The sequence below is a fragment of the Apodemus sylvaticus genome, chromosome 2, assembly GCF_947179515.1.
Source record: "Apodemus sylvaticus chromosome 2, mApoSyl1.1, whole genome shotgun sequence".
Lineage (NCBI taxonomy): Eukaryota > Metazoa > Chordata > Mammalia > Rodentia > Muridae > Apodemus > Apodemus sylvaticus.
In genome coordinates this window covers 154,568,230-154,710,530 of record NC_067473.1, presented here as the reverse complement: position 1 = coordinate 154,710,530, position 142,301 = coordinate 154,568,230, and the positions used below count along the sequence as shown (strand labels likewise).

At 46.4% G+C, this 142,301-nt stretch overlaps 4 protein-coding genes across 8 annotated transcripts; 2 read left to right on the top strand and 2 right to left on the bottom strand.

Moving 5' to 3' along the window:
• Positions 1-1,702: 1,702 nt before the first annotated feature.
• C3ar1 (complement C3a receptor 1) lies at positions 1,703-10,859 on the top strand. The gene is made up of 2 exons (XM_052174788.1): positions 1,703-1,888; positions 6,679-10,859. The coding sequence occupies exon 2, from the start codon at positions 6,687-6,689 to the stop codon at positions 7,824-7,826; it is 1,140 nt and encodes a 379-aa protein (XP_052030748.1). The 5' UTR covers positions 1,703-1,888; positions 6,679-6,686; the 3' UTR covers positions 7,827-10,859.
• Positions 10,860-12,769: 1,910 nt separating this feature from the next.
• Foxj2 (forkhead box J2) lies at positions 12,770-39,219 on the bottom strand. Its single transcript, XM_052174787.1, has 11 exons — positions 38,174-39,219; positions 30,334-30,680; positions 27,212-27,286; positions 25,811-25,879; positions 25,516-25,656; positions 24,921-25,116; positions 19,617-20,033; positions 19,118-19,219; positions 18,012-18,221; positions 17,372-17,470; positions 12,770-15,383 (listed from the first exon to the last, which is right to left on the bottom strand). Exons 2-11 carry the CDS (start codon positions 30,664-30,666, stop codon positions 15,295-15,297), a joined length of 1,731 nt encoding a protein of 576 aa, XP_052030747.1. The 5' UTR covers positions 30,667-30,680; positions 38,174-39,219; the 3' UTR covers positions 12,770-15,294.
• Positions 39,220-57,450: 18,231 nt separating this feature from the next.
• Positions 57,451-126,321, top strand: LOC127679156 (solute carrier family 2, facilitated glucose transporter member 3). Of its 3 annotated transcripts, XM_052174784.1 has the most exons (11): positions 57,451-57,826; positions 61,198-61,275; positions 114,310-114,402; positions 114,799-114,959; positions 117,598-117,838; positions 118,131-118,293; positions 119,090-119,277; positions 121,069-121,173; positions 121,460-121,561; positions 122,207-122,410; positions 124,086-126,321. In XM_052174784.1, exons 2-11 carry the CDS (start codon positions 61,255-61,257, stop codon positions 124,293-124,295), a joined length of 1,488 nt encoding a protein of 495 aa, XP_052030744.1. In that variant the 5' UTR covers positions 57,451-57,826; positions 61,198-61,254; the 3' UTR covers positions 124,296-126,321. The 3 variants fall into 3 exon arrangements, with proteins under 3 accessions (XP_052030744.1, XP_052030745.1, XP_052030746.1); XM_052174785.1 differs by lacking the exons at positions 57,451-57,826; positions 61,198-61,275 and adding an exon at positions 112,251-112,451; XM_052174786.1 differs by lacking the exons at positions 57,451-57,826; positions 61,198-61,275 and adding an exon at positions 112,589-113,379.
• Positions 126,322-135,437: 9,116 nt separating this feature from the next.
• Nanog (Nanog homeobox) lies at positions 135,438-141,400 on the bottom strand. 3 transcript variants are annotated; one of them, XM_052172665.1, is made up of 4 exons: positions 141,247-141,400; positions 137,867-138,135; positions 136,314-136,400; positions 135,438-135,827 (listed from the first exon to the last, which is right to left on the bottom strand). In XM_052172665.1, exons 1-4 carry the CDS (start codon positions 141,398-141,400, stop codon positions 135,438-135,440), a joined length of 900 nt encoding a protein of 299 aa, XP_052028625.1. The 3 variants fall into 3 exon arrangements, with proteins under 3 accessions (XP_052028625.1, XP_052028626.1, XP_052028628.1); XM_052172666.1 differs by having other exon boundaries at positions 135,438-135,824; XM_052172668.1 differs by having other exon boundaries at positions 135,438-135,785; positions 141,247-141,331.
• Positions 141,401-142,301: the final 901 nt, after the last annotated feature.

The following is a 142,301-nucleotide window of genomic DNA, read 5'->3' as shown; positions in this document are numbered from 1 at the left end:
TCATTTTGGCATCGCATAGTTTATCCATGTTTCAAGCATAAAGTGATGCTATGTGAGATCAGTTAAATGTATTTTTACAGCATTCCTCCTCCATCCTCCCCTTGAGTGGAAACTTCTAGTTCCTTTGGAAAGTTTGTTATGTCAAATGATGTTTTGCTGGGGCACACAGGTAAAAGGACGTCTTGCTAAAGTAAACACGTGAGAGAATGTTTTCCTGAAGCAGACACAGGTGAAAGGAAGTTTTGATATAGCAGACACGTGAAAGGATGCTTGAGGATGGAGTGTAAAGATGACGCCCACAGACAGCAGCAGAGGAGCGCTGAGCCTTTGGCTTGGTTTGCTCTGTCTCGCTATTCTTCCATTCACCGTATATAGTGTTTGTTGAGCGCAACTTGTGGTAACTCAGTCATTGAGAGAAACTCACCCAAGAACTTGGTTCCTGCGACAACTTGCCACTTTAGCAGCATTGCCTCGGGCCAGTGGGCATTCGTGCCTGGCATCTGCTGATGGAGATGACTGGCTTGACGCTGCCAGTTCATGAGTGGCGTCATGCCACTGGCATCTGCCTGCCTAGAGGACTGGTCTAGAGGACTGCTGAGTCGGATTTGCTGTTTGCTATGGGACTGAACTGCTGAGAAAGAAGATGGAGATCACCCCCCAAAGAACTATTACTGAACAGGTTCACTTCCACCATATCCTGATAACTTCTCTTCCACTACCTCTGCTGGCTGGTGGGCTAGAGAAGAGGTTGAACCCTTATTAAAAATAGGTTGCAAAATATTTATGCTAGACCCCCGACCCCAACTCAGCCATCTTTTTTTTTGTTAAATGTGTTCTCATTTGTTCTTTAACATATACATATACATGCAATGTGTCTTGATGATAGCCATCTTCCATTGTCCCACCACACACACACACAAACACACACACACACAACACACAACTTTTTCCTGTCCTGGGGATTAAACACAGGGCCTAGAACATATTAGACAAGTGCTTACCAATGATCTATATCCCACCTTTTATTACTGTTTTTTGTTTGTTTTGTTTTGTTTTGTTTTGTTTTGAGATAAGGTCTTGCTAACTTTCTCAAGTTGGCCTTAAAATCACTCTGTAGATGCTGGAAAGATGGCCAAGTAGTTGAGTTCCCAGCACCAAATGAGCTGACAACTATCTAATACTCCAATTCTAGCGACCCCCATGCCCTCTTCTGGCCTCCATGGGTACCAGGCACAAATATGGAGAGGGGGAGAGAGAGAGAGAGGGGGGAGAGAGAGAGAGAGAGAGAGAGAGAGAGAGAGAACTCTTACACATAAGAAAATAAATCTTTTAAACACCTCATTCTATGGGGCTGGAGAGATGGCTCAGAGGTTAAGAACAGTTTTTGCTCTTGCAGAAGACCCTCAGCTCCCAGCACCCACATTAGGTTCGAGTTTCAAGAGATCCTCTATTGGCCCCTGTGAGCAAGCATATATGGCACTCACATACTTATCTAAAATAAATTTAAAAGGAAAAAGAAAAGCCTCACTCTGTAGTACAGACAAGCCTCAAATTTCTGCCTGCCTGCATCTCGGCATCTCGCAGCTAGGATGACAGGTTCCTGCAGGAAATATCTGTGTCCTGATCGTCCTCCTCCACCCGCCCTCCTCTGCCCTTCTGCTTTTCTTATCTACGCCGGCTGAGTTTAAGAGGTGACTCATGGAAAGTCCCTTCCTGTGCAGTCAGATAGCAGTCCTGATCCTGAGTTCCCTTTACGCTGGGAAAAGCAAGTGCTCAGCAACTTGTCCAATGCACTTGACGACTTCATTTCAGCTGGACCAGACCGGATTTGTTGGTGACTTGTGGATCATCAGTCCTGGAGCCTTTGGATTCCACCTCAGTGTTCTTGGTAAGAAAACATAAATGAACCTTAGAGTTCGTGCTTGGTTCAGCCTGCTATTTATATACAATGGTTTTTCCTTATCTTCTTTTTCCTTCTATTCTTTCCCTAAAACTTTTATTTTTTTCTTCAAGAGGCTTATATATAGCCTTGGCTGGTCTGGAACTCACTCTATAGACTGGCTAGCCTTAAACTCACAGGGATATAGCTCCTTCTCCTGGGATTAAAGGTGTGCACAATCATATATGGTTCTTTCCCTAACTTTTATTTCTCCTGTCTTAGTTCCATGTCTACTTTTATTTTTTATGTAAATAGTATACATTCTATTTGTCTTGGCTTTTAATATTTTCATTCTGAAAATAATAATGAATTTATGTCATTTATTCATAAAATATGACTGTTTCTCCTGACCTCCGATCATGTTTTCTCCCCTTAGTTTTGTTTCTGCAATCATTGATCACATGTACACACATTTATGTGTGTGCGTATGTGTATGCATGTGCCCATATGTGGATTATTGTTCTGTTGCTCTCAGTAAATCGCTCCTCCGTTCTTTGAGCTGTTCCTTATCATAGCTGATTCTAAGATTCCATAATTATTATTTGATAATTAAATCTACTTTTTACTCATGATAAATAAATTTTATTTTCAGGATTTTATTTATCCTTTTAATTACTTCTGGCCAACTCAATCCTGAGATCTTCTTTATAAAAAAATAACTGATATTCTTAAACACAGAGTGGGTTTTTTGTTTTTCTGGGGTTTTTTGTTTTTTGGTTTTTTGGTTTTTGGTTTTTTTACTTGAGGAAATGTAATGCAGCCTTGTCCTGGATGACTTTTAGGGAGTGACTTGCAAACACTTTCAAGGCAGATAACTTGTGATATTTAAACTATACCCCACAGCACGGAACTCAGCTGCTCTTATATCGGCATTTTGTTCCTTTCAACTTCTGTTATTTTAAGTCGCTTTGTCCACCTTATTATCGAGACCACAGTTTCTCAGTTGTGTGATCCCTGGACTCAAAAAGAACAGTGGCCTAGAAGTTATTAGGTAAGGCAGCTGGGGCTCCCCCGGGGGCAGCTGTGGTCGGAGGAAGCCACACCATCAACAGAATCTCAGCATCAAAAGCTGCAAAGCAAGGAGACACGCAGTGGTCTACTGCACCGCGGGTTGCTCTGCTCCTAGCAGTGTGCTTTTCTCTCAGCATCTGAGGATGATACGCGTTGAGGTTGGGATGGGACATGAGATCGGTGACATTCTTGCCGTTTGCATGAGGGAATAGTAGGACTTGAAAAAGACGGAGGCTAGAGTAGGTATCATTTCTCCTTTTTGCATTCTGTTGACTCCTTATCTTAACTTCTGCTTACCACAGAAGACTTGACGCAAACTTTGTCCAGTTCAGCAGAATCGCTTCCAAATGCCTGAACTTCCACTCAAAAACAAACAAACCAAAATCAAATCAAATAAGAAAATAAAGATGTAGGAGTCTGAAGAGATGGTCAGTGGTTGGGAGCAATGGCTGCTCTTCCAGAAGACCAGGGTTCAAGTCCCAGCACCCACTTGGCAGCTCACAACTGTCTAACTCCAATTCCAGGGACTCTGGCACCATCCCATAGATGCACATTCAAGCAAAACACCAGCACACATACAATGAAAATTAATTTTTTTTGGGGGGGGGAGATTTGTTTTTTTTTTGTTGTTTTTTTTTGTTTGTTTGTTTTGTTTTTTTGAGACAGGATTTCTCTGTATAGCCCTGGCTGTCCTGGAACTCACTCTGTAGACCAGGCTGGCCTCGAACTCAGAAATCTGCCTGCCTCTGCCTCCCAGAGTGCTGGGATTAAAGACGTGCGCCACCACTGCATTTTTTTAAATATAAACTGTTACTATATCCAGTAATATTTGGGAATTTAAAATCAAAAGAGGAATTTAGAAGAGACAGCATAGGAATTATGAGGTCATCTGGGAAAAATAGAAATGGCTGAGGACTAATATTTTAAATGTAATTGAAAAAAAAAATTGAACCTGAAAGGCAAGCAGTCTCCTGGTCATGGTGGTACATGCCTTGTAATCCCAACATTTGGTAGATTGAGGCAGAAGATCTCCAGTTTGAGGCCAGCCTGGTCTATATAATCTAACTTCATCTCAGAAAAAGAAAGAAAGAAAGGAAGGAAGAAAGGAAGAAAGAAAGAAGGAAGGAAGGAAGGAAGGAAGGAAGGAAGGAAGGAAGGAAGGAAGGAAGGAAGGGAAAGGAAGGAAGGAAGGAAGGAAGGAAGGAAGGAAGGAAGGAAGGAAGGAAGGAAGGAAGGAAGGAAGGGAAAGGAAGGAAGGAAGGAAGGAAGGAAGGAAGGAAGGAAGGAAGGAAGGGAAGGAAGGAAGAAAGGAAAGAAAGGAAGGAAGGAAGGAAGGAAGGAAGGAAGGAAGGAAGGAAGGAAGGAAGGAAGGAAGGAAGTGACCATTTATCCCTATGGAATAGACATGCATAAATAGGTCTTATCTTTACCATCACACAGTTTAGAGCCACTATAAACATTACAACCTAAGATAAGATGTGCCTCCTCACAGAACACGTCAGAAAAGACTCAACCACACACTTCTACAGGCATGTGCACAAGATAGCACACACATGTACAAGTGAGAGACCAAAGAATCAGTTTCTTCAAGAGTTATAGGAGAATATTTTAAATAAAATACATTGAGTTTAACCTTGAGGAGTAAGTATTTTAATGGGTAGAAATTTAGTGTAGAGAACGGAAGAAGCCGTTCTAGGGGCATATTTCTAAGTGGAAATCATTAGCCCGGCTTAGGAACATAAAGCAGCCTTGATCTGAAGGGAGGAAACGTGGGAAGAAAGGATACACTTTTCTGAGTGCTCAGAATAAAGGGAGGATATCACAAACCCAGTCTGGGTTTGGGTTCGAGATGCAATTTTAGCCAAATAATAAGAGCAGAATATAAAATAATCCCAAACCATGAAAAAGAGAATTGAGAATGGTTGTTCAAGCCGGGCATGGTGGCACACACCTTTAAGATCCTCTCTCGGGTGGCAGAGGCAGGTGGATCCCTAAGTTTGAGGCCAGCCTGATCTACAGGGTGAATTCCAAGAAAGCTAGGGCTACACAGAGAAACCCTGTCTCAAACAGACCAAAAAGAATGACTGTTCAAAACAAAAAGCACCCAAAGTTGGGGAGAAATTGGATAAAAACTTGGCATTCCATAAAGTAAATCTCCCTTAAATTAAATGTAGGTGAGGTGGAGCCTTGAGCTGAAACAGCAAGTTTAGAAAGTCCTATGCGCTAGGTCCACAGCTGCCACCCTGGGTGGCTTTCTCGTAGCTTGCTACAAGTCAGAGTTTCTGGAAAGAGGAACCTCAGTTGATAAAGTGCCTCCATCAGATTGGCTTGTAGACGAGGCTGTGGGTCATTTTCCTGATTAGCACTGACATGGGAGGGTCCAGCCTGCTGTTCTCCCTGGGCGGGTCCTGGGATATGTAAGGAGGCAGGATGAGTAGACATGAGATGCTACCCAGTGACCAGCATTCCTCTATGGCCTCTGCCTCAGCTTCTGCCTTCGGGCCCCTCCCTGCCTTGGCTCTGACCAGGAATATGAAGAAATTTGGACTTTCCTCTCCAAGTTGCTTTTTGGTCAGTCTTTTATCACAGCAATAGAAAGCAGAGAATATACTATTTAAATGCCCTAAATGGAAAAGCAATCCAAGGTCTATTGTTAGATTACTTGATAAACAAAATATGCTTCGCATACACACAGACACACACACACACACTAAACTATCAATTTCAGATGGGCCGTGGGGGTGCATACCATTAATCCCAGCCCTCAGGAGGCAGAGGCAGGCAGATCTCTGCCAACCTGGGGCCAACCTGGTGTACAGAGCAAATTCTAGGACAGACAAGGCTACACAGAGAAATCCTGTCCTGAAAAACAAAACAAATATACATATGCACATAAATTTTGTTTCTAAAATGTATATATACATGAGAAAGATGGATGAAGGAAACCTTGAGGGCCAGCTAGTGGGTGCATCCTAAAACTGAGTCCCAAAAATAGTCCTCTGACCCCCATGCACACATATACATGCACACGTATGCATGCACATGTGCATGCACACACACAAACAAACACATGTACTTAATTAATTAATGAAAATATGCAATTCTCAGCTTTTGTATGCTATTGTCGGTGTGCTAAAGTTTTGTAATGTAATGGTGTAATGATGACGCCAGATTAGGGAGAGTCCGCCCACCATTTTTTGTCTATTTTCTCACCCAGCCACCTATTCAGTAGACACTGAACAGAACATAGCACGGCAATGCTTGATAGCAATGCCTGTCGGGCCAGCACTCAGAAGACAGAGGCAGGGGAATCATGGCTTCAAGTCAGTCTGTTCTACAATACAGTCAGTTGGAAGTCAGCCAGCTTGGACAACACAGAGACCCTGTGCTGAGAGACACTGGATAAGCCAGAATCCTCCATAGCAGAGCGCTGCACAGAGAGTGTACTGCAGAAAATCAAACAACAGAAAGTAGGGAGGTGTCACAAAAAAGGAAAATTGAAACTGCTTTGGACTTCTAAATGAAGTTACCTTTTAGATACACATTTAAATCAATAGTATAGACCAGAAACGGTCTATCGGAGAATGCTGTTATGTGTCTACTCTGAGGAAGGAGTGCACATGAGGCACTGTGAAGGGACCTCTGGTTTCGAGAGGGTGCACCATCACATAAGGATTCCTAAGAGTACATAGTTTTATAAAGTCAACATTTTCTTCATCATTTCACAGACTGAGCGATGGAGTCTTTTGCTGCTGACACCAATTCAACTGACCTACATTCACGGCCTCTGTTTCAACCCCAAGACATTGCCTCCATGGTCATTCTTGGTCTCACTTGTCTACTGGGGCTGCCAGGCAATGGGCTGGTGCTGTGGGTAGCTGGTGTCAAGATGAAGACGACCGTGAACACAGTCTGGTTCCTCCATCTCACCCTGGCCGATTTCCTCTGTTGCCTCTCCTTGCCCTTCTCCCTAGCTCACCTGATCCTCCGAGGATACTGGCCCTATGGCTTGTTCCTGTGCAAACTTATCCCATCCATCATTATCCTCAACATGTTTGCCAGTGTCTTTCTGCTTACCGCCATTAGCCTGGACCGCTGTCTGATGGTACATAAGCCAATCTGGTGCCAGAATCATCGAAACGTGAGAACAGCCTTCGCCATCTGTGGATGTGTCTGGGTGGTGGCTTTCGTGATGTGTGTACCCGTATTTGTATACCGTGATCTTTTCGTTGTGGACAATCACAGTGTATGTAGCTATAAGTTTTATTCCTCCAGGCCATTTGATTATTGGGAATACATATACAATCTAAATCTATCAGAAAGCAATTCCCCTACTGCTTCTAGTGGTCATTTATACCCCTACAATTCCCAGGAGGATTATTTTGACCAAGTCACATATGACAGTCATGTGCCAACACCTCTGATGGCAATAACCATCACAAGGGTAGTGGCGGGCTTCCTGGTGCCGCTTTTCATCATGGTGACTTGTTACAGCCTCATGGTCTTCAGAATGCGAAAAACCAACTTCACCAAGTCTCGGAACAAGACCTTTCGGGTGGCCGTGGCGGTGGTCACTGTCTTTTTTATCTGCTGGACTCCATACCACATTGTTGGAGTCCTGTGGTTGATTACTGATCCACAAAGCTCCTTGGGGGAAGCTGTGATGTCCTGGGATCACATGTCCATCGCTTTAGCATCTGCCAACAGTTGCTTCAACCCTTTCCTTTATGCCCTCTTGGGGAAAGACTTTAGGAAGAAGGCAAGACAGTCCATAAAGGGCATTCTGGAAGCTGCCTTCAGTGAAGAGCTCACACACTCTACCAGCTGTACCCAGGACAAAGTCTCTTCAAAAAGAAATATGAGTACAGATGTGTGAAGATGTGGCGCTCGGGACCTAAGATGTTCCCAGGTGAACACTGGTGATGGATGATGTGTGAGCGGGACACTTTAGACAATCTGGTGACTCTCAGAGAAAGGTCTCTTATTAACATCAGCCTCATTTGAAAACATTAAAGATGAAAAACTTCAAGCCCCATCCCAGATGTGTTGACTCAGAATCTCTGGCCCATGGGGACCAGTGTTTTAACAGGCCTTCTTGTTTCCATTAGTGTTAAGTTTTACCTCATTTGGCTTAATCTGTTCCCATCCCTGACTAAGCCATGTTCAGTGAATAACTTTCTCATCTGCTTCCAGTATTAATCCTTTTTTCCTTAGCATCATCGAAACTTCTAGTTTGCGTGGAAGGCTGCTCTTATTGTCCTGAGTGAAAGATATTCACTTATTGCACAGTTTTTTTTTTTTTGGTAGTGACAAGTGATTTTTAAGTGGGGAAAGAGAGACAGTAAGAAAAGGTCTATAAAAGCAAGGAGTGATGAGTTAGACTTGGACAGAACACGGTGCCAAATGCTGCCTACGAGAAGCGTCCTGAGATAATTCCAGTGTTCATGATTACCCCTGAGTGAGCACAGATAACACAGACACTCTCCTATTCCTGGAGTGATTTGGAAGTTGTGGCTCTGAGCTCTCTCTTCCCTGTGTATTCTGCGTGTTCAGTCTATGTCCCATTTCTTATTTGTTTGTTGGTTTGGCTTTTTGTGTTGGTTGGTTAGTTGATTGGTTGGTTGGTTGGTTGGTTGGTTGGTTGGTTGGTTGGTTGGTTGGATGGTTCACTGGGTTTTCAAGGCAGTAGCCCTGGCTGTCCTGAAACTCATTCTGTATACCAAGCTGGCCTCAAGCTCAGAGATCAACCTGCCTCTGCCTCCCAGGAGTCTTTAAGCTCCTGAATACCTTCTTTCTGTTTTCCACACAGGGTCTTGCCATCTCCTGCTAGTGTTAGGAGTGTGCAGCATGAACCTGGCCCCAGCTTCTTCAGCTTTTTACATTAGATTTTGTGCCTTACATAGAATATAACAGTATTCTAAACACATCTTTCCTTTCTCCCCAAACTCATGTCAGACAGAAGGAGGAATGGGATGGTGGGTGGAACCACAGTTCTTCCGTTCACTCCAGGATCACTGCACACTCTGACAGCAATATCAAAAGATTTTAAATGGGAGTCTAGGTGTCTGACATGCAAAGGAGTCAGGCATACTCTCTTTTGGATTTTTTTCAAATTAATGTTTGTCTGGACCATGGTAATATAAAGTACTGTATGCACCCAATTATAAAAGAACTAATTGATGAAATACAAAAGGGCCATTTCTCCAGTGTTCAGTAGTTCCAGTCTCTTCCAACTTCCAAGAGATAACCTTTGCAAGAATTTTGGCTGTTTCTCCTGATATTTACCATGATGTGCCTAAGACATGTACTTACACTGCTGATCTTTGTAGATATGAAGAAAAGACTGTTTTGAAAGATTTTATTGGGGGCTGGAGAGATGGCTCAGCAGTTAAGAGCACTGACTGCTCTTCCAGAGGTCCTTGCATTCAATTCCCAGCAACCACATGGTGTCTCACAACCATCTGTAATGGGATATGATGCCCTCTTCTGGCATGTCTGAAGAAAGCAACCATGTGCTCACATACATAAATACATTTGAAAGTAAAAGAAAGATTTTACCTGCTTTACCTTTTCATTTTTTCATCCAGCATCTCAGTGTTGACTGGTATCATTTTTAAACCTGTTCATGACCATTTTTCTCTTCCTTTTGTTGTCAGGTTTTGCCTGCCTTTGTGCCAGGGTCTCAGCGTAGCACAGTCTGGCCTCAAACTCACAGGTCTCTTATCATAGTACCGGAACTGAGCACACTACCCCGCCCAGCTGACTACACAATTTTCCTTGTCAATGGATTTCAGTAACATATAGTGTTTCTTCTGTCCTCTCATTTCTTCTACTAACATATATTGATTGTACATATTAATAAGGTTCAACACGACTGATCTATACTTGCACACAACATTCACACTTTCATCCCCAGACTCTTCCTAATCATTGTTCTACTTACTGGTTGATTTAAAAACAACAACAACAACAACAAAAAGGCTGAAGAATCTCACACTGGCCTCAAAATCACTATGCAACCAAAAATGAGTTTGAAATTCAAATCCTTCTGCCTCTACCTCCCATGGGCTGGGCTTATAGGCATGGCACACTATGCCCAGTCTTATGTGGTGCTGGGAATCAAACCCAGGTCTTCATGCATAGTGATTAAGTACCCTACCAACTAAGCTGCTCCCAAGCCTGCTCAGGTGTGATATTTCTGGTCCTCATATATGAGACTATGTGGTACTCCTGTGTCTGCTCACATAATGTCCTCCAGTTCTGTCCCTTGTTGCTAATACCAGTATTTCACTCACTGTTATGGCTGAATAACACTGCATTGTGTATGAATGCACGTGTGCATGTGTTTGTGTACGTGTGTGTGTGTGTGTGTGTGTGTGTGTGTGTGTGTGTGTGTGTGTGCATGCATGCATGTGTAGCAATGGCCATTATCTCCCCAATGCCTAAGCAGATTCTATATCTTAGCTGCTATGCAAAATACTACACTCAACCTTTAGTTTAAAAAAAGAAAGGCAGCAGCTCCCACTATAATCTTATGTGTGTACTTCCATGTGTTAAATCACTGAAACGTCAAGCTGGTTTGTACAAATAGGCATATCTAAGATGAATGAGTTGATCTACAAAGACAGAGGATGGAATGCAGTTTAGTCTTGTGATACATTTATTCGGTTGTTGAGAGAAGGGCCTTAGGCCACAACTGTTGTATGAACAATTATGTAGAAATTTCAAATCACTAAACGATCTTGTTTGTTACAAGGTAATTCTGGGCATAAGACTGAAGTTCTGCCTTTCCAGTATGAGCTGTTTATATATTCCCTATGAATAAATGCTTTCATCTACAATATCAGAGATTCTCTTCTCTTCATCCTTAAATTTTATGTGTATAACCATTTTGCCCACGTGTGTGTCTGTGCACCCCGTGCATGCCTGCTGCCATTGGAGGTCAGAAGGTGTCAGATCCCTTAGAACCGGAGTTACTGATGGGTGATGGGAACCCAAACCTGGTCCTCTGCAAGAGCAAGAAGTGTTCATAACAACAGAGCCATTTCGCTACCTGGGGTCTTTTCTGGTACTCGGGAGCACAGCAGGGGAGCACTGCAAACCCAGTAGGCAGAAAATGGTGAGTGACTACAGATCTACTATGGCAAGAATGTAAGCCTGTCCATCCCTGGGTTATGTGAAGGGCAGCAGAGTGAAAAGTCTTGGCAGGACATGAAGCCTGAAAGAACGGTGACTATGGCAATAGCTGATTTCTTCCCAGAGCTCTCCTTACTTTGGGATTATGCTCTGAGCAGAGCTTTATAATCGGACCCCAGATTTTAAAACTGATGAATGCCTTTACCAGTTCTACACTCTCATCTCTAGAAGGTCTGAGGTAAGGGCCCAACCTCTCCCCTACAGTGTACTGTCCTGAATCTTTTAATTAGATAATATACACAAAACGTTTTAAAAATGAAATAAAAGTTAGACAATATATTTTGATCATAGTCTCTCTCTTCTCATAATTCTAAGCTCCTCCCCAACTTTATGTTTTCTCTCAAAAAATAAAAATGCAAAAGACAAAAATTAAAATACACAAATCAAAAAATTAATGTGCCAGAAATATACAAAAGCAAAAGGCATATATTAAAAAGCAAAAAACAAAATCAAAATTTAAAAAGTCATGAAATCTTTTATTTAAAGATTTATTTACCCCTTGTTCTGGAAAGACTCAGTGAAGCAGTATAGAGCAAAACCAGAACAGGGAAGTGGGAAGGGTTGGGTGGGAAAACAGGGGGAGTGAAGGGGGCTGATGGGACTTTCGGGGAGTGGAGGTCTAGAAAAGGGGAAATCATTTGAAATGTAAATAAAAAATATATCGAATAAAAAAAAGATTTATTTATATCTAAGTAGCTGTGTTCAGACACACCAAAAGAGGGCATCAGATCTCTATATGGATGGTTGTGAGCTACCACGTGGCTGCTGGGATTTGAACCTTTGGAAGAACAGTCAGTGTTCTTGCCTGCTGAGCCATCTCTCCAGCCCTGACATCTGTTTTGTGTTGACCAACACAAAACTCCTGGGCATAGAGACTGCCCTGGAGTGTCGTTTATATACCCAGTAGCACTCCATTGGAGAAAAGTGATTTTTTTCCCCTTTTCAGCAGGTATCAATTACAAATAGCTTCTTAGTTAGGGGTGGGACTTTGTGTCTATTCTTTAACATGAAAACAAGATGGGCCTGCTCTACCCACCAACCTTCCAACAAAATTCACTACACTTAGTAGCATTTTAAACACAAAATGTTACAATTGTATCTAATTCTTTTTTTTCCATCACTTACAAGCTAAGTAAACCCAGTGGTAGGGATGGGTGAGCAGGTGTACTCTGAATACAATTGGCCCCCATAGACTAAAGCATTTGGATGCTTGGCTATAGGGAGTGGCACTATTAGGAGGTGTGGCCTTGTTGGAGGTGTGTCACTGTAAAGGCAGGGCTTTGAGGACCTAAGTGCTCAGGCTACCCCTGTGTGAAACACAGTCTTCTCCTTGATGCATGAAGGAGGACCAAGAAGTAGAACCCTGATTCCTTCTCCAGCACTGGGTCTGCTGTGCTCCCTGCCATGGCGATAACGGACTGAATCTCTGAAAATTAAACCTGCCCCAGTTACATGTTTTCCGTTATAAGAGTTGCTACGGTCATAGTGCCTCTTCACAGCAGTAAACCCTAACCGAGACAGGGGGTGACAGGATGCCAACAAGAACACCACTTCATTTATCTTCTCCCAACCTGGCAAAAAGAAACTAGAGAGAAGTGCCAAGAAGATTAAAAACTAGAAACGTTCTTTTCTTTCTTTTTTTATTAAGAAAGCATGCAAAAAAACAAAAACAAAACAAAACAAAAAACCCAAACAAGTTGTGAGCCTATACACCCCCTTCCCAGCCTGCAACCAATGCAAAGCATTATGGGTGGTATAAAGAACTCACCAAACCAGAAACATGGGGTTGAGGAGAGGAAGCCTAGGATAGGTGGATCAACACAAATGGCTTCTCCTTTGTCCCGCTCCTCCCCTGTTGCCCCTATTTCCTCTATAGGCAGTGACCCCTGCGACTGTGCACACATCACCCAAGACAACAGCAAAGACTATACTTCATGTCCAGCAACACCGGACCAACAAAATAAAAGTAGTTCTTGTCCCATGTCACGGAGGACATGGGAAACTGAGGCCCAAAGGGGGTCAGGTTTGAACTGCCCCATTCTGCAAGCCTGACCCTGGGGAACCAGACCTCAGGGGGCCTAAAGCCACCCTCCAGTCTCCAGCCGCCCACCAGAGAGACTGGTTCTGGAGACAGGGAGAAACCAGGGGCTCCTGGGAGTATGACTCAGCCTACGCTCCCCATCCTCAGAGAGATCTGACCAGGAAAGGTGTGTAGAAAAAGAAGTGGCACTCTGCAAGGGCAAGACCTTGAGGAAACCAAAGGGAAGCTGTGTAGAATACACCTGAACAGAAGGAATAGCAAGAGATGTCTAGGAGGGCACCAGGCAAAAGTATGTGCCACCTCTAGGGAAACACTCCTTCCCTGGTGGGAAATATTGCATCATACATTGGCCCCACCAGATGCTCTCCAGTTCATCACACATTGTTCTGGAGGACACTTCTTTTTCTTATACTCCCTTTTATTTTCCTTACAAAGAAATAAAGTGCTCTTTAGTGAACTGCCCCATCTTGTCCCTTTACTTAGCCTCACTGGGCTTCACCAGTCTCATACACAACCCCCTTCTAAAGAAAGGAAAGGGATTGATGAGAAGTGAGAATGGGAAGCCCAGTGTCTTGGAAATCATGGATAAATAAAAGCATATGAACCAAAAAAAAAAAAAAAAAAAAAAATCACAGAGATTGGCCCTGTCAACGCTATAAATTTTGTCTGTTTCAGAAGATTTAGTGAAAATAAGATGAAAGTGAGATTGGTCTTCCCTCTTGCAAGTCAAACTCAACCACACACTCACTAAGACTTCTGCAGCACTAAATCATGGCCGCTCATTGAACTGATAATGGAGACTCCCTACTCTGTGCCTTGCCCTTGTTGAGCCCCATCTCTGTATTATTCATTTCCTTCTTACAGGGAAATGTAATTATTCACTGCCTGTCAAAATCAAAAGCTTCCACCCCACCGACAGGGACTTCAAGAGAAGCATTTATTTCCCTGTGCAGTTAGACAAATGACAAGTTCCCACCCACGTCTCCACCAGCTCCCTCTCTTCTCCCCACCCGCCTGGCAGCAGTACCACAGGAATGAGTCTGCTATGACAGGAGGGAGAGGGTTTCCACAGCATGTCTATGACATGAAGAAACTAGGAGCGAGAATGGCTTCCTTTTGTCTTTTGAGAATCCCAGAAGATGGGAGAACAAAAAAAAATAAAAATAAAAATAAAACAGGTGGATGCTTTGGACAAACAGCTTTAGGAAGACAAAATAGTATTTGCTGAAGGAGAAGAGATGATGGAAAGTCATTTATATATGCAGAATAACCAGTTAACTCTCAGAAAGAATTCCTTTTCCAAAGCCAAAATGCCTTACATTGAAATTGTTTCCAAGAAGCTGAACCTATGATGGGCCGTGGTCTTCCTGCCCGAGCAGACAAGCTAACCTCCTGAGAGCATCAGCCAGGAAAAAGTCAGGGATGCTTTGGCATGGCGGTGCACACCCAACCTCATGCTGGGTTAGGCCCGTCACTGCCCCATGGCATTCTACTGAACCCAGCTCTCCAAGTCTACCCGTCATGGGCATGAGGACAGCCGGAAAAAGTAAAGACTGGATATATAACGGGAGAGCTCAGAGGACACAATTAGCACCATTGAGTAAAACTGCAACGTCCTGGTTGCCAAGCAGTGTCTTAGACTCCCCTCTAGTTATGGTGGCCTCTCCAGGCCAGCCCGAAACAGACAGGAAGAGAACACAACTCAGAGCTGAAAAGTGGGATCACCACTGAGTTTCTCAGAGAGAAAGATGAACTAGCATTTGAAGCCTTTCTTAAAAGCTGTCACGGCATCATCTTGAGGCCTGAAGATTTCAAACAGGCAAAGGGAGAGCAAAGCCCAGGGTAAGAGGGCAGCAGTCTGGGCAGTATGTAACCAGTAATAATAATAATAATATAATTAGAATAATAATAAAAGAACTAGGAGGGAAACAAAGAATGAGGCGGGAAAGAGGATTATCCTCGGCAGCATCTGGCAGTGGCTTCTCTGACAGAGAACAGAAAGAAGCTATATATCTATATACACGTTTGGGGAGGATGGGTGGGGACTGTTATTCCCCCGTGGCTAGAATTCACCACCAGGCCTTGGGCTGATGTCTACTGTGATTCGTTAAGTGATCAAGTCCCAGTCGAAGTCATCAGTGATCTCCTCGTTGGCACCAGGAGGTGGGACGGGTGGCCGGGGAACCATGTGGTGTGCTGTCAAGAAGAAAGACAGATCATAAAATAAGTTGGAAGAGAAGTAAGTTCCATCGGTCTGCCCCAATGATACCACGAAGGAAACCTGAGATAACAGTAATTCAATCAGCCTACAGTCTAGTCAGTCAGCCTATATCAGTCAGCCTACAGTCCAGCCAGTCAGTCTATATAGTCAGCCTACAGTCCAGTCAGACTACAGGGATTTTAACTTTAAAGAATGTTTTTATTTTATATGTATGAGTGTTTTTTTTTAATTCTTCTCTCATACATTACATCTTGACTATAATTACCCTTCCCTCCTAGTCCCTCCCTCCAACTCCCCTCTCCCCCAAATCAACTCCTTCTGTTTCCTTTCAAAGACAAAGAAAAAAGAGAAAGAGAGAGAGAGAAAGAGAGAGAGATATCAGACCTCCCAGGGTTTCACCAAACTTGGCCTAACAAGATACAATAAGACTGGGCACAAACCCTCATATCTAGGCTGGACGTAGAAATCTAGTACGAGGAAAAGAACCCCAAGTACAGGCAAAGGAGACAGAGATACCCCCCACACACACACACACACACACACTGTTGGGAGTCCCACAGGAATACCATGCTACACAAACAAAAGGTATATACAGAGGACCTAGCTCAGGGGTCCCTGTGTGTCGCGTCAGTCTCTGTGAGCCCCTATGAGCCCTGCTTAGCTGATTCTGTGGGCTGTGTCCTCATGGAGTCCTCATGGAGTCCTCTACTCCTCTAGCTCCTGCAACCCTTCCTCCCATCTTCACAGGTTCCCCGGACTGTGGGTCTCTGCATCTGCTCCCACCAGATGCTGCATGACAACTGGGTTACAGCCTTCAGCGCTGGCTACAATAAAATAGCTTAATTGGGTGATTTATATGAAAGAGCAGTGCAGAAAGTCACATTTGCAGCGCCTGGACAAAGAAATAGACGTCACCCTCCAAACTGAAGATTCTTGTGACCACAGAAGATGGTAATAGCGAACAGCCTAAAATACATTTAAGCACGAGGGACCTGTTCCTTTGTGCTGCCCACTGTGGTTCAGTGGTTCGGTGTCTCCCTGCACTCTGCCTCCCTACCACCACAGACAATTCAAGCCCACACTGGGGAAGCAAGTCAGCGACACAGCACTTGCGCAGCAGGCAAGAGACCCCAGTTCAACCCAACACTGCAAAAGACAAATACAGAAACAAACCAACAAACCAACAAAACAGTGTGCTGGCCCCAGATGCCTGACGCTAGTGGTCAAGTGACAGGAAAACAGACATGGGTAAAAGCGTTTACGGGAAGCATTCACTTCATTTGCCTATATTCCCTCTTGGTTCCAAACTGAGCAAAAAAACATCCCTCACAGCTAGCTAGCATTCACTTTCATTCATAATTTTACTTCCTTTCAGTATTGTAGTTGCAGGATTTTTTTTGTATTTAAAAAAAAAAAAAACTGAATGTGTATGTGTGTTTTGCCTGCATGTGTATCTATGTATCACATTCATGAGTGCCAGCAGAGGCCAGCAGAGGGTGTCAGATCCCTGGAATTAGTTATAGACAGTTGTAAGCCATGCAAACCATGTGGGTACTGGGAATGAACCCAGGTCCTCTAGAAAAACAGCTAGTGCTCCTGACCACGGAGCCATGTCTCCAGCCCCACAAGGTCAGTTTATAGCCAGTCCCAAGCAAGGGGTGTAGCGCAGATGTAAAGCCCTGTGTAGCATGTATGAGGTCCTGGCTCCATTCCCAGCGCCAGCAAAGTGAATTTAATTACACAAAAGTGCCTTCCTTAGTCTCACCTATGTGCCCCTCCCTAGAGGGCAGCTCATCTCATCCTGCAGGCTTGGGGACCATGACACATCCCCCATTCTAGTGGGTACAGAAGGAAGTACAGAGAGAAGATGCCAGACAGAAGCAAAACAACACTGAGAGACGGGTGTGCGTGTCTGTCCATGTGTGCGTCTGTCCGTCTGTGAGACACACTCCCCAGCTCTTACCTGGGCGATTGTATCCTGCTGAGTCTTGGGTGGAGATCGGGTACATTGGTGCTGGGCCAGGGTAGAGATGGGAGGCTTGCGGGTGCCCATAAGAGTTCACTACCAAAGCAAAACAAAGGTCCGTTACAGGGGGATTACGGTCATCAACAAAGCAGGAGGGGAAGCCACGTCCCTTTGTCCCCCAGTCTCTCTCTTGTCTCGTTTTATAGAACCTACATGGAGTACGCATTCTGCAAAAGCTAGCAGTCCTCAGCTCTTAGGGTGGGAAGGGATAATCAAAGATAAGAGACCAACGAAACATGACCATCAAGTCTCCGTTTTCACTGGCTTGAGTGGGGTTCAGGTGATCACTATTACTGGGACAATTTAGAATAACCAACCCTCCCCCACCCTTTTAAAAGGTAATTCTGATCTTTCAAGTTGGGGTATACTAGGAACCTAGTCTGAAGCTTCCGCAGCAATTCTTTAGGCCCGCCTGCAGGACTTTATTGATTCAATAGGTGTTCAGTCTACAAGCTGGTCCCAGGACTCAGCCAGATCACCACCTAGAAAACTGACTGGGCATTTCTCTTCTCCCTTCACCCTTCATTCACCCTTCACTTACTTCACTCTCCACTTCTCTGACAACTTTGTGTCTTACCTTGGTTCATGGATGGTTCCGGTTTGCCACTGGTGAGGGCACAGGAGTCAGTGATGCGGGAAGGGGCAGGTGGCCGGTGGGAGCCCCCTTGTGGGGGGATGTGACCAGTCTGGGTGAGGAAGTGGTTGAGGGAGTCACACAAGTTAGCGATGTGATGCTGGTCGAGGGTCCAGTTCCTCTGCTCTGCCTGCCGTAGGCTCTCCATCAGCTCTAGGAACAAGAACGCAGGCCGCGGGAACCCTGAGTGAGGAGGTACTGAAGCCCGCACCACACCGGTCCCGCACTCTCCCGTCCCGCACCCCACCCATCCCGCACCACACTCGTCCCTGGTGCGCAGTCTCCACATCTTGTGCCACTAATACTGTGTATTAACGATAATGACTTAAACCTTTTCCTCTTTTTTTGCTTCTATAAGCATTTATTGAAATGTGATATGATAACAAGATTCGTTGAATGTGCCAGTTTTTAATTAGAGCTTTCTCCTCTGGGACTGCCTACGTTTTAACTTTATTCTGTACTGACACTTTTAGAGTAATTAAAAAAAAAAAAAGATTAGAAACAAGCCTACTCATTTCACTCTAGCTAAGGATGCTTCTTGCAAAATTTGAGAGTGCTTTCTTTTCTCCTTAAGGGGCGTCCTAGGGCGAGCACCCAGAGGCCACGAGTTACAATTATTACAGCCTGCCTTTCAGTTCCCCATTCTATTTGCTCTTTGCCAAATTCTTATTTTCATTTGCATCTCCTTGGTGAATAAAAATGTTCAAAGGGACTTAATGAATTTACTATCATCTCTCTGCCAGGAAGCAAAATGGTAACACGGTGGTCCAGACTCTCAGAATTCTCAAGAGCCTTCCTCTTCCCCAGAAGATGACTAGCATAAAGCATTGTAATATTTGAATAATAGCAAATTTTTGGATCAAATCTAAAAATATTGATAATATATCTATCTTGTGTAAATGCCCAAATCTAAAAATATTGATAATATATCTATCTTGTGTAACACACAGAAGTGATGAAATTCTGCCCCAAACCCTCCTGGCCAGGCACATGGATTCTAGCACACACACACACCCCTTCTCTCCTGAAGTAGTCCTTAAAACGCTAACCTGAGAACTGGGACTGCTCGATGCTGGACCAGTTGAGCCGGTTCACCATTTTGAAGCTTTCCTTTAAGGAGTCGATATTGGAGCACCAGTCTGGAGGAAAGGCTGTGAAGAGAGCAGTGGGTGGTGAAACAGAAGCACAGTCAACACAAGGACGTTCCTCACAGGGACTGAGCTCAGCAGCTGCAGCAGCACCAGAGCTGGGGACACTCTGGTGTCTGGGGATGCAGGAGTGGAAAGGCGACCCGTCGGTTAAGCACCACAGGCAGAGATGCAAAACAATCCTAGTTCATCTGCCAGTATGGACCGGGACCAATGAAATCCCCAACCTCCAGCCTGGAGTACAGGGCCTTATGCAGTAACTTCCATCCGCTGAGATGGGGTAAGAAGGTAAGAGGCTGACCCTGAGAGACCCACTGCTAACTTTTTCTCCCACGGTTCCTCCGTGCCAGTCAGGACACAGAGTAGTCCTGCTCCTCCCAGCTTTCTCCTTCTCACTCACCAAAGCCAGTGCTGTTGATGGGTGCCTGGCTCTGGGCCTGCTGCTGTGGCGGCTGCTGGCCAGGGTGGGAGTGGGGATGGTGCTGATGCGGGTGGTAGCCTCCATGCTGCAGCGGAGGAGGATGCATGGCCATCCCGGCCGGGGGCCCATAGCCTTCAGTCCCCACTTGCTTTCCCCCTGGCGTAGTACAGCCATCAGGGCTTGGGGTGTGCAGTGGAGGGGCACCCCCTACATTTGAGGGGCCCTGAGTGGGTGCCTGCTGCTGTTGTGGTTGTGGTTGCTGGGGTGGTGGCTGCGGCTGCGGTGGTGGCTGCGGTGGCTGCTGCTGCTGCTGCTGCTGTTGCTGCTGCTGCTGCTGTGGCTGGTACATGTAGTAGTTGTTAGAAGGTGTCATGTCCCCCAGGAGTGAGGAGAAGCCTGCCGGGAGAGGAGGAAGCAGGCGGATGATTTGAGCTACACAGTCTCACCAAATGACATCTTCTTTCAGGATGAGAACTGGGGCAGGAGAGTTGAAAGGACACATGGTCATTCGGTGACCACAAGAGCCATGTGTCCCTTCTGGTAGATAACAGACCGGAAATATGCAGTTAGGTTAGGGGAAGGCTCTGCCCCACTGGTGACCACAGAAATATTAATAAAAAAAGTTTAAAACTGGTGCCGGGCAGTGGTGGCACATGCCTGTAATCCCAGCACTCTGGGAGGCAGAGGCAGGCGGATTTCTGAGTTCAAGGCCAGCCTGGTCTACAGAGTGAGTTCTAGGACAGCCAGGGCTACACAGAAAAACCCTATCTCGGAAAAAAAACAAATCCAACAAAAAACAAAACAAAACAAAAAACTCACTGGTGACAAAAGGAACTCACCTAGCAATGAAACCTAACTTAGAGTCTAACTAAAACACAGCTGTTGGGCAGACACTGTTTGTCCCACCTGACTGTCCTGTGCTCTTGGGTTCAGTACCTAGGGATGCAGCATGGGTGGGAAGCAGCATACGGCAGGTTAATCTCTCAAGCCAACTGGGCAAGGAAGAGCTAACTTGTGTCCAACCTGCAGCCCCCAGGCTGAATGAATGCAGCTCAGGAGAGCTACGAATATAGCCAACACAAAATCATACTCTCTCAACCACTAAACCATCTCCCTGAATCACCAAGTCTCTTTTAAAAAATTATGAGATTTTTTTTTTAAAGATGTATTTATTATACATACAATGTTCTCCTTGCATGTATGCCTGCAGGCCAGAAGAGGGCACCAGACCTCATTACAGATTGTTGTGAGCCACCATGTGCTTGCTGGGAATTGAACTCAGGACCTCTGGAAGAGCAGCCAGTGTCCTTAACCACTGAGGCACCCAAGGTTTTCTTAACATTTTGTTTTCTGTAACTTAATCGCACTGTTCTCTGAACTCTGAGGGCAGCATTACGCTATAACGTCAAAATGTTGGACAAGCCTAGAATCACTATCAGGTTTCTGGCTATCACTAGAAACCTGAGTAAATGTTCACAACGGCCTCACCTCACACAGTCTAATTTTTTCCTTTGTTTCTGGCAGTCCTCGGGGTCCCCTCCCTCCAATCCATCAGCAATACAGAGTGGTATTATCTCTCAAGCAAATGCTAACACCTTAGGCCACACTCTAGAGACTGATCCCTTAAGTTATAAAAAAAGAAATTAATTGCTGGCCACAGAGCCCAGGGCCCACACTCCTAACATTTAGGAGGCCAAGGTGGGAGGATCAGGCCGGGCCTGACACTCAAGAGGCAGAAATGGGAGGATCTCTAAGGTGGAGGCCAGCATGTACTACAAAGACCTGTTAAGAAGAAAGAAGAGATAGAATGAAACAGGAAAGGAGAACAGCAAAAGAGGCCTAGGAGGAGGAGGGAGCAGAGAAAAAGGGGAGGAGGAAGGAGCAGAGGGAAAGGGAGGAGGAGGGAGCAGAGGGAAAGGGGGGAGGAGGGAGCAGAGGGAAAGGGGGGAGGAGGGAACAGAGGGAAAGGGGGGAGGAGGGAGCAAAGGGAAAAGAGGGAGGAGGGAGAGAGGGAAAGGGGGAGGAGGGAGCAGAGGGAAAGGGGGGAGGAGGGAGCAGAGGGAAAGGGGGGAGGGGGGAGCAGAGAGAAAGGGGAGGAGGAGGGAGTAGAGGGAAATGGGAGGAGGAGGAAGCAAAGGGAAAGGGGGAGGAGGGAGCAGAGGGAAAGGGGAGGAGGAGAAGGGAGCAAAGGGAAAGGGGGAGGAGGGAGCAGAGGGAAAGGGGAGGAGGAGAAGGGAGCAAAGGGAAAGGGGGAGGAGGAAGCAAAGGGAAAGGGGGGAGGGGGGAGGAGGGAGCAGAGGGAAAAGGGGAGGAGGGATCAGAGGGAAAGGGGAGGAGGAGGAGGAAGCAAAGGGAAAGGGGGAGGAGAGAGCAGAGGGAAAGGGGAGGAGGAGTGAGTAGAGGGAAAGGGGAGGAGGAGTGAGTAGAGGGAAAGGGGAGGAGGAGAAAGCAAAGGGAAAGGGGGAGGAGGGAGCAGAGGGAAAGGGGAGGAGGAGGGAGCAAAGGGAAAGGGGGGAGGAGGGAGCAGAGGGAAAGGGGGGAGGAGGGAGCAGAGGGAAAGGGGAGGAGGAGGAAGCAAAGGGAAAGGGGGAGGAGGGAGCAGAGGGAAAGGGGAGGAGGAGGGAGCAAAGGGAAAGGGGGAGGAGGGAGCAGAGGGAAAGGGGGGAGGAGGAACTCATGACAGACCAAATCAGAGTTCACATTTTCTCTCAGCTGGGATGACAGACCTCAGAGAGAAGAGTTAATGTGACTGAGGCCCTGTGTCCCTCATCACTCTGTCTAGCCCATGCAGCCTACAACAGACTACCAAACAGACCACAAGGCCCGACAGCTCATGTGAACTCTCAGCCCCACCACAACTTCTACAGGAACCGGGGCTGGAAAGATGGCTCAGTTGGGTAATGTGCTTGCTGTGCGACTGTGAGAACCAGAGTTCAGATCCCCAAGGCTCTCGGAAGCACTAGGTAAGTGTGTAATCCGAAAGCCCAGGGGTGGAGACAAGGGGGCTCCAGGGCAAGGCGACTAGCTGGGCTTACCTAATGGGCAAGCTCTGGGTGCAATCGAGCAGCCCTGCTGTAATGCATAAGGTGGGGGTGGCTGAGATAAACACTTGAATTGACCTCAGGCCCCCATAGGCAGACATATTTACATGTTCACACAAATAATCAGATACACAGATACACACAGACACACACAGACACACACACACACACGTACTCGAACATGAAAACATACATGCAAAAATGTGTGCATAAGTGAAAGTATGCATGCGTGTGTGCATGCATGCATGTGTGTGTGTATGTATGGTATGTGTTTGTGATTAGTTATTTGTCAACACAAGTTAAGGTCATCTAGTAAGAAGGAACATCAGTTGTTCAATTGAGCAAATGCTTCTTCCATCACACTGGGCAGTAGACGTGTGGGGCACATTTTCTCGATTGACAGCTGATATGGGAGGGCCCAGAGCACTGCGGAAGTGCCAACCCTGGGCAGGTGGTTAAGAAAGCAGACTGAAGCTCAGCATGGGGGCACACATCTCTAATCCCAGCAGTCGAGAGGTGGAGACAAGCAGAGCTCTACGGGTTCAAGGCCAGCCTGATCTACATAGCAAGTTCCAGGACAGCCAGGACTACATAGAGAAACCATGACAGTCAAGAAAACAGAGCAGGCTGCGAACCACAAGGAATAAGGCAGTAAGCAGCACTCCACCATGGCCTCTGACAGCTCCTGCCTCTCTCTCCTCCCGAGGGTCTCTCAGTCACAGCTGTGACCACAGCAATAGAAAGCAAACTAGAATACTGCGCAGATATGATCCCTGTGGAGGGCTGAGCCACGCCACTTCTCAGAAGGCCGCCCAATGAGGACTTTAAGTCAGTCCCAGTAATTGTGGAAATCTGCAAATGGGCAGATATTGGCCGCTGTTGGGAAAGTACTATTTACTAACTGTGTTAGGTATGGAGATGGTGTGGTGGGAAGCAGCATGGGAGGCTCTCATCGCTGTGTGCTTACTGTAACTGCATTTAGACAGCATGTCATGAGGCCTGGGAAACTTACTCAACAATTTCCTCCTCAAAACAAGTTCAGTGGAAGGTCAACTAAGCTGAGCAAAATAAAGGTAAGTGACCGAGGTCAGCGGTTGTTCCTTATCTATTTGCGATGTTTTGTAATAAAAACTAACAAATAAAAAATACAGTAGCTTTAATCCCAGCACTCAGGAAGCAGAGACAGGCATCGCTTCAAGTTCAAGGCCAGGCTGGTCTACTGGTGAGGTTCAGGACAGATAACACTACACAGCAACACCCTGTCTCAGAAGGAAAAATAAGACAGGATAGAGCAGCAGGCACTGGAGGTGAAGGTCAGCCAGCAGCCTTAGTTGTAGCTGAGCGCCTGCTCCCACTATGGAAGCCCCGATCCATCCCCAGCACTAACCCAGGGGTGACGGAGCACGGCCGTAATGCCAGCAGTTGGCATGAGACGAGGGTCAGAAGTTATCTTGACTACAGAGCAAGCGCGAGGCCAGCCTGGGATATCTGTAGTTCTCTCTTACCCTAACTAACTGAAAAAGAAAATTGAGAGGGTACCACTACTGTCCCCTAGTGGTCATCCTCTGAATGACTCGCTCACAGCCCACAACTAGAGGTGTAGCACAGTGGTAGAGCACTCAACTAACACACACGCAGCCCCTGGGTCAGATCCCCGGGTTTGGGGTAGAGGGTATTAGGGAAATCGCTGCCTCTGGATGACCCTCCAATTCGTTTTCTGAAGATAATACCCTAGTGTGCCCCTGAGTTGGCTGTCTGAACCAAATGGTTTAGTCCTTATGTTTCCTCTGACCAGTGACCAGTTTCATATAGTAAAACAAGAAATTGAGGGCTGGCAAGATGGTATACTCAGGTAAGTGCATTTGCTGCCAAATCCAATTCAAGTTTGATCCCTGGGACCTATGCATGCATACACACACACACACACACACACAGAGAGAGAGAGAGAGAGAGAGAGAGAGAGAGAGAGAGAGAGAGAGAGAGAGAGAGAATAAAAAATGTAATCTCAAAAAACCAAAAAGACAGAAAACAAGGAGAGAAGGAACATTACCACTTATTTGACAATATAAGGAATTTTTAGTCTCAGCAACCAGAAGGGGGAGACATGCAGATCTCTCTAAGTTCGAAGCCAGGCTTATACCTAGCAAGTTCCAGACCCAAGGCTACATAGAGAGACCTTGTGTCAAAGAAGAAGAAAGGAAAGGAAACCAAGGGTGCCCGGCCTGCCCCATGGCAGACTCACCGTGCTGGGAGGAGGAGGACCGCTCCAGCATGGACTTGTAGAGGTTGCGGAAGGACCAGCTGAGGTCCTGAAAGTTGATCTCTGAGTAGGAGAATTTGAAGTCGTGGTTGGTGTTGTAGAGGGGAGGGGCACCCTCTGTGCTGTCCTGGCCTGGGGCCCCTGCTGCCACTGCTCCACCATCCACAGACCCTGGACCCTGCAAAAACAGGTAAGAACGGCGACCTAAGTCCCTTCTAAGAAGTATAACCCTCCAAAGGCCACCAGGGTCAGTCAGGTCTGTCCTTTTCACCCTCTCCACCTGGCCAATGACCTGCTCTTCCTGGTCATCCTGACCCTGGCCTCTTACCCATCACTCTCCATTTCTTCTCCACGAGCCCTTCCCTAGCGCACCTCCATGCCTCTCTGCCCTTCCTTCCTTCCTTCCTTCCTTCTAGTTGGGTTTCTCTCCTTTGCTTTTTCCTTCTTTCCCAGTCTATCTGCCTAGCATGCAATAGGCCCTTAATATGCAACTGTGAACAGAGCGATATCCGAACCCACTGAACCATCCGTCCGTCCGTCCGTCCGTCACCCTATGCACGTCATCTCAGCTTCCTACCTGGCTGTAGTTGGCCATGGAGGATGGGCTCTGCAGTGACATCTGAGGAGTCCCCTCGTGGGACAGGGAGGCTTCTCCACTCCCCGGAACACCTCCCCGGGGGCTTTTGCTGGCCTCCTGCTCTGGGGAGTCTTGGGATAGCTGAGAATTGTGAAAGAGGAGAAAGCTGTATGCAGGGGTGAGACACCCACCCACCAGCCACACTTGTGGCTCCACCTCGCTGGTGCTAACCCGCATCTACCTCAGAAACGACTAAAGTCCAACAAAGGGATCTCCCAAAGAAGAGAGAACTTACGTCATCATCCGGAGGGTGTCTTCTCTTCCGGGAAATGTCAGGGCAGGTGTCAATTGTCCAGTAGGAGCCCTGGGAGGGGAAGCCAACCCCACAGAGAAGAGAAGCGTTACCTATAAAGTTCCTGTTGGAAAGAGGCTCTAATAGCAGTCAGTGCCCAGCATGGAAAACGCCTGCGGTTGCATTCCCCGGGGCAGAATAGAAGAGAGGAAGAAGGCAGTGAGATCAAGCCAGAGAGAAGAAAACAAGGAAAGGAAGGAGGGGAGAGAGCAGAAGCCGGAGGAGCTGAGTACTAGGAGGAGTCAATCTGTCCTCAAAGGTCACAACAGACAAACACTCGCTTCAAATGTTACAAAGGTGCAGCACAGTTGTAACTATGCCAGAGATCCGAGAAAGGCCAGAAAGCCTGTTTCTTTCCCCTATGACCTGAGGCAAAAGTGCCTTGAGCGTTAGCATCTGTGAAATGGGGAGAACCTCTCCCTTCTCCCTTTGGAAGGTAAGACCTGAGACTGCATAGAAAAGCTTCCAAAAGGTTAGTAAGGAAACTGGGGATGTTGGCACATGCCAATAATCAGCACTCAGGAGGGACCAAGGCAGGAAGGTGGCAAGTTCAAGGCCAGCCTGGGCTCTATAGTAAAACCCTGTCTCCAAAAAAAAAAAAAAAAAAAAAAGAGTGACTAAGCCAACATTTTACATGTAGAACAGGGAACAAGGGCTTCCCAAAAGAAAGGGGGCCTCCCAGCCTGGGCTACAGAGTGTGAAACTCTATCTCAAAAAATAAAAAGTACATGCCTTTGCTATTTGTTTGGTTTTTGTTTTTTAATTTTTTGAGGCAGAGTCTCTCTCTAAGGCCCTGGCTGTCCTGGAACTCTCTATGCAGACCAAGCCCGGCCTCATACTCACACAAATCCACTTGTCTCTGCCTCCTGAGTGCTAGGATTAAAGAGGTGTATATCATGCCTATTCTGATGCATGCCTTTAATCCCACTACTTGAATCTCTGAGTTGAGGTTAGCCTGGTCTACATATTAAGTTCCAGGCCACCCAGGTCTACATAGTGAGATGGTCTACATAGTGAGACATTGCCTCAACAGATAGATAGATAGATAGATAGATAGATAGATAGATAGATAGATAGATAGATAGATAGAGACAGATAAGACAGAGACGACCTCAAAGACAACTCTATCATAAACATTCCAATTAAAACAATATTTCATGTCTTCCTTAGTCACCCATTCTAGAAAAGGCCCAGCAGCTTGGCAGCCATGCTCTTCCTTTGAGGAAAAAACAATGATGCTTTTAAAGCTAACATGGTTTCCTCTTCTGGTAATTAGAACAGCCACCGGACTCGGAGTGTCACCTCTCCTTCCTCCTCCCTTTGATTCCTGTAGCAGCAGCTCACCTTCCCGGGGTCATCCCGAGGTCTGGGCACCTTCCGGAAACACTTGTTAAGGGAAAGGTTGTGCCGAATGGAATTCTGGGGAAGCAAAGAAGCAAGTCAGGTCTGAGCATTGGCAAACCACAATGTTTCCCAAGGGACACAGAAGAACATATGGTCAGTTCCAGGGCACATGCAGCACCTCGGCTCTGTACTGCTGGAGGGAGGGAAGCGCAGAGGGCAGAGGGGTGAGGGAAGGAAACCACCAAAGATAGAGGTGACAGTGACCAGGTGATGGTGAAAAGTTAACTTTAGAGCTCTCAGCCTTCCTATTATAAATGCCTCAAGCCCATCTTGATCGCTGAGTTTGAGGCCAGCCTGCTGATAGCAAGTTCCAGGATAGCCAGAGTTACACGGTAAGACCCTGTCTCAAAAGGAAACAACAATAAAAACAGCCAGACGTGGCACCCCACACCTGTAAGCTCAGCACTTAAGAAACACAAGCAGGAAAGTGGCCACAAGTTGGAAGTCTGCCTGGTGTACAGTCACAGTGAGTTCTAGGGCAGCCGGGACTGCATAAAAAGACCATGTCTCTAAATAGGCCAGGTGTAGTGCATGCCTCTAATAATCCCAGCTCCCAGGAAGAAGAGGCCAGTGAAGCTCTGTGAGTTTGAGTTGAGGCCATTCTGCTTTACACCGTGAGTCCCAGGACAACCAGGGCTACATGGTAAGATTAGGGACAGTGGGGGAAGGTTGCTGATGAGCTGATGAGCTGATTCAGGGGGGCAAAGTGCTTGCCACACAACCCTGGGGTACCTGAGCTCAATCCCTGAAACCCACATATGGATGGAAGGGAAAGAATCAAGTCTATGAAGTTATCACCCCACCTCCACATGCACATCATGGTGCACACAGACACACAGACATAGACATATACACACATAGACATACACACACAGAGACATACATACATAGAGACACAGAGACACACACACAGAAACACACACAGAGACACACAGACACAGATATACACACACACACATACACACACACACAGAGAGACACACATACACACCAGGCATACATATACACAATAATAATAATAAATTTTAAGTAGGAGCTGAGGAGATGGTTCAGTGGGTAGAGTTTGACACCCAAGCATGAGGACCGCAAGTCTCTAGAATCCATATTAACTAGGTGCAGCTGACCACACCTGTAATCCCAGAGCTTTTAGGATTAGATATGAGGTAGAGACATAAGAATCCCTGGAAGATCACCCTGGCCAGTCTGGCCCCGCCTCAAACCAGCCAGAAGACGAGCACCATACCCCAGGCTGTCCTCTAACCTCCGTAGCCACATGTGGTATGCATGTACTCACGCTTGCACACAGACCCTAAACACACACACCAACAAATAAACACCTCAAAGTCATAGCTATCCCACTTCTCAATTCCTTATGAAAAACAAGAGCAGTATTTTATACTGTTTATGTATATTAAACAAGTCAAAAATCATGTGTATTCTATGGGGAGATGTCTCAGTGAGTAAAGCTCACGAGTGTGAGAAATAAGTTACATCTCCAGAACCTACAAAAAGCCAGAAGCAGTCGCATGGCCTGCCATGACAGCGGTAAGCACTGGGAACACTGTTGGTCTACAGCAAAGGGAGGCAGACACAATACACAGTACCCAGAAGCTCACAGGCCAACGCCGTCTGCTCGACATAGTGGTTAACAACATTAGAGACCCTGTCTCAAACAAGGTAGAAGGCAAGGTTCAACACCCGCAGTTGTCTGTCTCCCGACGCCACGTGGGCGGGGGCACACAACCTTGGGGCGCTCTCGCACCCTCACTAACACGCAAGACGCATAAACGCATATAACAAAGACTAAAACAAAATAAACCTCGGGCGTGAAACAGAAGCACAGACAACCTTCATTTTCCCAATAGCACTCAGAACGACATCTGGGGAAAGGAAAAGCCGCAGCGCACTGTTGGTGAAAGACCACATCTGGAGAAAGGGAAAGCTGCAGTGCGCATGTGTCAGCGCGCAGCGCGCTGTAGCCTAGAGGGGCGCATTCACCACCGGAAGACTGAGTGCTTTCAACAGCCCCAGTTCATCATCTGGTCTGAAAGTCAACTGGTGATTTACAGAGTGAGAAAACCACATTTAATCCCCATTCCTACTCAACAGTCGGCAAGTGAGTGACTGTTCCAAATGATTGCAATGAAGCCTAGCTTGGCAGTGCATGCCTGCTACCCCAAGTATAGGGAGGTCAAGACAGGAGAATCAGTCGTTCAAGGTCAGCTTCAGCTACTTCATTAGTTCCAGGCCAGGCCAGTCTGAGCCACACATGACGTTATCACAAAATAGACAGACAGACAGATCTTTGTGGGGTTTTGTGGGTTTTGGCTTTTGGGGATTTGTTGTTGTTGTTGTGTTTATTTGTTTGGTTGGGGGAGGGTCTCACTATATAGCTCTGGCTGAACTGGAACATGCTATGCAGACCAGACTGGCCTTGAACTCAGAGATCCACCTGCCTATGTTTCCAAAGTGCCAGGTTTAAAGGTATGTGTCATGATCCCTACCTAGAAAAATATATCGCTTAATATCAACCTTCTTTCTCCTCTTCAAAGAGGACTCCCATGGTCTCCACCTAACAACCTCATTACTTGCTAGTGAACGAGCTACTGGTAAAGATCCTAATTATTCTTTTTCTTCTTAGTATACAATGCTTCAAAAGACGATGACTATCCACAAGGAAGCTATAGAATTTGATGAGTTTCCTACCAAAGTAGGAGTCATACCTTTCCTTGCTCAATGACTTGAACAGAGCAGAGTTGCAGAAAGACATGAAATCAAAGACTGCCCTTTTGGGGAACCAGACAATAAGAGGGCGTGGCAACAACGGCATCCTGCCACTTCATAACTATATTTAATGGCTTGGCATCAGTACTGTTTCCATGATAAAGCTTTTGAAGCTGATGAACTCTAAAGTAACTAGAAGCAGGGGTAGAAGATAAGGGATCTTGAGTTTAAGTAACCCTGAGACAAGTCAGTGAACCAGACCAGGTTAGAGGAAGAAACAAAAGCCGAGAAGGTTGCTAAAGTCTAGGTGTGAGCCCAGCTCACAGAAACAGTCCCACCTTCCAACCGATGCCAGCGTTCTTGTAGTAGGGGAAGTTGTCGCAGATCCAGCGGTAAATCTCACTGAGAGTCATCTTCTTAGCTGGGGAGGAATTGATGGCGTAGGTGATGAGGGTGGCGTAGCTGTACCGTGGCTTCCCATCTTGGTGGACCGCTGCCTCATCTTTGCTGAGGGTGGCGTTAGGATCTGTGGGGGAGCCTGGGGAGCACTTCCGAGCGCCCCCAGGAGGCCCAGCCTGAGAAGCGCTCCCAAGCTTCTCAATAGTGGCTCTGAGAGTCAGCTGCGGCAGCCAGTCTATGGAGGTGAGGCTACTCTCCAGGTCGGAGGCCATCGTACTTCCGGGTTCTGCAGAGAAGGACAAAGAAGGAAAGCAGATGAATTTCCTCTGTTGACTCCATTTCTTTCTTTCTTCCTTTCTTTCTTTCTTTTTTTTTTTTTTTGGTTTTTTCTTTTTTTTTTCTTTTTTTTTTCTTTTTTTTTTTTTTTTTGGTTTTTTTGAGACAGGGCTTCTCCGTGTAGCCCTGGCTGTCCTCAAACTCAGAAATCTGACTGCCTCTGCTTCCCCAAGTGCTGAGATTAAAGGCGTGCGCCACCACAGCCCGGCTACTCCATTTCTAATGTGAAGGACAAGCAGCCTCTTTCCATTTTAATTCCCATTTAATAACCCTCTCCTGAGACAGCCAAGTGCAAGTACCCATCATGCACCAGATGATAGATGGAGTGCTTCTTTCTTTCTTATTTATTTATTTATTTATTTAATTTGGGACAGGGTTTCTCTGTGTAGCCCTGGCTATCCTGGAACTTGCTCTGTAGACCAGGCTGGCCTCAAACTCACAGAGAGCTCCTGCCTCTGCCTCCCGAGTGCTAGGATTAAAGACCTGCACGACTGTCAGGCGATGGAGTGCTTCTTACCCTGAATCTTAATGGAGAGATGACCATGTAGCCTCTCCCTTCACAAAGGATCAGATAGCAAACCCCACAAACAAACAAAAATGAACTATTCCCTCAATTCTTTTTATAGCCCCGCAACACAATATTTTTAAACTCGATATAAGAATAATTTTTAAAAAATCAACCCCATTTAGACAGCAGGTAAAATTAGCCAATGTCTGTCTACTCTCCAATTATGTGACACTTGTATGCTTATATATAGCATCCACAAGTACATAGCAATAGCACATAGAAAGACAGAGCAAACACGAGCACTCACTAATGAAGCACACAGACACTGTTAAACACGAGCACTCAGCTCTCTACCACGCGCATGCCTTACATAAACCATAGTAAACACAGCCCAAGTGCAGATTCTAACAAGTGACTGGGTCTGGAAGCACAGGTCCATCATAATCTCAAGGACTCCAGAGGCTGAGGTGGCAGGATCACAATCTCAAAATCTGCCGGGGCTACCCAGTGAGATCACAGGCAGCCTGGGCCATTTAGAGACCCTGTCTCAAAATAAAAAGTAAAATCAGGGGTAAGAGAAAGCTCAGCAGTTAGAGCACTCAGTGCTCTTGCAGAGGATTCCGGTTCTATTCCCAGCTCCAACATTGTGGCTCACACCCACTTAAACACTCTGGTTCTAAGGAATCCAATACCCCTGTCTGACCTTTTAGAGCATGATGCGCGCGCACGTGTACACACACACACACACACACACACACACACACACGATACACATACATACATACCAGCAAAACACTCATAGATATAAAATAAATAACTTTTTAAAAGAAATTAAAAACCAAAAGGAGGGCTGCAAGTGTGACTCGGTGTAGAGTACTTGCCCGAGTCCCTGCATTCAGTCACCAGCACCACAGTAAACAAACAAACAAACAAACAAATGATGACAACCTGCATCAGCCAGGTACAAGACTGACGCGCGGACAATGGCGCGCACACAGAGATCACAACATATACACGGCATATATTACCAACAGAGCACAAAGTCACACAGGAGAGACAGATCCTAATTACACCACAGCCCTCACACCTTTAAAGCTCCCGCTAGCAGGCTCCAGCCCACAGACACCAGCGCCAGGAAGAAGTCATCAGCGAGGCCCTCCCACCTCCCAGGCCTGCTGGGCTTCGCGGAGCCAGGGAGACACCCAGCTGTGCGCGCACCGGTAACAATCAGATAGCCTGGCTAAAAATAGCCTCCTCGGTAGGGCTAAGAGCTGGCTCCCCTTCCCCGCCCTTCTCCTCCCTCCTTCCTTCCCAGTCAGGCACGCAGGCTGGCTGCACCTCAATGCAAACTCCTAGAGCTTCGTTTCCGCCCACGCCTGATGTTTGCCAGCCCTGCCGCCTCAGCTCTCACCGCCAGGGAGGTGTGACAAGTTAGTGGAGGAGGGTGACAGTATCTGTATCGCGGCGGGGTCTAGTGAGGCGAACAGGAACCCCCAGCGTAAGCCATTTGGCACTTCCTCGGTGCTGAGGCCGGCAAGCCCCTAAGCCCTTGCAGTGAAACAGGTTTGTGCCTGCACAGCCGCCAGGTTCTGGCGAGCATTTCTTGCTCAGTCCCACCAGGGCAGTAGTCTGCCCGAGCCAAGGCTTCCCCCCTCAGAACTTAGAATGCTGATGAGTATCCTGTTCTGCCAATCCATAGCCATAAGACCACGACCAGACCCCACCAGACCAGACACCTGCAAGGTAGCAGATTCACACACATGATGGGGCCCAAAGTCTGTCTCAAACAGGACCCCTGGCGCCTCTTGTAACCCCACCGTGTCATACCTTGCAGGCGCTCACTTTCTCATCCTAAACCTAGGACAGTTTACACACAGCCGCTTGCCCTTTCCCTACAGGCCAGGATTCTAATTCACTCCCCTCCTGACCAGGTCCCACCCTTGAAATCACCCTGTGCTCACAAGTACCTGGCCCAGAGCTCCCAACCAGCACCACGCCTAGTCTACAAAGCTGAAGGGAACATCTTCTTTGCCTCAAAGGTCTCGGAAGCAAGAGCCTTAACTGTACCCCAAGAGTTGTTTGGGCAGAGAAAAACAAAGGGGCCATGTCTGGAACTGGCACCAACTGGCACCGTTTGGCCTTAGCTCTCTCACCAGAGCCATCCTTTCCAACCTAATCTCACCACCTTGCCCCAAACCATGAACATGGAAACTTGGGAAACAATAGGGACACGTCATCTTTCCAGGAAGCCACACACCTTCTAGCCTTTTGCAGCGTCAAAACACCCAGGCCTCTGGAATACAGCAGGGAGCACTGGAGCAGTGTCAGTTCCATAGGTGGGTTCTCTAAGATCAACAGCGATTTACCAATAAGCAAATTCCTAAGGACTGGGGTCACTGCAGAAAGAGGCCTGAAACGATGCATTACCCTGTGCCCTAGTCAGTCAGCTGCTGCCCTCCTCAGCTGTGTGTGTGTGTGTGTGTGTGTGTGTGTGAATGAGTCTACACTGTCCATGCTGGTCTCAAACTTCTGGGCTCAAGCAATCCTCCTGCATCAGCTTCTCAGATAGTTATAAACATCAGTCCCTTAACCTCCATTATCTCCCAGTAAAGAACCCCAGGAAATCTCATCTTTAGAGCCAGAAAACTTCAGTTATTTTCTCTGAAATACTCTTGGCCATAACCTGGACCTCAGGGTTGGATTTGAAGTGTGTAGAGGCCTTATAGAGTCCATTTGACACATGCCAACCACCAGGAATTTCTAAAAGGGAAACACACACACACACACACACACACACATCTGCCTCTTGCTAGTGGTCCTGCACCCTTGCCCACAGGACACTGAGATTAGACACTAACCTCCCTCCACTACTCCCTCCCCCCAGGGCAGTCCTCCAAATGCAAACCTCAGTGTTCAGAATACACTCCAGCATAGCCCCCCACAGAGTTCGCAGGGCCCGGTCCTCCTGGAATCGCAGAGCTCCGCTCCATAGCCTGGCCTTACCCCCTCACTTCCCCATTTGTAAAGGGCAGTGGAGACTGACTAAGCTTCCTCTCTCCTGTTCCTAACCCCAGCACTGACTCATTAGATGCCCCTAGCAATCCCTTGCTCCCTGCTGAAGTCTTGATGCCTCAGTTTCCCCCTCCAGTAAGAGAGATGAAGTCATAGCCCCTACCAAGGCTTCATCCCTGGAGGGACAGGAATGCAGCTAATGAGCTCGTAGCTGCCACACATTCCACGGTCCCCCAAAATAATAGCACACGGCTAATGTCCAGGGCTATTATTAGAAGAGCAAACAAGAGGTGGTTCCATTTCTCGGGCCAGCCAACCTAGTTACCCAGACCTCTCTCTCCAGGTGGGCCTCGTGCCACCGGCCGGGGCAAAACCTGAGTCAGGCCACATTCTTCTCTGCACGCTGGAAGACTGGAAGGAAACACAGAATCTGGGAAAGGCAGCCAAAGGGCAGACTCCATCCCATCCACGGGACAGCTAATGACGACTACAGTGCTGGGAAAGGCAGCAAACCAAACAGAGCCAAACACAGAGTCTTCTTGGGGCATGACCAGCCGATGGGATAGCACCTGTGAAATGCACAAGACCCCGCGCTGTTTACCGCCCATATTACCCAAACAGCTAGGAACCCAAGTCAGGTACCCAGGAGTCAACCTCCCGAGCTGCACAGAAAGCCAAAAGTAACAGCCTCGCCATCGGTCAGGCTGCCTGCCTTTCGGCTCAGCTCTGACAAACAAGTCATTTTAACTCCTCTGTATCTTAATTTCTATCTCTGTGAAATAAAATAAAAATTCTAAAAAGTTCGGTATGGTGAGTCAAGTTTGTTCTGGCAGCACTCTGGGGGGGGAGGGGGGTTTGGAGCAGGAGGAGTGCCACGAATTTGAGCCAGCCTGAGCTGCACAGCAGTTTAAGGCCAGCCGTGGCTATACAGTAAGACATATACGTGGCTAGACACTATCGCTCACACACAGAAACAATCCAAAGGGCCGGAGAGATGGCTCAGTGGTTGAGAGCACTGACTGCTCTTCAGGAGGTCCTCAGTTCAATTCCCAACAACCACATGTGGCGCATACCCATCTGTAATGGGGTCTAATGCCCTCTCTTCTGGTGTGTCTGAAGACAGCTACAGTATATTCATATACATAAAAAATAAATATTTTTTAAAAAATCTAAAAAGTTTAAAAATATTTTTGTTTGTTTTTTGAGACAGGGTTTCTCTATGTAGCCCTAGTTACACAGATGTCCTGTAACTTACTATGTAGACCAGACTGGTCCTGAACTCAAAGATCCACCTGTTTCTGCCTTAAAGTGCTGGGATTAAGCTTGTGACACCACCACCCAGCTTAAAATTCTTTGAAATGAAGGTTAACTGTTCCTACAAGAGTTGTGAGGATTATCTAATATTTTTTAGTCTGTTTAAACCACTTAGCAAGTGAACCTTCATTTTTGAATGAAGAAAAGAAGACTATCTATTGGCTATATGCATGGCTCAGTGTGTGTAACATGCAGGTGCAGCCCATAGTTCACTGCCCAACACCAAAGTGTTTTAATGAAAAGAGAGTAGGGCCGAGAGAGATAGCTCAGCAGGTAGGGACACTGGCTGCTCTTCCAGAAGACCTGAGTTCAATTCCCAGCACCCACATGGTGGCTCACATCCATTCATAACCTTAGTCCCATGAGATCTGATACCCTCCTCTGGTGTGCATATGCACAGAAAAAAATACTCATATATTCATAAAATACATGAGAAATAAATCTTTCAAGAAAAGAAAAGAGAACATCAAAAATTAGAAAGGATCACAGAGGCGGCTTCAGAAGCATCAGATGTGCAGTGAGTGACCATGCTACAGAATCTGAAGCAAGCCTGCCGTGGCTGTCAGGATGTCAGAATTTCAAACATTTCCCTTGAGTTCATCAGCCCAGTACTGACTAAGATCAAGAAACCTCAGAGGATGTAGAAAGGGGGAAAATACCATCATCTGTCTTTCAAAGGACTTAGGTGCATAAGATACAGTCTGGAAAACAATACACTCCGAAGCGTGGTCAATGCAAGCAGCCCCTCACTGACTACTGAGGAGCAAGAGGGTTACAGAACTTGTCCCAGCAGGGCCAGCTGAAAGAATGGTCTGCCTGGAGCAGCGACACCACAGCCCACACTGTGCCACTCGGAAGCTGCACTCCAGCATCTGATAAAGTGCTTTGTAAGAAACAGACCACTGCCTCGGCGGACCCATCTCTTTCAAAAGTGGGAGAGGCAGTTCTAGGCACAGAAGTAAAAAGAAGGATCCTCGTCTCTTTTAAGACTGGAGGCACCCACAATGAAACTTTGCTACCAGTCCTGGAAGAAAACAGGTCCAACCTGAGCAAGGCCTACCAAGGTGCTTGGGATGACTCCAAGAGGGGGTCATGGGAATCCCCCCTGGTGGGTGAGGGGGGTGGCTAGGCTTTCTCCCAACTGCTTATCAGTATCCTCACCTCTTCTAGGTTTTGGCAGAGAGTCTCCTGCTTCTACGGGCCTGCCAGAAATGATTCTAAGGGACCAAAACACAGTCTGAAAGACACCAGGATAACCTTCTCCGTGAGCATGCTCAGAGCACAGACACCAAACCACAGTCATTCCCACTGTGGAGCATGCACCTCATTCTACAGCACAGCCACTGAACCTGTCTATGGACTACAGTCCTGCTTCACGCGTCACCACCACAGATACCTTCCAAGATCAAGTGGACAGGCAGAGACTTGGATAATACAGGCAATCCACCCGTGGCCCATATAGGGAGGCAGGGACTGAAAAACCCAAGGGGCAGAAGCTCCAAACAGAAGATGAGACATGGTCCAACCACCAGACAGGAAGTACAAGTCCCAAGTCAGTGACCTCGGGTAAAAAAATCAGAGCTCTGCTACCAATGCAGCTCCGGCTCAACCGGGAAGATTTCTTAGCACTCCTACTTTTTCTAAAGGTCTTTTTGATTTTTGAGGATTCTCTACAGTAGGACGAAAATTTTCAACACAAAGGTTCCTGGGACCCAGAACTAAACAAGAGAGCAGGAAGGGAGATGATGAGCCCAGTAGGTGTTTTCCTGGAGGAAACTCTAAAATAAACTCCTCAGAGGTCAGACCTCCCTGGTGAACAGCTTACGCAGACAGAGGAATAGAGGGACAGAGGGATGGGAAGAAGGAAGCTAGGAAACGCCTTCCTCTTCCTTGTACAGCTGATTCTCCCCAAGGAAGTGTCAGCGACAGGCAGGACACATGAGGGGACTAATCTGGTTTGTAGGAAGACTCTGGCCCACCAATGTGCACTACCCTGACAGTTTCTTCTCATCTCGGGACATGTGGATCCGCATTTCCCTTTGGATTTTACAGAGACGCAGAGAACCTGAACTGAAGTAGGGATGTCAAAAGAGGCCTCCCTCCTGGTATCCAAGAGAGTGGGTGGGACCCGGCTGCCAGTCAGGCAAGCAGTCTTTGTAATAGACGTCTGTTGAATATTAAACTGACTAAGGCATGCCATGGACAATATAGTATAATATAATACAATACAATTCATAAAATGCCCCCACGACTGCAGGTCATTTACCGCAGTCACCAGAGGACAAGACCCAAAAATGGACAGCACTGTGGGATTCTGGTTGTGCTGTGTCCTGAGTTACTAACCCCATGGCGTCCTGAAAACGCACCTGTTGTCTGTTCTCAGTACAGAGCTTCAACTTCTCTAGAGACTGCAAATGACCCATTCCTTTCCAAAATTTTAAAAGGCCACTTCTCAGAGTCTCTGAAGCAACCTATGGGTTCCAGGGCAAAAGCTTCATCGGAAGACATTTCCCAGGGGTCTTCTTCCCTTCAAATGAACCCTAAGATCCACCATTTCAGTTCCCCCTACCTCCTGGTGACTTAAAGACTACAGAAGAGAAAGCACTAACCTGTCTCCAAGGTTCCCCCAGCTGCTGGAGGAAACCACCCGGTACAGAAGTTTGAGGTTGCAGGGATTCCCCTCTTCAGAGGCAGGTGACAGGTGGCATCCTCAGTGACTCTTCCAGTGCCTGGCGGAGCCTCCCAGGCTGGAGCAGGGAACTGAGTCCCCTGAGGAAGAGGAGCCGAAGGAGGAGGAGGGGGAGAGGGAGGACCTACCTGGGGAAGATGGCACACCCCCCACACCCTGCCTACTACCCTAGGGAGGAGGGGAGGAGCCTCTCCCAGCCAGGAGTTGTCTCCTCCCCTTTGGGGGAATCCCCCTCCCCCCCAAACTGAATCTTTCAGGGGCTGAGGGCTCTTTCTGCCAATTGGAGATCCGAGCGGAGGGGCTCTGCCCCGGTCCACTGTCTAGGTGCACGGAAGTTGAGGGGCGAGGTCTTCTACTCTCCAGCAAACTGGAGCCAATTCCTGGCGGTTCCCTGGAGGGTCCTGGCTTGTGCGTGTCAGGACGCCTCTCCACGGTGAGTCCCGGGTGGGATGCGGGGTGCCTACTCCACAGGCATGGCTCCCTTTCTCTCTGCCTCAAAAGTCCCAAACTGTCTGGAGTGCGTTGAGGTGTGAGGAAGGTCTCACTCCGGGTCCTTCGGGTCTCACTACCCTTCCCGACTTCTGGGGGTCTCCTCTAAAGCCACCGTGGGAGGGACAGCCGCGTGCCCTGCGGCGATCTCTTCTGGCAGTCCCGGGAGTGGGGAGGGTCCTCCCTCCCAAGGGAGAGGGAGCAGGTCCCGGCACTGGGTGCCCCGAGGGTGGGGTCCTCGCACTCCCGCTCCCGCCCGGCCGGCCGGCCTGGGCAGCAGGGTCCTGGAGGCCGCGGTCCCGGCTCCCGTCACCCGCTGCCGGGCGGCAGCGCCTCCCGGGTCGCGTCCCCGGTCCGCCGCGCTCCCCGGCGCGTGGAGCTCCCTGCGCTGCCACCTCTGAGGCTCCGGCCGCTCGGGGCTCCCGGGAGCCAGCAGGCGGACGAAATGCGTCGGGGCTCGGCTCGGGCTCGGCTCGGCTCCGCTGCAGGCCCCGGCTCCTCCCCGGCCTCGGCGCCGCGCTCCGCGCCCCTCCCCCTCCCGCCGCCGCGGCCGCCGCCTCCCGGCGCGGGTTAAGGAGGAGCGCGGAGCCCCGCAGCCCGCGGGTCGCCGGCCCTCCGTCCCGGGCACGGGTGGTGCCAAGCGTCCACGCTAACTGCCTCGCACACCTCTTATTGTGCTGTGGTCTAGGCCTAAGACAAGTATTCCCAGTTTTCTCAGAAACACATATGATGGCTCCTCTCTTTCTCAAACAGCTTATAAAGGGTTATGGAGCCGGGCGTGAAGTTAAAGTTTACTCTTATCCTGGAGGTCAATGAAAGATTGGATCGTGGGTGTATAAAAAGATAAATGAGTCTGTTATAGAGAAATGAGCATCGGCAAATGGGGTCTTGTGTTAGTTTCGGCTCTGCAAACTTGTGCAAGGCCCTAGTTTCTGGAAGCATAGTCTCTGAAGAAGGGACTATGATACTCTGGCCTGCCTACTAATATGGATGTCGCAGTCACCAGAGGAAATGATTTGCGAGATGCTTTTTAAAACGGTACGGTACAAAAAGGGTGCAAAGCATGATACTCATTTCCCTTGACATGCCTATGAAATGTCATTATTTTACCTTTGTGCTAAAGTCAAGCGACATTTCTGTAGAATATGTTATCCTGAGTGCCACGGGGAGATAGAATGGTCTCTCAGCACGTCCCTCTACTTCTTTCAGAATAATCTCCATTCCGGGACAGGAAATAGAACAAGAGTAGCCCATCTCCCACCTCTCCAGCCACACTAAGCCGAACTCTTCGGTTCCGAACTCTTAGGCATATCACCCTCTCTGGCTTACTTTTCTCCAGTTGTGTTCTATTATAAAATGATAAGGCAAAAGAAATTGTTCACTTGATAGTTGAGTTGCTCAAAAAGATGACAGCCGGGCGGTGGTGGCACACAGCTGTAATCCCAGCACTCTGGGAGGCAGAGGCAGGCAGATTTCTGAGTTCAAGGTCAGCCTGGTCTACAGAGTGAGTGAGTTCCAGGACAGCCAGGGCTACACAGAGAAACCCTGTCTCAAAAAACAAAAACAAAAACAAAAACAAAAACAAAACAAAAACAAAAAACACAAACAAACAAATCCAAAAAACAAAAACAAACAAAGATGACAGTTTGATGACTGTCCCTTTAGAGAGCAATGTTGTCATTTGCCTTCTGGCTGAAAATGTATGCTACTGCCATTTACTGAAGTTCCATATGCACACATAACTACATTACACACACAACGTGCAGCCATGGAGGCTTCACACTCTTCCTGTATTGTCACATTGTCTTCTGGCCCTTCCAGGCAGTGCTATCATGCCTTTTAGAATGTAACTACAGCTTGAAAATAGTGTTTGTGTCCGAGTTCATGTAATTCACACTAATTACTATGTAATTAGTAGTGTTACTTTGTGTCAGGTGTTGAACCCAAATGGCCTTAGAACCAGGTTCTAAAGCTCTAGCACCTCATTGGCTTGAACTGGGAAAACATGTTATTCTCAAACTGCCAGTCAGTGAGCCCACCCCCACCCCACCCCCACCCCACCCCACCAACAAAGCTCTCCCCGCACTCCAGTATCCATGTGAAAAGATCCATTTCCTCCAGCCTGGTGGCACCCACTAGTAATTATAGAGGAAGATCTTGAGTTCAAGGCCAACTAGACTATATCGTGAGACCCTGTCTCTAAAGAAGAAAAGACAGAGCTAGGCTTACAACTCAATTGGTAGAGCACTCGCCTTGCAAGTATGAGGCCCCTGCCTCCATCCCTAGCACCACAAAAGCACAAACCCTAGACAATGACAAGTATTTATGGTTCCAACACTGGGGAGGAGGAACCAGGAAGATCAGGAGTTCAAGGCCAGTCTACACAGTGGAGAAGGGGGGCATTGTTATAAAATAGGTCTTATAGCCCAGGGTAGCCTCAAGCTCTCTATGTAGCAAAGGATGACTTTAAACTTCTGATACTGGGGTGAAGCATTGGCATGAAGTTCAGAGCACCTGTTCTGCCAGAAGACCCAGGTTCGGTTCCAACACCAGCATGCAAGCTAACAACCATCTGTAACCGTCTCAGGGGATCCAATACCCTCTAGTTACCTCCTCAGGCACACAGGTGGGGTGTGTGTGTGTGTGTGTGTGTGTATACATACACATATACACACAAAATAAAAAAAATAAATAGATAAGTTTACATTTCTGACCTCCTGTCTCCACCTGACCAAGTACTGGGATTATAGGACTGTGTGCACAGGTGCTCTACTGTTAGTGGTTTTGTTTTGTTTCAAGATAGCTCGTTTGGTTTTTTGTTTGTTTGTTTTGTTTTTAAAGATTTATTTATTAAGTATATATAAGTACACTGTAGCTGTCTTCAGAACTTTGTCTTCTCTCTCCCCAGCCCCGCTCGCCACTCGCTCCAGCCCAAAGATTTATTTATTTATTATATGTAAGTACACTGTGTCTGTCTTCAGACACCCCAGAAGAGGGCATCAGGTCTCATTACAGATGGTTGTGAGCCACCATGTGGTTGCTGGAATTTGAACTCAGGACCTCTGGAAGAGCAGTCAGTGCTCTTAACCGCTAAGCCATCTGTCCAACCCAACTCTTTTGTTTTTAAATTAAGTATCTCTATGGGAGCTTCAGATGTTCTTGCGGGGCAGAAGAGGGTATGGGATCCCCTGGAGTTGGAGTTACAGGTGGTTGTGAGATGCCTGATTGTGGGCGCTAGGAACCGAACTCGGCTAATTGGCAAGAGCAACAAGTACTCTTAGCTACAGAGCATCACCCCACCCCACATGTCCAGCACTGAGGCAGACTTTCTACCAGTGAGGTAATGAGAAGCTTTCTGAGGCAGATCAAAGGAGCTGGACATGTAGACGGCCACACCTGTAATGCCCAACACATCTGAGGCTGAGCTAGAAGGACTGCCACAAGTTTGAGGCTAGCCCAAGCTACATAGTAAATTCCAGGCCCAGCCTGGGCTTCAGAGTCAGAAGGCGTTTGTAAACTTCTATGGGTCTGCATTGGAGAGTTTGCTTAACTTTTCAACCCTTTCTGGTGTTTTTGGTATTTGATATTTGCAGGGCAGGGGCCAAAGGTGGAAGTAACATGACATGGTAGGGCTAGGACCTGGAGACACGTCACTCTCACAGAGGACCAGAGTCAGGTTTCCAGCACCCATGTACAGTGCTCACAACTGCCTGTAACTCCAGAAGGACCTGGCACCCCTGAGGGCTCAGGCAGTCACATGCAAGTCCCAGACATGTGTACACAATTGAAATGTTAAATAAAAATCCTTTTTTAAAGTGGAAAACTAAAAATTACGATCTCTTTTCGTCAAAAGACTGGCAAAAATAAAAAGCTCAAATACTGTTACATATATACCAAACATTAGCTGTAGCATTTTTATAGAAGCAAACTAGTATCCAAAGCAAATATATATAAGAAGTTACAATAATAGATTATTGTTTGGTATTTAAAAGAATAATTTTATTTAATTTTATGTGAGCCCAAATAAACTCTTCCAAAACAAAGAGTAATTATATTAATCCTGAAGATAGAATGATTAAGTCATTTTTATTCTTATACATCATCATTCAGCTCCTGAGATCAAAAGCTTGTACCACCATGTCTAGTTATATTATCATTTAAATATTTTGAAGTGTCTGTTTAAACAATCATTTTTATATGTCTGTATTATATGTCTGAATGAGAAAAGTGCATTTCAGGAGCTGGGGAGATGGGTCATCAGGTAAGAACATTTCTCTTGCAGAAGATCTGGGTTCGGTTCCCAGCACCCACACGGCAGCTCAGAACCCTCTATCCACCATTTCTTCTCTCCTTGGGCCCCTATGTGCTCACGGTGCACATCCGTACACTCAGTCGCATACACACATACACATACAAAAATTTTAAATAAAATTGCATTGTAATAGTTTGTCTAATATAATTAAATAGGCGCTTTTTTGGGGGTAGGGGGTTGGTTTTTTCAAGACAGGGTTTCTCTGTGTAGCCCTGACTATCCTGGAACTCACTCTGCGGACCAGGCCGGCCTCAAACTCAGAAATCCTCCTGTCTCTGCCTCCCAAGTGCTGGAATTAAAAGCGTGCGCCACCACTGCCATCGGATACAGATTTTTTTTTTTTTTTTTTGGATTTGGTTTTTCCGAGACAGGGTTTCTCTGTGTAGCCCTGGCTGTCCTGGAACTCACTCTGTAGACCAGGCTGGCCTCGAACTCAGAAATCCACCAGCCTCTGCCTCCCAGAGTGCTGGGATTTACAGGCATGCACCACCAGATACAGATTGTTAAAAAGCACATATTTGCCCGGAGGTGGTGGTACACACCTTTAATCCCAGCACTTGGGAGGCAGAGACAGGAGGATTTCTGAGTTTGAGGCCGCCCTGGTCTATAGAGTGAGTTCCAGGACAGCCAGGGGCTACACAGAGAAACCCTGTCTCATTAAAAAAAAAAAAATATGTATCCAAACATAAATGGCGCCGATAGGCACGCTGTTGGAAGAAAAGCTCACACAAAGGATCATAAGCAACTAAGGAGAGCAAAGAGCATGGGCGCCTCAGAAGGGTGGAAAGGGAAGATAAAAATGGTATAGCTATATAATCTCAAAAGAATTTTAATATGTGATATTTATTTGTGTGTGTGTGTGTGTATATATACATATACATTTACATATACATATACATTTACATATACATTTACATATACATATACATTTACATATACATATACATTTACATATACATTTACATATACATACACATACACAAATACATACACATGGATAGAAATGCACTAAACAATTTAGAGATCATTTCAGTTTTCAGTTTTTGCTGTTGTCTATAGTTAGTGTTTATGTGGGTTTCTCTAAAGTAATTATTTGTAGTTTGGGGCCAGTGAGATGGCTCAACAAGTAAAGGCACTTGCCCATGGGTCCGCTGGCCAGAGTGGTCTCCCGGAAGCCATCTGGTAGAAGAGAACCAGCTCCCACAGATTGCCCTCTGGCCTCCACACACACTGAGGCCTGTGCATCGACACACCTGCCCACTGAATGAAAGCGTGTAAGAAGGGAGAGGATGAGGATAAAATAACACTAAGCCTGGCTTAGTTGTGTTTGTTTATTTGTTTGATTGGTTTGGTTTGGTTTGACCTAAAACAAGAGGAGGTCCTTGCATTCATCTTTCCTTTACTTTCTGGTAAGGAAGATGTTGATTAAAACAGAAAATGAGGAGCCTTTGAGATTGTAGTAGTCAGGGTTCTCTAGAGTCACAGAATGTGTGGGTAGTCTCTATATAGTAAGGGAATTTGTTGATGACTTACCGTCTGTAGTCCAACTCCCCAACAATGGTCAGCAGCAGCTGTGCATGGAAGTCCAAGGATCTGGCAGTTACTCAGTCCCAAGAGGCAAGCAGGCAAACAAGAGTGAGTCTCCTTCTCCAATATCCTTATATAGGTCTCCAGCAGAGGGTGTGGCCCAGATTAAAGGCCTACCCTGCCTTTAATCCCAGATGCCAGATGACCTTAAACTCAAAAATCTCCTCGTCTTAATCTTCTGGAATTCATGTTAAACCACTATGCTTCAAGATCCCCATGCCAAGGTCCAGGTCAGAAACTTGTATCTCTGAGCCTCCAGACTAGGATCATAGGTGAGCCTTCCAATTCTAGACTGTAGTTCATTCCAGATATAGCCAAGTTGACAACCAGGGACAGCCACTACAATATGGCTTAGAGAGTAAAGCCGTTTGCCGCGGAAGCCTGCTGACCTGACTTTTGATCCCTCGAAAGAGAACAGGCTCCACAGAGTTATCCCCTAACCTCCACATATGTGGCACCCATGCCCCTCTGCACACAATAATCCTTCTTTTTTTTTTTTTTTTTTTTTGGTTTTGGTTTTTTCGAGACAGGCTATCCTGGAACTCACTCTGTAGACCAGGCTAGCCTCGAGCTCCCAAGTGCTGGGATTAAAGGCGTGTGCCACCACCGCCCCGGCTTTTTTTTTTTTTTTTTTAAATTAGGGGCTGGCAAGGTTGCTCAGTAGTTAAGAGCACTGGCTGCTCTTCTAGAGGCCCAGGGTTCAATTCCCAGCAACCACATAACAGCTTACAACTGTCTGTAACTCCGAGGTCTGACAACCTCATGCAGACATAGATGCAGGGAAAACACCAACGCACGTAAAATAAAAATGAATAAATTTTTTAAAAAGTAAAATGTGCGCCGGGCGTTGGTGGCGCATGCCTGTAATCCCGCACACCTGTAATCCCGCACATCTGTAATCCCAGCACTCTGGGAGGCAGAGGCAGGCGGATTTCTGAGTTCGAGGCCAGCCTGGTCTACAGAGTGAGTTCCAGGACAACCAGGGCTACACAGAGAAACCCTGTCTCGAAAAAACCAAATCCAAAAAACAAAAAAAAACAAAAACAAAAAAAAAAACAAACAAAAAAGTAAAATGTGAGAATTCATCCTCTATGATAAGGCGTGTATCATTGTTTCTTAACGTTTTAGTTTTTATTATTGTATGTATGTTGGTCTGTGTACTTGTGTCTATGTCTACAGGTGCTCCCAGAGTGCAGAAGAGAGCACTGGATTCCCCCGAGCTGGAGTTGCAGAAGGTTGTGAGCCTCCTTGGATGCTGTGAAGTAAACCCAGGTCCTTTGGAAGAGCAGTATTTCCTCCTAACCACAGAGCCATCTCTCCGGGCCTTGCAAGTCTTCCTATGTAATTAACACATCACAGACACCTTTTACAAGCCTTTTCTTTTTCTTCTTCTTCTTCTTTTTTTTTTTTTTTTTTTTTTTGGATTTGGTTTTTTCGAGACAAGGTTTCTCTGTGTAGCCCTGGCTGTCCTGGAACTCACTCTGTAGACCAGGCTAGCCTCAAACTCAGAAATCTACCTGCCTCTGCCTCCCAGAGTGCTGGGATTATAGGCATGTGCCACCACCGCCCAAAATAATCACTTTTAAAGACAATATATTATGTGGAACATGATAAATTGTTTGTATACTCAAATATCAGCTTTGAAGTGTAATAACTAACTTTAGTACCGCTTTTTTTGTAACTACTTTCCTATGCAGTTTCCTCATCAGAGATAGAGGGTTAATAATATGTATTTCATAATTTTCAGAAGGCTTGCATGACTTCATCTGTGTAATGCCCTTAGGCTGGAAAAGTAGGCTAAAGAGTAAAGGGGCTTAAAAGTCTCAACAGCCAATTGAAATACTAAGGACCAAGAGATACGTCTATAAAACACAGGATGTGAACCTTGAGGGGGAATCCTGATTGAAAAGGGCAATTGGAAAAAATACTATGAGACAAATGGTAAAGTTTCAGTATTGACTTGGTAACATCAAGAATTCAAATTTTGAGCTGGGCAGTGATGGCACACACCTTTAATTCCCGCATTTGGGAGACAGAGGCGGGCAGATTTCTGAGTTAGAAGCCAGACTGGTCTACAGAGTGAGTTCCAGGACAGCCAGGGCTACACAGAGAAACCCGTCTCAAAAACAAAAACAAAAACAAAAAAAAAAAATCAATCAAACAAAAAAAAAGGATTCAAATTTCTTTTGAGCCTTACTTTGTAGCCCTGGCTGGCCTTAAACCCACAGGTATCTGCCTGCCTCTGCCTCCCAAATGCAGTCCGTAGAGAGATGTGTACCATCACATGCTGCCTAAGATCAAGATTTCTTACATTTTTAGATATGTAAGAGAACCAAGCACAGTAACACATACTTGTAACCCCAGCACTCAGGAGGTACAAGAGGACCTGTAGCCTAAGATTATTCTCAGCTATGTGGGTAGTAAATTGGAGACCAGCCTGCCTCAAAAAACAAGACAAACACCTAGATAAAAATTATTCATGGGGCTGGAGAGATGGCTCAGTGTTTAAGAGCACTTGCTTTTCCAGGGGACCATTCCCAGCACCCATGTTGGATGACCGGGGAATATGACACTTCTGAACACCTGCACTCACATGCACAAATCTATACGGAAACACATACACGTATTTTAAAATAAAAAGGGTCTTAAAAATAAGTAACGGGTGGTGTGGGGACATCTTCTTAGAGACGAGGGGAGGAGTAATGGAATGGAAAAAAAGAAAAAGAAGAAAAAAATGAACAATGCACTAGGTGGTGGTGGTGTGTAAGTCTTTAATCCCAGCAGCACTCAGGAAGCAGAAGCACACAGATATCATAAGTTCCGAGGCCAGCCTGGAACTACAGAGTGAGTTGCAGGACAGTCAAGGCTACACAGAGAAACCGTGTCTTGAAAAACAAACACACAAAGGTGGATTAATGAAATTCCATTATTTTTAAGGGATATTTTTTAATGTGTATTAGAGTACTTAAGCATGAAATGTCTGAAAATTGTCTCAAAAAAAAAAAATCAAGTGACCAGGAGAAAAGTAGAGGTGGCAAAATATTGGCCAAATATTGCTTATTACAACATTTAAGAATACATATTATTCTTGGGCTGGACAGAAGGCTAAGAGTACTGCTCTTGCAGAGGACGCAGTTGGGTTCCCAGCACCCAAGTCCAGACTCTACAACCACCGACTGTGACTCCAGGTCTGGGAGATCTGGACTCTCTCCTCTGGATGCGGAGGAAACATGTAGCCACATATGTACTACTCCATGTCATGCTCACATACATATACAAGATTGAAAATAAAGTTAGGGCTGGAGAGATGGCTCAGATATTAAGAACATTTGCTGCTCCCACGGAGGACGCCATTTAGGTTCCAGCCCTGCTGTCCACTGCTCACAACTGCCTGGAGCTCCCAGTTGCAGGAGACCTCTTCCCCTTCTGACTTCTTCTGGCTCCGGCATGCACGGAATGCAGATATATACACATATGCAATAAATAAAAATAATAAGGTAAAAATGTAAGACATCATTGTTATTCTACTTTTGTGTTTGAAGTTTTACAACAGAGCTTTAAAATAATTTAAAAAAAAATAAAGTGTTTGCTATCATGTTTTATGTATAAATTGTTGCCTAGTATCTGTACCTTTCATTTACACTACAACATTTTTTATTATTGTATTTAAATTATTTTATTTACATTCCAAATGTTGCCCCCCTTCCTGGTCCCTCTTCCCAGACTTCTTCGCCCCCTCCCACTTCCCCGTTGCCTCTGAGGGGGTGCTCCCACACACACCCCTCTCACACACTCATAGCATCCCCCTTCCTGGGAGCATCAAGTCTCTACAGGATTAGGTGCACCTCTCCCTCTGAGCCCAGACAAGGCAGTCAGTCCTGTGTTACATATGTGCCCGCGCCCGGGACCAGCCCATGAATGCTTTTTGCTTGGTGGCTCAGTCTCTAGGAGCTCCCAGGAGTCCCCTTTAGTTAATACTGTTGGTCTTCCTATGGGGTTGTCATATCCTTTAGTTCCTTCAGTGCTTCCCCTTACTCTCCCACAGGGATCCCGACCTCAGTCCAATGGTTGGCTGTAAGTATCTGCATCTGTCTCAATCAGCTGCTGGTAGAACCTTTCAGAAGACAGCCATGCTAGGCTGCTGTCTGCAAGCACAACATGACATCAGTAATAGTATCCCGATTTTGTCCCTGAATTTCCTTTAGACAGGAACAATTCTGGGTCAAACCAAGCCGAGAAAGCAGCAGGTTTTCATCCATTTTACCAAGGCCTTGAGATAGCAGCACCTCTGCTCTTTAGCCCCCTCTAGGAACCCTTGGCCAACTATAAGGGGCAGCCTATAGCCACCAGACTCCAGGTTTCTGCTTCCCTTAGTATATTTGTCATCCATGTTGGGGGTGGGGAGCAGTGTCACTAAACCAACAGACAAATGATTCAGGTGTATGTTCATCAGGCAAAATGTGAGTTCTTATTTGAACATCCTAAAGAGGAAGGAAAAAAAAATAACTGCCACTTAAAGACTGTAGTCCCTGTAATAAAGAAGACAAGTAATTAAATCATTAAAGTTCTCTGAGTAGTTTGCATCTTCTTGACATGACTTTTTTTTTCTTTTTCAGTTTATGTGTTCATTTTACATCCTGGTTAATTTCTAAATTATGTGAAGGGCAGAGGCTCGTTGGGGAGCGTTTGGAGCGAGGCTGGGGCGGGAGTCGCACAGCCAGGGAGGCCCAGCGATGGGTCTGTTCCACCTTAAGAGGCTCCAGCCTCTCCCCGCTCAGAACAAGCTCTCGGCTCCGCCCACCCCGGTGTCTGCCCGGCCCGGAACGCGGAGGAGAGGAGGGAGGAGAGCGGTGGCGGACGGAAAGATCCGCGCCCCCGGCTGCGGGCCGAGCGGCCCGGGCTGGGAGCGCAGCGCGGGCTCGGAGATAGACCCGCGAGCCACTGCAAAGGCGGCTGAGACGGGGACCGCGGGGCCATCCTGGGTGGGCGCCAGGGCACCAAACTGGATCCGAGATAGACCCGGAGGCTGGCAGCACAGACTGAACAAAGTTGTAACTTCCCTGGCGTCCGGACACCTGGCGTCAAGGCATTTCCAAAAAGGGGGGGACTTGAAAGGAGGGAAGGAGGGGGGGTCCCCATGCCTCTCCTTTGTTCTGACTGGTGGAGCTGAGCATGGGCTGGGCCCTGGACTGCTCGAGGATTGGCCACCTGGGTAGTCCATCAAAGGATGACGCGTTGAAGGCTGGCTATTTGGGGAGGAAGCAAAGATTATTTTGGTACCGCCTCCCCCAGTTACTGATTGGTGAATATTTGCCGTGATGTAAAACAGGGCATAAAAATGTCCGTGAAGGTACGGGGCCTATTGGCCCGTCTCTCTGGGAGGAATTCTAGGGCGGACTGCGAAGAGCCAGGCGATGCTGTTTTTTGTAGGGGAGGACCAAATGGGTTGACACCCGGAAATGAGTTAGGAAGGAACTCAGGGAAAGCGAGGGAAACCGGCTCACCTACTTTGCCCTCACAAAGGTCACTTCCTGCATGGGATCGATAGCTTCCTGTTTACTTACTCCTCGGGAGGGAGCGTGTGCACTGGCTTCCTGGAGTATACCCGATAGTTGCACTTAACTTGTGAGCCCAGGCTTCCCTTTTAGTCACGGCACCAACGAGAATGAATGAGAGGGTGCAAAGGAAACGCTTGGGCTTTATCTCCACGTAGAGAACAAAACTGGGGCTAGAGACTGTCTTCCTGAACGCTGGATGACAGAACTAGGCGTGGTAGCATATACCTGTGCATTTGAGGAAATGAAAGCAGGATGTTCAGAAGCTCAAAGTCCTCCTCGACGACATAGAAGAGTTAGAAGCAAGTCTGTGTTAACTTGACGATGGAGGGAGGGGGTGTTCATGGTTGAAAGTGAAAAGAATTGAAATACCCTAGCTGGTGACTTTCGGTCCTTTAATCCTGGAGTTTGGGAGGCTGTCAGGCTAATCTCTGAATTTGAGGCTAGCTTGCTCTAACACAGCGAGGTCCAGGACAGCCCAGTTAGACGGAAAAAAAAAAAAAAAAAAAAAAAGGTCTGGAAAAAAGCGTTACTCTAAACTTTTCTGCATAGGCCGGGCCCTTTACCCTCTTGTGTCCTGGGACAGGCAGTGAATACACAGGTGGTGACCCTCTGCTGAAGGAAGAAGACAAAAGTATGAGGAGGAAAATAATATTTTCAAAGGTGCCATTGCTATACATAAAATAAATAAATAGAATCAAAGGTGCCATTTCATATTTTATGAACCCTCCCCACTTTTTAAATTCTCACTTAACCACTTGGGTTAATTCAGCTCTAACTTCAGAAATGGGGTTCTTCCCAAGTCTTCTGGGAAAGCTCCAGGGAAAACAAAATGCTTGTTTTCGCGGAAACAGTATCACCATAGCCCACCAGTCTGATGTCACTGTGTAAGGGTGGCTGTGTTTCAAGGTGCCTCCTCCCTAGTCCTACGATTTCAGGCTTATACCACAATGCTTCTTTTATAAAGAGCTGGGGATGAAACTCAAGGCTTTAAGCATGCTAGGCAAGCATTCTACCAATTCAGTCTCTACTGGTTTGGGTTTTGGTTTTCCTTAATACCCAGATGCAAGATTTAAAGCAAGATTGTCCCTCAAGCTACTTTTCTGAAAAAAAAAAAAGGCACAAAGTTATGAAAAAGTTGTCCTCTACAGTCAGCAAGCAAATAAAACCATGTTTAACCTGGGTGAGGGTAGAAGCTAGGAAGAACTTACAAATCTGAAAAAAATATCCCATGCTGCGTTAACAAGTACCAGCCTGTTAGTTTATCTGAGTTCAAACTTAGGTCAGGTTCTCTAAAAATGGAGTCTGAATTTAAAAGACTTGGCCTCTCATCTGTACTTTGCAATGAAGAGCCACTCCTCAGTTCTAGATAATCTGAGACAGTACATCATCCTAATCCCTGCCCTCAAGAAGCACAGGAGAGCGACGTGATGGTACCCAGCTAGTTCTTGGGATGCAGAGGCAAGGGTGACCTAGAACTCCTGACTTCCCTCTCTCTTCCTCACTAGGGCTAGGATCATGGTGTATTCCACCAGACCTGCCCTTAGGTTTCTTCATTTCTCAGAAATGCTACAACATTCATGTTTTCCCCAACTTCCTTTCAGATAAAGTATTCTGAGCTTTCCCCAACAAATTGCCCTATCATGAGCTGGAGAGGTGGTTTGAAGGGTAAGAGCACTTACTGCTCTTGAAGGAGACCCTGATTTGGTTCTCGGCACCCATGAAGCCATTCACAATCTTCTTCTCCTGTAACTCCAGTTCAGGGGACTCTTCTGATGTCCACAGATTTCTGCATGCATGTGGTCCACATAAGTATTCTCAGGCACATATACACATATATAAAAATAAATATTTATTTTAATTAGCCATATCAGACTGCTCCCAAGCAATGACTCTTGTGTTTAGATCACCTCCTAATCTATGCATTCCACAAAGAGAGATATCTCTGAGTACCCTTAGTCTTTACTAGTGTCTTATAGTAGTGATTATAAAATGAGTACTCAATGAACTGAAATTGAGAAAAATCTAACTAGTGATTCAGCCTTTTCTCATCTTGATTTAAAAAAAAAAAAAGAATTTTTATTTATTATTTATTTTGAAGCAGGGTCTCGCTGTGCAGCTGTGGCTGGCCTGGGGCTTGCTGTATAGACCAGGCTGGCCTTGAATTCATGGAGATCTGCCTGTCTCTACCTCCAAAGTATACATGAGTACAGGTGCCTATGGAGACTAGAGTCTATTGAAGTTATCAGAACTTTCTGGAGCTGGAGTTAAACACAGGTTAGAGCCACTCAACGTGGGTGTTTGGGAATCAAACTTGGGTCCTGAACGATCTCTCCAATTCCCCTAAAACACTTTTGAAGCACAAGGAATCAGCCAAAAGGAGACCAAAGAAAGTGGGAGGTGGCCCAAGGAAGGGTAAAAGAACAGTGAGACTATAAGCAAAACACAATATGTATGCTTGAAAATATCCTAAGGTTCCCCCAACCAATGACTGGCCCAACTTGAGATCCATCCCATGGGCAAGAACGAATCCCTGACACTATTAATGATACTGTTATGCTTGCAGACAGGAGCCTAGCATAACCATCCTCTGAAAGGCTCCACCCAGCACCCAATGAAAACAGATGCAGAGACCCAAAGCCAAACACTAGACAGAGCTTTGGAAGTCTTGTGGAAGAGTTAAGGAACGTGTTTGGAGGGGAAAGGGACTCTACAAGAAGACCAGCATAGTCAATTAAGCTGGACCCTTGGGAGCTTCCAGAGACTGAACACGAACCAAAGAGAGCATACAAGAGTTGGACCTACACCCCCGCACATATGATGTACAGCATGATAGTCATGTGAGTCTCCCAGCAACTGTGACTTCCCTGACTCTGCTACCTGCCTGTGGTTCCCTTAATGGGGTTGTCTTATCTGACCTCAGTGGGAAAGGTTGTACCTAGTCCTGCGGTGACTTGAAGTGCCAGGGTGGGATGGTACCCAGTGGGGACCTCCCCCTTCTCAGAGTTGAAGGGGAGGAGCAGTTGGGGGAGGGGCTGTGAGAGGGAGGACTGGGAGGAGGACAGGGCTGGAATTGAGAAGTAAAGTGAATAAATTCATGGAAAAAATCCTAAAGAAACCCATAGTTTTGCATACTAATTAAAAAATAAACAATAACAGGGTTCCTTATGTGAAGGTGCTTGCCACTAAACCTGACGATCTGAGTTGTGATAGGAAAGAAGTGACTCTTGCAAATTATCCTCTGACCTCCATACCCATATTATAAGACCTGTGCACTCATGCACTCACACATATATAAATGTAATTTTTTAAAAAGAAAAATTAGGGGAACCAGACGTAGTGGCACATGCTTTTAATCTCAGTGCTCAGGAGGCAGAGGGGGGCAGGGCAGATCTCTGAGTTTAAGGCCAGCCTGGTCTACAGAGCAAGTTCTGGGACAACCAGGGCTACATAGAGAAACCCTGCCTAGAAAAAAAAAAAAGGGCTGGAGAGATGGTTCAGCATTCTTGGCAGAGGGAGCTGTCTTATGCCCTCTTTGTTCCCAAATAACTGCAGTGTACATTTCTATGCCCACTCTTATGCCCTCTTTGTTCCCAAATAACTGCAGTGTACATTTCTATGCCCACTCTAGCCTGTTTTAGCTCCCAATTAAAGACACAGAAACCTGCTTTTTATAACAAGCTGCAAGCCTAAGCGGGGCAGATCCTGAGCTATTCTAACCCGACTAGGCTACGGCTCCCCAGCCAGATGCCCTGTTGCTTACCCTCTGGGCGTGCCTTGTTTCGATCTAGTCCATGTGCATCCTTATGGCTGCTCTGTCATTGAGACTTCATGGTGAGTCTTTCTGGTCCATCCACATGGTCTCTCCTCCTCCATCCTACTCTCTCTGGTATCCCTGGGACCCCCTGACTGGAATCGGAAATCACACCTTATTCTACTCCACCCAACTAATCGGAGTATTAACCAATGGGGAGTGGAAAACAATTTTGACATAACATGAAGACTGGAGATGCTTTACCACAGCGTTGCCCATCTGTCTGGGCATGGAGATCAGAATCTGAGCCCACAGCACACAGAACCCTCAACAGAGCACTTCCTGCTCTTCCAGGGGACCTGAATGTAGCTCCAGCACCCCCGTATGTCAGCTCACAACTGGTTTTGGATCCAGCTCCGTGAGAATCTGATGACACCTCTCTCCTCTGAAGGCACCTATACCCACTCAGACACACACATACACATGATTAAAAATAACTATAAAGCATAAACTTCAAAATGATAGCCCCAGTTTTCTTTTCTTTTTTTTTTTTTTTTTTTAGATTTATTTTATTTATATGAATAAACTGTAGCTGTTTTCAGACACACCAGAAGAGGGCTTCAGATTCCATTACAGGTGGTTGTGAGCCACCATGTGGTTGTTGGGAATTGAACTCAGGACCTCTAGAAGAGCAGCCAATGCTCTTAACCGCTGGGCCATCTCTCCAGCCCTAGCCCCAGTTTTCATGATAAATGTTCAATTAAAAAAAAAAAAAAAAAAAAAAAAACAAAGGCCAGGTGTGGTGGCGCATGCCTTTGATCCCAGCACTCAAGAGGCAGAGGCAGGTGGATCTCCCTTAGAGGCCAGCCTGTCTACAAGTGAGTTCCAGGACAACCAGGGCTTGCTTCAGAGAAACCCCATTTTGAAAACCCATTAATAATACTAAGTAGAATGTCTCAAATGACAAAGCACTATAAGATTAATCATGGATGGACCTTGAAAAGTCTCAAAACGGAGACATGAGGTGAGCAAGAAAACCGCGACTCTATCTTGGAAGCTGTGTCCCTGATGATCACAGCGCCCCTCTGTGGTCCACAGCTGTATCTTGGAAGCTGTGTCCCTGGTGATCACAGTGCCCCTCTGTGGTTAATTCTCAGGCTGCAGATGGGATGTCTGTGCCACATCAAGAACTAAGAGGTCAGAGCATCTTACACAAAAGCAGTCATGATGCAGCACCCACCTTGATGCCGCCAGTTCTCCAGTCTCTTTGGCGGTTCCTAGTGGCAGCCCCCCTCATCTCCCATCGGAGTGCCTGCTTGCTTTGCCACTGGACTTCTGCTTGGATTGTATATGTCTCTTAACTCAATTTTTTTTTTAAAGATTTTTTTTATATGAGTACACTGCAGCTGTCTTCAGACACACACTAGAAGAGTGCATTGGACCCCATTACATATGGTTGAGAGCCACCATGTGGTTGCTGGGAATTGAACTCAGGACCTCTGAAAGAACAGTCAGTGCTCTTAACCGCTGAGCCATCTCTCCAGCCCCGACTCAATTCTTTTAAGAACGCAAGAACCAAGGCTATGAGATGACTCAGCAGGAAAAGGCACCCTCTGCCCTACCTGATGACTCAGACCAATACCCCAAACCCACATGGTGAGAGGAGAAAACCGACTCCCACAAAATGTCTTCCGACTTCCACACATACCTTCTCATAAATGTATTAATAAATAAGTAAGAGTCAAGGGCTGATCAGTGGTGGTACTTGCCTTTAATCCCAGCATAAGGGAGGTAGAGGCAGGCAGATCTCTGAGTTTGAGACCAGCATGGTCTAAGGACACACAGAGAGCCCGTATCTCCACCCACCCACCCCCCACAAAGCTAAGGACCTTGTAACATATTCTAAAACCTATATTTTGAGTTGTATGATTTCTGTTGAATGGACACGTGAAACAGAATCACTGAGAGACATAGTGTAGCCCCGTTGTCTTGATTAATATTGCCAGTTTTCCAGACATTTCAGGGGGCCATGGAGGGGTCCCACTGATCCCTTTACATACCCATTAACAATGTATGAACTACATGTGGTGGTGGTTCTGAGCTTGAGGCCAGCACCTGAGACTGAGACAGGAGAATTGCTACTAGTTCAAGGCTAGTCTGTGGCACAGAGTGAGACTCTGTCCAAAAGAGGCCAAGACCAGAGCTGGAGGCATGGCTCAGCTGTTCAAAGCACTTGGTGCTCTTCCAGAGCAAGTGGGAGGGGGGAGTTAGGAGGAGGAAGAGGGAGGGAGAATAAATCTCAAAAAAAGGGGGGGGGGCAAAACCAAAGCCAGGTGTGGTGGGCCACACTTGTTACCTGGGTCTAAAGGCAAAGGCTTCCCCTACAGAAGTATTTACAGCTCTACTCCTGTGCAGGGGAAAGGTTTCCCCAAAGAAGTGTTACGTCTCGGCTCTGGCAGGGGGAGTTTCCCCCCAGCAAAAAGTGTTATCCTCTGCTCTGAAAGGTATCCCAGAGACTGGGAGTCAAGGAATACCACACAGTTACCCTGCACAACAGACCTCACACAAGGAGATTGGGAGGGGATAATCCCGGAGGGAGGGTGGGCAGTTGCCCCTACTCAGGAGTGAAGTTACAGGGAGGTGAGCAGACAGAAAGGTTTATACAGGGGGTGGGGTGCGGTGGGTGGGGCTTTCTAGGGTGGAGACGGGTGGGATTTCAATTCCTGAGTTTGGGATTGCTGAGTTTTCCTGTTCAGAGATTGGTGGGTTTCTTTTTCTTGGTCCTGGCTTGGGCTTGGAGTCAAGTCAGGGTCAGGGTGTATTTCCGTCCCCCATCCCCTTGGCCTTTTTATCCTACAGGATGATCAGGAATTTAAAGCCAGGCCTTAAATTACCTATACAGCGAGTTTGGGGCCACCCTGAGCTATGTAAAGACCCCGGGTTTTTTTTTTTTGTTTTTGGTTTTTTTGTTTTTGTTTTTGTTTTTTAAATATTTATTTATTTATTATATATAAGTACACTGTAGCTGTCTTCAGACACCAGAATAGGGTGTCAGATCTCTTTACAGATGGTTGTGAGCCACCATGTGGATGCTGGGATTTGAACTCATGACCTTTGGAAGAGCAGTCGGTGCTCTTACCCGCTGAGCCATCTCTCCAGCCCGTTTTTGTTTTTTAATAATGTACGACCGCCCTGTTCTTCTCTGCTCCTTTGCATTCCTTTCTTTCCTCTCCTTTCTCTCTCTCTCTTGTCCCAGCCTTCCGGGGTGTACCTACTGGCATACAGAGTTTTACTTTTAAGTTCCCTAGCGACTTACTCCATAGCACACCTTTACACGTGTTCGTTCTCTGCAATGCCCTTTTTGTGCGGTGCAGTTCTGATCTTTATAAAAACCCTGCCATCCCCAGCTCCTCCACACGCTTCTCAAAAGCCACGTTATCTTGCCGACTTGGCCCGCAGTCACTGCAAGACTGGTCTTCCGCCTCCCAACCCTAGCCGTGTTGTCTGCTTGAGTACTACCCCCACACGCCAACGGGGTAGCAGACCTTTAAGATACCGAAGCGCCAAACCCGCGCTGCAGTCCTTTTGGAGACGAAGGGGAACACAGGGGCTGGAAAGGGACTCCCCGGCTCCTTCCACGGAGCCCTCCGTGCGCCGTCCTGGGGGGGCGCAGAGGCACGAAGGGCATCCGTATCGCTTAAAGCAGCAATGTCAACTCCCTCTTAAGGGAGGCGCGGAGGATGGCGGGGCCCAGGACATGAAGCCTCGGGGCGCTGACACGTTCGGGGACCCCTGAGTGCGGCTGGTCGGTTGGTGACCTGGTGAGGATCAGGACGCAGGCGACCGGCCGCCCTGGAAGGGACCCTTGCCTCCGGGGTAAGTGGAGCGTGCAGGGTGGACGCAGCGAGCAAGCGGGCGCCGGGCACGTTTTCCTCCGTCAACGGACCCTTCGGAACGGAAAGCGGGCTGGCGACGGCGCGGGGCTAACGGCTGCGACGGTGGCGGTGGCGGCGGCGGCAGCGGTGCTGTCACTCCGGCGCGGCGCCCCGCTGCGAAGCGGGCGGTTGGGCGGAGCTCGGCACCGGGCAGCTGCGGGGATGGTGGGTGAGAGGCGGGAAGTCGAGGTGGGTGGAGGGTGTTCGGAGTCGCCCCTGTTGGTGTTCACTGAGCACCTTACAGGGTCCCAGGGCCCTCGGCCAAGCACATGGCCCAAAGCCCCGCCCTCCCGGACCTCACATCCTAGATAAATGAGTACAGCATAGATCATAGCAGGGAAGTATTTGTGAGGATGGAAACTACCGACTTGGTCACGCCAGGAAGGAGCTACACCACTGAGCTACATCCCCTCCCTTGTTACTTTTTTGAGACAGGGGCTCTCTCTGGCCTTGAACTCCCCCTTATAACTGTCTGGACTGGAACTGTAGATCCTCTTGCATCCGGGAAATGTACCGGGTGAAGGACTCAGGACAGAACTGTGTGTTCCGCCAAGTGTGGGGTAGAGAAACTGGTTTGTCTGAGAGGACCTTTCTGAGAGTAACTTCACGGAGAGTGAGTGAGCCTCGAGTGAGTCCAAACAGAGGGAGCTGGACCGTGGAGAGGAATGAACTGTGTTAGCCATGAAAGACGTCTGCTAGGGTCTTAAGCCAGAGGACCGTTTTTTTCTTGGCAAATTTGTGGGTAATTCAGTAAGTGACTTACTCCCTAAGTGTTTGGGAAAAGATGAAAGGCTAACTGGCCAGGGCAAAATGGTCTTAGTTTCTCCCAGTTTGTTTACTTATTTATTTAAAGACTTATTTATTTCATTTATATGAGTACAATTATAGCTGTCTTCAGACAGATCCCTTTACGGATAGTTGTGAGCCACCTTGTGGTTCCTGTGGTTCCTGGGAATTGAACTCAGGACCTCTGGAAGAGCAGTCAGTGCTCTTAACAGCTGAGCCATCTCTCCAGCCCCTCCAGTTTAATAATGAGCATGAAGAGCGATTCTGTGAGTTAATCACTTTAGCATTTTTGTTCATGAAGTACTGGGGATTTACCACATGGTAGTGCTAGGTTAGTGTTCCCCTGCTCAGCTATACCTCTACCCCACCCGGTGTGTGTTGTGTGTGTGGGGGGGGGGTGTCTCCCTGTAACTTGTAGGATTTGGTTCCTTCTTTCACTATTGGGTTCCAGGGAGCAAACAATTCAGCTTGTCAGGCTTAGCAGCGAGCACCCTTACCCACTGAACTGTCCTACCGAGCCCAGAGCCTCATTTTAAAAGAGAAGCATATTTATTTGAAGTGAAAGGGCACGGTGGGACTGTTCTGTGTTTTGCTTTTCCAAAATGAGAGTGACACAGAAGATAAGAGGGAGTTCTCATGGGGAAGGGATCAAAAGATGAGAAAAGGCAGAGAGGTGGTTGTCACTGACCGTGGCGGATTGCCCTCAGTCCCAGCGCCTGGGAAGCTAAAGTCAGACAGGCCATGTAACCAGCCATACAACCCTACTCAGCCAAGGGAGGAGGGGGAGGGGGAGAGAGAGGAGGAGGTATGGAGACACAGCATGGCCAAAGTCCCCAACCAAGCTAGCATTTCTACACCATCTCAGCTGGCCTTCAAGGCCACCTGTCAATGTCAGGAGAAGGAGGGCGGAGAGAGCAGACGTGGTTGTGCTGACAGCTGGCTAAGCAGAATCACGATTTCTGACTGTTGCCACTCACTGAAACGGTCTGAAGGAAGGTGAGGGTAAAAAGAGGCAGATGCAGATGCTTTCCAATGTTCTGTTTTGTCATCGTTTTTTAGATACAGAGTCTCACTGTGTAGTCCTGGCCATCCTGAAACTCTCTGTGTAGACCAGGCTGGCCTCGAACTCGTCCTTCTCAGTGGCGGGATTAAAGGAGTGTGACACTGGCTATTTCAAATACTTTAAACATGTTGTTTTTGTTCATAGTTAATTTTATTTGCAAACACTGAGAACTGGAAGCAACGCAAATGTTCATCAACAAAAAGCGAATGGATCAATAATCTATTACAGACACATGAGAGAACACTATAGGAGTATTCTGTGCTATAGAAGCATCTGCACAAGAGGCTATGGAAGCACAACTGGGTTTGTTTGTTTGTTTGATTGATTGAAAAGATTTCAAGCCGGGCGGTGGTGGCACATGCCTATAATCCCAGCACTCTGGGAGGCAGAGGCAGGCAATTTCTGAGTTAGAGGCCAGCCAGGATAGCCAGGGCTATACAGAGAAACCCTGTCTTGAAAAAACCAAATCCAAAAAACCAAAAAAAAAAAAAAAAAAAAAAAAAAAAAAAGAAAAAAAAAGATTTCAGTATAATTTTTATGCAGTAGGGTTAAGAGAAGAAAAAAAAAAAAAGATGCACCTAAGAGTGAGTGTGGACTTCTCAAGGGAGGGACGCTAACCACAGACTATTGGGTTGTATCACAGCATAGCCAAATCGCCTAAGTATGGGATTCAGTTGTAGCTCTTCAAATACTGTAACTCTTACATGACGAAATAAGCTGTATAAAATTACAGAATTTGTGATGGTGAAGAGATGGCTCGTGGTTAGGAGCACTTGCTGCCCCTGCAGAGGACTGGGGTTCAGTTCCCAGCACCACATGGTGGTTCACAGCCATCAGTGAGAACTCCAGTTCTAGATCTGACAGCTTTGAACCTTCTTGTGATCTCCCTGGGTATTGAGTATGCATACAGCAAACATACATACATGCAGGCAAGACTCTCATATACATAAAAAGTAACATAATCTTAGAAGAAGAAGAAGAAAAAGAAGAAGAGGAGGAGGAGGAGGGGGAGGAGGGAGAGGAGGAGGAGAAGAAAAGAAGAAGAAAAGGAGAAGAAGGGGAAGGAGAAGGAGAAGGAGAAGGAGAAGAATAAAAGAAAATCACAGAATTGGTGCCAGCAAGGTCACCTAACTCACTTCCTATCCATTTTACAGATGGAGAAACTGCCAGTTGGTGTCATGTAACGACTCAAAATCTAGAGTTGTTGGGTTTTTTTTGTTTGTTTGTTTTTAGCATATTCTTTGTCCTCACCCAGGACCCTTCACTTGTTAGCCCTCCCTCATGTCTGGCTATTGAACAAGGATCCCGGAATTGAGTTATTCTAACGTATCATTAGAATGTATGAGAACTCATCTCCGGGATCATAGTGCCCATGTGTCCAGGTGACAACTTGCAGGCTCTTCTGTCAGGAAACTTAATTAGATAGAATGAATAAATAACTAATGACCAATTGCAATTTACAGGAAGCTGTGCCTTGAAAAGAAATTTGAAGAAGGGTCAAGTCTTGCTACAATAGAGAGATGGAGAGCAGCAAACAGAATGTAAGTTTTTTTTTTTAATATTTATTTATTTATTTATTTATTATATCTAAGTACATTGTATCTGTACTTACCAAAGGGGGCATCAGATCTTTTTATGGATGGTTGTGAGCCACCATGTGGTTGCTGGGATTTGAACTCAGGACCTTTGGAAGAGCAGTCAGTGCTCTTAACCACTGAGCTATCTCTCCAGCCCCAGAATGTAAGTATTAAGATTAATGTCAGATTGATATCAAACTGGTGTGCTACTGTTGATAATCTTTGTGTTTACCGCCTTCCTGAACTTTTTCTTTTTGTCTTGATAATTAAAGACATTTAAATGATGACAGGAAAAACTGGCCTATAAGAGAGACTACTACAGCCAATAGATCTAACAGTTTTTCTTTTTGAAGTTTTGGGGGTCAAGGTCTCTTTATATAGCCATGGCTAGCCTAGAACTTTCCTATGTAGACCAGGCTGGCCTCAAACTCACAACTGCCTCTGCTTCTCAAATGCTGGGATTAAAGGTATGCACCACCATGTCCCAGCCTTTCTTTGTTTTTTTTTTTCCTTCTTCCTTCCTTTCCTTTTTATCTATCTATCTATCTATCTATCTATCTATCTATCTATCTATCTATCTATCTAAGGCAGAGTCTTGTGTATCCAAGGTGTGCCCCAAAGTTGCTATGCAGTCAAGATTGACCTTGAACTTTTTCTGGTCCTCAGGCCTCCACATCCAGGCCTGGGCCACCATACCTATTTGTAGGATGGAGGTGCTAGCAATTGAACCCAGGACTTTTTGCTACTGGGCAATCACTCCACCATTACATTTGCCACTCATGGTGTTTTTACCTTTTAAAGTTACATTATTGTGTGTGTCTGTGTATACATCCATGTGTGGGTACCAAGGTGCCAGTGTGGAGGCTGGAGGAGGAGTCACCTGGCATAGTGGCAGGTCCCTTTACCTTCTGAGCCACCTTGCCGGCCCACTTTGTAGTTTCAGTATGTGTTATTCAGAGTAACAAGAATGATAAGATACCCGAGTTCGGCGCTGTAACAGCATCGGTGACCCCCGTTAGGGGTTATCCGCTGGGGTTTTGAGCCTCGGCGCCGTAGATGTGAGAAGCAGCGGAGAACCTTGTGAATGCATACAGCCACCACCATCCTTTCCGGAGCGTCTCTGGGGTGCGGCTTAGGCGTGTTACTTGCAAAGCACGGTAATAAAAGGTCCATGAAAGGTAAGGCACAAGGCTGTCTCTTGGAATGGGACGCCCTCTGGTGGCTGGTGTATGTTACCGAAAGGCAGGGAACACATGGTTATTCCTGGAAAGGACTTTGCCTAAAACGGTTCTCTGGGTATTTGCTGGTATGCTTCTTTGTTCGTACACGGGGCTTTCTCCTTAACCCTAGCAGTCCTGGAACTCACTCTATAAACCAGGCTGGCCTCAGACTCACAGAGATCCCCTTGCCTCTGCCTCCTGAATGCTGGGATTGAAACCTTGTGGCACCCTGCTGAGCATTTTTCCTGGTATCTTGTTTTGACTCACATCCAGATTTTTTTCCCTGAACACTTTAATGGCCGTCCATAGAGAAACAGTTGTCTCCTTTGTCATGCTTTACAAACTGAGGGAACCAGTCAGTCATTGTTTTTGTATCATTGCTGGCATATACTATTTGTAATGTGTGTGTGTGTGTGTGTGTCTATACATGTATGTATTGCTCTTTCCCCCCCCACCCCCCGAGACGGTTTCTCTGTGTAGCCCTGGCTGTCCTGGAACTCACTCTGTAGACCAGGCTGGCCTCGAACTCAGAAATCCGCCTGCCTCTGCCTCCCAAGTGCTGGGATTACCGACGTACACTACCACCGCCCGGCTTTGTATCATTTTTGATATTTGGTTCTTCACAGATTTGCATGTTGTCCTTGCACAGGGGCTAATCTCAGTCAAATAAGTATATAAACTACAGAAGTGAGATACGTGATCTTTTTCTTTCCTGCCACACATTTATTAAATATATTGTATGACTTTGCTTTGGAAGACATGAACACCTATTTATTCACCCCAGATAGGGTACTGATGACAGATCAAAGAATTGACTCCAGTATGATCTAACTGTAACTTAACCGGAGTGTGGCTAGGAAATGATTTATCTGCCCACGGGTGACTCAAAGGCAGCAGCTTCGTCATCAAAAGAAGCATGTGGGGATGGGTGAGGTTGTCACTGGATTTCCCTCCACAACTTTCAAGCGGCTCCCTCACTCAGCTCCCCACCCCCACCCTCACGCCCAAGCCCCACCCTCCACCCTCACCTCAACCCTGCCAGCCATTGCTCGACCTGCCTCAAGGAGGTTCTTCTGAGATTTAAGATTCATGAGCTTCCTTAACCTCCAATGGGCAAGCTTGCAGCCCCCTCCCTCCTCCCAGAAAGAAATGCCCCGAGCTGGACGAAGCCGCTGCACCACACGTAGCCCGGATGATCAGACAGTGCTCACTGACAGGATTTGAGAGGCAAAAACTAAATCGAGTCACAGAAACTGAGAAGCCAAGGGCTGGAGGAAAAATCAGTGCCTGGAATTTATGATACAGACAGACATCAATCCCCTGGCGAGAGAAAGCGGGTTTGTCTGTGCCCGTGAGATCCAGAAGAGCTTGTGGTGATGATTAAGTCCGGGTCCTACAGCAAGCTGGGGTTGGTGCCGGGGAGGGGGGGGAAGAAGGGGGGGCGGAGTGCTTTGTGGACTGGTCAGGCAGTGCCATAGAGAAGAGTGGGTGGGTGTTCGGTGACCATTAGCTGCTTGTACTAGGGAGGACATAGGAAATCCCCTTTTTAGTGTGTTTGTTTTCTTCACCAACCAAAAGCATGGCTCCTCTGCACACTGCCCGCCCCACTCCCCACTGAGCTCTCCCTGCTGCAGACTCTGGGCGTGGCTCGCCCAGCCCACCCCCTCACCCCCCTACCCCCCCACCCCTCACCCCCCCCGACCCCCGTTTCCCACTGAGCTCTCCCTCCTGCAGATCCTGGGCGTGGCTCTCCCTCGCCCTGCCCACCCCACTCCCCACTGATCTCTCCCTGCTGCAGACCATGGGCGTGGCTCTCCCTCACCCTATTTGTTGAATAATTGAGTCTTACTATTTGAGATAAGGGGTTACTCTGTTTTCCATTTTGAAATTTTTAGGCTACCATGGATAAAAAGCAAGTCCAAGGCTAGCTTATGCTACCTAGTCTCAAAAAGAAAAACTATAGGCTTCCTGATTATACTAACCTTATTGTATAAGGGTAGCATACATCATTCATGTTTATTTGTGTCAAAATCTCATTATATAGCCCAGCCTGGCCTCAAATAACTATCCTCCTGCCTCAGTCCGCAATGTTGAGATTAGTGTGGGCCACCATGCCCTCCAAATACTTGGGTTGTTTTTTTCCAGCCTCTTCTTTTTTGCTTAAAGATTTATTTATTTCTTTCATGTATATGAGTACACTGTAGCTGTCTCCAGACATACAAGAATAGGAATCGGATCCCATTACAGATGGTTGTGAGTCACCATGTGGTTGCTTGGAATTAAACTCAGGACCTCTAGAAGAGCTGTCAATGCTCTTAACCATTGAGCCATCTCTCCAGCCCCCAATTCTTGTTTTATTTGAAAAGAAATACACATTTATCAAATTTATGGTAATATAGATGTTAACAAAAATGTCCTCTGAAATTTGGTAGAAATTAAAGTTAAATAAAAGTTAAAATGTTTATTGGCAGTATTACTAGCAATTAAAAACAGGTTTAGTAACAGGCACCTTTATGAGCTGTAGTGAAAATTTAGGAATTTTGGTGTCTTTGAAAAACACAGAAATAGAGGCTGGAGAGATGGCTCAGAGGTTAAGATCACTGACTGCTGTTTCAGAGGTCCTGAGTTCAATTCCCAGAAACCACCTGGTGGCTCACAAACCATCTATAATGAGATCTGGTGCCCTCTTCTGGTACACCAGCATACATGCACTGTAAATAAATACACTAAAGAGAGAGAGAGAGAGAGAGAGAGAGAGAGAGAGAGAGAGAGAGAGAGAGAAATACAGAAGAACACAGAAATATTATAGAGTGTTTTTTTCATAGTTTGATCCCAGACTGTCCACAGCAGCTGACTGTGATTTGTCTTGTCCTCTAGCAGGGATGTGATTTTGCCAAAGGCAAATGCTTTCTTTCATTATGTTACATTTGGAATTCTGGGGACTTTTCAGGAGGTATATAGATGCTAGGACCCAAAGACAGTGGGGAGCTGGTTGTTGAGTTGGTTGTTGGTTGTTGGTTGTAGGGGTGGGTTGTTGATTGGTGGTTAGTTGCTATTTGTTGGTGGTGGTTGATGCTTGTTAAGTAGTCATGCACAAAGAGGAAACAAGAAAAAAATTAGATATCCTGACATCGAAGATCAAGTTTGCCCCAAGAAACTCCTAATCAGCAGGAAATAATGTAATAATAAAGTTGATCCTTTTTCTTTCTATCCTTTTTCTCTCCTATTTAATGCTAGGGGGTTGAAAGGGTGGAGAAGAGTGAAAGGAAGAAGAGCCCACAGAAAACGAACGCTAGGCATAATGAGCACCTCACTTGCCTTCATTTTACTTTTGACAAAGCCATTTTGACAAAGCCCAATGGTAGCTGAAATCGTACCTAATATCGTACTAGCTAGCATAAAGGGCAAAAACTCAAGAGTTCAAGATGAATCAAGAGAAAAGGGTTAAATTCATAGTGAGGGAAAAAACCCTGAAATCCACCAATTAGATTTTCAGTTCATAAAGAAATAATAATTTAGAAAAGTTGAAAATAAAAAGGTTATAACATTCTTTTTTAAAAAAATTATTTATTTATTATGTAAGTACACCATAGCTGACTTCAGACACCCCAGAAGAAGGCATCAGATTTCATTACGGATGGTTGTGAGCCACCATGTGGTTGCTGGGATTTGAACTCAGGACCTTTGGAAGAACAGTCAGTGCTCTTAACCGCTGAGCCATCTCTCCAGCCCCAGGTTCAAACATTCTTGGCTCTCAGACCTCTGTAATTCCTTATAATATGTTGGTCAACAACATGGAGGTACAGTCACTCAGAAACGTCGCTTGCATAAACCATGTATGAATCAGACCCACTGTTTGGTTTTGGGTTAATTTTCTATTTGTGTATTTAATTGTGTGCCATGGTGCCTTAGCGGCGGTCTGAGGACAGCTGTGGAAATCTGCTCTCTCCTTCTACCCCTGCATCCCAGGGCTGGAGCTCAGCTGGGGCACACCACAGCAAGCAAGTGCTGTAACCTGAGGAGCCATCTCATGGGCCTGTTCTTTACGGTTTTATTTTGCTTTAAGATAAGGTTTCATGCATCTCATACTGGCCTCAAACTCTCTATATAGCTGGGGATGACTTTGAACTTCTGACCCTTCTGCCTCTAGGGCTCCCCAGTGCTGGAATCGCAGATGTGAGCCGCCACGTCCCACTCATGTGGTGGTGGGGACTGAACCACAGGCAGCTTGCTTTCAGAGCAAGCAGTCTACAGCCCAAGCCATTCCTCGCTCCTCCTCCTTCTCCTCCTCCTCCTTTTTGGTTTTTTTGAGGCAGGATTTTTCTGTGTAGCCCTGCCTTGTCCTGAAACTGCTCTGTAGACCGGGTTGGCCTTGAACTCAGAGATCTGCCTGCCTCTGCCTTCCAAGTACAAGTTCTGGTACTAAAGGCATGTGCCACCACCCCCTGAACCATACTTTTCTTTTATTCAGGCATGTTTCCTCTAATAAAACCACTGAGAGGATGCTAAGTAATTTTTTCTCTAGACTCATTTCTGTCAAAGGCTCATTTGTTATCCATCGAGCTGTTTTCACGTGGCTTATTGCTTGTTTTTATGGTTTGGTTTGGTTTTCTTTTTTTCTTTTTCTTTCTTTCTTTTTCATTCATTTGTGTGACAGGCACTGCACTACTGATGCCTGGAACTGCCTTCACAGTTCCCAGTGTAGGGTATGAGAACTTCTAACAAAGAAAATAAGTCAAGATCACAATATAGCAAATCGGACGGAAGGAGGGAGGAGCTCATTCAGATACTGTGGTCTGGTTGGGGGAACCTCCTTCAGGAAGAAGTTGAGCAGAAACAGAATGTCCAAGAGCCAGCCACAAGGCAATCTGGAATTATTCATACAAAAGAGCAGTATGTAAAGGTCCTGGGATATAAATGCTTCTCAGACTCCAGCCCAGTCACGAAACTCTAGTGTGTATAGATCCTGAGAGCAGGAATGGCTATGTTCTGCTCTGTGGGCCACACAGCCTCAAAGCAGTGAGACTATTGTGTAGTGACAGTGACAACGGTACACTGAAGCAGGTGAGGGAAGTCAAGTAAGCAGCCCAGCCAGGGCTACAGAGTGAGACACTGTCTCTAAAAAGAAAGAAAGAAAGAAAGAAAGAAAGGAGTAAAATAAAAGCTGTGCTCCAAGATGGCTTAGCAGGTAGGCCACTTGCCACGGATCCCCAGAACCCACATGCTAGAAGAGAACCAATTTCAAAAAGCGACCCTCTGACCTCCACCTTGTGTGCTGAGGCTCTTAAACACAGTATACAAGAGCCCGGTGGTGGTGGCAGCACAAGCTTTTAATCCCAGCACCTGGGAGGCAGAGGCAGGCGGATTTTTGAATTCCAGCCCAGCCTGGTCTACAGAGTGAGTTCCAGGACAGCAAAGGCTATACAGAGAAACAACAAACAAACAAACAAACAAACAAAAACAGGATACAAACAAATGTGCACCACTCTGAATATACTAAAAACCACTGTGCTGTGCACTTTGTTAGCTGCCTCTCAATGGAGCTATGACTTAATTGAGATTCATTTTACTTATTTAGGTGTTTGTGTGCGTGTACATATATGTCATGTATATGCAGGCCCCCTCAGAGTTCAGAAGAGATCACTGGATGCCCTGCAGAGACCTTTTCTGCTCACCTTCTTTCAGAAGAGATTTTCCCCAACTGGACACAGTATCAGAATGAGCAAACCCCCCCTCCATTCCATTTTCCATATTGTTATCTTGACTTAATTTCCTTCTTAGGCATTCTCATGTCTGCACATGTGAGACCCTGTGTCAGACCGGCTCAGAGGTAAATGCTTGCTTGCCCGCCTTATGTGAGGCCCTGGGCTAAAGAAACAGACACCAGCAAGGAGGTGGCTGTGCTGTGCCGAGGAGAGCTGTGGGAAATGGGGTGACCCTGAGCCAGATGACAGAGAGGGCCCGCAGCCTGCTAAGATGCTATCTAAGGTTCTGATCTAAATATGATAGTCCGTGGAGGAGTTTTGACAGTGGGAGAAATGAGCTCAAATACATGTTTCTAAGGGGTCACTTTGGCTGTTGTCTGGAGAATAGGTCATGTGAAGGCAAACCAGGAGACAGAGATGAGTTCTACCCTAGGAACCACGACTTAGGGTGAAGGTGACCTGTGCCAGGGCGACTGGACTAGCGGAAGTGGTAAGATTCCACAGGAAGGAGGGGCTAAGGAAGTGGACAAAGGAGCAGAGGTTATGCACAAGTTAGACTGCTTCCTCTGTTGGGGGCGAGCACCTCCAGTGGAGAAACTGGAGAAGGGACCAGATAGAGTAGAGCAGGGCAGGATCCCAGAGCACCTTTCCATCTGACTCCCCATAGACTCCCAGAGCCGAGACCCAGGTGTAAGGCCCAGATCAGAGATCCAGTCTGACTCAGATTCAAAGCCAGGGACCTATGGGAAACTCCGGGGAGTTGGGATAGAAGAGAAAAGGTTTGAGTACCGAGCTTCAAAGATATGCCAGTGTTTCGTAATGCTGAGCAAACACATTAAGACAATGTAGAAACCCAAAGCAATAGCTCTAAAGCCAAGTGCACCTGGACATAATGCCTGTGCTCTCAAGACACAGGAGTCAGAAGCAGAAGGAGCTCCACGCATTTGAGACCAGCCTGGGTTGCAGAGTAAGTTCCAGGTTATCTTGGGCTACTGTGACACCTTGTCCCCACACCCCAAAATAAAATCCAAGCAAAGAATTTAAAAGACCTTCTTGGCTTCCTGTTGGTTAAATGTGTGCATGGAGCTAAGGAAGGTTGAGGGAATGTAGCTTAAAAACTAATCCGAGCTGATCGTGATGGCACTTACCTTCAATCCCAGCACTCGAGAGGCAGAGATGGGCAGATTTCTTTGAGTTCAAGGACAGCCTGGTCTACAAAGCGATTTCCAGGACAGCCAGGAAACCTTGTCTCAAACAAGCATACAGAAACAACAACAACAAACAAATCAGAGCGGGGTGTAACCCAGGTGATAGGCCTAGCACAGCATTTACCAAGTCCTGTCTTTGATCCCCAGCACCACATAACCTAAGGATGGTTGTGAGCAGCCAAACCTACTCCATCTTGGAACAGCCTCCATCTTAAAAGAAAACAAAACAAAACAAAAAACCACAGCCTGAACTCTTGGCCCGTAGCTGAGATCATACTGCACCCATGTGCCAGGAAGGACCCCGAGGATTGTCCTCGGCCAGAGTCACTCCCTAGCTACTTCCTAGCAACAGTTAATCACAGATTAGTCTCATTGTTTCAGGAGTACTTTCAGACGGTTTGTGATTATATGTGGTCATGCTTTCAGAGCACCCACCTGTGGGCTTACAATAGCCATTCAGAGCCGGGCGGTGGTGGCCCACGTCTTTAATCCCAGCACTCTGGGAGGCAGAGGCAGATGGATTTCTTAGTTTGAGGCCAGCCTGGTTTACAGAGTGAATTCCAGGACAGCCAGGGCTACAGAGAAACCCTGTCTCAAAAAAACCAAAATCCAAAAAGAAACAAACAAACCAACAACAACAACAACAACAACAACAAAACCAATAGACATTCAGTTAGATGATTGCCAGGCTAGACTCTACCCCACTTACTTCCATTTTCTGTAAAACCTCACCAAAAAACCATCTTGTGGGCCAGTGGTGAGTAAGTCCAAACTTAAGTTTGTAATAAAGAGACCCTGATGTGATTACATCAGAAACAGCTCCTTGGTGGTCTTTTGGGGGTTCACGAATGCTTTGTGGCACAACAGTGGCACACTAGTCATCCCAGCACTTGGAAGATGGAAGCAGGAAGATCAGAGGTTCAAGGTCATCCTTAACTAGATAGCAAGTAGGAGGCCAGCCTGGGCTACTTCAGCCCCTATCTCAAAGCAAAGCAAAGCACAAGTAAGAGATATGTTATGAAAAAGCCAGGCATGATGGTGCATGACTGTAATCCCAGCACCTGGGAAGCAGAGGCAGGTAGATTTCTGAGTCTACAGTCTGGTCTACAGAGTGAGTTCCAGGATAGCCAGGGGTACACAGAGAAACCCTGTCTTGGGGGGGGGGGGACCAAAAGAGAGAGAGAGAGAGAGAGAGAGAGAGAGGAGAGAGAGAGATGTGTTATGAGTCGCCATTATTGGACCTCTTAAAGTGGGTGTGTTGGTGATCCTGTTAAGGTGGAGTGTGTTGGTGATCCTGTTAAGGAAGGGTGTGTTGTGATCCTGTTAAGGTAGGGTGTGTTGGTGATCCTGTTAAGGTAGGGTGTGTTGGTGATCCTGTTAAGGAAGGGTGTGTTGGTGATCCTGTTAAGGTAGGGTGTGTTGGTGATCCTGTTAAGGTAGGGTGTGTTGGTGATCCTGTTAAGGTAGGGTGTGTTGGTGATCCTGTTAAGGTAGGGTGTGTTGGTGATCCTGTTAAGGAAGGGTGTGTTGGTGATCCTGTTAAGGTAGGGTGTGTTGGTGATCCTGTTAAGGTAGGGTGTGTTGGTGATCCTGTTAAGGAAGGGTATGTTGGTGATCCTGTTAAGGTAGGGTATGTTGGTGATCCTGTTAAGGTGGGTGTGTTGGTGATCCTGTTAAGGTAGGGTGTGTTGGTGATCCTGTTAAGGTGGGTGTGTTAATGATCCTGTTAAGGTGGAGTGTGTTAATGATCCTGTTAAGGTGGAGTGTGTTGGTGATCCTGTTAAGGTGGAGTGTGTTGGTGATCCTGTTAAGGTGGGTGTGTTGGTGATCCTGTTAAGGTGGTTGTGTTGGTGATCCTGTTAAGGTGGGTGTGTTAATGATCCTGTGTAGGTGGAGTGTGTTGGTGATCCTGTTAAGGTGGAGTGTGTTGGTGATCCTGTTAAGGTGGGTGTGTTGGTGATCCTGTTAAGGTGGGTGTGTTAATGATCCTGTTAAGGTGGAGTGTGTTGGTGATCCTGTTAAGGTGGAGTGTGTTGGTGATCCTGTTAAGGTGGGTGTGTTGGTGATCCTGTTAAGGTGGTTGTGTTGGTGATCCTGTTAAGGTGGGTGTGTTAATGATCCTGTTAAGGTGGAGTGTGTTGGTGATCCTGTTAAGGTGGAGTGTGTTGGTGATCCTGTTAAGGTGGGTGTGTTAATGATCCTGTTAAGGTGGAGTGTGTTGGTGATCCTGTTAAGGTGGAGTGTGTTGGTAATCCTGTTAAGGTGGAGTGTGTTGGTGATCATGTTAAGGTGGAGTGTGTTGGTGATCATGTTAAGGTGGAGTGTGTTGGTGATCCTGTTAAGGTGGTTGTGTTGGTGATCCTGTTAAGGTGGGTGTGTTGGTGATCCTGTTAAGGTGGGTGTGTTGGTGATCCTGTTAAGGTGGAGTGTGTTGGTGATCCTGTTAAGTTGGGGTGTGTTGGTGATCCTGTTAAGGTGGAGTGTGTTGGTGATCCTGTTAAGGTGGAGTGTGTTGGTGATCCTGTTAAGGTGGAGTGTGTTGGTGATCCTGTTAAGGTGGAGTGTGTTGGTGATCCTGTTAAGGTGGAGTGTGTTGGTGATCCTGTTAAGTTGGGGTGTGTTGGTGATCCTGTTAAGTTGGGGTGTGTTGGTGATCCTGTTAAGGTGAGTGTGTTGATCTTGACAGAGGTGAAATGACAGAGGGTGACTGAGGGACATGGCGGTGGAGCAGTTGCCCAGCTCCTGGGAAGCTCAGGGTCCATTCCTAGCAATGAAAACTAATGAGACAAATAAAAAGGAAGAGATAGAGGGCCAGAGGAGGAGGAGAATTCTTGCTTTGATCGTCAGGAAGGAGCCGTGTGCTGTAGACTTCTTTAGTGCACCCTTACACTCAGCACCCCAGTTGATCTCACAGGCTGTAAAATCCCTCTCCGACTCTCACTACCACAGAAATGTCTGCTCTTCTGGATTCTGAGGCTCTCAAATGAGACAGTCTAAAGAGGTCTTAGAATATGGACTCATTAGAAAAAGAACTTTTGATTCCAGAAAGGAGTTACTTTCCAGACAGGATTGGTGGGTGGGAAAAAAAAAAGGTCCAGCCATCTAGAAAAGGTGTGGCTTAGCTGGAGTAGTTGACGATGTATCTGTTTGACAAGAAGCTGAGAGTATGCATAGAATGGGAACCAGATTTATTACTGAAGATGGATAATTTATTTTATTTTGCTTCTATTTTCTCAGTTAAATAATAGGTTAGGGTATCAGCTGATAGTCAAAAAGGAAAAAAAGATCTTGAAGATTTAGCAGAGAGAAAAGAGCAGCAGGTCTGGGGATATTCGCTAAGCCCTTGCTTAGCACAGATGAGGCTCTAGGTTCAGTCCCCAGTGAAAGGATGGAATTAAAGAACTCTAGAGGGTAAAAATAAAATAAAATCTTGTTAAGATAATTGCAGGCAGAGAAAAAAAACTGGTTTGAAGAAAAAGCTCTCCCGTTCTGCTTTCTGCCCACGATTTATCCGCCTCCGGGGTCTGTTGCTAGGATGCCAACCTTCGCAGAGATCGCAAACCTATTTGACAGCCGGCCACCAGGTGGCGGTGTAGATCCCTGCAGCTCCAGGTTCTCACTGCTTTTATGGCCCAGAGTTCACCTAAGTGAGGTGAGGCCAGTGCGCGTTGTGAACTGTTTTTTTATTAGGTCTAGAAGACAAAGCCCTGGGAAAACTAGAAGCCATTAGAGACTATTTAGGGAACGGATGATAAAAGGAATAAAAGGGGGGATAGAGTGGAGGAAGGAGGATTTTGGGAAGGGTATGGGCTTTAAAATCAGAAAGCAGAGTTCTATGGCCTTTAGACACTTGTGTGTTGAGTTGGAAGTTTAAAGACAAGGAAACCAGAGGTGGTGGAGTACTGAAAATTAGGTTGACCTAACTGACTTTAACATAAACCAGATCAGAGGTGGGAAGGAGAAGGATCTCAGAGCACAGGCACCTCTGAGTTCAGATGCCTATGACAAAACCACTAAGGGAGGATGTACGGTTCTGCTGACTGGGTGTGTAGCTTGCACATGAGGACCAACAAACGACCCAATAGGTGATCTGCACCTTCTGAAACTGTTGAACATTATATCTATCAGAACGGAGCCAGAGGTTGAGGCTGAAATCACACCACACAAGCTGGATTAGCCTCTCCTTTGTCATGACAAAGTATCTGAGAAAACTTAAGCAAGGAGGGCTTTATTCTCTCACAGTTCCAGGATTTCAGTCCATTACACTTGGTCCCATTGTCTGGAGGCCAAGGCATGATGAGGCGGTGATCCGGGAGCCTGGAGGTGGAGGAAGGCGGTCCTCTCACGGTAGAATGGTGCAGAGAGAAGACAGATCCAGGGCTTAGATATCCTTCTAAGGAACCGCAGCAGCTGGGCCCGACTTTCTCACTCACCCCCACCCCCACCCCAGGATCCCTATCGCTATCAAGCTATGAATCCACTGAGCTGTGGATTCGTCAGATCCCCCATGATTCTTCCGTAAGGCCTATTAGCTCTCAATCAAACCTTTTACCACATGAGCCTTGGAGGGGGTGGGGTGGGGCACTTCATATCCAAACTGCAACAAATGCAAAAATAAGTTGTTTTGATGTGTTATTTGTGTTTGAAAAGAAGCTAAAAAGGAGGATCCAAATGGAGCGAAAGCAAGAGACTTGCAGGTTGTGGTGCGGGGTGGGGAGCATGGACTGGGCATCACTGAAGACAAAGTAGGAAGAAGCGATCTCCGAGATGGGAAATTTCTGCTCTCCATTCTCTAAATTTTCTAGAACCGCCCCGCCCCGCCACCACACACACACACACACACACACACACAGAGAGAGAGAGAGAGAGAGAGAGAGAGAGAGAGAGAGATTTTGAACTTAGCCTGTTTCCTTAATGTTTAAGCATGCATATTTTGGTATTTTGTATTTTGACAGCTCGGGTGTCTCTGTACTGCCTGCGTGCATGCTGCCCCCAAGCCCAGAAGAGGGCGAAATGCCTTCGTGCAAAGTGGGAAAGGTTGCTTCTCTGAGCAGCTGGGGGTGAGGGCAGTCCAGGAAGGCCTCTTGAGCAAAGAAGCTTCTGGCCTAGGCTAAAAACACCACACAAGGCTTGAGCCTCCACTAATTTTCCAAACTAAACTATCATACATAAGGGCCATTGTAGATAATAGTGGGGAAGTGGAGATTGAAAACCTTGGAATAGAGCTGGTACATTCCGGTTTATGGCGTTGTGAACACACACAGAGCTGTTGTTCCTGGGCAAGCCCACGAGCCAAATTAACTTCTGAGAAAAGCTGACTTCCATTTTTATTTCAAATACTAATGTTAACATACGTCTTACTTTAGTTAGTTTGTTTATATTGCATACATCTATGCCATTGTGTGTACAACAGGCACATGTGGTGGTTAGAGGACAGCTTTATGGAGTCTTTTCTCTTCTCCTGACGTCACGTGGGTTCTGGGCATCAAACTCAGGTTGGCATGCCTCCACAGCAACACCTCTACCTCCTGACCATCCCTCCAGTCCCCAACCACTGTAAGTTTGACACAGACAGTGAACCTCTCTATCCAGGTGATACTCCCGAAGTGTTAGCATGCATGAGAGTCACTTGTAAAGCTCACTGCAGTTTTTGGTAAAAAGTGAGGATTTGCATGTGTCACGGGCCACTGGAAGTGGAAATGTCACCTGTACTGGGAAGACGACGGACATAGGGAGTAGCAGTGACTAAAACAAGCGCAGCCACTTTGCTAATGTCCACCAACGCAGCACTGATGATCGGAGCCAGGCCCTTCCTGCGGTAACTTAGGGATAAAACTCCTTTTCCCAAGTAAGCAAAGTAGTGAGAGGAAGTGAGACTGGAGTAGGCCGAACTGGTGTCCTCCTGCCCCTGCCTCCGGAGTGCAGTGCAGGGGGCGGTGGAGTGGCTAAAGGCGTGCACTACCACGCCCAGCTACCAGGCACTTTCTTAAGAAAAACAGTTTTAAGAAAGAAAGCAGTGGACTGGGCTGTAGAGATGTGCTAAAGAGCACTCGCTGCTCCCCCAGAGGACCTGTGTCCACTTCAGAGGTCTCACAAATGCCTGTAATTTCAGCTCCCGGCGATCCGATGCCTTCGTCTGGCCTCTGCAGGCACCTGCACACACACACACACTGACTTAAAAATAACATGATCTTTTAAAAATTATGATACTAAGAGCTAGAGATTAGGAACACTTGTTGCTCTTCCAGAGGACCCAGGTTCAATTCCAAGCACCCACATAGTGACACACAAGCATCTTTAACTTCAGTTCCAAGGGATCTGACACCCTTTTCTGACTTCCAAGCACCAGCAATACATGTAGTGCACAGACATACACATAGGCAAAGCATTCATTTGCATAAAATGAGATAAACCTAAACAATAAGTCTTGTGCCTTCAATCTCAGCACTTGGGAGACAAATACAGGCAGATTTATGAGTTCAAGGCCAGCCTGGTCTACAGAGTGAGTTCCAGGACAGCCAGGACTACACAGAGAAACCCTGCCCCGAAGAAACAAAACAAAACAAACAAGCAAACAAACAAACAAAAAAAGAGGTTCTCTAGCCCCAATCTTCCAAGAGGCGAGGATTGATTTTGGGTGTCTCCACAGCCAACACTGATGTCTTGGCTTAGCTTTCATTTTAAATTCCCAGTGTTGCTGATCCAGCCACGGAGGAAGCAAAAGAGCAGCCATCAAGAAAGCAAATTAAAACTGAAGTTGACATACATATCTGCAGAAGAGCGTAGAGATGGATTGCCTAGTATCTGGGCTGAGCGTCAAAGGGGTTCCCCTCGAAATGGCACAGTTTCCTTACTAGTCAAATGATTTTTGGAGCTACATCTGAAAGATGTCTTGAGGGAAGTCTGTGGTGGGCTGTGCTGTTTGATGACCTCAGATTTCCTGCACTTCATGAGATTCAGAACAATAACAGCTTGGTATTTTACACTCTGCAAAGCACTTTAACACGGTAGCATTTAATCTCTCCATCAATGCAGTCGCTTCCATCGCTTCCATCGCTTTAGGATGTCAACATTAAGGACAGCTTGGCCAAGGTCATGCAGTTGGTAGTAGAGCTTGCACTTTATACAGCAAATTCTACAGGCATTCGAAGCTGTTCCACGGAAAGCCAGTTGCTGGTACTGAAGGGAACTATTGTGTAACTGAAGCGCAATAACTTATTACTCTTTGAATATTACTAGTTCATTTCCTTTCCTGGCTATGGTTTATCTGGTCCTACTGCTTTCCCCTCCTCTTGCCTAGGCCCTGTCCCGGACAGGACACCCTGCTTTGAATACACAAGCATTCCAAATCTCTGTTAAGGTGTTATCTGTGTCTCTACCCTGGCTTGAGATAAAGGTGAGCACGAGGGAAAGCGATATGGAACAATCCAGCCTGCAGATCCTACAGGAAGGCCAGCAACCCTCCGCCACAGAGTCTCCATGAACAGGCAGCACATTTTAGAAATGTAGCAGGACCTTAAGCTTTAGGAATGCATGCGATATCTCTGTCTCCAATGCTGTCTCTCTCTGTTTCGCTCTTTAATTCCACAGTGAACAGTGTCAGGAAAGTCCTTTCTATAGCAGCTGATGGATAAATGTCTACTGAGTAAACACCCCGATGGCAGGTTCTCCATTTCTCCAGCTCTGTCACGGCTGCGCCTGGCTGTGCCTTTCTTTCGTTTCCCTTCTCTCCTGAGGAAAATGAAACCACTTTTCTCAGGAAAGCTGACTCGAAAGCAGATTTTGCATTTTGTTTTCTTTTTTGAGGCAGGGGCTCGCTGTATACCTTAGCTGGCTAGGAGCTCACACTGTAGACCAGGTTACCCTCACAGAGATCCTCCTGCCTCTTCCTTGAGAGTGCTTAAGGCATGCAATACCACGCCCATCACTAAGATGCACTTTTTAAAGATTTTTGAGAGCTGATATTCTGAATGTCCCGTCAAATATTTAAGTCTCTCATCACCATTTTAATAAGCATCCCCTTGATGGTTTCTACCACGTAGCCAGTAATTTTTCTTTTCTTATCATTTTTGAGACTGGGTCTTGGGATGGAGCCCAGCCTGGCTTGATGCTCACTCTAACCCCTGCTGGCCTCGCCTGCTGCTTTAGCCAACCTCCTTCCTGAGTCCTTGGCTTAGGAGCTGTGCCACCAGGCCTCACTAGTGATCTCTCTCAAGTCCAAATCCGGGCACGCTTTTGCTGTGTTAACCTGCCAGATATCTTAGTATGCAGACAAAGGCCAAACGCTAGACCTGCCGGGCCCAGCTAGGTTAGCGATTTGTGATAAATCTCCCCTTATCTCTCAGCCTCCTTTGCAGCTGGATCAAAAAGCACAGCATCCTGGCCTGGCCTGCAAGCTCTTGCTCCGGCCGCCCCTGCAATCCAGAAAGCTGTTTTCTCCCACCCCAGCATGCCCCACCCACCAGCAACCCCTTTTGTCAGAGTAGCTACCACCGAGCCTGCGGGGCTTTTACAATGTGCCTACTGGAAAAACTGCTCTAGAAACACTCTGTCACCCACAGCCAGACTCCTGATGGGCTATGCCTTTCCTCTGTATCTGCGGTGCTGGACTCTAACTGGTGTTCAGCTCCAAGGGGGCACCACCACCCCTGAGCTCGGCTGTATTCATACTCAGAGTCTGTAGCCCTGTTCTGTGTCTTGTCGATCTCCTATGTAAGAAAAGCCAAACATCCTTAGTTTTATAGTGAGAATAACAGAGGGCTGTCAAGATGGCTCCCAGGTCAGGGCACTTACTGCTATCCCTACAACCTGAGTTGGAACGCTAAGAACATGGTAGTAGAGAGCAAGCTGTCCTCTGACCTCTCGGCAGAAGCCATGGCATATCCACACCCACCAATAAACAAACAGCGAAAGGAAATAATATAGTTTGTCTTAATTCTCCTCCTTACTCAGGTTCATCTAATCTGGTAACACAAACTACCCCTGCGCTCGGTCTTACTTGTATGACTGGTTTTCCCAGCTTGAAATGTTTTATTCTGGTTCTCTCTCCTTCCACCATATGGGTTCCCCGGATTGAACTGAGATTGTCCGACAGGACAGAAAGCACCTCCACGCACCAGCCCATCTCCTCTTCTTTTTGATACGGGTCTCCTGGGGCCCAGGCCGATTTCAGACTCATCTCGAACTCTTTTTTTTTTTTTTAAGATTTATTTCTTTATTGTATGTATATGAGTACAGCATTGCTCTCTTCAAACACACCAGAAGAGGGTGTCAGATTCTATTACACATGGTTGTGAGCCACCATGTGTTTGCTGGGATTTGAACTCAGGACCACTGGAAGAGCAGTCGGTGCTCTTAACTGCTGAGCCATCGCTCCAGCCACCTGTCTTGAACTCTTGATCCTCCTGCCTCCGCCTTCCAAGTACTAGGGATTACAGGCCTGTGCCGCCACACCTGACTGTTGTGTATGGATTTTGCCTGTGAGGCGCACCCTGTAAGGTGCTTTTCAACTCTTAGGAACACCAACTCTGCGAGCATGACACCTTTTCTCCCTTACTATTAGCTCTGTGGTAGGTCTAACCATGATCCTCCTGTGGGGCATGTGTTAAGTCCTTCATATCCTCTGTGTTTTCCTCCAGTGCTCAGCATCTTCATAGGAAGATGCAGCACCTTTCCAACTACGAGTGTACATGAGCGCATGTGTCAGCATGTGTGTGGAGGTCAGACCTTGGCAAAAGGGGTGTTCCTCAACATTTTTTACCTCATATATTGACTCAGGGACCCTAGATGAACCCAGAGCTCACTGGTTCACCATGGAATATTAGTCTATTATACTACACAATTGCTAATGTCAGTGCTATTTTAAAATGTACAGAGAATAGATTTTCAGCCTCCTGGTTGATATCTTGTGTCCTATATGTTCTTACACATTTAAGACAACATACAGTGAAGAAATATGAGCTTGGCATACTTTTACGTCATTATGTAGTTACAGTCATTGTTTTAATGGGTCCCCTGTGTTCTGTACACAGCTGTCCATTGCGGGAGGCTGTTTTCTAACAGACACAATGCACGGTATTGAAGGAGACAGTAATCACTTTATATCAAATTAACAGAGACCTCCTAACATCACAAGTGGACGGGCAGCCTTTGTCCACACTCACTTTACAGCTGGCTTTTAAAAGGAATATGCTAACCACAGGAAAGCAGGGGCTTTCGCTTTCTGGACGGAGAAACATAAAGGACACCCTAGTATCCAAGAGCCCGGAGAGCCTGAAAAATTGAAAAACTCCATTGTGTAAACACAGAGAAATAAATGGAGGTGAGGATGTTCACAGTGAAATATAAATAACACTTTTAAAACAAATTCCCCTTGGCATTTTGGCTGTTTCCAGACTTTCTCGGTGACATTACAGTGTGGTGCCATCTTCGTAACTTTAAATGTGTGTATTATGACAATGTTTTATGGAAGTTGTGAAAAAAATGAAAATATGAGCCATTTTGGCATGAATATGTGTGTATGTGTTCGTGTATAGAGATTCATGTATGCTGGAATGTGTGCAGGTCTGTGTGTACATTTGTGTGTAGGTACACGTGTGTGTGCCTATGTGTAAGTGTGAGAAATTGACAAAGAGGGTGCTTCCCGAGGGCTTTTTACCTTATCTGTTCAGATAGGGTCCCTAGTCACACCCAGAGCTCATTGATCCAGCTAGTCTAGCTAACCAGCTTGCTCTAAAAATCTCCTGTCTCTGCCTAGGGGGGCTGAGATTATAGGTCAAGCTGGCCTGGAACTCTCAGAGGTCCACCTGCCTCTCTGCCTCCCAGGTGCTGGGCTTAGAGGCATGTACCACCACATTTGGCTGAATATCTAAAGCTTAACAGATATTATCAGCTTCTCTTTTAAAAAGATTTACATGTTTACATTTATCCAGCTATACATTTTGAAATATTTTAGCTAGAACTGGGTAGTGTCAATTTTAAAAAAAGAAAAAGATTTAATGTATGGATGTGAGTACATTGTGGTTCTCCTCAGACACACCAGAGGAGGGCATAGGATACCATTACAGATGGTTGTGAGTACCATGTGGTTGCTGGGAATTGAACTCAGGACCTCTGGAAGAAGAGGCAGTTCTCTTAACCACTGAGCCATCTCTCCAGCCCAGCAGTATCAATTTTTATTGACTTTGCAGGCAAAACAAACATCACCTTTACCAAAAAAAAAAACAATCAATGAAAAAAACTTTTACTCAATCCTTTATGAATGTATTTGGACATCTCCCACTTTGGACGTTTGTTATTAGTGTTTTCTTTATGGATGGCTTTTTCTTGGAGTTGACCTATTTTTTTTTTTAATTGAGACTGGATTGTACATGGTCCAGGCTTGAATGTCCGACCTCCTGCTTCCACCTCCCTCCCGAATGTTAAGATTGTAAGCATATCTAGTTTTCCTTCTTAAAACAATTTTTTTTGTATGTGTGAGTACATATTTATTTTATGTACACATGTGAGTACCTGTAGCATCCAGAAGAGGGTGTTGGATACGAGGTAAAAGTGATGACTGAGTTTTCCTGATAAGAATGCTGAGAATGCAATCTGGTCCTCTGAAAGAGCACTGAGCCAGCCCCTGCCTGGTTCTCATAACAGGCGTGTGTGTGTGTGTGTGTGTGTGTGTGTGTGCTTTTAAAACACATAGGCTGCCCTTGATGAGAGTTTCTATTTCTGAGTCCAATCAAAAGAATCAAAAACAAGAGTAGCAAATAACTGATCTGGCCTTGAGAAAATAAAAAGACACCAAATGAGGGCAAAAGAAGGTGAGAAGCTCAGGAAGTGTAAGTGCTGAAGGATGAATCCTTGTCGAGAGAGTGGCTGATGATTGACATCTTTTGCTACTGAAATATCCTCAGAAAGATTGAAATGTTCTGAGTGGTGGTGGTGGTGGTGGCGGTGGTGGTGGCGGCGGTGGTGGTGGCACACACCTTTAATTCTCGGGGCACTCGGGGCAAAAGTTGGTGGTTTCTGTCAGTCTCTAGCCAACTTGGTCTACAGAATGAGTTCAGAGACCCTGTCTCAGAAAATAGATAAATCGATTGATCAATTGATAGGTAGGTAGGTAGATTGATAGATAGATATAGATAGATAGATAGATAGATAGATAGATAGATAGATAGATAGATAGATGGATGGATGGATGGATGGATGGATGGATGGATGGATGGATGGATGGATGGATGGATAGGTAGGTAGATAACCAAAAACAAAAAGATTGCAGTGGAATAGGATAGGGAATGCTTGAACCTGTAGGCAGAAAAACCTGTTCCCTTTGGAAATGATTAAGACCCTAACTAGCACCTGGGTAGCCTAGGGCGTGGAGAGGAGCGGCCAGCCCGTGAGGCTCTCTCACCCCTTAATTGCTGCTCCCCAGGGTGCTGCTGAATGCAGTGAAGATAAGATTGGAATGCGGTGCTGGCTTTGTTATCTCTCACCAGAAGATAAGAAAAAAAAAAGAATTAGGACTTTAGAGAGAGCGGGTTCCCTCACAGGGCCCTCTCCCCAGCAGCTGCTGGCCCGGCTCCATTGTCAGAGACCAGCTTTGCCTCTGGGAAAGTCCTCAGCTCGGCAAGCTTGAAATACCAGGAGACCAGTGTCCTCCTCCTCTTTTGTGGTTCCTTGTTTCCTCCCAGGTGTGGAATGTCCACTTTTTTTCTGAGAACCCTTCATACAAGGACATTATCATAGGAGAACAACAGTCTTTGCAACAAAAGAATTCTAACTACCACAAAAATTAATGTCTTATTAATTAAGATTAGTAGTAGTGGGCATGTAATTTACATGTAGAAACTGGATCTCTGCAGACTCCTGGCTGTTCTGAAAGCAGAATGGGAGGAGAATTGGTAAGCCAGAGTATAGCTCACCCTGAAGGACAGAAACCTGATGGGAAGAATAGACTCAGGGGCAGTGATGGCACACACCTCTAATCCCAGCACTCGGGGCAGAGGCAGGCCAATCTCTGAGTTCAAAGTCAGCCTAGTCTACATAGTGAGTTCCAGAACGGTCAGGCCTGTTACACAGAGAAACCCTGTCTGAAAAAAAAAAAAATCTTAAAAGAGAGAGAGGGGGCTGGAGAGATGGCTCTGTAGTTAAGACACTGACTGCTCTACCAGAGGTCCTGATGTACCTCTTTCCATGGCTACCCTTTTGCCCTCACCTTTAGTGATGTGGGACCTTTTCCCAGTTGGCTTCTGAGAAGGAAGGAGAAGGAGAAAGACGATACAAAGAGGTAGTGACGGGGGGGGGGGGGGGGGGGGGGGGGGAGAGATGATCCAAAACTGAGAAATTTAATGCAAAAATGGCAATCACGACCAGGATCTTATCCTGAACTGTGAAATAATAAGCACTGAAGTATAAAATGTGTGGGAGACACCCAGGCGAAGAGGATAGGTGGGAAGAACTCGTTGTGAAGCAGACCGAAGGGCTGGAGAGAAAGCTCAGTGGCTAAGAGCTCTGGCTGTTCTTTAGAGGACACAGGTTTGATTCCCAGCACCCACATGGAGGTTCACTGCCATCTGTAACTCCAGTTCCAGGGGATCCAGCACCCTCTTCTGGCTTCCTTGGCACTGCACACACATGCAGAACAGACGGGCAGGTAAAACACTGTGCGCATAAGAAAAAACTAAGAGAGAAAAGCAAGAGTCTTGTGATGGTATGTGCTGACTTAATGGATTCTAGGGCTTCAGTTGATCCAACAATGGTCTTTTTTGCCATGTCTCTAATGTTTTTCCATCGATGTATCTTTTCTCTGTGGTAATGTAATAAATAGGGTTTTCTAGTTTAATAAAATTGTGCAATGTTAAAGAACTATGAAAGATTAAAACAAGGTAATCTGCTTAACTGTGGATAGAGGGGCAACATCAGATACACTGGTCAAGGAGAATTCTCTGAGGAAGTAGCTGTTGAGCTCAGATTGAGTGACAAGAAGGAACAAGATTGAGGACGTTGGAACTACTTTCCCCCACATGTATGCGTGTGCATGTCTGTGTGCTGAAGTCATCTCAGCAGCCCTGTCCTTGTAAGACACCTCCAGGCAGTTTGAAAGGCGGGGAAGACTTGATTAGGGACAAGACTATATCCTTCTGTTGGCCAGTCTTCGGACGTGTGCTAACTCTTTATAATTTGCCTGTTTTCTCCTGTTCTCATCAGCGTGTCAGGCTCCCTGCCTATAGCTTAGGCTACCCCCTCTCATCTGTTTTTGGGTTCAAAAACCAATCAACTTAAGCTGTAGCTCTGTTGTTAATGGTTTGGTTTGTATGTGTATTTTATAATAATTTATAAAGAGAGGTACCAAAGGATTAAACTTGGTAAAACTTGAACTCTATGAACTCTATAACTCTAGTAAGAAGCTTTTTTTTTTTAAAGCAGATCTCTGTATGCAATCCTGGAACTTTCTATATAGCCGAGGCTGTCTTTAAATTCACCAGGATCTGTCTGTCCTGCCTCTCAAATGCTAGGATGAAAGGCAAGGCAGTCATCATCATGACAGGCTCACACACACACACACACACACACACTTTTTTTTTTTTTTTTTTTTAAGATTTATTTATTTATTATGTAAGTACACTGTAGCTGTCTTCAGACACCCCGGAAGAGGGCATCAGATCTCATTACAGAGGGTTGTGAGCCATCATGTGGTTGCTGGGAATTGAACTCAGGACCTCGGGAAGAGCAGTCAGTGCTCTTAACCACTGAGCCATCTCTCCAGCCCACACACACACTTTTTTTCCCTAAACCTTATTGACAATGAGTTTTCTTGGGACTAGAGAGTTGGTTCAGTGGTTAAAGGGTTAAAAGTACTTGTCACTCTTGCAGAGTACCTGAGCTCAGTTCTCAGCACTCAGACTGGGGAGCTTACAACCACCTGTAGCTCCAATTCCAGGGGTCCAGTGCCCCATGACCTCCTCAGGCACCGTATGTACATGCTACACATAGCATTCACACAAGCAAATGGGCACACTATAGAGAGGGGTGTGTGTGTGTGTGTGTGTGTGTGTGTGTGTGTGTGTGTGTGTGATATCAGCTTTGTGAGGCTGAGTCCCTCTGTGTGGTCCTGGCTGTCCTAAAACTTGCTCTGTAGACCAAGCTGAAATATATTATAGCTGTCTTCAGACATCCCAGAAGAAGGCATCAGATCTCATTACAGATGGTTGTGAGCCACCATGTGGTTGCTGGGATTTGAACTCAGGACCTTCTGAAGAGCAGTCAGTGCTCTTAACCACTGAGCCATCTCTCCAGCCCAATAAATAAATTTTTAAATTAGTTTTTTTTTAAAGATTTATTTATTTTATGTATGTGAATACACTGATGCTGACTTCAGACGCACTAGAAGAGGACATCGGATCCTACTACAGGTGGTTGTAAGCCACCATGTGGTTGCTGGGGATTGAACTCAAGACCTCTGGAAGAGCAGCCAGTGCTTTTAATCGCTGAGCCATCTCTCCAGCCCTCTACCTGGTATTATATTAGAGGTTTTCAAGATGTAATCAAGCCAGTGTTGGTTTTTCCCACAGGACATTTGGCAGTTTCTCAAGATAGTCTTGTTTTCCTAACTATGCTGAACAGAGTGTGAAAACAATGGATGGAGGGTGAGGCGCTCAGTGGCAGAGCACTTGCCTAGCATTCCTGAGGCCCTGGGTCTGATACACCAGAAGGATTCCAATGAGTGAAGACCATACTCAAAACACTGCATAATTATCCCGCCCAAGGCATCAGTAGCATGTCATGTGGCGTAATGGTCTCCAGTGTCCCCTTGACCTCACTAACGCTGTAGGACGTAGCTTGTTATGCTTTAAGCTTCATAAGTAATTGTACTTAATACTAATAAAGTCATTCTACTTCCTACTAATGACCCCTCTTCCCCCTTGGTGTATCCAGTCATCCATTAGTAATCTTTCTAGACTGTAGTGGAAAAACAGTGAGGTTTTAATTTTCCACATCAAGCTTTCAAAGTTGGGCAGAGTAACACAGCATTTGGTAAACGGAGTCAAGAGGATCTCAAGTCCCAAGCAGCCTGGGTTATATGAGATTCTGTCTCAAACATAATGTTCTTTTTCATCCTCTTGCCCTCCAACTTTTTAGACTATTACCAATGCTGTGTCATTAGGTGTGGGTCATTATCATCACGTGGCAGGATTGTATTAGAGACAAACTAGGCTGTCACTTAGCTATCTCATCGCCCTTCCTGGCCTGTAGCTGCTTTTCTGTGCTTTCCTCATTCCTTCCTGTGGAAAGGTTGTTTTTCTTAAGAAGGTAAATAATGCTCCTTTTCTTTTGTCTCTCTCTTAATACTGGGTAAACACAACTTAACCCTAGAGCTCTGACCTTATCTCGGAGCGCCCTGGTAAGCAAGGCACCGACCGGGCTGTTTTAGAATGGGGCTCTGTTACTGATGTTGACCGGTTAGTCATTGGTGAGATAGAGGGGACAGAAGTCACCACTTGCTCTTCATGACACAAAGGTAGAGCTTGAGAGACCTGGAGGAATGCTGCTCCCAAGCACACAGGCAAGCACGCGCACACACGCACGTCCTCCAGGGTGAGGAATGTGTACGCCTTTTCCTGGGGCTGCTGGGTTGCTTGATATTGTCAGGATCAAAGAGTCACCAAGAGACAAGAAAATAGCTGTGGTCTAGGTACCTGGAACAGCCAGGTCCTGGTGGAGATTAAAAGGGTGAACAAGATGAAAATTCTTTACAGTGTTACTCAGAAAAGTAGGTGCGCCTCATCAGACGCTTTCAATTTTCCAAATTCCAACTATGTTCTTACCCAAAATATAATGGGAGGGGAAGGAGTCTCTCCTTGGTATCTTTAAACTTATAGCCAGAGAATCTTTTATTCATTCAAGTATTGTTTAAGTATGTCTACAAGGACTGTACAATGGATGGAGGGGTGGGTAGCTCCCCACCCTCACCCCATGAACCAGAGAAAGCTTCTAACAATTTGGAAATTCCAACTATGTTTTGAAAGAATATGTGAATACCTATTTCGTAGTTGAAATGTACACAGAAAAACAAGATTTTATTTATTATTTGTACTGGCTGGTTTTGTGTGTCAGCTTGACACAGGCTGGAGTTATCACAGGGAAAGGAGTTTCAGTTGGGGAAGTGCTTCCATGAGATCCAACTGTGGGGCATTTTCTCAATTAGTGATCAAGTGGAGAGGACCCCTTGTGGGTGGTACCATCTCTGGGCTTGTATTCATGGGTTCTATAAGAGAGCAGGCTGAGCAAGCCAGGGGGAGCAAGCCAGTAAGAAACATCCCTCCATGGACTCTGCATCAGCTCCTGCTTCCTGACCTGCTTCAGTTCCAGTCCTGACTTCCTTTGGTGATGAACAGCAGCAGCATGGAAGTATAAGCTCAATAAACCCTTTCCTCCCTATCTTGCTTCTTGGTCATAATGTTTGTGCAGGAATAGAAACCCTGACTAAGACAAATTGGTACCAGTGTAGTGGGATATTCCTGTGACAACCTGACCATGCTTTGAGGAAGACTGTGGAAGGGCTTTGGAACTTATGGCTAGATGGTCCATTCAGTGTTGAGACCTCTGTGGGATGTTGTGTAGGAAATTGGAAGATAATGTTGAGAACAGTACAGAAGATGGAGGCCTGGCTTGTGAAATTTCAGAGGCAATATTAACAACTCTTATCAGGGCCATATTTCAATTATGAATATTCTGTGGTTTTGGTTATCTGTGGCTAAAGAATCAGCTGTGATTAACAAGATACCAGAACCACTAAAGTGAACCTTTGTGTTACTGGGGCTATTGATGCTGGTTAGCTGGAGCTAAGAAATTAGTGGTGATGAGGAAGAAACCAGCATCACTGAGGTGAAATCTTCTGGGAAGTGTTTTCTGAGAGCACAGAGGCTGTGTTCCAGAGATAACCACAGTTGTACTTTGTGCTGTGACTGGACTTAGTACTGTGTAAGAGTCACCCAGATGGTAATGGTTTTGAAGGCACTGTGAGAGGCCGTGGAAGGCCATTGGTGAAGGTGCAACCTCAGTTGCAATTGATGGCCTAGGACTGAAGGGGTCATACAGAGGAGTTGAGGCTTGGCATCATGAAAAGAGCCCATGAGAGGCTATTGGTGAAGCCTAATTAACAGCAGAAGTCAGCAGTGTTTTGGAGATGCCAGTGCCATGAGATGACCACCAAGAACAGCAGCAGCAGTGGAGTACAGGCAGCTGAAGCCTAGAAGACAAGGTGTGTGCTACAAAGGGCAGAGCTGGAGAAGTGACCCAAGCCCTTGGAGGAGCCCAGAAGACCGTGAGTTGGATCCCAGACACTGAACCATTGGAGTTTGAGTTTTGCTTTTAATTGTGACTGTGCCCTGATATTTTTTCCCTCTTGATGGAAGTACTTTAGTGGGTCCCACAGTTAAGACTTTGAATTTTTTAAAGACTTTGAATTTTAAAAGATATTATATATTTTAATATGATTGAACTTTTAATATGTAAAGACTGTGGAACTTTTAAAGTTATTTAGACCTTGGGGATGAGTAAGAAAGTAAGGGTTGAGGCTTAATAGTGATGTGTTTGTGTGTCAAGTTGACAAGGGGTCAATTGTACTGGCTAGTTTTGTGTGTCAACTTGACACAGGCTGGACTTATCACAGAGAAAGGAGCTTCAGTTGGGGAAGTGCCTCCATGATATCCAGTTGTGGGGCATTTTCTCAATTAGTGATCAAGTGGGGGAGGGCCCCTTGTGGGTGGTACAACCTTTGGGCTGGTACTCTTGGGTTCTATAAGAGAGCAGGCTGAGCAAGCCAGGGGAAGCAAGCCAGTAAGAAACATCCCTCCATGGCCTCTGCATCAGCTCCTGCTTCCTGACCTGCTTGAGTTCCAGTCCTGACTTCCTTTAGTGATGAACTGCAACATGGAAGTGTAAGCTCAATAAACCCTTTCTTCCCCAACTTGCTTCTTGATCATGATGTTTGTGCAGGAATAGAAACCCTGACTAAGACAAAACCCTTTCCTCCCCAACTTGCTTCTTGGTCATGATGTTTGTGCAGGAATAGAAACCCTGACTAAGACATTATTAATTAATGTATTTTGGTTTTTCAAGACAGGGCTCTGTGTAGCCCTGATGGTCTTGGAATTCACTCTGTAGACCAGGCTAGCCTTAGAACTATCAGAGATCCTCCTGCCTCTGCTTCCTGAGTGCTGGGATTGAAGGTGTGTGCCACCACTGCCCAGTTTGAAATAGGCAATTTATCTCCTGCCTTCCCAGGCTTTATATTCCATGCGTAGATTACTGTTTGTATAAACTGTGTCTCTGCAAGACCGTCATATTGCATAGATTACTGTTTGTATAAACCGTGTCTCCGTAAGACCGTCATATCGCATAGGGTTGCATAGTTGAAGTTGTTTTCCTTTACCTATGAACTCAAACGCTGTGTAGAACTGAGGCAGGCCTTTTGCCTGTTTGTTCATTTCGTTGAGCATAGTCTGCAGCGTAGCAAGGCAACGTCCAGGCCACAGGGAAGGAAGCCTGGCTTGCTGACTCTCAACCTTATTTTTGTTCTAAGAGTAGAAATAAGAGATGCTCATTTGTAGCAAGCAGCCTGGATTCTATCCAGAGAATCTTCTTAGGGAAATACTGTATAGAGTATGAAGTGGAACTTGGGGTTCAGGGTCAGGGAAGCAGTGGGAAGACACATGGTAAAAGCCTGAGGTTGGTGTGGGTAGCTCAGTGGTGAGCACACGGAGTATGCATGGATGCACCGCCCAGGGCTGCATTCCAGTGCACACATTCATGCTTGAACACACACGAATACACACAGAGAGAGAGAGAGAGAGAGAGAGCTGGGATTGAAAGTGAGTGCCCAGCAGGAGAGATTTTAAATAGAGCAGCAAAGCCCAGGAGACCAGTATTGACCGGTCACCAGAAGTGACTGGTATTAGAGGTACCAAGAGTGAGAAGTGTGAAGAAGAGGAGAAAAGCAAGAAAATTGTGCTTCACTCTGCACCTGAGCATAGAGCTGGAATAGGCAACACTCTGACTGGAGCTGGGGATAAGCCTGGCTCAGGGAGCAGAGCCATGGGAAAGAATGGGACAGAGGTTAGGGTGTAGAGCCTGGGCTGAGGGTGAGGGGAGCCGGGAAAGACCTTGGCGAAGGCTCTGAGATTTAGACACTGAAGGGAGATCAAGGGTCTGAGGGCCCAGCACACAGGAAAGGTGTGGGTTCTGTCCCCACTGTTATCCCGCCACTCAGGGGGCAGAGGCAGCTGGATCTCTGTGAATTCAAGGTCAACCTGGTCTATATAGGGAGTTCAAAGCCAGCCTACACAGTGATTCCTCCATCTCAAATAAAACAACAATAGACACAAGGGTGTGCCTAAGGGAAATATTCTCAGCCTTTCAAGGTTTCACGGAAGTTTCCTTAAGAGAGAGGGTGTGTGTCAAAAGGTCAGAGACCAGAAAAGGGAAACGGAGGCGAATACAGAAATGAGACCCAGTGCCTAATCAGCAGCCGCCCTTTCCTTGGAAAAGGGCAGAGCTCAGGAGTGGGGTGAGGATACACACTTCCTAGGAACTGACTGCATCTATCTTGAGCTGCTTTCCGCAGAGTCCAGCAGAGTCGCGGTGTTGTCTATGTCCTGATGAATCCTGATCATCTCCTGTTCACTCCTGGCCCAGTCAGCCTTCTCTGCATTACACCGTTCTGCTCTCACTGTGGGTGGTATCTATATTCAGTTGTGGACGTTAATTTGTTGTGACATCTTGTCACTTCTGAGTCTTACTCTCATCCATGTCACAGCCCGTTGCTGTCTTTTACTCCCTGCAGTCTTCCCGTTTTGCTTCTGGCTTTCTCTGCCAGCTGGTTTACAGTGACATCACCGTCTCCATGGCAACTCCTCTCTGGGGAAAAGAAGGGACCATGGAAAGAAGAGTGGGCTAGAATAGATACGCAAGAGAAGCTGGTCTGGAGGTGAACATTTGGATTGAATCCTGGAAAGGAGTGAAAACTAAGTCTGTTGATTGCTGCCAATTTACACAAAACCCAGGGGACAGACCCTGCTCAAAAACTCATTCAACAAGTCCTGTTTCTTTCTTTCTCAGTTTCTAGGGTTGGTCTTTTTCCATTTTTTAGTCCTGTACAAAATTATGTATGCAAGCACACCTGTATATGAGTGTGAGGGTCGCTGGAGGGCTTGCAGGAGTCCGGCTCTCTCCTTCCACCATGTGGGGCCCCGAGGATCGAACTGGTGTTGTTAGGCTTGGCAGCAAGCGCCATTTACCTTCTGAACCATTTCTGGTATTCCTTAAAGGAAATGATTATCTCTTAAGATTTGTAAGGTTTTCCTTTTGATATATGTTTTCTCTAATAATTTTAGACACCATAATTTAAGCAATACATGAAGCACATTTGAAATGACCTTAGAAAAGGAAAAAAAGAAATTGGATTTAATCTCAAGCATTACAGAAAAAGAAGCAAAAGCGGGCCAATCAAGATGGAGGCATGCCAATCGACCAGGAAGCATTTCCACTCCTATAAAACCAGAAAGTGATTTTAATTAGCAAAAAAGCATTTTTACCAAGAGTAAGATTTACTTCATGTGGGAGGAGTGCTTGGCTGAGATCTTTTTTTCTTTCTTTCTTTTCTTTTTTCTTTTCGAGACAGGGTTTCTCTGTGTAGCCCTGGCTGTCCTGGAACTCACTCTGTAGACCAGGCTGGCCTCGAACTCAGAAATCCGCCTGCCCCTGCCTCCCAATTAAAGGCGTGTGCCACCTCTGCCCAGCTTGGCGGAGATCTTGTTTGATTTTGGTTTTCCCAGACAGGGTCTCTCTTGTATAGCCCACACTGTCCTGGAACTGTGTAGACTAGGTTAGTCTAGAACTCATAGATCTGCCTGTCTCTGCTGGAACTAACGGTATGTACCACCGCGCCTGGCTTCTGCCTACAGATCTTTAAAGCCATGCAAGGGTTGCACATCTGTAAGGGAAAAGCACTAAGTCGTTTGTCCTCAGACTTGAGCTTCATTTCCCACTCATTTCATTCCAACCTGGTAAGCTTGCCTGTCATGAACCACCGAATTCTACTGAATTTGACTTGGAAGTCGGGAGAATGTAGTGCTTGAATTTGCCCTTCTGGTAGGCTCCCCAGAGAGCTGGTCCCTAAAGCAGGATTGGAGTAGCAGCGGGTGAGATGCCTTTATGAGTATCTCTATGAGTACTGACAATTCGTGCAGAGCATAAATGTGTGGATTAGTAAATGAGTCCCATGAGCACAATCAGGCTTTTGGGGGTATTTGCTTGGTTGGTTGGTTTGGTTTGGTTTGAGACAAAGTCTAACCTTGTAACTAGGCTGGCTTCAAACCCATGGCCCTCACCTTCGAGAGAAAGCACCGGCATTACAGACATGCACCACCACACCCAGCTTCCCTTTGGGTTTTTATATGCAAGCCTTTCACTGTTCCTGGGTAGAGTGGCCAACTGTCCAGTTTTGCCCAGTGTCTTTTAGTACTAAAATAGCATAGTCCTGCGCAAAGCAGATGGTTGCATTGGCACGAGGTGAGACTGAAAGAAAAGAACACGGATTTGAAAGGAACAGGAGTCTTTTGGGAGGGGCTGCAGAGAGAAGGCTGAGCACTGAGGAACACCGAGCAGGTCTAGTTCCCTGATGCTTGCTTCTGGCCTCTGTAGACAGCTGCATGCTATGCTCCTGGTACACAAAACTCACACTGGCACAGGAAGGAAGGAAGGAAGGAAGGAAGGAAGGAAGGAAGGAAGGAAGGAAGGAAGGAAGGAAGGAAAGGAAAGGACTGTGTGTGTGTGATGCACACCTGATGCAGGCCTTTAATCCAGCACCCCAGAAGCAGAGGTAGGCAGATCATCGCTGTGAGTTACAGGCCAGCTTGGGGTATACAGTAAGACTGACTAAAAACCAAACCAAACCACTGCATACATACAATCTGTAGTTTGTTTATTTTTGTTAAGAATTTATGATTTGGTCTGGGAGCTTAGCTCAGTAGTAAACTGCTTGCCTCACATGTGGGATGCTTGGGTTTGATCCCCAGCACTGCAAAACAATCGAAGAGGAGAAGGAGAAAGACATTATTAACAAAGAATAGTAACTTAACCAGGTGGTGGTGTGCATGCCTTTAATCCCAGCACTCAGGAGACAGAAGCAGTCCGATCTCTGAGTTTGCAGCCAGCCTGGTCTATAGAGCAAGGTCCAGGACAGCCAGGGCTGCACAGAGAAAACCCTGTCTCAAGAAAAGAAAAACAATTTAGTCATCTTACTTCTAGGAGAAAACATTTTACAGGTGACCAGAAAATATATGTTGTTCAAAAGAACCAGCAGTGTCTACCCTGGAGGCTGTGGGTATCACGCCATACTAGTGCTTGCCCAGAATACATCTCTGCATTCAATTCCCAGTACCACACAAATCAATAATGATGATAATAGTTGGAATGGAAGAATGAATATACTTAGGCATATCCATGAGTAGGATGCTAGGGTCAATAAGCTATAGTCTGGACCTGGCCCAGGAAGGGGAGGTGGGGTATTGCGATGTTCTAGAATCCATGTCTTGATCTTAGGAGTGGTTCTACAGATGAACACTGGAGAAGAGAGAATCCAGCCAGCCAGCCAGCTACCTCCATCATTACATGTGTAGTTCAGTAATCACCAGCGAAGTATCTGTCCTGAAAGTTTTAATTTCATCAACTCCAGGACTATTAAAGACTTCTGCCAGGAGTGAGGTATAGGGGTTTGCAGAGGAGAACCAGAAGGGGAAGATAACATGTGAAATGTAAATAAATAAAATAACTGGGGGGGGGGGTGTAGGGGGAGAGAGGACTTCTGTGACTGGCCTCCGAAGGAGAGGCTGTAAATGTCCCTCATTTGGAAGGTGATGAGCTTTCTCTACCTGTTGAGCAATGGGTCAGCAAGAGGAAGTGGAAACCCCTTCCTCACAGGTTCAGGAAAAGGGCCTGGTGCTTTGCAACAAAATTGCAACAAGTCTAGTGTGTTGTTGTTCTCCTCTCTGTATGTCTTACTGTAAAACTATGGCTGCCCTGCCTGATACTCATGTACAGACTAGGCTGGCCTTGAACCTATAGCCTACAACACTCCTATCTCTGCTTCCCAGGTGTCGATAGGCAAATTTTGACCAGCCTTTCCTACGCGCCATCTTTGTGTCCTTCTCTTAGATTATTTTTCCTACACGCATACATACCACCAGACACACCACACCAGACACACACCACACCCTTTGTGGGAGGACAGATCTACAGTTCTCAGCTCCCATCTTTCATTAGACTCAATGGTCCAAGTTGACATTTTCTTTTATGAGTCTATTACAGGAACTCACATCCTGTCTATCCTGCCCAAAGGCAGCCTTCCAGTGGCTTTTACAACCCCACCACCAGACGTGGAGTGCCTGGTTTTTGAAACAGGGCCTTTAATGTCCCTCCACCCCACCCTCGTCTCTCCTCTCCAATACCTTAGGAAAATTCTTGAGTCCCACCTGGCTTTTTCCTCAGCTGCAATTGAGTCTTTAAGTGTTTCTTTTCCCTGCAGCTTTCCTCAGGAGGGGGGCGGGGGAGAAAGCAATTACCTCTCAGGAAGGATTAGTCAGTGAACCAAGTTGTCTTGGGGAGGGAGTGTGGGGGAGGGGAGCATCCAAATACTGTGCAGAGATGAACGGTTCCCGTTTTAATCGTGTTTGGTCCATAAGAAAGGCTTCTTATCTGCTAATATATGAAAAAAGTAACTGAGCTAAGTGTCAGGGGAAGACATTTAGATCTTAAACCTGGTTCATTATTTCCTTGTTGGTCCAATTTTTCACGGCAGGATCTCACATGTGTAGCTTCAGCAGCCCTGTAATTCACCACATAGACCAAGCTGGCCTCTGTCTCCAGAGTGCTGGGATTACATGCTTGTGTTACCCCGACCAACTTCTTGATACATCTTAAAAGATATTAGGAAGCAAAATTTAAGGAAAATGGATTTATGTACGATTTGTCCTAAACAGAGAACGATGCCTAATTTCTTTCCGCCATTTCTGTAACAGGTGTAAATTTTACAGAAATGATGAAACAACGGCCAGGAAATAAGGGTATGATAAAGTTGCCAGAGCTTTCTTTCCGGGTAGGCGAAGTGGCCCATCCCACCCCCCACCCCACCCCCACCCTGGTCCCTTAACCCTCCTCACCAGGGGATCAGCACCCCACCTCCACCCTCAACCGCTTGGGAATCCTGGGGAAATTTTAATTCTTTGGTCCATTGTTTGAGTAGGTTGATAGCTGAGGGGAGGAGCTGGTGTCTCTCCCAGATTATCTCCTCCTGCTGGGGCCGTTACAAAAGCCTAAAGTCGCTCGAATGCCACCGAACAATGACCCGGTAACTTCAGCGAGCAGCGTGCTTGCAGGAGAATGTTCTAAGAGTAAATTTGCAGGCTGATGCGGGCAGTGGGGGTGGGACGGAGACCGGAGACTGCAAGCACCAAAAATTAGTCATCTTCCCAACAGCTGAAATAGGTGAATGCTTTTGCACACCCAGTGTTTGTAAAGTTGACTGAAACAAAAAGAAGCAGGCAGCGTGGGAAACGTGAGCGATGTGGTGTGCACCACCAAGCCCAAGCCGAAGGGCCTGAGGCACAGTAGATGGACAGGTGGGGAGACAGTCCTGCCGGAGCTGATAATGAGCAGGTGGGGGATTGGCCACCGCCCTCGAGGCAGACTCCGGTGTAACCTTCGGTTGCTCCCCCAGAGATGCCTCGGATTCCTGACAAGGGCACTTTCTCAGCCCCGTCCGGTGGGCGCTGGCCGGCCCCGCCCGGCGGAGGGGACGTGCGTGTTGGCACGGCGCCCGGCAGCCCCCGCCGTCCCCGAGGAGACTGGATCTGCCTGCCCAGCTCGCTGACTCATTCGCGCATCCTGCACTGTTCAGCTTCTCCCCTTGGTCCTCCCGTTCGCGCATTTTGGTTGAATTGCCCGGAAGACACGGGGGTGGGGGGAGGGCAGTAAGAGACAGAAACGGACTGGGAAAGGCGGAGGGTGAATTTAGAAGTAAAAGGCAGGGTGGGCTGCAGACCACCAGGAAGAACGAACGGGAAAGGGTGGGCCTGGGAAGGATCAGAGGTGTGTGAGCATGCGCAGAGCGTCGCGTCACCCTGCACCATCCTCAGTGAGCTGCGCCACTGTGGCACGATCGACGAAAAGACAAACAGTTCCCGTCATATCAGGGTTACACGTTTTTTGGGCTGCTTGCTATTTAGGCATGCGTCCGGGTCGAAATAAGAATAAGAAAGTAGAAACAAGGGCTTCCCGGTGCCTACCTCACTGTCCTAACTTCTGCCCGTAAATGTATTACTCTTTATTTTTCTCTGCGCCCCAAACCAAGCAAGCACATGCATGCATTTAGCTCTTAATGCCATTTGAGGATTTTGGGTAGACATGTTCCTCATAACACCAGTCGCGGCATATAATCTGATATGTTGTAGGTGGCATTAGAAAATCGAAGAGTGTTAGCCTTTGAACGCATCTTGAGTTGGGAGGTTTAATCCCCAACCACATTAAACCAGGAGTGGTGGCACACAAATGTAAGTAATCCCAGCACTTGGGAAGTGAAAACAGCAGGATCAGAAATCCGTAGTCAGCTTTGGTTACATACCAACGTGGACTACACGAGACGCTATCAACAGAAACAATTCCAAAAGGCCCAAACCCCAGTTTAATAATGTAATGATGCAAGGGGTAATTTCCCTAGGTCTTTATTGATTTGCTAAAGGTCCACATCCCGTTTGCATCACTAAACGTCATGAAGGATGATGATAACTTAGGTGCTTCAGTCTCTGCCCCTAACTTCTCCAGCCTGAAAAGGGCATATTACCCACTAGAAAATGAGGAACTCCCTTCCGAGTCAAGTCTGGGCAACGGCCTTGGCCCGTGCTCAACAGTTGTCTGCCTACCTTGGCCTTTTGGTGGGCCTGTGCAGACGGCTTGCCACCTTGTAAGAGGGTCACAAAAGCCAGTCCCAGGTTTTCCTCTCCCTAATAACATGGATGACAGTACGCTCCAAGTGACCCCCCTCTGTGCTTACCCCCAAGTAACAACCAAGGCAGCCTGCAGGCCCCGGGGAACCTGGAAAACCAGCTTAGAGGCCCAGTGCCCTTAAGTAGGGCACTCTCTCGGTGGTAAGCCTCCTCTCACTTCCTGTTACATGAAAGGAAAGATATCTAGAGTGAGAGAAGGGGGGGGGTAGGGGGTGCTTTCCTGATCGGTATTTTCGGTTGTCAGTCTTGGTTGGACCATTTTGTCATTTCTTCACAGGAAGTTCTCAGTCTCCCACTCAGATGCATGCTCTTTGTCTCTAGCCTCTACGACCACAGAAGGTGCCTCCTTCCTTCCTCTGACCCCAGCCCATGGCCCTGTGAGCTCACAATTTAAAGATCCCATTTCATTTCACTCATCTAAGGTAAAACTTGGGAGTTGGCAGCTTTTACTGCAAAGGGTCAGATTATGTAAGTGTTTTAGAGGTTGTGGACCACAGTGTCCTAAGAGCCTTGTTGCCTCACCGGCCTCGCTTTGTGGCTGTCCAAGCAGCCTGGGAATAGGACCCTCCCTGAGGACCAGGAGGATGGCTCCTTTCCTAGAACTCTACTGCAGCTGTTTATCTGCAGCCTCCAGATTCCTCACATTGGACTGTGCTTCCTGTGGGAGTGGGAGGGGTCAGGAGAGAATGCTAGTGAGTGAACGTGATCAAACTACATTATATACATAGATAGTGTCCTGGTGAGGCCTGGGTAGCTGATTACTACTACTACTACTACTACTACTACTAATAATAATAATAATAATAATTGGACTCAGCCTGGCAGTAGTGGCACAGGCCTTTAATCCCAGTACTGGGGAGGCAGAGTCAAGCAGATCTCCAGGAGTTCAAGGGCAGCCTGATCTACAGAGTTCCAGGACAACCAAGGCTACACAGAGAAACCTTGTCTCAAAAACAAAAACATTAATAATAATAACAATCTAAAGTTAAAACAGTTTTGTGTGTTTGTGTGTTTGTGTGTTTGAGGGTGTGCTTGCCACATCACTGAAAGCACTTTTACCCACTGAGCCGGCTCATCAACCCAACATCATGGTTAGTTATTTATGTATTTATTTAATAGCACACACGCATGTACACACACACCGCAGTGCCATGCTAAGGTGTTGTATATGAGGTGGGATGACCAGAATTAGATCCCCAGGGTTCACTGAAAGCTGAAAGTTGTCCCCTGACCTCTACATGCAGACTGTGTCACACACATACACACACACACACACACACTCAGAGAGAGAGAGAGCCATAGATATTTTTTTTCCAAGATAGGGTTTCTCTGTGTAGCCCTGGCTGTCCTGTAACTCACTCTGTAGACCAGGCTGGCCTCGAACTCAGAAATCTGCCTGCCTTTGCCTCCCAGAGTGCTGGGATTATAGGCGTGCACTCCCACTGCCTGGCAGAGCTCTTATGTCTCTTAAAAAACAAAACAAAATGTTTTAAAAGTCATGGTAGTTTTTAATCCCAGCACTCAGGAAGCAGAGGCAGGCAGATCTCTGAGTTTGAGGCCAGCCTGGTCTACAAACTAAGTTCCAGAACAGTCGGCACAGAGAAACTCTGTCTCAAAAAACAAAACAACAAAAACTATAGTCAGCAATGGGAGGCAGATGCAGACAGATTTCTGTGAATTCAGACTAGATTATATGGAGCATGGAGTTTAGGCTAGCCAGAAATACAGAGAGAACCCTGTCTCAGAAAGAAAACAAAAGAGGAAGGCAAATAGAGAAGAAAGAAAAGGTTAAATTGTGCTGAACATGGTGCATGGTGGCAGCATCCCCGGATCCGCAGCACAAGGGGAGTGCAGGTGAGACGGCCACACAGTAAGTTCCAGACTGGTCTGCATGCCCAAAGTCGTTGGTTCAGTTCCCAGTGCATGTGTTGGGGGTGGGGAGAAAGATGGAATAGTAATAATAATATAAACCAAGAAAAAGTGTTCAAAGGTGATGTCAGCACTGGGATGGGAATGAGCCGCAGAAACCTTTGCGCTCCCCTTGCTTTGGTCCCGTGCTTTATTACAGGAGTGGCCCTAGCTAAGATGCTTCTCTCGTGCGGTGATCTGTTGGCGCGTCTGTTAGTAAGCAGGACTGAGTTAAACCGGTGTGATGCTCATGCCTGTAAAGCCATTGCTCGGGAGACAGAACTAGGAGGGCCAGAAGGGAGCTCAAGGCCAGCCTGAGCTAGTTATCTAGTCCTAGGCCTCTCTGGGCAATATGAGAGAGAACCTTGTTAAAAACACACACAAGAAGCCTTCATATGGAAGGGTGTTGACCAGGGAGATAAGGTCTATCCAGGGAAGGTCTAAAGGGCCTTAGAGAGCCATTGATCAGGGTATGGGATTCAATGGATCATTACTTTCCTATGAACTTTGTAAAGAAAACACTGGTGCCCAAAGCTTTAATCCCACCCAGCTCTTGGGAGGCAGAGACAAGCAGATCTCTGCAAGTTCGAGGCCAGCCTAGTCTACACCTGTCTCGATAAAACAATAACAACAAGGGAAAGCGAGATTGAAGCAACCACTTAGGTATAACACTGGATTTAAAGGTTATTCTACAGCTGGCCTGTAATGCCAGCTATAAGGAGGCTGAGGCAAACAGCAGTTCGAAGCCTGCCTAGGCAACATAGTGGGGTCCCGTCAAAAATAAGACTAGAAGTCTGGGAGTCTGGCATGGTGATGCACTTCTGTAATCCCAGCATTCTGGAGGCTGAGCTATGATGTTGTTGTGAGCTTGGGGCTAGCCTTGGCTACATAGTGAGTTCAAGGTCAACCTGAACTACACGAGACCTTGTCTAAAATGAACAAATTTAAAAAAGGTTGGTCAGGGTGGTGCTGGTCCTTTATACCTGTGCCTTGGATCTTAGCGCTTGGCAGGCAGAAGCAGGTGGATCTCTGGGGGTTCCAGGCTAGCCAGGTTTACATAGTGAGACCCTGTCTTAAACACGTACCAAAAACATCAAAGAAAAAAAGATCTTAGGAGATATATTGCTGTGGGAGGTTTCCCAGTCATGTTCAAGACCCTGCTTTCAAGCCCATTACTAGGGAGGAAAAAAAAAACCCTCCCTGAAAGCTAATTTAAAATGTGGTTGTTGGCAAAGGAATTTATCTGCATTTGAACAGTTAAAGAATTGTAGGACCCACCAAAGGCAGGGACTATTCTACACAACACATTTCTTTTAACACACATCCAAAATCATTCCACAGTCATTCGGTAAGTCTGCATAGAAACCATTCCATTAAAGGCTCGGGGTCTTTTTACATACCCATGAGATTTTGCACACTTGTGACCAAAAAAAAAAAGGGGGGGGGGTGTCAGAGAAACAGGATGAAGAAAACCAGGACAACGAACAACGAGGAGATGATGGTTGCACCTCTGGGGGAAAAAACAATTCCATAGGAGGGGAGAAGTATTATAAGGGAGAGACAGGATTGAGTGATGGAGTGGGTCGCTCCGGAGATTCAGCTGACCAGCGGAACGGTCCTCTTCGCACGTCTGCATCACGCAGCCCACCCCCCAAAAAGAGAGTGAGACGTCAGCAGGCGGGGCTTAACCTACTGGGGAGAGAGAGAAGAGATACTTTGGTTTCTGAGCCCGCCTCATCCAAATATTCTGTAACTGGCTCGGTCTATTGGTGGCAACAGCTCCAATAGACTTGTCACTTGTGAGAAATCATCTGCAACACGAGTAATTGGAGTCTATTCAGTAGGAAAACATCACATCGTAGTGATTCCTAGTACAGTGGCTACAGTATTGTCTGGCATGCAATCTACCAAAAAAAAAAAAAAAGAGGGTTTTGTGTTTGTTTGTTTGTTTGTTTTGTTTGTTTGTGTTCTGAAGCAAATTCTCACTTTGGAGTCTTGGCTGGCCTGGTGCTTACTATGTAGAACAAGCTGTTTCTGAATTTTGGAGAGAGAAGACTTCCTCTGCTAGAGTAAAGAAGGCATGTGCCACCACACCCAAGACAAAGTTGTTCAATGCACAGGTTTCAGTGAGAAAAACACAGTAGTTTAGCTTAAGAGAACCTTCCTTGCCTCTGCTGCTTTCCAGCTGTCCCCGCTCAGTAGCTAAAGGAGAAGACTAAAACAGCCTCACTTGAATGACTGACATAAAGTCCTAAGCCCTTTCAAACTGACTTGTCCCGATGTATGTACTGCGGCTACTGCTAATTATTCTCATTATCATTATCATTATTATTATTAACTTCAAGAAATTTGCTTTTTTTTTGAGGCGGAGTCGGCATTTATGACTCTGATTATCCTGGAATTTACTGTGCAGACCGAACTGGCTTGGAACTCACAGAGATCCACCTGCCTTCTGCTTCCCAAATTCTGGGATCAAAGGGTTACGTCATTATGCCTGAGTAAATAGTTATTTTTCCTGTGTGTTCAGGTGAGAGGGATTGTCGAAGGAGACCAGGGCCTTTGGATCCTTGAAGCTGGAGTTAGCATATGTTTGTGAGCTATGTAAAGAAGTGCGGGGAAACTGACATTCTCGACTAGACTAGTACTTACACTTAACAGCTGAGGCATCTCTCTAACCTGGTGTGCATCAGCGCCTTAGATCAAATACGAGGCCTTGCACTTGCTAGGCAAGCATTCTGACATGTGTAGACTTTATGAACTTTGTCTGGAATACCCATGTCAAAAGTTGCCATGGATAATACGTAAATGAGTAAAATCTGGATGTGGTGGCATATGCCTTTAAGCACTCAAAAATGCAGAGGCGGGTGGATCTCTGAGTTTGAGGCCAGCCTGCTCTACACAGAGAAACCCTGTCTCAAATACCTTCCCCCCCCCACACCCAAAACAAGGCTTTTTTGTGTAGACCTAGCTGTCCTGGAGACCAGGCTGACCTCACTTGTGTGTGTGTGTGTGTGTGTGTGTGTGTGTGTGTGACTGATTTGTGGTGTGCTGAAGTAAATTTTTATTTCTGGAACAAATTTGTGCAATTGATCACTAGGTAGCCTTGATGGTCACAAATTCAAAGAGGTCATCATGCCCAGAGTGCTGGGAATAGATGTGCACCTCCAACCTATGACACGGTTTCTCTGAGTGTCCCCATACGAGGACAGAATTGGCTGGAGCATCTGCTCTGCTCAGAGCTTGTTCTTCGAGGTTCCAGCAGTTAGACAGTGACTTCAGTGTCTCCACTGTGGTCCCTGTGGATCCAGGGAGATGGCTTCTCAGCAGCCCCTCTAGCTTCCTTTGAAACTGTTACCCTCTCCCCTCTGAGACTATTCCCCAGTAAAGCATTTCACTTACTCTCTGGCAGTTTGTGTCATAGCCTAGCCCATCGTACTAATTCCATCCATGTTTATAACAGTGTCTCAGAGCTCTGGGTGTGGGATTTTGGTTTTTTTTTTTGTTTGTTTGTTTGTTTTTTCCTTCTTTCTGAGAAGTTAGATCTGCCACCAAAATTAGGGAGGAAACTTGCTCAAAGGACACAACCCCTCAATTATGACACATCTCATTGAAAAGTGGCCACAGACTGGCATGCGGTTATGTTATTTGAAAAGGGGGCATGAGTCAGCATGAGCTGTTGCTGTCATCGTGCTGTTTTCTCATAGCCAAGGCAGGCAGGGATGCCCTAGTGATAATGCCACTGGACAGCTATAGAGAGAGGAGCAAAGACACTCGGACCAGGAACAGTCTGACAGGCTGGCTACACCTGCAGAAATTAACACTTTTATTTATTTATTTATTTGTTTGTTTGTTTGGTTGGTTGGTTTTTTGGATTTGTTTTTTTTGAGGCAGGGTTTCTCTCTGTAGCCCTGGCTGTCCTGGAACTCACTCTGTAGACCAACCTGGCTCAAACTCAGAAATCTGCCTGCCTCTGCCTCCCAGAGTGCTGGGATTACAGGTGCGCCACCATCGCCCGGCAGAAATTACCACTTTTAATCCACACAGAATTATCTGAGTTCTAGGCCATCCTGTTTTTCACAGAGTTCCAAACCAGCCAGAGCTGTATAGTGAGACCTCATTTCCAAAACTATTAGAGGGTGCTGGGAGAGGGGGATTAAGGAAGAGATGGCTCAGCAGGAAAGAGCACTGGTTGCTTTTCCAGAGGACTCTTTCTGATTCCCAGCACCCAGGTTGCAACACAAAACCATCTGTAAAACCAAGGGATTGAACACCCTCTTCTGACCTCCTGGGAACCAGGCATGAACATAATGCAGGCAAATGCTAATGCATCTTAAAAAGAAAAAAAGAAAGAAAGAAAAAAGAAAAGAAAGCTAATGGTATCATGGATAAGGGAGCCCAAAGTCTGACTCCTAGTACAAACCCAAAATGCTCTTGGAAGTTGGATATGGAGGATCAGATTAAGATTGACCTTGGACTATACAGGGAGCTGGAGCCCAGCCTTGCCAGAGAGCCTGTCTCAAATACTAATTAAGCAATTATACACAAAAAAGATACCCATAGCAATTCATTCATAATTTCTAAGATTGGAGGCAACCAAGATGTCCTTATGTAGGCAGATGCTAAACTGAAGTACAGTGATACACTGTGATGCACTTCAACCATAAAAAGAATTGAGTGCTTGATTCAGCCTCTACAGCAAGTGCTATAGGCCCTGCTCTGCCACAAGGCAGAGATTCATGATGTTCTGACTGACCTTCAAAGAAGGAATAAAGAAGGAATGGAGACTGGACGGAGGGAAGGTAGGGACATGGCTAAGGGTACTTGCTATGCAATTTTGAAGACCTGAGTTCAAATCCTGGTACTTTTTGAGTGAGCATGAGGCAAGGTTTCTCTGCATAGTCCTGCCTAGTCTGAAACTACTGTGTAGACCAGACTGGCCTTGAATTCAGTGTTCTGCCTGCCTCTGCCTCCCAAGTGCTGGAATCAAAGGACTATGTACTACCACCCAGGCTGGCCTCTGACTGATCTCACCCATAGACACTCGCAGCCCTTGTACCTTTATGCTGGCATTATGGGGCAGCCCTTAGCACTTCTCCGGGGTTTTGTGATGCTGGGGACCAAACCCAAAGCCTTTTGAACAGGACTGGCTGAGCTATGCTCCTGACCCCTTAAATGCCAGGTTTTAAAATCAAATATTCTATGTTAGTCCAACCCAAAGACTTGACTTGATATGGGCTAAGTAAGTAATGAAGGCAGAAAAAGCATTAAAAGTATTGGGTTTCTGTAATTAAACCATTTCTAAGGCCAGAAAACTGTATGTAAAAAAACCCCACATTGGTCTAACATAGTGGTCTCAGAGCTGAGATGTTTCGGGCTGAGTTTGTTGACATTCAGTGCTGTAGTGACCAGCACAGGGCAGTGTGTCCAACACTGGGAAAACCCCGGGATATATAATACATAAGACCCTGTCTGGAAAATCAAAAGATCACAAGCAAACCTCGATGCAGTGGTAGAGTGTGCTCAGAAACACCCCAGAGTCATCACACCAGGGGTTTGACTTTGATTTCGTTTTGATCATTGGATATTCCAAAACATTTTATCCTTGCCAAAATTTTCATAAAACCCACACTCTCTTACGTAACACCATGTTGGGCTGTGACCCACAGTTACGAAGCTGGACCCAAGCTGGGCATAGTGGTCTGTACCTGTACCCCAGCACTGAGAGGCCTAAAGGGAGTGTCTCAGTGAGTGTGAAGGCCAGTGCGGGCTACAGAATAAGACCCTGCGTCAGTGTTCATATGTGGTGACTGCCATATGCTACTAGCCTAGCCGCAGCGGACCACTGTGTGCCTCGCTCGGGTCAAGCTCCTGCAGCCCAAACCCCTGAAAACTCACTTAATTTTTCTTTGCATTTTGATGAAAAATGGGAGTGAGGCTGGGTCTCAGGAAGCCCAGGCTGGCCTGGATCCTTGAGCTCCTTCTCTTCTTACTTGAGTTAAAATGACATTCCCTCCCCCCCAACTCCCCGTACAGTCTTAAGAGAGCTTTAGACTCTTTGTTAGTGGTACAAAGTTGACTAGTGAAACAAACTGATCACTTTAAATTCAACTGTGTTAGGTATTTATACCATTATGAAACAGATCTCCAGTCTCTGTAGCCTTGGCTGTCCCAGGAACTCGATCTGTAGACCAGGCTGGCCTTAAATTCACAGAGATCCGTCCACCTGCCTCTGACTCTGTGTCTCCAGGGCTGGGACTAAAGGCACAGGCAGGCCACCATCACCTGCCCTCCAAAGACTTTTGGTTTTTGTTTTGTTTTGTTTTGTTTTGTTTTGTTTTGGATTTGGTTTTTTTCAAGACAGGGTTTCTCTGTATAGCCCTGGCTGTCCTGGAACTCACTCTGTAGACCAGGCTGGCCTCGAACTCAGAAATCCGCCTGCCTCTGCCTCCCAGAGTGCTGGGATTACAGGCATGCACCACCACTGCCCATCTCTCCAAAGACTTTTGATCTTGTACATCTGAAAGCTCTATACCCAACAAACCACTTCCCCTGAGCCTCTAAAGCAGTGTCTGTCTTGTGTTCCTGTCAATCTGACTTCTTCACAGGTCTTACCTGAGTGAAAACATGAAGGATGTCATGCCCTTGAAGGTGCTAATTCAGTCAGCAAAAAGTCCTCACCTTTCAGCCATGTTATACAGGTTTCCTCCTCCTCAAAACCACTTCGTCATGTACATGTGTGTGTGTGCCAGTGTGTACACAACTCCCCATGTAAACCAGGCTGGTCTCAAAGGCAGAGAGCCTCCTGCCTCTGACTCTACTTCCATAGTGCTGGGATCAAAGCTGTGTCCAACCATGACCAGCAGTTTGTTTGTTTGTTTGTTTGTACGCATGTATGTATGTATGTATGTATGTATGTATGTGCTCGGTGTGCAGGCCTGGTGCACCTGGAAGCCACAAGAATGTCAGATCTTCCGGAACTGCAGTTATGAGGTGTCATGGTTCTGTAAGAGCTGAGCCACCCCCAGCACCACCCCAACTTCCTTTTTCTCTTTTTCTTTTTCTTTTATCTCTTTTCTTTTTTTAAGACAGTCTTTTGTACCTCAAACTGGCCTAGAACTTGGAATGTATCTCAGGCTGTTTTTGTCCAGCTTCCATTCCCCAAGGGATTCTAGTTTTTGGCTAACATGTCTAACTTGAGCTCACTTTTGTGTGTGTGTGTGTGTGTGTGAATAGAAAACATTTAAAGATGGACACAGCCACAAGCTACTGAACCCGGTGCTCTACCTGCCTGTGGGTCTCTGAGGAACCAATTGGACTGCTAAATTCTTGAGTTTGCCCTGGAATATAATACGATTAATGAAAATAAAACATAGCCAAAAAAGAAGAAGAAAAGGAAAGAAAAAAACAGAAAGAAAAAATCTCTTCAGCCATATTTAGACAGGTTTTTTCATTTGTTTGTTGTTTTTCCTTTTTAAAATAAAATCACTTTCCTGTCCATTTCTAGTAAAGTGTTTCTACCTGAGAATTTGGCAGGACCATCTTTTTTAAAAATAGGCAAAAGTATTAAATGTGTATGCAATACTACTACTACTACTACTACTACTACTACTGTTACTACTACTACTACATTTATCTGTTTGTATGTGTTAGGGGGGACCTGAACAAGGCTATGGGACTCCCTTGCCTCCCTCCATGTATGTTCCAGGAGTCAGACTCAGGCCATCAAGATCATCCACAGGAGCCCTAACCACTGAGCCATCTCTCCAGTCCCAGAATCACCTCAAACATACAGATTCCTGCCCACAGTCTTTTCAGGGCAATCTTGCCTCTTCCAGTATTACCACAGTTTTTTCTTATCTCTCCCATTGCCCATTTGCAGGATTTGTTGTTGTTGTTTGTTTTGTTTTGTTTTTGAGATAGGGTCTCCCATGTGAGCCTGGCTGTCCTTGAATTCACAGATTCATATAGGCCTTTATTATATCCTCACCCTACTTCTTGGAACTAGTTTACCGTTCTCCAGACAGACTGATAGATTCTGTGAGTTGATGACACTGTTCTAGGGGCTGGTGCACTTCCTACGTGCACAGTGCGTGGGCAGGCTGGAAACCCAGCAGAAGACCCATGTCCAGGTTGGCTGGTACAGGTCTTTTTGCTCCAGAAAGACCAATCAGTCCCTGGTTCTCTTCAAGCCTGGTTGAGTTTTGCATTGTGGAGAACAAACTGTTCTGTTCAAAGCCACTGATTTAAAACAAATCTCATTCCAAGCACTGACACAGAAACAGCCAGAGTGATGTTTGACTAAATACCCGTTCATTTGTTTCGATTTATTTATTTATTTTTAACTTGTGTGGTCTTAATCTTCCCTCTAGTAACTCTATGGAGATGGGCATTATAACCTTTCATAGAAAATCTGACTCTATGGGCTGTGGGATACTTCATGGGTAAGAGGCACCTGCTGCCTCATCCAAGAACCCGAGTCTAGTCTCCAGGACCTACATGAACGTGCATACAAAGTAATTAAAGAAATACAATTGAATAAAGATTTTAAAAAGATTCTAAGCCTAAAAGAAGCCATATTTGGCAGCAAACACCTGTAATGTCAGCAGTACAAAGGCAGAGGCTGGAGGATGGCTTCAAGGCCAAACCCTTTCTGATATACATAGTAAATTCCATGCTATCCAGGACTAGATAGCAAGACACACACACACACACACACACACACACACACACACACACCATCTTTAAAAAACAGGTGCACTTGGGTTCCACAGTTAATGCATTGTCTCGCAGAGGACCTGCTCAGTTCCCAGGTGGCTCTCCACCACATGTGACTCAAGTTCCAGAAAATTTGATGAAACGTCTGCACTCATTCATAGACACAAACACGCGCATTCACATAATTTACAGTCTTGAAAACAAAACATTGAGAGAGTCTTTAGTCACCCCAAAGGTTTCTCGTGCTGCTAACTTCCTGGAGCTTGGGAAAGGGATCAGATAAACTGCTAATGAGCTGTTCTTTGAAGTAAGGATTTTGCATTTGCATTATGATATACATGCCCACTTCCCCCTGTGACCCATCCTTTGCTTTCTCCCAGAGCTCTCTTTCTCTCTTTGTCTGTGTAATCTTATCTTTTTTTTTTTTTTTTTTTTTTTTTTTTTTTTTGAGATAGGGTTTCTCTGTGTAGTCCTGGAATTCACTCTGTAGACCAGGTTGGTCTGGAACTCATAGAGATCCACTTGCCTCTGCATTCCAACTGCTGGGATTGAAGGCACATGCAATCTTACCTTTCTTTCTGGAGATGCCTAGGCTAGAGCTTACTTTGGCATGTTATAGCGAAGCAACAGAGTGATCGAATCAGTTTGATTCTGCCAAGTATTAAAATGTATCCATAGTCCAGGAACAGAGCGATGGTTCAGTGGGCAGGGCCATTTGCTACTGAGACTGAAGACCTGATCCTGCATGGTGAAGGAAGAGAAGAGACCCCCATGGTGTCCTCTGACCTCTACACACGTCCTGTAGCATGCGTGCTCCAACCCCTATTAGTTCATGTGGAAAAAATTTAGCCAGTGAGGACTGAGGACGTACCTTAGCTGCAAGCATGGCTTCCTGGCATGACAAAGCCCGGAGCTTGAGCTCCAGCATTGCATAGACTAAGCATAGCAGTATGCACCTGTCATCCCTGTACACAGGACATACCCACAGGAGGACCGGCTCAAGGTCCCTCAGGAGGTTTCTCTTCTGTACCCTGCCGAGACGAGGCAGGGTCCGCTTCGCTTTGCTGCCCTGCACACTTAGGGCCACCTTGTCTTTTGAGCTTCTGGGCAATTCTCCCTTTCCCCACTTCCCATCTCTCCTTAGGAGTGCTAGGATTGCAGACGTGAACTGTTGCATTTAGCTTCTTATTTTTAGATTTATTTTTATGTCTGTCTACATGTCTGTGCACACATGGGTGCCTGCAGGAACCAGAAATAACGGATGCTCAGGAGCTGTTGCTGCAGGCAGCTGTGAGGCATCTCATGCGCATGGCATGCTGGGATGGAATTGCAGACTTCTGCCAGAGCACGCACACGCACACACACACTTAAACACACACATACACATGCACACACACACACTTAAACACACACACACATACACATGCACACACACACAAATCAAGTGTGCTGGCCTACACCTTACTACTTAAAGGTTTTACTTCCCTTTAGCATGGCTGTGCTGGCCCTGGCTTCTAGCACAGGAACCTTTGGAGAACACACTTCTCCATCCATGGCATACAGTAGCTAAATATACGTATTTCCAGGGAAGTCTTGATTGGTTTTTGGCGTTCTCTATAGGTTTCGCCTAGCATTATAATCATGTTGAATTATTTACCTGTGGGGTGGCACAGTCATGTGGGTGGCCATTGGGTTCAAAACTATAATTTCATTTTAGGTTTTTTTTTTTTTTTTGGATTTGTTTTTTTTTTTTTTTTTTTTTTTCCGAGGCAGGGTTTCTCTGTGTAGCCCTGGCTGTCCTGGAACTCACTCTGTAGACCAGGCTGGCCTCAAACTCCGCCTGCCTCTGCCTCCCAGCGTGCTGGGATTACAGGCGTGCGCCACCACCGCCTGGCTACAATTTCACTTTAAAAAAGCCTTTCAGGCTGAGAATACAGCTTAGTGGTAGAGTACATGCCTAGCGAGTATTCAAAAGGACCTGTGTTCAGTACCCAGCGTGGGAGGGTGGGAGAGAGAAAATGGAAAGGAAAAGGATATTTCATCTCAAGACCTGAGAACTGAGTGTTCCGTCTGCGGTGCACTGTAAGTGTAAAAGACCTGGTACAAAATCAACAAAATAGATTATTAATAATTTTTACGTTGGTTAGACATTAATATGAGAACTTTGAGGCCCGAGACTGACTGGTATGGCTCAGCCCCAGACCGAATCCCAGCTCTGCAAAGAGAAAAGGAGAGCGAAGTGCAACAGGGTGTGGGCTGCATCAGATGGGATAAATATTGTATAATGAAATTAATTAACGTGTGTGCTTTAGGTTTTTAGTCTTTTGTTAACGCTGCTGGAATGTTTTAAACTAGGGCCCAAGTGACTGCAGCCAAAGGTGCTTTGAACCCAGGGCTTAAGAAGGCACCACTGAAGATCTTTGAGTAGATTGCTGTGCTTTGAATTTTAACTTAGGGTCAACACTACTTTGGAATTTGTTCCTGAAGACTTTGGAGCAGGCAAGATCTGCCCCGGTTTTCTTCAAGACCGGCAGCAGTAATGAGTGGTTTAAAGGCAGTGTAAACAGGAGAAGCGGCATTTCTCAGATTTTTTCCTTTCTTTACCCCAGGGCTGCTGCTGCTGCTTTTTTTAAAAAAAAAAATAAAAAAAAAAACAGTGAATTCTGGGGACACCTCACAGGAAGCCATGCTGGTCGGTCTCTGTCTGTGAAGACTGATAGAAGTGTAAAGCAGGAGTCTAGGTAGTCGTGACAAAAGTGGCTGTCGTGTTTTGTGGGGATTTTAACGTCTTGAGTGCTCTTTTGTGCAATCCTTTGTCCTTTGGCTTAGTTGTCACACCAGCAAATCTCACCCCAAGCCGCTGGAGGCCAGATGGAGGCTCCCACTGTGCAGGTGTGTGCATCGGGAACCTGTGTCCCCGGCTATTGCTAAGCACACCTGCTATGCCCTCAGCTCCCAACTAGGTACGTTTATTAAAGTCCCCTTCATGCTTCTCCCCCTTTGATGTCCAGCAAAGACAGAAGGGTCACACAGTAGATGGGTGGTGTTGCTGCATCTCAGCCATGAGGCCACACTGTAGAGTGCTTTGTCCCTCAGAGTTGGTCACCCTCATTGGGACTTAGATTTTTTGGTCAATTGGCATCCGCTCCCATACATAGCACACCGAGGACCCCAGGGAAACCATCAGAGGAATTCCTACAATGTACCGAGTTTCCCAGGGAACCAGTCACATCCATTCCCACAGTGCACCGTGGACCCCAGGCAATATAGGTCATGTGCTTTCCTTTCCCACAGTGCACAGTGGACCCCAGGCGATAGAGTCCCATGCGTTCTCACCGTGCGCCTCGGACCCCAGGCAACCTATAACTAGCTGCTCTGTGTTGCTCACGACGAGGACGAGGGCTGTCTGTCTTGCACTCCGCTGCTAGGACAGTAGCATGAGGCCTTGTGGCTCAAGCACCCGATGAACTACTGCTTCAAAGAGCATCTGTCTCAATTTGCTTTGCACATTTGAGATTCTTGGGACTCAGCTAAATTCCAGCTGTAATCTTTAAAATACATACATTGCTACAAGCATGACATTCTCTGTTACCGCCTGGTAGATGGCCTCTTTCAGAGCTCATCTTCGGCTTTGAAGCCTCTGTCTTCCACCTTTCAGAGTGCCTATGGCTGTTTTGCCTATGTGTATGTCTGTGCACCAAGTGTGTGCAGCACCCGGAAGGCTAGATCCTGGTCTACAGCGCAAGTTCCAGGACAGCCAGGGCCACACAGAGAAACCCTGTCTCAAACAAAACAAAATAAAACAAAACAAAACAACAAAAAGAGGACAACTTTGTTTTCTCCTGACACCATATAGGTCCTGGGGAAGGAACTCAGGTCGCCAGACTTGGTAGCAGTGCCTTTACCTGCTGAGCCATCTTGACAGCTTTCACTCTTTCTAATGTGGCTACAAGAAGATGGAGAGTTATACCAAGTGGCTTGGATTCTGTTTCTACTGGCTGGCACTGGCCTTTGGGCATTGTTTTTCCTTTGGCTGCTAAATTCAGTTGCTGTGGCAATTAAACGGGGCTTCTGGACTCAGTGCTTCTAGGAAAGAAGAATGAAGGGAGACGCTGGTGCAACGTCAGGGAAGGTTTTTTAGGTTTCTTGTACAGTATGGTAGTCAGGTACTTGTCTCAAGTTTGTCTTTCGAGAAACACACAATCCTCAGCTAATAGTATTTTAACAAACGTTTCTTTAGAATCAGTTGCCCTAGACTGATTGTTCTGGGGGTTTAACCCAGAGCCATGGCAAGTGTCCCACCAGTCCCTGCCTACTCCTCCACCCTGCCTCTTAATCCCTGCCCCACCCCCACCCCGCGCACGCCCTTGAGAGATATGCACTCAGCAAATATCTGTAAGTTGAATTTGATATTTATTGTGTTTCTAGATGCTGTTAACCTCAAAACAGAGATGAGTGTGGCAGACTGCACAATGGGTGGGGTGTGGTGTGGTAAGGAATTGGGGCTGTGTACTTCCCTCCATCCTTCCAGAGAGGTCAGGCTGCCTTCACACCCGGATCCTCCTTCACGATGGGTACACCCGGGGATGGAGCACTGACTGCTCTTCCAAAGGTCCTGAGTTCAAATCCCAGCAACCACATGGTGCCTCACAACCATCCATAACGAGATCTGACGCCCTCTTCTGGTGTGTCTGAAAACAGCGGCAGTGTACTTACATATAATAATAAATAAATCTTAAAAAAAAAAAAAAGATGGGTACACCCAGCCTATAATGAAAACGCATTATAAATTCTCAGCTTCCTGCTCCTTGAATGGCTTTCAACTGAAAGCAGTCTCCACTCAACTCTGCCTTACATAGATTAGCTTTCCTGTCTTTCGGCTAATTCCACCCAGAGTGCCTTCAAATTTGCCCGCCCTCCAAACTGTTTTTTAGTCTTTTTTTTTTCTGTGAAACAAAAAGGTTGTCGGCTCTTAAAAAAAGGGAAGGAATTTGGAAGCGCTTTGAGAGGAAAAAAAAAGAACCACAGGATGTGGTAAAAAGCAGGGGGTGGGGTCTGGGGGTGGGGGTCTGGGGGTGGAAATCAGATAAGAGGTCACTGAATTCCTGGGGTTATAGGTCAAGGATTGGGGAGGGGGGGTTGCAGGCTCCACCCCTTGCAGAGATTATAAATAGGTAGGCTGGGCTTTGGGCTGTGGTGCTTTTCGTGGTCTTCAAGCCTTCTGAGAGCCGCTGCTGAAGACCGGAGGAAAACTTACAGCCGAGGATCTTTGCTGATATCTCTAGATCTACCTTCAAACTAGAGAACTAGGTTGGGACCATGGGGACAACGAAGGTAAGAGCTGCCTGTTTTTATTTGCTTGTTTGGGGTCCTCACGGAGGCAGGTCTTGGTGCGGATTGCCATGTTCCCGTTTCTCCTAAGTCACGGAGCCATCCGGACGGAGGCCGATCCTCCGTATCAACTCCAGCAATTCGATCCTAGCATTACGGTTCTAGGCACCTCATACCTGATGAGGATCCTCCCAGACACCTTTCTATCACAGGAAAGTCACGAGGACTGTTTGCCTCTCGGGTGTGTTGGAGGTAGCTGCGGTGAGAGCGAAGAGGTTAGGACTTGGCCGCGGGGATGCTGAGTGGCTCTCGGAGCAGCCGGAAGGCTTGGGAACGCGGTAGACCTTGAGAGGACCTGGGGTTGGCTTGGGTTTGCTGTTGAGCATCCCGCCTTGGTCCTTGGGATCCCCGCTACTGTGGAGAGGGAAGTGCAATGCCCTTACTATGGCTGTGAGTGCAGGATGCGTCTGTGTTAGTGTGGGCGGAGGAAGCAGTTATTTGTAAGGGAGAGGGCATTTCCACGAAGATTAACTCGAAAATAAAGTAATTTAAGAGACCCTGAAAAAAAGTCAGGATAAAAGAGGGGATGTTTGTAAAGAGGGCTTTACGACAAGGAAAGGGAGAATGCCTGGAAGGGACAGCAGCTACCACCGAGAGGCTGCCGGGAAGGTCAGCTCACTGGCAGACGCTCCCAGCCTTCCACCGCGAGTGACCTTAAAAGGAACTTGAGGACAGGTGAAGAGGTTGTGGCAGGCCAAAGACTCCAGTTTTGAGTTGCCCCTGCCCACTTGAGTGATTTTCCAGCAAGGTGAGATGTCGGCACGATGCCTCTCTGCTTACAAATGGCTCCTAATATTGTGTTCAAAATGAGCTGACGCTCTGCCCAGCTGCGTGGAAGAGAAGAGTTTCAAGAGGGCCCATGATATTGCTGGTAGGTTGGATAGTCTAGACATAAAGAAAAATAAAAAAATATGGGCATAGCAACTCACACCTATGATCCTACACTTGAGAGGCTGAGGCAGGAGGATTAAGGAGTTGAATTTGTGGTTAACTCGGGATACAGAGTGTAGAGCCTTGTCTCAAAGAAAACCATAAAGAGGGGAAGGAAAGTAGCAGTGGGTGGGGGGAGAGGAGAAAAAGGAGGAATTCGTGGGGTTAGTCCTGGTGCTTGGGGGATTAAGATCCCAGTTGCCCACCATGCTGGTGTGACTGCTCCTCCTCTGGCCTCCAGAGTCCGTAAAATGTGGTTTAACACATGGAGTCTGGCTCTGCCCTCCATGCTTTGGGGGGTTTGGATCTGTTAGGTTTTATGTTTTGAGACAAGGTCTCACTGTAGCCGCAGGCTGGCCTTGAATTCACGGCTATCCTCCTGCCTCAGCCTGGTATTGCGGGCATGAGCCACCACAACTCTGCCTTCACGGTTCCCTAGTGCAGTCAGGTAACTGTGAAGTTTTTTTTGGTTGCCTTTTCTTTTTGAGAAATTTAGTTCAGGCAGACGTTGAATTCAAGATCCTGTGGTGTTGGTCTCATGAGTGCTGGGATTACAGTTGTTCACTACCCTTGTCTGGCTGATGAAATGTTTTTTGTTTTTTGTGTTTGTTTGTTTGGTTGGTTGTTTTTTGAGACAGGGTCTCACTATGTTGCCTGGCTGGCCTGGTACTACTAGCTGTGAAGACCACGCCAAGAGAACTGACTCAAATATCTTTTTAGGTCCTTTTCTCCAAATGTGCCTGAAGTCCTGGCCTTCTAAGCAAAAGCAGGAGAGATGCCTTAGATGGACTCCAGCCAGGCATCACTCCAGGGGAAGAATGTCACGTCATTAGTCAAAGTTTTTAAGCATTTCACCTTGTCTTCTCTCCAGGTGACACCAGCTCTGGTGTTTGCCGTGACTGTTGCCACAATCGGCTCTTTCCAGTTTGGCTACAACACCGGAGTCATCAATGCACCTGAGACAGTGAGTGTCGTGTGGGGGGAGGAACCTAAATGAGAAGGAATAACAAACTCATTCTGAAGTGGGACTGCGAATTTAAGATGCCGGGCTAAGGCGGGGAGGGAGGGCCCAGTCTACTGTTGAAGAAGCCAAGGCAGGCTCTCTGCTCGCCAAGCGCTGCCCTCTCACCGAGTTGTGGTCCATTTCCTATATTATTCCTTAGGGGTTACTTAGAATGTGGGAAGAAGTCGTGACTGGGTGGGGTGCCCCCTTTGATCGTCTGTACTGCCACCTACTGGATGTTGAGGGTGATGCCCTTTTCAAAGCATGTGCCTTTCTTCCCTCCTTGTCCTCTGAGGAAGCCGCCCTTCTCATCCAGATGTAATGGTGTGTCCTCACGCTGTGCATTTTCCCATGCAGATCCTGAAGGACTTCCTTAACTACACTTTGGAAGAGCGGTTAGAAGACCTCCCGAGCGAGGGGCTGCTGACCACCCTCTGGTCCCTGTGTGTGGCCATTTTCTCTGTTGGTGGCATGATTGGCTCTCTTTCTGTTGGACTCTTTGTCAACCGCTTTGGCAGGTACCGATCAGACACTGGGCAGGGAATCTGCCTGTACTGGTTACACGGAGGACGGCAGAACACATCGGGTCAGGGAGAATGCTGTGTGAGAACGTGCTGATTTATACTTGGGGAAAGTTAGTCCACCTGGCCTAGAGATCTGCCGTGTGAGACCTTGGTCTCTGAAGTTCCCGTTGTAGTTCCTAGGTTAGTTTAATTTTGCTAGAGCGGAATCAGCTATGGAGTTCTTTAAGGTCAAAGGTTGCTTTTCCCGCTCTGAGGCAGTCACTGTGTAGACCGGGCTGGCCTCTATCAAACTCAGAGGTCCAGCCGCCTGCCTCTTGCTTCCTGAGTGTCATGACACTGAGACAGAAGTTTTCTTTTTGGTTTTTTGGATTTGGTTTTTTTGAGACAGGGTTTCTCTGTGTAGCCCTGGCTGTCCTGGAACTGACTCTGTAGACCAGGATGGCCTCGAACTCAGAAATCCGCCTGCCTCTGCACTCCCAGAGTGCTGGGATTACAGGCGTGCACCACCACCACCCAGTTAGAAGTTATTTTCATTTCTGAATATTTTTGGAGATTTTTCTAAAGTCTTTTCATTATTTTATAAAATAAATACTTTTTGTAATCCTTGACCATATGGAAAATGTGAATGATGAGTAAATAACTTGATTTCCCTCCCAAAAGAGAAATTGATTGAATTAATGTCTTAAGGATCATATACTTTCAGAAATGACTGGTAATGGAATCAAAATCACATAAGATACTCAGCTGGGTATGGCAGCACAAGCACACAGTCCTAGCACCTTAGAGATTCAGGCATGGGAATTATGGGTTGGGACCAGCCTATAATCCATACATCATGCTTCCATGAGTTGAACTCTGACCTCCACAAACAGTATAGCACACACTCTCTGTGTGTGGTACATACATCTTGCCACGTGCATACACAAAAGTTATCTTTAAGTTAAAATTTATATATTCTAGATATGTAAATTGAAATCATGATAATTAGTAAAGCAAACCTATTGTTGGATAATGTTTATCTGTTATTTGGTTTGCTTTTTAATTATGTTTTTTTAATTTATTTACTTTATGAGTACACTGTAGCTATCTTCAGACACACCAGAAGAGGGCATCAGATCCCATTACAGGACCTCTGGAAGAGCAGTCAGTGCTCTTAATCCCTGAACCATCTCTCCAGCCTACTATTTTTTTTTCTCGAGACAGGGTTTCTCTGGTGTAACTATTTTGTTTTTTTAATGATGTCTCCTGACTCAGACTCACTGTGACCTTTCCCTCTAGACAAAGGACCTCATCAAGGAAAACAGTAGAGGAGGAGGGGTTTGGGTTTTGTTTGTTTGTTGTTTCTTCCTTTTCATTTGTTTGTTTTGTTTTGGGGGGGGTTTGTTTTGTTTTTGTGACAATGTTTTTCTGTGTAGCAATGGCTGTCCTTAAACCAGGCTGTCCTTGAACTTAGATCAATCTGCCACTGCCTCCCAAGCTCTTATTGTTGATTTGGGTTGTTTGTTTGTTTATTTTAAAGATTTATTTATTTATTTATTTATTTAATGTAAGTACACTGTAGCTGTCTTCAGACACACCAGAAGAGGGATCAGATTTCATTACAGATGGTTACGAGCCACCATGTGGTTGCTGGGATTTGAACTCAGGACCTTCAGAAGAACAGTCAGTGCTCTTAACTGCTGAGTCATCTTTTCAGCCCTGTTTGTTTTTTTAACTCAAGATTTTTAAATTATTTTTTTTTCTTAATGGTATTTGTGCACCTTGGCTGTACACTTAGGATTCTCTACAGGGACTTTTAGGAATCCCAGTTATGCATCTACTATAAGACAATTAAATGGGCCTCTGGGGACGGGCACCATGTTTCAACATTTTTCCCAGCTCCCTTTACAATTTGTCGGTCTATTTGAGTAAAGAATCTCACAGGTCCGCTGGGCGTGGTGATAAGGAGGCCAAGTAGGTGGATCTGAGTTTTGGGCTAACCTGGGCTGCATAGTGGGACCTTTTCTTTAACCGCCAGAATCCCGAGGCCCTCCTCAGCCACTGAATATTCTCAGGGCTCGTCCTTTCTGTTTCTTAGCTGTGTGTCAGTGGCTTTGCTGCCAGCTAGCTTAGAAAGCATTAGTCACACCAGCTTCAGTACTAATTAGTACTAATTAGCCCTTAAGTACTTGACACAGAGCTGATGTTGCCTACCTTTTGGGTATTCAGGAAATAGAAAAAAAAATTGTCCTAAATATCCTACCATCTTTGCAGTGTAAGTTTTATGATGAAATGCCAGTTTGGTGGCTCAGTACCCAGAGGCATGTGTCAGGAAGCTGGGTGACCTGACGTAAGTCCTTGGAATCCACATGAAGTTGGAAAGAGAGAACCAACTCCAGCCAGCCATAAAGTTGTCCTCTGAGCTCCACATTTGCTCTGTGGTATACTGGCACCTGGACACACACACACACACACACACACAGTACAGAACAAAAAAGCCCTGAGGAGGAGCTTCCCTCAAATTCACAAGCCCACAGCAACAAAAAGGAAAGAGACTTAAATTTACAGAGGCTTCAGAAGAGCAGAAGGATGAGGAAAGATAGACAGGGAATCTCTCGAGGTACTAACCAGTTTGTGTTTCATCTTCTTGCAGACGCAACTCTATGCTTATAGTCAACTTGCTGGCCGTCATCGCGGGCTGCCTTATGGGATTTGCCAAGATAGCAGAGTCTGTTGAAATGCTGATCCTGGGCCGCCTAATTATTGGCATCTTCTGTGGACTGTGCACGGGCTTTGTGCCTATGTACATTGGAGAGGTGTCTCCCACTGCCCTTCGGGGTGCATTTGGCACGCTAAACCAGCTGGGCATCGTTATTGGGATTCTGGTGGCTCAGGTACCCTACAGTTTTACATATTTAATGGGTGCTAGCTCTGTGCTCCGTGAGACAACTGATAGCCATGAAACACTCTATCTAGATCTGACATGTGGTGAATTGTATGTCTATATGTATACGTTTCAGATATTACCGTAGTTCATACAGTACCTAATGATGCAGGCAGGGCCCAAAAAGGAATAGAAACAATGTTTTCTCTTTCCTATTTATGGTAAAAGGATAAGTGATTTTTTTTTTAAATAGTGTATTTATGGCATAGAAGGGTTAAACATTCTCTTTGTCTGGATTCAAGATCTTTGGTTTGGACTTTATCCTGGGCTCTGAAGACCTGTGGCCTGGGCTCCTGGGCTTAACCATCATCCCCGCTATCCTTCAAAGCACGGCCCTGCTATTTTGCCCCGAGAGTCCGAGATTCTTGCTCATTAACAGGAAGGAGGAAGAGCAAGCTACGGAGAGTAAGTGCTGTGTGTGTGTTGACTCAGAGCTTGGTTTGGGGTGAGAGGTTAAGGGTAACAGTGTTGGATGTGTTTCTTGTCACCTCCCTTTCCTGGATCTCCGTGGGCATGAAGAGTTTTCTGATTGTGGACCTGTGCTGACCTGGGCAGATCTGTGTCTGGGAGCCCGGGGAAAGAATGTGTGAACTATAATCTAATGCTGTGGACAACCTTACTTCAGTTTCAGTGTACTTACATACAGACGTGACAAAGAAGGTTGTCTGAGTTCAGACAGACATGTAAATAAACGCCAGGATTACTAAATATTAACAGCGCAGCCCTTTCCCAGGTCTTTCTCAGGACAGACCAATTTAAACACAATTCACTGGCACGAACTGTAGATTATATCTGGGAAAGCATGGAAGCGAGGCAGGAGACCAAGTCCAGATTCAGGACACACTGACCAGAGCTGTGTTCTGACTTCCAACAAGAATGAACATGCCTTATAAAGTGAGTGTAAATACTTGTCACAGGAGGCACAAAAATCACATCTAAGAACAATCCAGGGAACAAAATCACTTGAGGTAAAAGGCCCTCCCCACCGCCCCCAAGCCTCTCTGTTCGCCAAGGCGTTGTTGACCATGGTCATTCTTCTGACCATGTCCTGACACTGATGTCTGAGTCAGAACCTGAGAAGGAAGCAGGAAGACAAGCAAAGATGGATGCTCTGGTTGCCTGCTGACCGGCAGGAAACAGCTTGGTATCAGGGGCTGGGGACACACACAGTGTCTTGATGCATTCTGCCTCTTTTCCCCAGTCCTCCAGCGGTTGTGGGGCACCCAGGATGTGATCCAGGAGATCCAGGAGATGAAGGATGAGAGTGTCAAGATGTCACAGGAGAAGCCGGTCACAGTGCTGGAGCTCTTCAAGTCACCCAACTACTTACAACCCCTCATCATATCCGTGGTCCTTCAGCTGTCTCAGCAGTTCTCTGGGATCAACGCTGTGAGTAGCCGCCGTGGGCCCGGCCCAGAGGTGCCCGGCAATATTTTCCTGCAATCACTCACTCTTGGCAGGTTGGCATGTGTCTGTGGAATGTAGTTACTCCAGAAGCTGGCACGGGAGGGTCATTGATTAGTGCCCAGGAAGGTGAGGTCAGCGGCAGGGGTAGTAGTACAGTAGTAGCAACGGCAGTAGTAAGAACCCTATGGCAATAGAAAACGCCAGAAGTATATCTGTCCATGTCTATAACTGCAGATTTGAGGCCAGCCAGGGCTAAAAAAAATGATGTAGATAAGTTGTCAGGGGCACTTTCCTCGAGTGCATGAAGCCCTTTGGTTTGATTGTTGTCAGCGGCATGTAAATCTGGTGTGGTGAGGCCTGGCCCATGGCTGCAATCCCAGCACTCTGGAGGTAGGAACAGGAAGATGAATTCAAGATCACTCTCAAATACATGTTGAGTTGCGGGGAACTTCTCCAAGGCAAATGGGGGCTGGGAGGACCTGGACCTGAATCTGTTAGTTTGGAAAGCTTCCTGCAGGACTCCTCCTTACCTGCACTCTCCCAAGGAATTTTGACAGACCCCACTCAGATTTCCTTATTTGAAAATGGTAATATAGTCATATACTAAAAGGCATAATACTGGGCACAGCCTAGGTACTGCAGAGCCTGGGATGGGCGTGAAGTCAAGGTTGCACGTAGCCTCGGGAGTGCGCACCAAACAGCTCCTGGCTGCCTAGTCCCGGTCCTGCAAAATAGGACCCAATACACTGCAAACACATAGCGCAAGCTGCCTCTGTCCCATCTCGCTGAATTCATAACTGGACTGACTCCCACTTTACTCGATGAGCAGAGTTTGGCCTGCATAGACTCTACCCCAAAGTTGTAAGGTGGTATTTTCCTGAGTCTCTTGTGAAAGTGGCCTGGACTTATTTTTTAAAAGGTAAAACCAGCTGGATATGGTGACTCACACCTTTAATGCCAGCATGGGGGTTGGGGGTGGGGGGAAGGTCTACAGAGTGAACTCTAGGAAAACAGATACCACATAGAGAGAAAGGCCTTGTCTCAAAAGCAACAACAACAAAACGGGAAATCCAGTGTCCAGTATCCTTAGAAATTACTTCAGTTGTGAGAAGTGATGTTTCCCTCGTTTTGCTTCTTGTCTTATAGGGTTAATGGTTAAGGCCAGGCCCACGCCACTAGTGCTTTGTTACTGAGCCTCTGGGTTTGTCAGTGTGTGATGATTTTTCCCTTTCTCTTTTGTGCTGATGTTAGAGATGGGGCTCACTCTATAGGCCAGTCTGGCTTGAACTCAGATTCTTTAGCCTCTGCCTCCTGGGTGTTGGGATTAAAGGTGGTGCCACCATGCCATGCTTAATGATTTTAAAAAGGACCTAAAGGCAAAGGTGCCAGTGGTGATACACATCTGTAATCTTAACTAGGGATGGTAAAACAGGAGGATTAGGAGCTAAAGGACATCTTGGGCTAGGTAGTGAAACAGAAAGAGAGAAAGACTAAGACTTATATGTCTAACTACCAAAGCAGACATGAGGAAGTGACGGAGCTGGCTAGGTGTGGTGATACCAGAGGCTACAAAGGAACACTTGTCATATCCCTACTCCTACCTACCCCACCCCATCTCCCTGAAAGAAGAAAGTTTACTAAAGAGTGGGGCTGAGCCTTAGAAGAAACCAGCTGAACAATGGGAGGTGGAGAGTGCAGAGGTCATGTGCTCGCCAAGGACGCCAGGGTTCGTTCCTGGGGTGCACTTGCTGATGCTCTTCTGTTTCCTTCTAGGTATTCTATTACTCTACAGGAATCTTCACCGACGCGGGTGTCCAGGAGCCGATCTATGCCACGATTGGAGCGGGTGTGGTTAATACTATCTTCACTGTAGTTTCTGTAAGTTGGGTAGTTTGGATGGGGGATGGGAAGGAGAGAAGAAACAAGAATTCTTCCTTAAAGTGTTCACACATAGACTGTCTATCTTTCAACCTCTCACATCTAGCTAAAGCCATTTTATTGCTTTCCCCTGGGAGAAATAATATTGGTTGATGAGTGTAAGTAATCTTCACTCACCCAGCAAATTATAGAAGGGGTGGGAAAGGGCAGGTGTGAACAGACTGGGTGTGCTTGGGGTAAGGCAGTAGCTACGTGTTCGCGGAATCAAAGATGTCTTGCCTTCTAGCTGTTCCTGGTGGAGAGGGCAGGCAGGAGGACCCTGCACATGGTCGGCCTAGGAGGCATGGGCGTCTGTTGCATTTTCATGACGATTTCCTTGTTACTAAAGGTGAGTGCTCTTTGAGTGGAGGAACGGATGGGGGTTGGTGGTTGGTGGTTATAGTTTACTCTCCATGGCAGGGGCTAGGCTATTGACCATCAAGGTCCTCAGTAAAGCCAAAGTTGAGATTTCCAAAAGTTTTATTGAAGGTATACCTTTAGAGATAGATAAATGGGTACCATTGCAACACATGTAATTTTGATTGTAAGATTGCATCATTGAATTCAGTTCTAAGGTAAGGACTTAAGTAGCCTAGGATGGCCTTGAATTCCTAATCTTCCAGCTGCTTTGTACCTACTGGGGCACCTGAGCAGTGTCCTGGCTTGACGACAAGGGCCTTTATCTGCTGAGGCATTTCACAAGCCCTATCTAATTCAATTCCTCACAGTCATCTGGAAGGCCAGACATTGGCAATAACAGAAATAAATCACTTTGAGGTAGTTCCATTTTTACAGCTGTTGGCATGGTCTTGGTACAGAGTGAGAAGGGTGAGGTCCTACAGCTTGGATTCAGAAGCACCCAGGCTTTTTACTTTTTATTCACAGGCCGAGTGACTGCTTCAGACACCAACGGGGGGGGGGAGGGGGGGAGGGGGGGTGTTTGCTACGTTGGGCTGCATTTAAACGGACTTCGCTTTCCTCCTTTCTCTTGCAGGATGAATATGAAGCCATGAGTTTTGTCTGTATTGTGTCTATCTTGGTCTACGTAGCCTTCTTTGAGATTGGACCTGGCCCCATTCCCTGGTTTATTGTGGCTGAACTCTTCAGCCAGGGCCCCCGCCCAACCGCCGTTGCAGTGGCTTGCTGTTGCAACTGGGCCTCCAACTTCTTGGTTGGAATGTTCTTCCCCTCAGCTGCAGTAAGTGAATTTAAAACTAAACAGGGTCTCTCACAAACCAGCCGACTTAATCCAACACACTTAAGATTCACCTTAGTAGTGGGCATGCTCCAAGGGAAATTATTGTGTTGAGCACCATAAATCAGCCTTGCTGCTTCATTCTTAAGAAAACAGAGCCGGGCGGTGGTGGCGCACGCCTATAATCCCAGCTTTCTGGGAGGCAGAGGCAGGCAGATTTCTGAGTTCGAGGCCAGCCTGGTCTACAGAGTGAGTTCCAGGACAGCCAGGGCTATACAGAGAAACCCAGTCTTGAAAAAAACCAAATCCAAAAAAAACAACAAAAAAAAAAAAAAAAAAAAAGAAAAGAAAACTGGAGAGAGGAGGGATGACCCATGGGGCTCGTGCTGCAGTCCCAGCACTAGGGAAGCTGTGGCAAGAGGATTGGCCAGCCTGGTCTACAATTGAGACTCTGTATCAAAACAAACAAAAAATTAAGAGGAAAAACTGGAAACTTTAAGAACCCGAGACGGTGTAAGATCAGAAAGATGGTACCAAGTACCCAAATTTCTCAGACCAATATTGAAGTCATCGTTTCAGTCAGCACTGAGAACGGAGTGCTCCTTAGTGCTCCTCAATGCTAAGTAGTCCTCAGGATTTCCTGTTAGAAAATGACCTGGACCTGATCAGTTATATAAACCATTTCCTATTCCCATGAATCTTCCTACACATCTGTATTTTAAACATTGCGGATCAGATATCTTAATATCAAAAGTCCCGGCAAGGACCAGAAGTGGTGACATGTTTTTTGTTTTTTTGTTTTTTTTTTTTTTTTTTGTATTTTTAATGATTATTCTGTATTTTGTGTGTCTGTGTACCACTTTGTGTGGCTGGGTTACAGGCCATTATAAATGAGCTGCCTGGGGCCTGGAGAGATGGCTCAGCGGTTAAGAACACTGACTGCTCTACTGAAGGTCCTGAGTTCAATTCCCAGCAACCACATGGTGGCTCACAGCCATCCGTAATGAGATCCGATGCCCTCTTCTGGGGTGTCTGAGGACAGCTACAGTGTTCTTACATATAATAAATAAATCTTTAAAAAAAAATAATAAAATAAATGAGCTGCCTTAAGGATGCAGGGAGTAACAGAGCCTGCCTGGGTCCTCTGGAGGATGAAGCCGGCGGGCTGTCTTGACCACTGAGGCCTCTCTCCAGCCCCAGCATTTGCCTTTAATCCCAGCACTCAGGGAAGCAGAGGCAGATGGATTTCTTGAGTTCAAGGGCAGTATAGTCTCCAGGTGAGCTCCTGCACAGCCAGAGCTAAAAAGTGAGGCCTGTCTCAAAAACCAAACAGAAAGGCAGGAAGTGTTTGGAAGCAGCTAATTTTGGTGAGTTGATAAAAGAATGACAGGCTGGAGAGAAGATGGCTCAGCGGTTAAGAGAACGAACTGCTGCTCTTCCGAAGGTCCTGAGTTCAAATCCCAGCAACCACATGGTGGCTCACAACCATCTGTGATGAGATCTGATGCGCTATTCTGGTGTCTCTAAAGACAGCTACAGCGTCCTTATTTATAATAATAAATCTTTAAAACAAAAAAAAAAAAGAAAGGCTCCCCTCACATCTATGAACACTTAAATTGGTACATTTGTGTAAAATAGTCAACCACTAACGAGCAGTCGTCTTTTTCCTGTCTCCTAGGCCTACTTGGGAGCCTATGTTTTTATCATCTTTGCTGCCTTCCTCGTTTTCTTCCTAATCTTCACCTTCTTCAAAGTCCCGGAGACCAAAGGCAGGACTTTCGAGGAAATTGCCCGGGCCTTCGAGGGGCAGGCGCAGTCTGGGAAAAGCTCCGCTGGTGTGGAGCTAAACAGCATGCAACCTGTCAAGGAGACCCCTGGCGACGCCTGAGCCGGACCTCCCCCTTCACCTCCCTCCGCTGAGGAAAGCAACCTCCCCAGAAGCGGGGAGACCTCATTAGGATGAACCAGGACTGCTTCTGAGCGCTGCTATTCTCACCCACACACTCCATGAAAACTCAGCTGCACCCAGTGCTGGGGTCGGTCGGATCACCAATGGCTTTTCAGTGTTTGATTTGGGGGATGCTTCTCTTGTAATCAGGAAAGACCAAGTAAGCCTACGTTTATATCGGGAGGGAAGAGGCTGCTCTTAGGTCCTCTTAGGTCCTAAAACCCACTCACTAGGGAGCAGGAGTGGGGTGCAGCACCCCACACACACCTTAGCTTGCCAGGAAACAGATCTTCTTACCCAGTGAGGAGGGCCCTGGGGATTGAACAAGAGAGCCCTCCTCGCTTGATACAGCTCTGCACAGCAAAGTAACTTGAGTTTTATTTATTTTATCTTCAGGTTGAATTGCATAAATATTTATTTTTTTAAGTGTAATTTTACCAAATAATGAGACAGTAACAAAATTGAGGTTGGAGGGAGGTGTTTAAAGAGAGGTTCTGGAGGAAAGAAAGTTTGGTGCTGGAGAGAGAGAGAGAGAGGGTACAGCAGGGAGGGTGAATGTTACTAGTGGCTTGTGAGTCACCTCCTTGTTATTTCTCAGAAGAGCGAGTGCCTGTACTACAAGGCTCATGGCTTTCTGTGGGCCTTTTCTTTTAAGATTATAGTTTTTCATGTAGTGTTACTAAAATCTAGACTTGTTACTAAAGTGGGCTTTGTAGTGGTATTGATGGATTTTATGTTACACGGAGTCCAGAAAAGGGAGGGCTCACTGTAAGCCTCTCCTTTCCCTGGACCAGACACCCTCTCTGTCCTGTGAGCTCGCAGGTCACTCCCATTTCCAAACCGTTGAGCGAGCCAGACAGTTGAGAGACACAAAGACAGTAGTTCTTGAGAGGCCTTTTTTTTTTTCAACTTGTTTTTTTTTTTTTTTTTTTAAGAGATTTTACATGTTGGGTTTGTTTTATTTTGGTTTAAAGGGATTCATAGCTAACTTGGATTTTGTTACCTCAGGTCTGGGAGAGGATTTTTTGCCGAATGACTATTAATTACCGGAGTACATTGTTGCTTTGGAGTCGTGGCGGCATGCTAGCCTATGTCTGTTACAGGAAACAAGGGCTGCCCTTGTCTCCACATTCCTGTGCTGTTGTGCTACATTGCCCAGGGGGCCTTGACTCTGTTGCACACATTAAAGACAATGGGAGTGAAGGTGCAGCGTGGTCCACGCATGAGGACATGAATGTCTGTGCGCTGTCACTTTGCTCTGGGTGTGAAGTCCCCGGCTCCCTGGCTCCTGTAGCTTTCTTTTTTTTTGATCAACTGTTACAACTCAACCCTGTGTACAGAAGCAGCACTGCCTCTGCTGGATGAAGTTTTCTCCCAGGATTAGATGCCACTCATTGGGGTTCCCTGTCCCTGTCGGAGATGGGTGCTTCCTTGAGGTCTGAGGATGGAAGGCTCGACCTCACTCCAGCTAGGAAGCACAAGGGAAAGGTGTGAGGTCAGGGCTGTGTCTCCTGAAGAAACATGGCATGTTGGTATATTGAGAGCATAGGCAAGATCTCCTCCTGCCATAGGTCACAGACCCTTCCCAACCATCCCTTCCTCCACTTCCATAGATGGAGACAACCCTGACGGCCCTCACCCGTTTTCCATAGGTCACTGGATCCCACTGTCTTCCTTGGTGCTTACACGTTTCAGACCCTTTAGGCAAACCCTTGCATAGAGCGGTATCTCACTCACCACTTCCTGTGGCCATTGAGAGTTTAGATTTAAAAACTCACATTGTATGGAAAGGGGCTTTGCTGGGAAAGGGGACTCCTAACTTAATCTTCTTCAGCTCCTCTGTGAGTTGGCAGTGATGCTGGGTGGAGTTTTTACATTTGCCAATGGCCATCTTGTGAATATCTTCATATATACTTTCTATTAATGTTACTGTAGTTTGTGTTTTGAAATAAAACTTCTGAATGTATGTGTCATGTCACTAGCTTATTTTCCCCCCTCTTGTTCTTTCTCATTGGACTTTAACAAAAGAAAAAAAAACATAGCTCAGTTGGTAGAGTGTCCTTTGGGCGCAGAGCCATGGGTTCAACACCCCCCCCTCACACACACACACACACCCTCAGCACCGCACAAACCAGGTTGTAGAGCATACTTGTAACCCAAAGCACTCCTGGGTCAGAGACAGGACCATAAGTACACAGATGCTGTGACCACCACTCTCCTAGAAATGCTCTGGCCACTCTACTCCCAGTGTAAGGTCCCTTCCAGTGCAGAGCTGCTGCCTTTGGATTGGTTTGCCTTTGTTTCCAGCCCTTGTTCCTGTAAAAACCACCTGATGCATGTGTTTCCACTACACACCCTCATCTGTTAGTGCTAACTGTGAGCTACAAATACTGACTGGGTCTCCCCCTGGCTTGGAGCCCCTCGGAGTAAGTAGTTTTTGGTGGGGTCATAGTGGTCTAAGTTCATTACGTAGACCAAGATGGCCGCCTGGAACCTGGCAGTCCTGCCTCTTGTCTTTTTCAGTGCTGGAATTAAAGGAGTGTACCCCCACACTTGGCTTTCAGCTATACAAATAAAGACTTCCTGATTCCAGAACTTTCCTTACCTTGTGGTTATGTGGGTGAGAGGATGATGGGTCCCTCCCTGCCTATCGGAAAAGCTTAGTTGCAGCTGGGAGCTGGCACATGGCTTTAATCCCAGCAGCAAGCAGATCTCTGAATCTGAGTCCAGTCTCCAGCCTGGTCTACAGAGCGTTCCAAGACAGCCAGGGCTACTCAGAGAAACCCTGTCTCAAAATAAATCAAACAAATTAATGAATAGTATTCTTTGTCCTACCATCCTTATTTGAACCTACTACATATATGAGAATTGAAACAGAACCAATAGAATGCATCACTATAAATAGAAAGCAGATTTATTAGAACGACTTAAAGGTTGCAAGCCAGCTAATCCAAAATGGCTGACTGAACAGAAAGTCCAAAACTCCAGTAGTTGCTAATAGACTAAACGAGGCTGGATGTCTCTGCAGATCTTCTGTATATGCTGAACTCCCTAAAATTTAGGTTGTAATGCCAGTAAAGGAACGGATGTGTGTCCTGGCAAGGCAAGGACAAGCATGCAATAAGCAAAAGCTCCTGTCTTGTGTGTGAGTGTGTGTGTGTGTTTTTGAGACAGGGTTTCTTTCTCTGTGTAGTCCTGGCTGTCCTAGAACTCACTCTGTAGTCCAGGCTGGCCTCGAACTCAGAAATCCGCCTGCCTCTGCCTCCCAAGTGCTGGGATTAAAGGCGTGCACCACCACCACCTGGCCTTCCTCCCTGTCCTTACATAGGTTTCCAGCAGAAGGTGTGGCCCAGATTGATTTTGTAACTTCCTGCCTCAAGAGGAGGATGTAGGCTGGGCAGTGGTGGCACATGCCTTTCATCACAGCACTCACTCAGGAGGCAGAGGGCAGGTGGATCTTTGCAAGTTCAAGGCCAGCTTGGTCCACAGAGTGAATTCTATAACAACCAGAGCTGTAAAAGAGAAACTTTATTTTGAAAAAAACTATGGAGGGGCTTATGAAATGTCTCAGATGTTAAGACCATTGGCTGCTCTTTTAGAGACCTAAGTTTCAATTCTCAGCACCCACATGATAGCTCACAACTGTAACCCCAATTCCAGGGGAACTGACACCCTCATACAGACATATGTGCAGGCAAAACACCAAGACACACAAAATAGGAATAAATAAATCATTAAAAATGTTTTAAAAGCTGGGCATAGTGGTACAAGCCCATCAATCCAAGCACTTGGGTTGAAGAGGGCAGGCAGATCTCTGAGTTCGAGGGCAACCTATTCTACTGAGTTCCAAGACCACCAAGGAAGGTTACCTGGGGACAGCTTGTCTCAACAGAACAAATGAAAAAGTTTAAACAAAACAAACCATAGATGAAGGCAGCATCCCTGCCCTACCTCCCTGGCATAACCATAGCCATTTGGCTTTAGGCCTGCCAGGCACACCATATTGCTTTCACAGAAATGAAGCTTGGTAGCTATCAGTACAGAAAGAAAAACAGTTTGGCTCAGAGTGAGGTCGAGTTGACTATATATCCTGCTATGCTAAAAGGTTTGTTGTGTTTTGAGGATTGTTCTTGGAAATTTCCCAGCCATAGCCTTCGCTCAGGGCCGAACAAGATAGAGGTCGAGGTTGAACTGTTATGTCTAAACTACTGAAGGAACCTGGAATTCCACCAGCCACTCTGCAGCCTCCTCTGTGTCTGCTCACGAGCTCATTATGGCTTCTTCCCTCTATAAACCGACTCTGGACCATGTCCACGGTTGCAGCCTCCAGCTCCCACATCTGAGATGTGTCACTGATCAGTCTCGGGGTGTGCATTCAATAAGCCATCCCTGTCTAACTGAGCTTGGGGCTTGTGGGGTGACTCCTGGACCCTAACAAAAAGAGAGCAGAACAATTTCTCTACTTTTACAGGGCCAGAGAGATGTCTTGTTAAGAGCACGGGTTGCTTTTCCAGAGGTCCTGAGTTCAGTTCCCAGAAACCACATGGTGGCTCACAGCCATCTGTAATGGGATCTGGTGCACTCTTCTGATGCATAGGCGTACATGCATGGCATTCATATACATAAAATAACTTTAAAAAAAAAGATCTGTAAAAAGTAATGTGCCCTCCATTTCTAGATTGTGGTTCATTCCAGAGGTAACCAAGTTGACCACCAGGAATAACCATCACAACATGCAATGTAGGACAATGTTTGAGTGTCAGGGCCTCGGGCAGTTCTCCAGCCCTTTAAATGAAAGTAAAGATTGTTCCCACACTGGAACATGCAGGGGCTAAGATCGATGGTCATGAGAGAAGGAAGGCTTCCGGACACTCAGTGTGGGAGTTTAGCCCTCTGGTGCTTAGCAGAAATGTGGACCTTCTCATAAGTGGCTAACAGTAGAAAGGTTACCGGGAAAGTATGCTGATAATAAACAAGCCGCAGAAGAAATCTAATATCCTCGAAAATCCAGAAGCAGGAGCCTTCGGAAGAACAAAGCCACACTAACAACTATAAAGAGGTGATGTTTGCCCATGGGAGTCAAACATTAACTATCTTTGCTGCTAATTGAATTTTTATCTTAACATCTGAATTAGAACTGTTTTTATTACAGAGTCACTTATTTCCTCACAGTGAAAAGATTTGCTACTGGACTCAGCTGTGTGCGGATAATGAGTGGTTTTGTGCGGATAATTAGTGAATTGTTCTTGTCTTTTCCTTTGTGTGTGTACTTTATGTATCTCAAGCTGACCTCAAATTAGATTTGCAGCAAAGAATCTCTGCTTCTATCTCCCAAACGGTCTTCCAGGTAACCAGAAAAGAATTTTTTTTCTGTTAAGCTTTTTATTTCTTTCTCCCCTTTGAGCTCTCTTGAGGAGACCATTTAGTTCACCAAGTATGTCTGTCCAGCCCACCCTTGTCACCGATTGCCACCTGACATGTAGTTGAAGAATATGTGGGTATCTCTCCTCCTTTTATTAGCCATGAAGTTAACAGCTGGAAGACAATTTAGAGACTGGTGAGGCCAATGCAACAGGGGACCAGTAGGGGGAGCTGCGATCCTCCAGTAAGTTTAAGATTCCTTCTGGGGTTTGGTCCAAGGTCAAACGGTGTAGTCTGGTTCCAGGACGCAGGTTATTTCAGGATTGGACGCGTAGTTTCAGGGACAAGGAAGCATGTGTGGGGCCCTGGGTTCCAGTCCCAACTCTGCAATAGGAACTTAAGCTAATCTCACCTTGGAATCCGTCTGTGGAAGCCGAGGACAGGGGCTACAGGAAGGACTGAGTCAGGAGGCACCCTTCAGCTCAGACATAAAGGACGAACCAAGGCAATAAAATGAGACCCCATAACTTCTTTTATTCTATCCATGGTTGATTTAGCAGACGCTGTGGCCTTGGTGGCACAAGCCTTTAATTCCAGCACTAGAGAGGCAGAGGCCGACCTATCTCTGTGAGTCCGAGGCCACAGTGAGCTCCAGGACAGTCAAAAGCAACAAAAAATAACAAGGAAAAGAGAGGAAATCCAGGTGGCTGAGCAGAACACTGATTAAAGATGGTTGCTGTGTTTGAGGAGTTACTGTTACCATGATGACATTTATTTACTTTGGGATGTCAAGGAGAGGTGTATGCTATTGCCTGTGTGCAGAGGGCAGACACCTTGTGGACGCAAGAGATTGGTCTCAAGTCAACAAGTAGGCTTGTTGCAAGCACGTCTACCCTCTGAGGCATTGCCTAGGCCCAGTCTTGGGCTTTTGTTGTTGTTTTGAGGCAGGATCTTACCGTGCAGCCCTGGTTAGCCCAAAACCCACTCTACAGAGCAAATAGGCCTTGGACTCACTGCCATTCGCTTTCCTGCTTCTGTCTCCTTAGCGCTGGGACTACAAATGCTGCTACAATGCCCGTCCAATGATTAGGGGGTTTTCTTTCTTTTCTTTTTCTTTTTTTTCCCCTGTTCTTCTCAGTTTAAAGCAACAAAAGCCATAGAATACTACAGAAAGTTAAAAGAGACAGTCAGGGCTGGAGAGATGGCTCAGCAGTTAAGAGCACTGACTGCTCTTCCAGAGGTCCTGAGTTGAGTTCCCAGCAACCACATGGTGGCTCACAACCATCTGCATTGAGATCTGACGCAGTCTTCTGGTGTGTCTGAAGACAGCTACAGTGTACTTATATAAATAAAAATAAATTTGAGAGAGAGAGAGAGAGAGAGAGAGAGAGAGAATCACTCATGTACTCTGTTACTATCTTTCCCTAAAACCCAGCTACCCTTTTTAGTGATACAGATGGAGATGGTTTTATTAGGAATAAAAATGTCTAGTGAAAAAAAAATGGCTAATGAGCTTCGAGACACTCAAAAGCCTCTGTGTTGTCTTTACCACCATTTTTTTTGTAGGTAATTTTTCTGTAATTTATGTTCTTTAGCAATTAATTGTGTGTATGTGTGTGTTGGTGTGAGTATTGAATATATGCAGACGCGCACAGGTGCCTAAGCAAGCCAACGGCACAGAGCTACAGTGGGGTAAGGCCAGCTGCCCTGGCTACCGGGAAAGGAGCTCAGTCCTCTGGTAGAGCAGAGCGTGCTTTTACCTGCTGAGCCATTGCTCCAGCCCCTAAATAACTTATTTATTTATTTATTTATTTATTTATTTATGTTTTTTTGGATTTGGTTTTTTTCGAGACAGGGTTTCTCTGTGTAGCCCTGGCTGTCCTAGAACTCACTCTGTAGACCAGGCTGGCCTCGAACTCAGAAATCCACCTGCCTCTGCCTCCCAGAGTGCTGGGATTACAGGCGTGCGCCACCACCGCCCGGCTGTTTCAAGCTCTTAAGGTACATTAAAAATAAATAAGCCGGGAAAAAAAAAACGAGCTTGAAATAGTCAACAGTCACAGTCACACACACACACACACACAAATAGGAATGGTGTGAATCCAACTGGAAGATTTCCCTCTCTCCCCCAATAGACTCTCGGAGCATACAAGTTAACTTGATAAGAGAGAAAGTGAAAACAAAACTAACCCACAGGTCAGCCTGCTTTTCCCTACTTTTCTTTCCTTAGAAACTCTTGATTTCTCCTCCCAAAATGAGGGTGTTACTCAAGTTTATGTCTAGGTGTAAAAATTAAATCTACCTTGATTTTGTGGTTTTTATTGTCCTTTCTTTTTGAACCCAAGGGAGCAAATGTTAACCCCAAAGATGGAAGAAGGAAGACCACTAACATAAACACAAACCATCATGGCTAAATTAATCTTTTTAAAAAAAGAATTATATATATATGTATATATAAACATATACAATAAACATATAAATATATAATAATATATAAATATGTATATATGATATATAATATTATATTATGTGAGACACTGTCGCTGTCTTCAGACACACCAGAAGAGGACATCAGGTCCCATTACAGATGGTTGTGAACCACAATGTGGTTGTCGGGAATTCCAGGACCTCTGGAAGAACAATCAAACTCTTAACCACTGAGTTCTCTCTCCAGCCCTTGCTAAATTAATCTAATCAAGCTTGTTTTACTCATGTACATGGGCTGACCGTTCCTGGTGTTCCTCTAAATAAAGCTTGCTTTAATCAGGCAGTTCTTGGAATTGATTTTTTCCTCAGGTCTTCTAACAGCCTGGATCGAATTTGCCTTGGTCTCTGGAATTGAACAGTACAAACCACAAGCTCAGAAGCATAAACCTTGCTCTGCCATTGAATTCCAAGGGCTTGCTTCTTTGGGTAAAGGAAAAGGTTAATTTTGCTGTGAATAAACCCGGTCTTCAGAAAACCCGGTGACAGGTCCTGGTGGTGAACTACAAAGAGAATGCAGACAGTTGCCAGACAGAGGAGGGAGAGGACCCCTAGCAGGAGAAAAAGAGAATTTGTTAAATAAAGAGTCAGCTGGGGTCCTGCAACAGCTCTGGACTCGGGAGGCAGTTGGCTGAGGCATTTGAATAGGTCTCTTGGTGAGAGCCTGAAGCAAAAAGTTGAGGAAAGCCACAGCTGGGGAGGCCTCTCGACCTGTCCCCACTCCGGGGAGATTGGTGCAATCTTTTAGACTCTGAAAAAGGTAAAATCAAAGATGAGATTCTCACACCAAGGACTGTGAGTGTTATTCAGTAGTAAAGCATTTACTCAAGCTCTAAGAGTCCCTGGACTTGATCCCAGAGAACACACACACACATTCTAGAATCCTTTCAATGAAAGCCCTAAGACTTGCCGCAGAGTGGTCTCTGTGTAAGGGTAGTTAGGGTTTGTGGAAGTGGTGATGACTTATCTCCATCTCAGACACACCAGCCATCTCCACTGATGCCAAAGGACAGAAAGCAGAAGATGAGAATTCTAGATGGAATTAGTCTGGGCTTTGGGGAGGAACGTGTCCTAGGCTTTGTGATAATGTGTCCTCTGTGGCACAATGAGGGACAATTTTTCTTACTGCCAAAAAGAGCTCTCTCCTTAGCTGAGCAGCAGCTACAGAACCTACTCTGGAATGGGTACCCCTGTGAGCGGTCACAGGTTACTGGTGTGATTGACAGGTACAACACTATTTACTCTTGGGGTTACTAGGTGCCGCTTGTTTCTATGTTTTTCTGTATTATGCTTTAGATAAACCTAATAAAACTGACTATCAACTACTATAATGTAACATCTGATTTCCTTACCCGAATGTTTACACACAACTACACAAGATGTGTATATATATATATATATCTTTTGTCTTTTCAGCAAATTTAAATCTTCTCCAACTCACTCTTAAACCCCAAACTCACTTGTGGGCTGAGCCCACAAGTCCTTTCAGTCTCCTGTGGTAACGCTTGACATCTCCCCCCCCCCCCCCCCATCAAGTGGGCTGGGGGTTAAGTTCAGGAGATCTGCTGTCTGGAATCAGAAAGTCCCAGACTAATCTCCAGTGTGACACAAGAACAAAACACTGTGGTTCCTCCTCTTTCCCAGAAGCACTAGGTGTGACCTCAGGGGCTCTCTCCACAAATTCTATTTCACAGGAATAAAAACCACTCTCCCAGCTGATTTGCTCTTCCAGAGAACTGGAGCTTATTTCCGGGCAGTCATGTCAGGTGGCTTCATGTAACTTCAATCTCCAGGGGATCGAATGCTTCTGGCCTCCTCAGGGCACATACCCATGACTAAAACATTCATTTCTTATTCGTTGCTATCCAATTCTTGACTGTGGATGCAGTGCGAGAAGCTGACCTCCTGTTCTGGTTACCACACCCTTCCAACTGTTGTGGTACAAATAACCCTCTCATACCGTAATCCAAAGAAACCCGTTCTCCCTTAAGATTAGTCTGGACTGAATAAGACCCTGCCCCTCACAGTGACCCCACTGGACAAAAATAAGACCACCAAAGGTAAAATTAGTGTTTTATTTTACTTAAACTAGTTCAGCTGGCATTGGTTCGTCATGGTACAGTCGAATATAAACATCTTTCTACAGATATTAGCATAGAAGTTACTCTGGGTAGAACTCCAAAGACATAGAGGAAATTAAAGCACCTTAACAGGTGAAATCTTTTATTGAGACTTTAGTTTTATTACTTGGTTGACATGCTGTCTTATGAGCAGCCACCATATTTGAATGAATCTTTATATTTTGTATCCTTTTAAACCTCACCTCTCAAAAGACACACAGTGTACACCAAGACCCAAGCTTCTAAAAAAAAAAAAAGACTAGTGTGCGTAAGGGTATGGGAGTACTTGGGGGAGGAGAGGAGAGGTTCACTGTCTCCAAAGCCCATAGTTAACAATACTAAAAAAGGGACAAGTTCAGAACTAAGATAACTACACCAACACGGGAGTCGTAAAGAGAGCTCAGTGGCTGAGTTGGTGCCCAGCATGTTCAAAATCCTGGGTTTGCTCTCTGGCACCAAAAGAATAAAAATAAAAACAATATGCCAGGTGGTAGTGCTATATGCCTTCAGTCCCAGCATTCGGGAGGCAAAGGTCAAGTAGGCAGATTTCGGAGTTCTGAGGTCAGGCTGGTCTACAGAGTTAGTTTCAGGACAACCAGAGCTACACAGAAAAACCCTGTGTTGATAAATAAAAGAACAAATAATAATTTAAAAAAACAATATGGATGGAGAGATGGCTCAGCGGTTGAGAGCACTGACTGCTCTTCCAGAGGTCCTGAGTTCTAATCCCAGCAACCAAGTGCTGGCTTACAACCATCTGTGATGGGATCTGATGCCCTCTTCTGGTGTGTCTGAAGACAGCTACAGTGTAGTCATAAATAAAAATGAATAAATCTTAAAAAAAATATGAAAATCTTTGAAAAATCTTTAGTCCCAGCATTCAGGAGGCAAAGGTAGGCAGATCTCTGAGTTTGAGGCTAGCCTGGTCTACAGAACTAATAGTTCCAGGACAACCAGAGCTATACAGAGATACCCTGTCTTGATAAACAAACAAAACAAAACAAACAAAACAAAAAACCCAAATAATAATTAAGAAATAAAAACAATGTAAAAATCTTTGGAAGGAGGGAAGGAACCTGGACTTGCCCTGACTTTAAGCCCAGTTGTTGAATAAGTCTCATAATTCTCCTGGTGGATTCAAAGAGTAGTTCAGGAATAATTCCAAGGCTTGTGGGGTGCTAAAATGCGCCTGGCTTTCCCTAGTGGCTTCCAAATTCATCTCCAAATCACTGGCGGAGTAGTTTTGCTGCAACTGCATGTAGGGCTGCAGAGAATCCTCCCCGAAGCTGTGGAGCGGAGCCGCGTTCCAAGTCTGGCTGTTCCAGGCTTGAGTACACCAGGACTGGGTGGTCCAGGCCTGGTTGTTCAAAGCTGGGTTGGTCCACGTCTGGTTGGTCCAAGTTGAGTTGGTCCACGTCTGGCTGTCCCACATTGGAAGGCTTCCAGATGCGTTCACCAGATAGCCCTGGGGATAGCTGCAATGGACGCTGGGATATGCTGAGCCCTTCTGAAAGAAGTGATTAACGCAATGAGTGAAACCGGACATCGAAAGTTGTAAGCAGCAGAGATACGAAAAGATTAGCATGGTGGCACAGGCCATTAATCCCAGCACTCTGACTGCCAGGGCTAGAAAGAGAGAGACCCTGCCTCAACGAATAAAATATCACAAGAAAGTGCACGGGAACGCCAGGCAGTGGTGGCGCATGCTTTTTTAATCCCAGCACTTGGGAGGCAGAGGCAGGGGGATCTCTGAGTTTGAGGCCAGCCTGGTCTACAGAATGAGTTCCAGCACAGCCAGGGCTACATAGAGAAACCACGGGGTGGGGGGTGGGGGGAGGCGGGGGAGTACATGGGGGAAGAAGATGGGAAAGGGAGGGACAGGACTGGACTCAGATGGATCAGGATGCGCTGAGAAGCAAAGTCAGAGCCACTGACTCTCTTACAGCAACTGTTAAGACACGCATGGGGCAGACACACATAAATGGCTGGTTACCTGTGTCAGACCGTTGCTGGTCTTCAACCATTGGTTTTTCTGCCACCGCTTGCACTTCATTCTTTGGTTTTGGAACCAGGTCTTAACCTGCGGAGTGACAGGACATTCAAACACGCTAAGACATACAGAACACAGGCAGGAGCACTCGCTGGCTGCTCCTCCAGAGGACCGGGGTTCAGTACCCCGCACCTACATGGTAGCCCCTAACCATTTACAACTCTAGTCCCAGGAGGCCTGATGCCCTCCTCTCCCCCCCCCCCCCAGCACTGCACACACATGATACATGGACACTTGGGCAAAAAGCCCAGACACATAAAAACAGACAAGCAGATGAGACCAGCACTTGGGAGGCAGAGGCAGGCGGATTCCTGAGTTGGAGGCTAGCCTGGTCTACAGAGTGAGTTCCAGGACAGCCAGGACCACACAGAGAAACCCTGTCTCGAACCCCCCCCCCCCCAAAAAAAATCAATGGAGGAGAAACACAAGGAGATTAGAGGACAAATTTCAAGCTGTTTTGGGGCTGTTGTGGGGGTGGGGATGGGGAGAGTAACAGTAGGGATTGATCCTGGGGCCTTGTACATGCTACTGACAAGTGAGGTGCATACAAGCCCCCTTTCTCTGCTTGTTTTGCTGAGTTCCAAGCTGGTCTGGACTCTTGACCTTCCTGCCTCTGTCTCAGGTGCTAAGAGTTCGGCTGTGCACCGGCGAGCACAGGGCACCACCTTTCAATCCAGAATTTTACTGTTAAAGAATGGACAGCCAGAAAGTTAAACCTGGCAGCTATAGAATACACTATGTGCATTTATAATAGCTATTTTATATATTGTGCTGTTCAACATTTTTAAATTAAATGTTTTACATTAAAAAAAAAAAAAAAGATAGACAGCCAGAGCCCAGCATGGTGAGCCTTTATGTTACAGGCCTTTATCCCAGCACTTGGGAGGCCCAGGCAGGCAGATCTGAGTTTAAGGTCAGCAGGGTCTAAAGCGTGACCTCCACGACACCCAGGTCTGTAAAGTGAAACTCTTCTGGGTGCTGGGGGAGATGGTTCATCTGTTAAGAGTTGCTGCTCTTCCAGAGGACCTGGGTTCAATTCCCAGCATCTACATGGCAGCTCACGACTGTCTGTAACTCTAGTTCCAGGAGATCTGATACTCTCACAAAGACAAACATGCAGGCAAAACCCCAATGGACAAAAGAAAATTAAAAATAAATAAGTTATTTAAGAAAAAGAAAAGAAAAAAGCCAGGCAAACCTTTATTCCAGCCCCCAGGAGACAGAGGCAAGTGGACCTCTTGAGTCTGAGGCCAGCCTGGTCCACAGAGACCAGTCAGGGCTACACAGTGAGACCCTGATTTGGGGATGGGGTGGAAGATGAAGTAGAAGCTAAAGTAACTGATGAAACAAACTGGGAAATATATAAATCACATAATTATGATTTTAACAGGAGCGTAGGCTAGGCCTTATTGTAGAGAGCCATCCAGATGTTAGCTGGACTCATTAGCAAATCAGTTTCATTTTGTCCCATTATAGCAACAACTAAACAACCCTACCTGCTTATAGCTAAGGTTCAGGGTGGAGGAGAGTTCTTGCATCTGCTGGAGGCTGAGGTACCTCTGTCTCTGAAACCTGTCCTTGAGTGCACACAGCTGGGCCTGAGAGAACACAGTCCGCGTCTTCTGCTTCTTGGCAACCGCCCTGCTCTCTTCTTTCTCCTCAGGCCTCTCATCAGCCTCAGGACTACACAGCTTTAGTTTGGGATTGGTAGAGGAATCAGGACTGTCGTGAAGAGTTAGGTCCACAGAGGAAGGACAAGGAGAGGCTGTTAGGAATAAAGAGGTAACTTGTTAGTAAATGAGACATTCTCAGCCTGGCATGGCGGCACACGCCTTTAGTTAGTCCCAGCACTTGGGAGGCTCAGACGGGCAGATGAACAGGTTTAAGGCCAGTCTGTTCTACAGAGTGGATTCCAGGATGGCTAGGGCTAAACAGAGAAACCCTGCTACAAAAAGACTCAACGCAGCCGGGCGGTGGTGGCGCAAGCCTTTAATCCCAGCACTTGGGAGGTAGAGGCAGGTGAATTTGAGTTCGAGGCCAGCCTGGTCTACAGAGTGAGTTCCAGGACAGCTAGGGCTACACAGGGAAACCCTGTCTCGGAAAACAAAACAAAACAAAAAAAACCTCAACCCAACGGAACCAACGTTTAATATATTTACTTTCAAAGCAGTTATCTATCTTCATAGCTGTCGATCTATGTAAGTACAAGAAGAACCTAATGCTTTAGTTATAATCAACCCGGAATACTTTGTTACCCCTGGGTAACACCACTGATACCATTTTGCACAGATCTCCCTTTTACATGTGTATTTTAAGTTTTGTTACTTATTTAAATTATACAATTATACCCTGGGAATCTTATTTTTTGTAAAAAGACAACTAATGAAAAAATATGCAGTTCAATGGCAGGGTGGAGAGAACATAAGAGTTTGTAGTCTGGGCTTTCCAATCCGTTGCCCTGGCTCCTTCTTCACCCATATCCCAGTCAAACAACAACAAATATACATATTAACGTTTAGGGATGAACTAACTAATACTTATGAAGGTCATGAGGAAATCCATTGTACTGAACGTTACCTAAGGAAAAGCCGAGGGTTAAGTCACTTGCCAGCAATGCAAAGCCCTGAATTTAGAATCCCCTTCCTTTTTTTTTAAAGGGTATATTTCAAAGATGTCTCACAGTCTTTTTTGCTGTTACAAGAGCAGCCAGTCAGAGGGTCAGTTAATTATTACTAGAGTAAAATTCCAATTAACCAATTTGTTTCTCTCTCTCTTTTTTAAAGATTTTATTTATTTTATGTGTATGAGTACACTTTAGCTGTCTTCAGACACCAGAAGAGGGCATCAGATCTCATTACGGATGGTTTTGAGTCAACATTTTGTCGCTGGGATTTGAACTCAGGACCTTCAGAAGAACAATCAGTGCTCTTAACCGCTGAGCCATCTCTCCAGCCCAATATGTTTCTCTTATCCTTGATCCTCTAGCTCTTCAGTTGGCTTTTTTTCCCCCAGAAGACAAAGTGTTCCATATCTCCTGCCTCAGTGTTAGATTTATGTGGTGCCTCGTTTTGCTGTTCTTCTGAGACACCAAGGGTTGAACCCAGAGCCTTGGGCATGGGGTAAGAGCTCCTCCAACGTTTGTTTCCTAGATTCAGCAGTGGCTGGAAAATACCTCCTGCACTGAAGTATTGAGGACGCCCCACTCTGACGGCAATGCTGATGTTAGCCTGCAGTCTGGCAATAAGTAGACAGCCCTTAAAGCAGCTTCTAAATGAAAAGTGATGCCACCCGCTGGCACTAGGGGCACGCACTAAAACCACAACTGCACTGCACTTGCAAAGGCTATATCCCATCCCCACCCGTTCATTCCCAATCCAGCACTTTTTCCCACCTCAAAAAAAAAAAAAAAAAATCAAAAATCAAACCACAAATCAGAAAAATCAAGATGACAGACATCAAGCCAAAGCTCAGAAAAGACAGTGACACACACTTCCTAGCGCGGCACACACCGGAGCACAACAGCACACACGGGAGTACAGCAGCACACAACGGAGCACAACAGCACACAAGGGAGCACAGCAGTACACACCAGAGCACGACAGCACACACCACACCCGAGCACGACAGCACACAACGGAGTACGGCAGCACACAAGGAAGCACGGCAGCACACAAGGGAGCACGACAACATACAAGGGAGCACGACAACACACAAGGGAGCACGACAACACACACTGAAGCATGGCAGCACACACCTGAGCACGGCAGCACACAGCGAAGCACGGCAGCACACACCTGAGCACGGCAGCACACACCTGAGCACGGCAGCACACACCTGAGGACGGCATCACACACCTGAGCACGGCAGCACACACCACACCTGAGCACGACAACACACAGCGGAGCACGGCAGCACACACCCGAGCACGGCAGCACACACCCGAGCACAGCAGCACGGCAGCACACACCTGAGCACGGCAGCACACACCTGAGCACGGCAGCACACACCCGAGTACGGCAGCACACACCCGAGCACAGCAGCACGGCAGCACACACCTGAGGATGGCAGCACACACCTGAGCACAGCAGCACACACCACACCTGAGCACGACAACACACAGCGGAGCACGGCAGCACACAAGGGAGCACGGCAGCACACAAGGGAGCACGGCAGTACACATCAGAGCACGACAGCACACATCACACCCGAGCATAACAGCACACACCACACCCGAGTATGGCAGCACACACCGGAGCACGTTAGTGGACCCAGCGATGTCAGCACACACCCGAGAATCACTGCACTCACAACCTAGCAGCCACTTGGTTCTACCATTTACAAGCCTGAGCACTGGGCTGACTCTGTACAGACAAAATGAGTTTCAGACCTCAGCTCCAGCAGTTGGCTATAAGAACTACCTTTACTGTGCGCTTGGTTTGGGGTTTAGGAGGAGCACTCAGCTCACAAACCCAGAACTGCCAAGTGACACATTCGCAAAGAAAAGCCAACCGCTTCTGTTGGAGAAAAAGGCCATTTGGATAAATTGCAAACTAACTATAACCTCACCAAAAATGGGGTGGTCATCCAAAGCTAGGATGTTAGGTCTCCCTGCTACTGAGAACACCATTCACTACCCCTGGACATTGAACTACTGTAACATATCCCAAAAAGCCCTAATATTTAGGTTCTCAAATACACACAACAGTCTCAAGTCGTTCTATCCTGTGTCCCTGATCTCTATCCCAGGCAAACTCACAGGGATATCCAGAAGGCTGACACCCGCTTATGTTAGTGACTACGATTCATAAAGAGGCAATAACCCTTCACCCGGTTTTTCTACTCTTACCCTAATTAATTTGGTTCTCTGGAGACTTACCAGTCTCTGTGTGGAGCATCTCAGTAGCAGACACTTGCAAGCAAGAATAGTTTTCCTTAGGGTGAAGAACCGCAGGCATTGGCGAGGAGTCCCCAGAAGTCGATGCTTCCTCAGAACTAGGCAGAATAAGGGGACCAGGAAGACCCAAATTCATGTCTGCCGTGTAGCGAGGGAAGGGACTAGACTTTAAAACTCAGTGTCTAGAGGGAAAGAGCTTAGAAATAAGAGTTAAATGTCCCAGAGTGAAGTGGGCCTCAGTCTTCCCACCGAAGAGCAAGACACCAAATCAGCTTATCTGAAGGCCAACAGCTCAAGGCGCTAGATTTAAAGGGTAGGTCCCAGCGCCCAACTCACTCCTCCCCTTCAAGCCTCCTACCGCTACCTACCGCTACCCACCCCCTATTCTCTCCTCCACCCCGGTGGCACCCTTTCTCCAAAGGCCCCGTGAATTCACAGTCAGTCCCACCTGCCGGGCCCACCACGGACATTGTAATGCAAAAGAAGCTGTAAAGAGACCCAGACAGAGAGGAGGAAAAGCGAAGGGGCGTCTGATCTAAAGACCAAAAAAATGTGTTTCCTTCTTCACCGGATTGCCTTGTAACCCTGGAGGTCTCCAGTGGGCAGTATTCCCTTCATTCTTTCCTACAGACATAAAATAGTCGGACCTTGCTGCCAAAGTCTCTGTTTAAATATGCCTTGCTTTTCAGAATGCGCCTTTTCTTGTCTGCTTTTCATTTTGGGGAACACAGAGAAATCTTCCCTCCAAAAAAAAAAAAAAATGAGGCTTTTAAACAAAAGTCTGAAGGAAGAGCCCATGACCTGCTACCTCGTCTTAGTAAGCTGGTCTGTCCCGTCCCTTTAACATGTCCAAGGTGGTTCGTGTTTCGTTTTGATTTTGCAACAGGTTTTTTTCTATGTTGCCTGAGTGGCCTGAACTCAGTACGTAGACCAGGCTTGCCTACCACCGTGCCTAGTTTAAGGAGTGTTTAAATTAATGTAGAGGCCTTCTGTCTTTTGTTTTGTTTTGAGGCAAGTTCTCACTGTAACCTAAGCTG

Excerpts from the sequence above, each read along its gene's own strand:
- C3ar1 (XM_052174788.1), top strand. The coding sequence starts at position 6,687 with ATGGAGTCTTTTGCTGCTGACACCAATTCAACTGACCTACATTCACGG.
- Foxj2 (XM_052174787.1), bottom strand. The coding sequence starts at position 30,666 with ATGGCCTCCGACCTGGAGAGTAGCCTCACCTCCATAGACTGGCTGCCG. Across the intron at positions 25,117-25,515 it reads CCATGGCCAACTACAGCCAG|GGTCCAGGGTCTGTGGATGG; the intron begins GTAGGAAGCTGA and ends CTGTTTTTGCAG. Across the intron at positions 19,220-19,616 it reads CATCAACAGCACTGGCTTTG|CCTTTCCTCCAGACTGGTGC; the intron begins GTGAGTGAGAAG and ends CTCTCTTCACAG.
- LOC127679156 (XM_052174784.1), top strand. The coding sequence starts at position 61,255 with ATGGAGAGCAGCAAACAGAAT. Across the intron at positions 118,294-119,089 it reads GGAAGAGCAAGCTACGGAGA|TCCTCCAGCGGTTGTGGGGC; the intron begins GTAAGTGCTGTG and ends TCTTTTCCCCAG. Across the intron at positions 122,411-124,085 it reads TGTTCTTCCCCTCAGCTGCA|GCCTACTTGGGAGCCTATGT; the intron begins GTAAGTGAATTT and ends CCTGTCTCCTAG.
- Nanog (XM_052172665.1), bottom strand. The coding sequence starts at position 141,400 with ATGAATTTGGGTCTTCCTGGTCCCCTTATTCTGCCTAGTTCTGAGGAA. Across the intron at positions 138,136-141,246 it reads GATGCTCCACACAGAGACTG|CCTCTCCTTGTCCTTCCTCT; the intron begins GTAAGTCTCCAG and ends TATTCCTAACAG. Across the intron at positions 136,401-137,866 it reads TGAACCTTAGCTATAAGCAG|GTTAAGACCTGGTTCCAAAA; the intron begins GTAGGGTTGTTT and ends GTCACTCCGCAG.